The following is a 144,179-nucleotide window of genomic DNA, read 5'->3' on the forward strand; positions in this document are numbered from 1 at the left end:
TGGACCTATACCAGTCCTTAAGGAATAGCAGACTGTACCTCACTCAACCCTATGTACTGTAGTACCCTAGACCTTACCAGTCCTTATAAGGACCTTTGTGGAACTAGTAGGTTGTGAATGATTAGCAGACTGTACCTCAGTCCCTATAATGATAAAGGACTGCTGCAGTATAGGGCAGCAGTCAGCAGTAGTGCACCTCAACCCTATATATTTAAGACCTATACCAGTCCTTAAGGATTAGCAGACTGTACCTCACTCAACCCTATGTACTGTAGTACCCTAGACCTTACCAGTCCTTATAAGGACCTTTGTGGAACTAGTAGGTGTGAATGATTAGCAGCCTGTACCTCAGTCCCTATACTGATAAAGGACTGCTGCAGTATAGGGCAGCATTTAGCAGTAGTGCACCTCAACCCTATATATTGTGGACCTATACCAGTCCTCAAGGAATAGCAGACTGTACCTCACTCAATCCTATGTACTGTAGTACCCTAGACCTTACCAGTCCTTATAAGGACCTTTGTGGAACTAGTAGGTTGTGAATGATTAGCAGACTGTACCTCAGTCCCCATACTGATAAAGGACTGCTGCAGTATAGGGCAGCAGTCAAGTATAATATTCTTTCTATATTTGGAAGAAAGAATATTATACATGTACAAGCCTATTACCATACCAGTCCTGAAAAGAACCTTTGTGGACCTAATAGTAACAGCTAATGATTAAACTGACTGTCCCTGCTGCACACAGTGTCCTGTCCCTTTCTCTACACTGACAAAAGACACTCAGGCTGCTGCAACAATCACTAGCACAGCAGTGCCTCAAACCTATATCCTGAACTACACCTAACACCTATACCATGATACCAGTCCTTAAAAGAACTTTTGTGGACCTAATAGCTAGCGATTTGGGTCACTGCAATCTCTCCCTGCTCCACACAGCAACCTCTCCCTATAGTGACAGTAGAAAGAATATAAAATAGCCGCCGGATCGGGTCTATTTATAAGTTAAGGGGAATGTCCAAGTGTCCATGTGCTGTAATGTCTCAATTGGCTGTCCTGTACCCCATGATGGATGTGTCATCATAAGTCAAAGTTCTTTTACACAGTAAACACGGAAGTCCGCCGGGCAAACGGCGGCAATAGTCCGCCGATCGGGCGGACAACGAACAGCCGAAATTCGCCGCGAAACAACCGCCAGGTGAACCATTCGGCCATCCCTAGTGTGGAATGCAGCAGCCAGGAGGTGGCTGTGGAAAGTGGCAGCCAGGAGGAGGCAGGAGTAAGCGGCAGCCAAGAGGTGGGCAGGTGTAGGAGCCTGACTGAATCCCAAGTCCCTCCCCTCCGCCTTCCACACAAAAGGGCCAGAAAGGGGGGGAATGTGGAGAAGTCGGCTCTGAAGCTCATCGGGGAGGCTTCAGAGGCCCTCAAACCCACCCCCACATATCAAGAGGCCTTAGCCGCCTTGGCTGCCTGCAAACTCCAGAAAATGGTGGAGGGGCAACACCTCTTGTGTGAGGAGCTCATCATACACACCCTCAACAAGGGGTTGTTGGGCCAAATCACGCAAGCAACACACTTGTGTGATTTGGACCATGCTCCTCCTCCTCCTCCTCCTTCTGCCACACCTCCAGCACCACAGCCACAGCCTGGAAAGAAGCGTGAAAGGAAGACCAGAGAGTGATAACCTGGGTTCAGTCTGGTCTGACAGAAGATGCAGCCTCTTGTAGGACCACAGCCTGGGAACATAGATGTCATCTGCTGCTGTTCTGGGTTTCTTGGACTTCAGGACCAGACTGCTCTCCCTCAGATATGTACTCCTCTGCCCACCAATTTTTGCGTTTAATAGTTTATGTATGCCCTGGGGGCAAAAGGCTTTGCTAATCTCCCCAGTTTCTCCAGTGCTGCCTCCCTTTTTATTTGTTACTGACACCTAAATAAAGGTTTTTTTGGTTGAAGAAATACTTGCCTATGTGTTTTACTTCAAAAAGGACAGTTTATTTGTGAGTAGGCAGGTACATTTCAAAAATACAAAGTCAAATTAATAACAAGGGGCACCAACACCAAACAACCGTCTCTAGATTAAAAAAGAAAACAATAAAATAAAAAGATAATAATGGTGTTGTGGTAAGCTGACACACAAAACACACCAAAAAAATTGCAAAGATGAGAAAACTGTCAAAAAGGGAGATGTTGAGTATAAAAACCAACCACCAAATTTAAAAACAAAAAAAACAAAAAAATGATTGGGGAGATGTGATGAATTAAAATATTGTATTCATGAAATGAGGAAAAAGAATAAAGAAATAAGTTTGGGAGAAGTGTGTGTGAATATGAGCAGCAAAACAACTTCATTCTTGTAGCATTGTAAAGAAAATGAGAATGCGCTGCATTAAATAATTTTTAAAATTGCAGCGTGATGAATGTGCTATATCGATTACGAGTGGTAGTTTTACCGGACCGAGTGCTTCTATCTCAGAATTTATTGTGAGCATGCGTGGCACCTTGTCCGTCGGACTAGGCTACACACGATCAGAACTGACGCGCATCGGATCATGTTGTCGGAAAATTTTATAGCCAAGCTCTCAAACTTAGTCCGTCGGATATTCTGACGGAAACAGTCTGATGGAGCCCACACACTGTCGGATTATCCGACAACACGGTCCGATCAGACATTTTACATTGGAATATCCGACCGTATGTACAAGGGCTTATACATATACTGTATATATACCACATGTAACAAGCACAAAGGTTTGAAATACGTAGAGTGATATAGATCCAATGGTTGTTTGGATACATGGAGAGGTTGAGTCATGTTCAGAGGTCGCTCAGAGAATTCCTCTACATGTTACGCGCATGGGTGCGCTTCTTCAGGAACTTCCGTATTATAAGCTAAGTGCAGGCATGTAATCAAAACCAAGTATAGCTAATAAGTGTCACCACCAGAGGGAGGAGATAGATACACAACAGTAGATACTTATCTACACCAGCGGAATGAGTGAACTGGCATCAATGTGGCATACTCCAACTGCTTCACTACTAACTATGGAGTCTGTATAGTATTTTCTTTTTCTAAATACATGCTAAATTGCATTACATGATGATGTCTGCCTCATCGCTTCCTCTTGTACTGCAACCTAGTAAAACCACTTACATGATGTGCAGCATGTCTGTGCAATACTGTATTTGTACCTGCTGAAATAATGCACTCTAATGTTTATTACTTACATGCTGCCACTTCATTTTATATTGCAGCCGAGTCAATCTGCTTACATACCCTTCAGCCACAGTGCTATATATGATTGGCTATAATGTAGCACAGTAAGTTTATTTTCATCCAATGTAATGTGGAGTTATTTGGGGTTTTGAAGTGTTTTGTGTACTCTGTGTTGACATTTTATTAAACTTTGTAGACAATTCCATTTGAACAAAAAGAGGATCAAAAGAAATGCTATGAAACTGTTGTGCCACAGTTTGTTAGTTGCTATGAAGTTAAAGCGGAGGTCCACCCCAAAGTGGACCTCCGCTCATCGGAACCCTCCCCCCCTCCGGCGCCACAATTGGCACCTTTCAGGGGGGAGGGGGGTGCAGATACCTGTACAGTACAGGTATTCTGCACCCACTTCCGGGATAGCTCTCTGCGGAAAGGGGCGTAGATTACGCCCCTTTCCGCAAGTGCCCACCCCTTTCCGCAAGTGCCCCGCTGCCTGCTGGGAAACACACAGATCCCAGAGGCAGCGGGGACCATCCTTACTGCGCAGCGCGATTCGCGCATGCGCAGTAGGGAACCGGGAAATGAAGCCGGAAGGCTCCATTTCCTGATTCCCATACCCAAGATGGCGGCGGCAGCACCCGACAAGACGATATAGAGATCGGTTTCGGGTGCCGACATCGCGGGCACGCTGGACAGGTAAGTGTCACTATTTTAAAAGTCAGCAGCTGCAGTATTTGTAGCTGCTGGCTTTTAAAAAAAAAAAAAACGTGGAGTCCCGGCGGACTCCCGCTTTAAGGATTTTAGATTTTTATTTTTTATTTTTTTGGAGGTGTAAACCTTCTAAGCCCTTGTACACACGGTCGGAAAATCTGTCGGAATGAGTCTTATCGGACCGTGTCGTCAGATAATGCGACTGTGTGTGGTATGCATCGGACTGATTCCGTCCGAATCTCCGTCCGACCCAATTTTCCAACATATTGGAAATATTTCCCGACCAACTGGGCCGGACGGACCTAATACGATCATGTGTAGAGCATTTTCATCGGACCAAGTGCCACGCATGCTCACATAAAACCTATTGGCTACTAGCCTGAATGTAGTCCCATCGAAATTACGTCATCACGTTCTGAAAGATCGGATTTTTCGCCAACTTGGCCCGACTGTGTGTATGCAACAGTTTCGGACACAATCCGTCGGACTAAATCCAACGGGCAAAATCCGACGGATTTGGTTGGCAAAATCTCCGACCGTGTGTACGTGGGCTTATAGCTTTTAGATATATTGTGTCCGACTTCCATGGCTGTCAGGAAAGGGCTCACCTGCTGGTGGCACTGTGGCTCCCAGGTCCATTGGCTGCAGGTCCAGTGTCCACCAGTGGTTGTGTCTTAGTAGCCAGAAGGTCATATCTCTCATGTAATCAGTCATCACCTGATGCTTGTTGCAGGAAGTATATTTTAGCCCTTCCTTTGCTTCTCCTGTTGCCTTGGTGTTCTCTCTTCATGTGCCCCTGACCTGTGTTCCTGCATCCTGTATCTGGACCCTGAAGCCTGATCCCTTCCTGCCTGCTCTCTCCATCTACCGTTATCCTCTCCCTGTCCTGTCTTGCTCCCAGTTACCTCTGCTTGGTCTCCTCTGTATGACCCTGGCTCTGTTACAACTACACTTTGCTTATGCTGTCTCCTGTATATACTTAGTTTGGCCAGTTGTTCATTGTGTATTACTAGATGTCTGGTTATTTGTTTTGGTTTACACAGTTTTGGTATATTGGAGGTGCATTTACATTTCTGTTATTTACTTATTTTAAAATAAATTATATTATTTTACACTTTACTTGTGCTTGGTATTCTCTGTGGCAGACCACACATTTCTAGTCACACCTGTTTCTGACAACGGCTCAATTCTGATCTATTACTGCTACATAGGGAAACCAAAAAAAAGTAGTTGCAGCAAAAACTACCTGAAGAAGACATTTTCATGTTGAAATTAATCAAATTAGGGGTTTCCTGCTGTATGTAAGTCAAGAAATCAATAGGATGTGGTGCATAAGTCAAGGAGTAATGTAAAAGTAAAAAATGAATCCCCTATTAGGTTTTAGCTAATTGCAATCCTACCTAAACAACTTCTTCCAACCCTTCTCTTGCCATTGTATTTTACTTTGAATTTTTTTTAGTATTTCTTTATTTTTTCATAAATATTAAAACCTTTTGTTTTTATTTTGATTGGCGGTGTTCCTTTTTTTTTTTTTTTTTAATGGCTGCATTGAAAAAAGAATGTCTCTATTTCTATTGTACATAATTTAACTACGCTTTTTAATATAAATGTAATTTTAGAGCCATTTAAATAGGGCGGGTTAAACTTTTTATCTACAGTAACACTAGTTGTTTAAATATAAACATTGATCAAAGCAGAAAAAAAATATTTATTGTTAATTGTGTTATAGTTTTGCCCAGCGATTGTATAGAATTAAAAAAACAAAAACCCCTAATGATGGACTTTTTAGCCATGTAAAAAGTATAGTAAAGTACAAAAAACAATGATTTATTGATTCATAGTATCATAAAAACATATAACATAGAAAATACATTTACATAGAAGTCACCGCTGTACATACAGTGAACTATGGTACTCTTTCATCCGACACGTTTCGGAGTATAAATATACCTCCTTCCTCAGGGGGTGAGTATTGAGCAAAATAAATTTCTATTCAAGAAATATAAATGACATATGTTGAGATATATTGAAAGAGAAAAACAAAAAGATGTACAGAATTTTATGCAAAAATACAGTATTTGAGTTTAATATATTACACTTACGTCTCAAGGTGACATTCTATGATATTGTGGTTAAAAACAACAGGTGGTGGAACAGGTGTGCCAAGCAGTTTCACAGCTTCAAAAGCTCCTAATAGCGTTGTTTGGAATATTAGATGTCTGAGCCAAATCGAACCAAAAAAAATGGGCAGCTAGTAAAAACCACCCCAAGCCTACTCTCGACCCCCAACGAGGGAAGAAACCACTGAGGTACAAACAGCCAGTCCTGTAAAATACCAAAACAAAGTATAGTTTTTTTTTTTTAAAGGGAGGGAGAATTTACCTCACATATTATATCTGTGCTTAACTTATATTTGTGTACACAGTACATCTATTATTTAATTGTATTATAATTATTTTTCAAAAAGAAAAATGTACCAGAGGGTAACAGTTGAGTCAGCAGTAGTATACTGGTTATTGAGTGTACAATGGTTGATCGTGGCTATAGAAGTAGAGAGTTAAAAATCAACCAGAGGACCAAAGACGAAGGGCGTGTCGATCCTATTAGGGAAAGACGCCCCTTTCGAGGTCGCGGAGACGCTGTCGGATACGGAGGGTCGATACATCTTCCTAAAGGGCTCCTATAGGGGTAGGCCCCTCACCCTAGCTAATGTTTATTTCCCCAATACAAACCATCTTCAATTTTGTAGACGTATGATGTCAGAACTACAAGGCTTTGCAGAGGGGGGCGTCATTTTAGGAGGGGATTTTAATATCCCACTAGATCCTCTGGCGGACACTTCCACGGGGAGGTCATGTGTCTCTTTCCAAATTTTGAAGCGTATCAAACGGAGCTTTGTCACCTCCTCAAAACACAAACGACACTTCATTAGACAGCTCACAGACCTCGAGGAGGTATGTGCTTCAGGCGAAAGATTACACAAGGCGACCTCGTTGGCCTATAAGTGGCTGCAACAGGTGAAGGGACAAGAGGTGGATAGGTTCAGGAACAAATGGGCACAGGGATTACAGAGGAACATTACGGATTCCCAATGGGGAAGGGCATGTGCACTGGCTCATAAGTGCTCTATTAGCACGAGAACACAAGAAACGTGCTATAAAATGTTGACACACTGGTATCATACTCCTGATAAACTGCATAAATGGTTTCCTCAGGTCCCGGAAATGTGTTGGAGATGCCAAGGTGAGGTGGGTACGCTTACACATATATGGTGGGGTTGCTCCAAACTGGCGCCCTTCTGGGATGAAGTGAGGAATTTGATAGCTCAAATCACGGACACCTCAATCACGTTAGATGCGGCTTGCTGTCTCCTCCACATTACTGATGTACCCCTGAAGAGATACAAACACTCTTTGCTTAAACACCTACTTAATGCAGCCAAGTCCCTGGTGCCACTGCATTGGAAGTCCCCCAGAGCCCCAACGGTGGGCGAGTGGCTGCTCAGGGTATCTGAGACATATACTATGGAAGAAACAGTGGCTCAAGCCACTGAATCAGTGGAAAAATTTCATGCTACTTGGACACCTTGGATAGTGTTCCGTTACTCTACAAAATATGCTCAGCTTCTAGGAGACAAATGTAATGCTAGAGGTTAAGTTGGTCATTCTACTTTCATTCTTTCCTTTTTGCCTTATTTTCATTATTTGTTCTTGTTTTCTTTCTTTTTTTAAAAAAATGAGCGCATTATTAGACCTCGACTGTGGATAAGGTCAGAATATTGACACAGTATGCAAATATGTTCAGTATAGATTGGCTTTAGTCATGTGACTTGATTACAATGTTTGAATTATAGTTAGCCTTATCACCCCAGGTATATTGGGTAACATCATTTTAGGGCACGAATTGTATGCTGAATTGGGGTATAACACTGTACAATACTATCTGTATTTACTTAAGCTTGTTCGCAGTTGTATTACTGTTTACTTTTCCTTTAACTCAATAAACGCTTTTAATGTGAAAAAAAAAAAAATCAACCAGTTAAATTAATTTTTAATTATTTTTTAAAAAAATAGTATTTTAACAATATGAATTAATATGATTGATTTTTTTTAAATAACTTGATTAGAATGTAATCAAGGAGTGGGGGATAATAAAAAAATTATAATTTGTTATATAGATTAAAAGCATAATATTATTAAGATTGTATAGAAAATAAAATATTTTTACCAAGACAATATTTCCAAATGCAAGTCATGTTCAAAAACGATATAAGTATTACTTTGTTACCTTAAGTAATGACGATATAAGTATTACTTTGTTACCTTAAGTAATGATGTATTTCGGCAGTTTAAAGAGGCAAATATATATATATATATATATATATATATATATATATATATATATATATATATATATATATTAATATATGTGTATGTGTGTGTGTGTATATATATATATAGTTTTACACAAGGTCCACAAAGACATGGATGAGTGAGTTTGGAGTGGAGGAACTTGACTGGCCTGCACCTCAACCTCATAAAACACCTTTGGGATGAATTAGAGTCAGGGCCTTCTTTAATATTGATTGGGCCCTGGGCAAAAATTTTCTTAGGGCCCCCCTCCCCCCATGCAATTTCGCTCTCCACCTTCTCTGAGACATACAATAAATAGCAGCTAGACTTAAAATCAGTTTACTGTATCAGATCAGGCAGCGATTGCGATTGGTTGCCAGAGGTTACAGCATATCATTACTGCTTACTGACTGGTTGCTAAAGGTTACAGCACTCCTTAAGGCTCACTGATTAGTTTCTAGAGGTTACAGCACATGATTTCTGCTTGTTGATTGGCTGCTAGAGATTACTGTACAGTAATACTGCTCACTGGTTGCTATAGGTTACAGCACATCATCTCCTCACTGCAGGGGGGGCATGATATACATATGAATGATGCCTTTATTTACATATCAATGCCGTTGGCCTCAGCTATTTACATATGCATGTCACTGATATTTACATATGAATGCCGGTTATTTACATGTAAACACAGGGTCTATAGGTGTGTCATCTGTACACAACAATAGGTCAGAGCTGGGCAGCATTAGTAGCAGCACTTCACGCTGAGATATCAGGACACAGCACAGGACTAAAACCTCAATGGACAAGGGAATGTAAACTGGGATAGTTGGCAAGTATGAGGCAGCTGCTTTGGGCCCCACAACAATGACAGGGCCCAGGGCAGCTGCCCCTTTTGCCCTGCCTTAAAGACGGCCCTGATTAGAGTGGAGACTGCAAGCCAGGCCTTCTCTTCTAAAATCAGTGCCTAACCTCACAAATGCACTTCTGTAAGAATGATCATACATTCCCATAGACACACTCCTAAACCTTGTGGACAGCCTTCTCAGAAGAGTTAAAGCTGTTATAGCTGCAAAGGGTGGGCCAACGCAATAATTTTGACAATATAGTGTAGCTTCTAATGGTATATGTCAGGAATATGCAATTAGCAGACCTCCAGCTGGTGCAGAACTACAAGTCCCATGGCGCGTAGCAAGACTGAAGCATGACACCCAGAGGCATGATGAGACTTGTTTTGTAGTAGTTTTACAACAGCTGGAGGTCCGCTAATTGCATATCCCTGGTATATGTAGTCTATTTTATCTTGTGTGTCTATCCAATTTACCGTTTCAAAAACATTACTGGACTTTGTTAGTTCTTAAAATAAAAAAACTTTAAATAGTATATTCAAAACAGGACCAAAACGATGTTGGACTAACAGTGTATAAGACCCAGTTTGTCTTTTTAAGGAGATCGTTAAATTGCTAATATAGTGCATTTTTTTTTTTTTTTTTTTTTTTTTAAGTTTCAAAATTTTATTGAACATAAAATTGCATGTACAACTCAAATCACATAAGAGTCAAGGCAAATAATGCTTTGTCAATGCCAAGAAGGTTAACATAAGAGTAATTCTACACAGCAAATTATAAAGAAAGAAAAATAAAAGAGTGGGACAAAGAGGTGACAGGCGTAAGAGCAGGATATCCCAGCGAGAAGGGAATGACTGGCGGGGAGAGACTGCCTCCATTCTCTCCCCCTCAGAGCATCTAAAAAAGGATAGAGAAAGGTGGAAGGTTAGCGGAGAAACAGGTGGATATGTCATTAAAGAGGAAAAAAAGACTATACATTCTTGAATGCTATAAGCAAGTACACCGCAGAAGGCTCGGTCCCAGGTCTTATGGGGGTCAGATGGATTTCCTCCCCCCCCGCACGGAAGAGGACATTGACAGAGGGGCTCAAGTAAGAATATTAAAATCAAGAGTGAAATTGAGCTCTAGAATCTTGTAACCAGTGTTGCCAAGTTGCATAGAATTTACCCAATTTCATGTGTGCTTTCGCAAACATGAATTCCATCAACATATGTTCGTTTAATATTATGATTACGTCTGGGACAGAGGGAGAGCAAGATTGCTTCCAGCGACGGGAGATAGCAAGTCTAGCCGCTATAAGAATATAGTGCATTTTTATTAGCCTGTCAGAGTAGATAGTTTCACGATACTGACATCAGATCTTAGATCTCTGGTGAGCAAAAGACAGCTGCAGCAAAGTCACTGTAGAACACATATCATCTCATATCATATCCCCTTTTTAAGAGGTGAGCAGTCCACTTGGCAAATTGTATATGCAAAGGTTTTACCACAATAGCAGATGGACATATTGGCACAGAAAGGTTAGCTGCTGATAAGTGTTAAGGCTTTAAAGTAGTTGGATGTTGTTGAAACCATTTGTATCATATGGCTTCCAGTTGATGTAATTAACACTAAGGGAGAATATATATTAAAGGGTTCCAATTACCGGGCTGCCAGTAAAAGCCCAATTAAATAACCCAGGTTTTTTTTTAATCAATTTATATTTTTCCACCCCTCGCATGTTATATTTTTGACTCTTTATTTCTTTCAGTGAAAATGCTGTTTCCATGTTTCACACTGTAGTGCCATGTATTGGCAGAATTGAATAACATCCACACCTCTCGGTGCAAGCCTACTCACACACATTTGTATTACAGAGAAGGGAAGCAGTTGTGCCAGACCAAGTCTGTTAGATTACATTTAGTGATGGGTCTTACTTTTGTACCTACTGAACAAAACATTTATATTTAGACACTTTGCAAAACTACTGCAAAATGCATACTCATACTTTGACTGTATAGCTATTTCTGTGATTTCATTTGGGCTTTGCTAATCATGTCTTTGGGGCTTTTTTTAAATACAATAAATATAAAAGACAAAAAACATGTTTTAGTTAATTAAAAATGACTGTTATCATGTGCTATCTTAACTTTCTTCACTATTCTGGACCTAAGTTAAGTCTGTTATAAACTGTATTCATATTCCTAACTTGACTGCATGGGTCAAGAAATGTAATATCCAAGATCTAAAACATAGAAAGACAAGGCAGTAATTATAATTAAAGCTACCCTAAGCAAGCCTAAGATGATTTCATGTTTTTCATGTTTTTATGACCTCTCTAAACATCCCCAATCCTTATTTTTCACTGCAATTCTCTTGCTGAATTTAGCAAAAGCCCAGATATCCCTTGATGTAATGCTTGGGCTTGGTGCTTGATTACATGACCGGAGGGCATCAGGGAATTTCCCTGTTGCTACCATTGGAGTCTTTGGCACCTAGACTCTTAATTTAAAGTGTACTTAAAATATAAATATATAGAAATCACAATAGATATTACACAGCTTCAATATGGTGTGTTCCTTGTGCTGCTGTGACATGGTTAACCACTTCAGCCCCGGACCAATAAACAGCCTAAGGACCAGAGGTCTTTTTACAATTTCACACTGCACTGCTCTAACTGGTAATTGCGCGGTCATGCAATGTTGTACCCAAACGAAATTTGCGTCCTTTTCTTCCCACAAATAGAGCTTTCTTTTGATGGTATTTGATTGCCTCTGTGATTTTTATTTTTTGCGATATAAATGGAAAAAGACCGAAAATTTTGAGAAAAAATGATATTTTCTACTTTTTGTTATAAGAAAAATCGAATAAACTCAATTTTAGTCATACATTTAGGGCAAAATTTATTCAGCCACATGCCTTTAGTAAAAAAAATGTCAATAAGCGTATATTTATTGGTTTACGCAAAAGTTATAGCGTCTACTAACTAGAGTACATTTTCTGGAATTTACACAGCTTTTAATTTACGACTGCCTATCTCATTTCTTGAGGTGCTAAAATGGCAGGGCAGTACAAACCCCCCCCCCCAAATGTTGTGGAGAGGCATGTTGAGCCCTTTGAATATTTTTTTTTGTCCCAAGTGATTGAATAATGACACAAAAAAAAAAAAAAAGTTTACAAAAAGTTGTCACTAAATGATATATTGCTCACACATGCCATAGTTATATGTGGAATTGCACCCCAAAATATATTCTGCTGCTTCCCCTGAGTACGGGGATACCACATATGTGGGACTTTTTGGGAGTCTAGCCGCGTACGGCACCCCGAAAACCAATCACTGCCTTCAGGATTTCTAAGGGTGCAAATTTTTGATTTCACTCCTCACTACCTATCACAGTTTCGAAGGCCATAAAATGCCAAAATAACACAAACCCCCCCCCCCCCCAAATGACCCCATTTTGGAAAGTAGACACCCCAAGGAAGTTGTGGAGAGGCATGCTGAGCCCATTGAATATTTTTTTTTGTCCCAAGTGATTGAATAATGACACCCCATTTTGGAAAGTAGACACCCCAAGCTATTTACTGAGAGGCATGTTGAGTCCATGAAATATTTTATATTTTGCCACAAGTTGCAGGAATTTTACATTTTTTTTTTTTTTTGCACAAAGTTGTCACTAAATGATATATTGCTCACACATGCTATGGGCATAAGTCAAATTACACCCCAAAATAAATTCTGCTGCTTCTCCCGAGTACGGGGATACCACATGTGGGGGACTTTTTGGGAGCCTAGCCACGTACGGGACCCCGAAAACCAAGCATTGCCTTCCGGATTTAAATATAAAATGCTAGCAAAAAAACTGTTAGCGATCGCAGGGATCAGGCCTGACTCTGCGATCGCTGCAGTTATGTGTTTAGTGTTTTGTAAGTGACAGTGATCGATCGATACTGCACTTGGGTGGGCTGGGCAGAGGGGCAAAACGCAGGTGCCAGCAGGTATCTGGGCTGATCCCGCTAACAATGCGTTTTTTTGGAACCCTAAACTGCTGGGGATGCTAGTATAGATCTGATCAGATCAGATATTGATCTGTTTAGATTCTATACCACTACGGAAGGTTTATGCTTTGCGTGTGGGTGTTAGCGGTACTGGCACTAACCTTGCGCTGCCTGGGGCGACGCAGACCCTGACCCTAAAACCTAATTGATATCACCCGCCGGGTGATCAGGGGGTTAAACCTTTATTGGGTAATAAATGGTGGGTGCCCTGATGCTATAAAAAGCAAACTAACCAGAGTCACCCGTAACACTTATACGGTGATCACTGGTGAAAGGGTTAACTAGGGGCAATCAGGGGGTTCAAATTTTTATTAGGTAGTATATGGGGATCCCTGGCGCTATATAAAAACCTGACGGGAAACCTAAATAACTAACTAGCTAACCAGCGTCACCAGTGACACTTATACTGTGATCGCTGGTGAAAGGGTTAACTAGGGGCAATCAGGGGGTTAAAACCATTATTGGGTAGTATATGGGGGGTACCTAGTGCTATAAAAACCTGGCGGTGAGGGGGGGCGTGGCTAGCCGCGGAGCGAGATGGCCGCCTGAGATCTGAGCTCCGCTCCACGGCAGGCCTACGAAGCGACATACCAGCGACGGACCTTCTCTCTCTCGTTCGCCAGAGAGAGGGGGGTTGAGGGACACACAGCGGCATGCCCGGACGCCGCCATCCACCTCCGCAACCGCGCCGGGTGACCGAGTTCTTCGGCCGCATGGATCATCAATCCAGCCAAGATGGCGCTGATCAGGCTGGCAGTGACACAGGCCCTGCGCCTCACAGATCCGCACAAGCCTCCCCGCAGCCTGCGCCTCCTGCACACTCATCGCTAGCCCACAGCAACAGAGAGGACACAGAGGAGATGAATAGCCTTCCTCCATCAAGTCACACAGGGGATGTACCGCAGGAGAGAGGTAAGGGACTGGCCTCCTCCCCATGCAACTCTCCCCACAAAGCTCATATGGCTAAAAAGCATCATGGCACTGACCCTGGCTCTGCTCTCGCTGCAACAGCCCCTTTGTCTACCCTGGCCACCATACCTGTGACTGATAATCCTGTGTCTGAGTGCATGCTCAAATCCATGTTACTCACCCTGCAGAAAGACCTCCACAGGGAACTACAGCTCTCCCTATCCCAAGTGCATGACCGACTGGAATGTCTGGAGGACAGAGCAGACATAACGGATGAGCACGTTTCTGATATGAGTAAAGCTCACAATGAACTTCTTGATGCTCACGAACACCACACGGAAGAAATTCAGAAAATTTAATTAAAGCTCGCAGACCTCGAAGACAGGTCCAGACGTAACAACATAAAATTTAGGGGGATCCCTGAAGCCGTACTACCCACTGACTTGCCAAATTACCTCCAACAACTCTTCCTCACCCTGCTCCCTAATCTCACACCCCATGATCTGATTATTGACCGAGCACATAGAATTGCTAAACCTGACCATCTTCCAGCTGACACACCCCGTGACGTCCTGGCCAGGATTCACTTTTACCAGATTAAAGAACAGCTACTTCGCACAGCCAGGAATCTGCGACCTCTACCAGTTCCCTACAGCACACTGGCCCTTTTTGCGGATCTGTCTCCCGCCACCATGGAACTCCGCAGATCATTCTCACCGGTCACATCCCTACTCCAGGAACACAATATTGCATACAAATGGGGTTACCCGACCAAATTATTGGTCACATACCAACAAAAATTGGTACCGATTATGTCTCCCAAAGATGGCTATAAAAAACTAACTAACTGGGGCCTACTCCCCATTCGCACGAAACCACAAGTGCAGGAGAAGCACTCTGCCGGATTGGCATATCCACCCCGACGCCCTTCAAACGGACGGGATAAAGTCTGATGTCTTTTACGGTTCAACAGCGCCCTTTGCACGCGCAGGCCTGCCAGGGCGACAGTTAAGTTTCACACCCCCGACGAGAGAGAGTGTGCTACGCACACTGCTGTATACTTCCTCCTTTTTTGTTCATAATAGTGCGCAAGTTCAGATATTCTGGTTACAGCACTTCTGTTCTTATTTGTTCTTATTTTTTTTATTTTTCTGTTATTGTTAATTTGTTCGCAACTGCTTTATTATTGACCCACTGGTATCTGTCTCTTTGTGACACATCACCTGGTCCCTGAGACTCGTTTCCTTATTGTATAACTCCAGCAGTAGACCGTGCTGTGACCCTCGTCCTGTTCTGGTTTGCAGGCCGAGGTTCACAGTTGGTGAAGTATATATATTAACCTGAACAGTTGTCATAACTACACAGTATATTATCTTGTTCTCTATCTCTTGTGGCCGCGCTCGACGTCTGTGCACAGCTCGAACTACTTTAACATCATGCCACTCAAGATAGTATCCCTCAATGTCAAAGGACTCAATTCCCCCTTTAAAAGAAACCTCCTTTGGAAAGAAGCTTGCAAACAACAAGCGGATATACTTTGTGTGCAAGAAACACACTTTCTAAAATCTAACCCTCCCAAATGTTCACACAATAATTATTCCCACTACTTCTTCTCTAATCATAGCCAGAAAAAAAGATGCGGAGTGATGATAGCCATCAAATCCACTTTGAACTTTGTCCAGCATCACATTGAATCAGACGAAGATGGTAGATATATAATAATGACGGCTACGATAGACAGTCACCAAATAACACTGGTGAATGTCTATGCACCCAATACCTCCCAGAAAAAATTCTATAAACAACTAAAGGCCAAATTACACCTGCTCAACCCTGACTCCCTTGTTATTTGTGGAGACTTCAATGCCATTCCAGACCCATTACTAGATTCCACCAACCCCGGAAGGAAAGAAACCTCTGCTCTTTCCGCGTTTATGGACTCTGAGAACCTATATGACCCATGGAGATGTGCACATGATATTGAGCGCGACTACACCTTCTATTCCCATCCTGGTAATTCTTACTCTCGGATTGATCTCTTTCTAACGAACAAAAAAGCACTATTGGCTTCCGCAGACTCCCAGATTGGCACGATCACATGGTCAGACCATGCACCAATCTCATTGATCCTGTTTCCTCAGGCCTGCCCCACTAATCACTCTATTTGGCGGATGAACTCATCTCTGCTCACTAACCAATCATATGAACATGTCATAAAATCCGAGATTGAGAGTTACTTTGAACACAATTGTGCATCAGTAGCCAATCAGGCTATAGTCTGGTTGGCTCACAAAGCTTCTCTACGAGGGCTCTTTATAAAATTGGGAGCCCAAGAACGCAAGAAACGTTCTGCAGCAGTGGATAAAATCCTACAGCAGATCAAATCATTAGAAAGGACCCATAAAGTCAGTCCCACTAAAATAGTGTTAGACTCCCTATGTGAACGAAGAAGGGAACTTACTGAACTACTCAACCACAAATTTGACTATTATATCAAAAGATTAAAACTGAAAACTTATGCCTACAGTAATAAATCAGGAGCCTTCCTAGCTAAACAGGTCAAACAACAACAGCGTAAATCGAAAATCCCATACCTTCTAAATCCCAAGGGGGTACGCATGACTAGCCCCTTGGACATAGCCAATACATTTGCATCCTTTTACTCCGATCTCTACAATCTTCAAAAGACGATGCCAAACCCTCCAATTGACCCTACCGCTATAGACTCCTTCTTGTCCTCAATACACCTGCCTTCCTTGACCCCGACTCAACTACTAGACCTGTCTGCCCCTTTCTCGATTCCTGAGATCCAGACCGCTATCAAATCCCTCTCCTTGCACAAAGCGCCGGGCCCCGACGGATTCGTCAATGAATACTATAAGCACTTTTCTGACATCCTTGCCCCCCCACCTATGTGCTACATTCAATCAGTACGCTTCCTCGGGAACAATGCCGAAGGAATGTCTAGAAGCCCTCATTGTAACCTTACCCAAACCAGGTAAACCCGCAGACTCGCCAGGGAATTTCAGACCCATATCGCTCCTGAACACGGACACTAAGATCTATGCTAAACTAATAGCTCTCCGTATATCTACGGTGATGACCCAACTGATCCACATTGATCAGGTGGGCTTCATCCCTGGCAGGCAGACCTCAGATGGCACTCGCCGCTTTATAGATATTATCCAGTGGGCGGAACACTCCAAAACGCCTTCTCTGCTTCTTTCTCTAGACGCAGAGAAGGCGTTTGATAGGGTGCATTGGAAATATTTAGAAGCCGTCCTACAAAAATTTGGTATCTCTGGCACGCTTCTGAACGCCATTTTATGTCTCTACACAAACCCTAGCGCAAGAGTATGGACATCGGGAGTCCTATCGGACCCCTTTTATATTACTAACGGAACGCGACAGGGGTGTCCTCTCTCACCCCTGATTTTCGCCATGGTTATGGAACCGTTAGCCCAACACACCCGTTCTGACCCCGAAATCTCAGGCATCACTATAGGATCAACAGAACATAAAATAGGCTTATATGCAGACGACGTGATCATATCGCTCTCTGACCCACATCGTTCACTGTCTGCTGTGACCCAAACTCTAGATCGGTTCAGTGCAATATCTTTATACAAAGTGAACCACAGCAAATCCTTAATGTTAGCATTAGGCATAGACAAACCGACTATCCAACGAATATCTGCCTCTTCTCCCTTTTCCTGGTCCAAAAACAACACTTTGACCTACTTAGGAATCCATCTGACAGCCTCTAGCAAACTTCTTCTGCAAACGAATTTTTCGGCCCTCGTAGAGAAGCTTCATAAACTATCGCAAGAACTGCACCACCCATTTGTATCATGGGCTGGTAGAATTGCTCTGGTCAAAATGTTTTTGCTACCACATGTTTTATATATCTTTCGTACTTTACCGGTGCCATTCCTTCCAACACATCTGAAGTCTCTTCAATCCCTTTTCCATGCTTTTATCTGGCAACACAAAAAGCCTAGGATCAAGAAACAACACCTGATGACCTCAACAAGTTTGGGAGGTCTAGGTACCCCAAACGTTGTCCTTTATTATAAAGCAGTCCTTTTAGACCAACTTAAACTTTGGTGGGACAGGTCTACCCCCTCTAACTGGGCACAGATAGAAGCAACAATGCTTCCTGCCGAACCTAAATTAATTCAAGCTGCCTCACTTCTGACACCCGGAATACAGCATTATCCTCTAAGCACTATTTCTGCCTCCCTGAGAGTCTGGACCTCTCTGCCTCAACTGTCAGGTGGCATACCCCACTCTATGCTGCCGTTTATACCTACCCAATCGCTCAAGTTAGTCCTCCCTGATCTTCCACTTCAACCGTGGATTGAGGCTGGTATCTCGGACCTCGGAAAATTTTTCTCGGGTTCACAACTGAAATCTTTCGCTACATTACAAATCTCCTACAACATCTCTCCCAAATCTTTTTACATGTACCTGAGGATTAGATCTCTATTCAACAAAATTGATTGGTCGGACCAATCTGGAACTTTGCGCAATACGCTCGCATATTTCAATCTGAAGAACCATATCTGCAAGGGCATCTCGTATTTCTACAAAGAACTATCTCGATCCTCAAAAAATGCAACCCAACCGCTAATCCTCCGATGGGATGGGCACGCTCCGTCAAACTCATCTCCAGAAGCATGGCATCACGCTCTACTTTTACCTGCTAAACTATCAAAGAGTGCAACTCACTGGGAGTCGCTACAAAAACTTTTCCATCATTGGTACTATACGCCCGACAGGTTGGCCAAGATGTTCCCGAATACATCACCTCTCTGTTGGAGGGGATGTGGATCCATAGGGTCCTGTTATCATATATGGTGGGAATGTCCATCTCTCAGAGTTTTTTGGTCACAAATCCAAGCTGTTCTCCAATCATTTGTCGGTAACACTTTGCCTATCTCTCCTTTGGATCTCCTTTTTGGACTATCAATTCCATCTTGGCCCAAGAAATTCCACACAGTGTCCACCCACGTTCTAATTGCTGCGAGACTGGCGATTGCTCGCAAATGGAAAAACCCTGACCCACCGGTCCTCCAAGATGTACTGCCAATCTTGAACACCAACTTCATTATGGAATACAACTTCTCTAAAGCTCACCTTACCACGACTAGGTTTCTCAGGGACTGGGAACCGTGGATTAAAGATCCGCGGAGTAAGCAACTCATATGACCTGGACCTCAACACAACCCAGTGGTCGGATCTGTTCTGTTTTCTGGTTTATATTGTACTTTTATTGTTTTACACCATAAGTTTAATTGACGAACACAGACATTTCTTAATGTTGTATGTTTGACAAACACAACGCATTGTAAAATTCGCTATGATAGCTACCTATTCCTTCCATCGAATCTTCCATTGTTGCTATTGTAGCATGGACTTCCTTGTTCAGTAGCACGTTACCAGTAGTAGCGCAACATGATATTGCTTTTTATATATTCCTTATCGACCTACGTGTTTATCACTGTAATGGCATGTAATTGCTCTTTTTTTTTTTTTTTTGTGTTTCTGTACTGATATATCCTGTACACATTGTATCTTAAGTAAGAAAACTTCAATAAAACTTTAAGTTGAAAAAAAAAAAAAACCTGGCGGTGAACCTAAAAAAATAACTAGCTACCTAGCGACACTAGTGACACTAATGCAGCGATCAGAAAAATGATCGCTTAGTGACACTGGCAAAAGGGGATGAAAGGGTTAACTAGGGGCAATCAGGGGGTTAAAACCATTATTGGGTAGTATATTGGGGTACCTAGCGCTATAAAAACCTGGCGGTGAACCTAAAAAAATAACTAGCTACCTAGCGGCACTAGTGACACTAATGCAGCGATCAGAAAAACGATCGCTTAGTGACACTGGCAAAAGGGGGTGAAAAGGTTAACTAGGGGCAATCAGGGGGTCAAAACCATTATTGGGTAGTATATCGGGGTACCTAGCGCTATAAAAACCTGATGGTGAACCTAAAAAAAAACTAGCTACCTAGCGACACTAATGCAGCGATCAGAAAAATGATCGCTTAGTGACACTGGCAAAAGGGGGTGAAAGGGTTAACTAGGGCAATCAGGGAGTTAAAACCATTATTGGGTAGTATATCGGGGTACCTAGCGCTATAAAAACCTGGCGGTGAACCTACAAAAATAACTAGCTACCTAGCGACACTAATGCAGCGATCAGAAAAATGATCGCTTAGTGACACTGGCAAAAGGGGGTGAAAGGGTTAACTAGGGGCAATCAGTGGGTTAAAACCATTATTGGGTAGTATATCGGGGTAGCTAGCACTATAAAAACCTGGCGGTGAACCTAAAAAAATAACTAGCTACCTAGCGACATCAGTGACACTAATGCAGCGATCAGAAAAATGATCGCTTAGTGACACTGGCAAAAGGGGGTGAAAGGGTTAACTCTAGGGGCAATCAGGGGGTTAAACCTTTATTGGGGGGTGATAGGGGTCTACCCTGGACCTAACACTAACTGCCCTGACAGTTTTTACTTTTACAACTGACACTGAATGCAGTAATCAGTAAATAAATGATCAATGCAATCAGTGACACTGTGAATGGGGGGGGGGGGGGGATCGGGGGGCGTTTGTGTACCTATGTGTACCTATGTGTTAGAGTAGTGTTTTGGTGCACTTACTTTCTGTCTTCTCCTCGTAGTCCGGTCAAAAAGACCGCCCCGAGGAGAATGACATCACTTCCTCCTTCCTGTGTATACAATACACAGTGGGAGGAAGCTTCTCATTGGCCAGGAGCAATCGAGAGGGGGTGGCCAGAAACCAACGGTCATCCCCTCATCACGGATCGCTCCCGCAGCGAACCGGACCGCCGTATCCAGCAGGGGGGGGTCCGATCGGACCCCCCACCCGCTGGAAGGCAGACACGTACATGTACGTGCTTGTGCCTGCCTGTGCCATTGTAATGACGTACATTGGCAATACGGCGGTCCTTAAGTGGTTAAGCAAAAATAACCTCCGAAGCCCCCCCCGCAATCATCTGCTTATCCTCCATTTTGATCAGCATGCACATGTAAATGAAGCCTTTATGAATGCCTGTTTGATTCATCCACCCATTGGACTAATTATCATCTAGAGTGGACTATTGGTTCTTTTGAGGTTGGCTTGATTTTATTATAGCAGGGTTGATATACTGCTGTATTCTAATATATATTTGTATTCTTTGTAATTCTACACGGAGAAGAACGGATGAGTCTTTTTTTTTGGGCTAATGTTTTTCAGTTTTGCACTTATACGTAAATTGGTATGTTGAGTGCTGCTATAGGTAATGATATTTTGATTTAATATTATTGTATTATTATAATTTTTTTTGTATTTATTTTTTTTCTTTTTTCTTTCTTTTTTTTTATAATTGTTGCATTTCCATCTCTACTCATTGATTCTTCTCAGGGGATGTGGTTTATGTTTATTATTTTACATTGTTTTAATGTGGGTTAGGGTTGTGGGGTATGGGGTACAAACTTATTTTTTTCGTAGACTTATTGCTTTTTGCTTTTGTGTTTATGTGTATTTTGAGAGACATGTGGAGTATTTCATACATTGTTGCTTCTATTAATATTGTTTTGGAGTCAAGGTGGCTCCCTCGTTCTTGATGTCATATTTCTCCTTCCCATCCCCTTTTTTCTTTATTTATTTATTTATTTTTTAGATTTCTTTGTGGTTGAGGTTTTTTTGTGGAAATATCAATTCTATTGAAACTGAGAACAGATTCTGCATACAAGCAATAATTATAACATTGTTCAAAGTAGATGAAAAACCAAGGGGTGGTTTTTAAAAAAAATAATGCAGCACTATAGGAAACTTCTTTGGTGTCAAATTATATTCAGTCTGATAAACTACAAAAGCTTTTTTTCAATGAGATCTGTATCCAGTAGCTTTTCTACTTGTAACATGAAATTCACTCATTAGCAAGTTTTGCTATGGAAAAGTAATAAAACTTGTGTTACTTGAATCAATAACTCAGTCTGAACACTAAAAGGCTACATTTTGAAAATGCTTTTCAAGGGATATGCTCGGAAAAGCCATTAGTTCCTTAACAGGTTTTTTCATTTGTCCTTTCTTTTTTCACTTCAATAATGAGTGCTTTGATGTATTTCACTGAGGATTTAGGTTTTCTAGCAAATATGCTTAGATAATTTCTATCAGTTAATATCATGTTTATAATTTAATACGTAATGCCATTTAGAAAAGAACTATTTTGTGTTGATGCAAGAATAAAATAATTACCGTAGCTACTCAGAGGACAGCAAAATGGTCAACAGGGTTTGAGACCTGACCAAAATTGTGCTGATCTGCAATCACCCAAAAATTATTTTTAATAATAATAATAATTTTGGCCACTTTTTATATATTTAACTTATGAACTTATCTCATTTGCTCCCTTTTGGTCTGATTATATATATATATATATATATATATATATATATATATATATATATATATATATATATATATATATATATATATATATATATATATATACACACTTTTTTTTTTAAACCTGCTGATCCTGCCATAAATCCAATAATCACATTTCAGCACTGTGTTATCTCAAAAAAGTAAGAGCCCCGCCCAATTCCCCTGTGAATCTTCCTTTTGTTATGGGGATGTGATAAGGGAGATATTCTGTTGCCCCAGCACACATAGTTTCATACTTAGTAAAGTTGAATAAAGACACCAGTCCATCCAGTTCAACCTGAGTGAGTGTCTACAATTGTCCCTATCCCTGTACATTGCACACTCACATCAGTCCCTACTGTCAAGGAGCCCACAATCTATGGTCCCCATTCATATACTAGGGCCAATTTTGGACAGAAGCCAATTAACCTACCTGCATGTCTTTGGATTGTGGGAGGAAACCGGAGTACCCGGAGGAAACCCACGCAGGCACAGGGAGAACATGCAAACTCCAGGCAGGTAGTGTCGTGGTTGGGATTCAAACCAGCAACCCTTCTTACTGCTAGGTGAGAGTGCTAACCACTACACCGCTGTGCTGGCACACTTGTTGTTTTCAGGTAAAAATACTGCTGCGCTTCCATAGATGCAGTACAGTGTGCATGCTTTGTCATCATAGGTCAGGAAGTTAAAAAATAAAGTGAAAAACAATCCTGAAAAAAAACAGCCACCTATTTAAAGTGATTGTTAAGTCTCTTGTTTAAAAACAAAACAAAAAAAAAACAACAAACATGTTATACTTACTTGTTCCATGCAGTTGGTTTTGCACAGGTTTTCCACTTCTAGGGTCCTGATTTTGATTGACAGCTACAGGAGCCAATAGTGTCACTGCTGTGTCTCAGCCAGTCAGGAGGAGAGTCCCGGATGGCTAAGCCCTTGTACACACAGTCGGACATTCCGACAACCAAATCCGTCGGATTTTGTCTGACGGATTTTGTCTGACGGATTTTGTCCAAAACTGTTGCATACACACAGTCGGACAAAGTTGTCAGAAAATCTGATCGTACTTAACGCGATGATGTTATTTCGTTAGGACTGGACTACGTTCAGGCTAGTAGCCAATAGCTTTGGTCTAGGAATTTGATCTGAGCATGCGTGGCACTTTGTCTGATCGGAATTGTCTACACATGATCGGACAAAGTCCGATCGGATCATGTTGTCGGAAAATGTTATAGCCCAGCTGGAAAACTTGGTCCGTCGGATACTCTGACGGAAACAGTCCGATGGAGCCCACACACTGTCGGATTATCTGACAACACGGTCCTATCGGACATTGTCCATCGGAATGTCTGACCATGTGTACAAGGGCTAAAACACTCGTGAACGTCGCTGGAGAGAGATGGGGTTCAGGTTAAAATTAGGAGGTGCTGGGGAGGCTACCACATGCAGAAGGTTTTTTATCTTAATGCATGGAATGGCATGCTTTAAAAAGCTTCTGCTTTTACAACTCCTTTAAGGATTGATAAGCTGCAATATACAGTATATTATATGACAGTATTGTAGGCATATGGGTCTGTGTTCACATACGCCCCTTTTTTTCAGCATGTTTTCTGTTCAATGAATGAAGGAATAATTAGCCAACAATATGTGGATTAAAGAGTAGAAATTCTTCAATATTTCATATTCTAGTTACTACATGAGATCACGCATTTATTCTGGGGCTTCAAATGAGCAAGCAACTATGTAAAAAGAGAGTTCCTTACAGTTGAGGAGATTTTCTTACAGAATAGATAAGGAAGACCCTCACAATGCCAACACCCAAAATATATAAATAAGGATTGACCAAGTCAAAAATTTGATGGACTTTGTGGGCACTCAATGAGATGGAAAGTTAATAAAAACTATACATTTTATTACAACATCACTAAAAATACAAAAAACATATAACCAACACATAAACACCCTGTATGGACACAGTTACCAGTTACCCAAGGATGCATTAAGACCCCTTTCACACCGAGGCGTTTTTCAGGCGCTTTTGGGCTAAACCGTTTTGGGCGCGAGTACAAGGCCAAAGGGTATCTTGATCACATGCCGTGTAAAAATGCCTTGTGGTCCCGGTCATTTGAGCATGATCATGTGATCACCAATGCTTCACAAATAAATTAGCAAATATCAACAAGAAGTAATGAGGTCTACAGGGCGACGCACCAATATGCAACCATGCAGACATAACCACCAGACACATAGGCAGACAAAAAAAAAACATTCATAGTAACTAAAATGCATTGGACATCGCACGAGCATCACACATATAATTAGCCCACAGCGGTGCGCCCACACAGCGCAGAGCCCTAAATCTGGAACCCATCAATAAGAGGATATAAAGCAGCATCCACAAGTACCCCCATCTGGTACTCTACATAATAAAATGTATTTTGAGAAAGGAAACCACCCGCCAACAAGCAACAGTCAAGCTGAATGACAATTGAGACAAACCAAACACCAAACAACAAATAACAAAAAAAATAAATTTTTACAAAAAAAGTTTATAACTAATAGCTTCATTGAAGCCAGGGGCAGTAGTGGCATCCAAGGAATGGATAAATCTTATTTAGTCTTTGTAGTATTTTTTTTTTTTTTTTTATCTTGATTATCACCTCGAGAGTTATTTGGAATGTGTTCTAATGGAGCAAATTTTTACTACACAGCTATCACCAGCATGCATTTGATTTACATTTCATCCTATTGATGTAAGTAGTTGATTGCTGTTAATGTAGTATATATGGTCCTTAATGCAACGCCAAAAGGGTCGCTTGGTTTTTCCCATGTAAAAGCCACCACATTCACAAAACATAATGTACACCAGGCCTTCCATCTGACAGTTGACATGGTGCACGGCAGAGTGTAATCTGCCGTTAGGCAGATACAATGTATGGTTTACATATATCCACGGGCAAAAAGTGCATGAGCCACATTGCCAAGTACCTCTCGTACGATGTGAAAGAGAGTTCCCTATAAGTTGAGGAGATGTGCTTACAAAATTGTTAAGTTTTGGTAGAAAAAGCAAGGTGTGTTTGCCATGTTCATGGAAGGCCCTGCCTGTAATAAATGGAGAGAAATAAATATAGTTATGATAGTTAAGCAAGGTAAAAATAATTGGATCTGTTTATGAGAGCTTATAATGTAAGAGGGAGGGGAAGATAGCTAAAAGATAAAATGTAGCTTACAAGTTTCCATACAGATAGTGTGTGATTAGTAGAGGCAGTTAAAGATTATTGGCCGAAAACTGTAGTGGTATCAGTGTATGCAGATGAATGAATTAACCATAACTTGGATCATATGCTAGCCTGATAAGGTATCCTGGTGGAGGCTAGTCCACAGCAGGGGCACAGCAAAGGAAAAGGCATGAATTAATAAATAAGTAATCATTATGAAAAAGCTAGAAAGATTTTTCCAATTCACATTGGAAAAAAAAGAAATAAGAATAGTGAGGGACACTCAGGGCAAACCTAACCATTAATATTGTTACTTACTGCAGGCCAAATATGATACCTTTCCAGAGTACACAATATCACTCAGGTATACACGTCAGGTCACTATCTGTCCCCAGAGGAAAATGCAATCTAATTTACCTGCCACATTCATATATACTCTAGGGCTAGTTTGGGTCAGAGATCATTTAACTCATGAATATGTTAATGTACTACTTTGGACTAAAATGCAAGATCCAAATGGTAACAGTAAGAGTACAAATAATATAACCTCTCTGCTGTCCTAATTAATTAGTACCCTAAATGCAGAAACACAAAAAACCATCAGGAAGCAGTACAATATATGGAACTATATACTACTCCAGTCAATTTGGGCTTGTTTCAATGGCCAAATGAAGTCTGCGCAACTGCTAACAGCTTGAGACACTGCAGAGATCAGAGTTCAATTACATACTGTATGTACTTGACCTGCAATTTACCTTCTTATCGAAAACAAATTTGTTTTCAATAGAATAGTGTGGGTAATGAAGCACGATCTGAAAATGAGTTCATCAATACAGGTCCTAAAGATTACTAAGTGGTTGATGTACTTAAGGCAAATAGGTAGTTCATATTGCAAGGGAATTTTCCCTTAGCTTAGTGAATGGGATGAAGTTCTACTGATTTCTATCATCCATTCCTGTGCAAGAGAAAAAATATTTTTTTGCTTGTTTGTTTATGTAGCACGGCTCCTGATGAGCATGCGCAATATGTTTTTGAAAATTAATATTCCTGAAACCACAGTTGGGTTTTAGGGCTAATTTTGTTAAATTATGATTTCAGTATCAGTCTGGCTGGATTGGCCATAGGTATCACTATTTCTCCTTGGCCATAGGTGTCACTGTCACCGTCGGCAAGTATGAGAACACAGTTTAGCTGGGTAGATTGAATGCCATTTTTTCTCTTGGAACCAGCCCAGTGGGAGTGTTTTCCTGCTGTGCATGCTGGGAGGTAGTATTTAAGCTACTGAGATCATGTGCTTTGGGGTTCCGGTCCAGAAGATATTTTCTGTCTGTTTGGTCCTGGTCCTCCTGACCAGCCCTCATGGCCCTCCTGGCTTGAGGTGCGGATCCATGCAATTCCAAGCATCGGGGCTGGATAGCCCAAGGCGAAGTAACCGCAGGGACAGGCCTGAATGGATACAGGGCCCTAATGATTCAAAGGTGGTCCAGTGCCATCTCATCTAAGGAGAGGCCCAGCAACTGGAGAAGCATTCAGGGGAGGACTCTTCGGGAGAAGGCCATGCGCAAGGCTGGCTTCTCTGAAGGAGCCTGGAGGCTCAGTTGAAGGACACTTTATGGATCCACATTCATACAGTATCAGACCAGCTGAGAGATACTGATACCATATGATAGTTCTCTAAATTTGTCTACGTCCCTCAGTTTCACCCAAGTCTGTAGCAGAGACTATCTTTTTCTCAAGTGTTCTATATCCAAGTCTGTGGCAGAGACTTTGCTTTACTTTACACCCTACCGGCTGCTATTCCTAGTGAGAGGAGGTTTATTCTGTGGTTGTAAGAATCCAGCTGTGAAATGGTAATTCTCTGGATTTCTTCTATAAGAGATTTTCTATTTTTGTAGTCCAAAAGTACCTGAACTTTCTTCCTAACCCTCTACCCTCCATTAAGAGACTGTGTTTTCTTCTGAATAAAAAACCTAAAAGAGGATCCAGGGTCAGTTTCTGCATTTCTTTGGGCCATCTACCAGGGGAACCCCTAGACGGAGGCGAGGTCAAGAAGGTAATGGTAAGCCCAATAAAACCAGCAGCTCCTTTCGGGGGTTAGTGCTGCATTTAATTTCCATAAACATGATTGAGTATTTTTAAGTAAATTTCTATCACAGTCCCCAAGAAGAAATGTCCTTGCTATGTGAAATTTCCATTGAACAGTTAACAGTCTAACTTTGTCTTGTCCTCTGTACACGATTTCACATTTTTCATAATGTAGATTACTTATTTCATAAACAGAAAAAAAATGCAACACTGTACCAGCTCACTGTTGTCTTTATCAGTTTAATGCAGCCAAAACTATTTTTTGTTTGTTTTATTGGGAATGGGGAGGGTTTGAACCACAAAGTTTTTTTCCAATCTGTGCCAATGCTAGATACTTTTTCCCTCACTTCCTATTTTGGTGATATTAAATCCCTCTAATGAGCACTCAAACAGTATCAAAAATTATTTTTGCAGGGTGGGCTGATTGAGTGATTATTAAAAACTTGGCAGAGGATCCAACCTTTCTCCACTGATAAACTGAAAAAGAAACTTTTGTTGGAACTGAGCTAAACTATACGTGATAAAAAATGTATAAATTAATTTAAATTGACTTTGCTAATTGCAGAGCTGTTGGTATAAATCAGCATAACCACTACAGGGAGACCATTGATTCCACATAGAGAGCAGCCACCTTTATCTGCCACCTGCTGCCAGGCTCAAAATGATTAGGAAGCAGTAAAAAACAAAACTTTTATGCAACCTCAATTTAAGACCATGTTGCCAATAGTGGTTAGATAAATGTTGCTGAAATTTTAGCTGGGCTTTTTCCCTTTTGCTGCCAGGCATTGTGCCCCACTTGAAACCCCAGGGACCTAAACAATTTTTGCAATTTGTCACTCTTTATTACATAGTTAGTCTGGTTGAAAAAAGGTACAAGCCCATCTAGTTCAACAAATAAAAATGAAAATAAAAAAATGACAATCCTATATTTTCACATTTGACTCAGAGGAAGGCAAAAAACTCCAATAAAGCATGATCCAATTTGCTCCAGGAGGGAAAAAAATTCCTTCCCGATCCCCAAAGATGCAATCGGATATTCCCTGGATCAACTTTACCTATAAATATTAGTATCCAGTTATATTATGTACATTTAGGAAATAAAGGTCCCTTTTTAAAGCAATCTACTGAGCTGGGCAGTACCAGCTCTTGAGGGAGTCTATTCTACATTTTCACAGGACTTACTGTGAGAAAACCTTTCCGTATTTGGTGATTACATTTTTTTCCCTCCAAACCTAAAGAGTGCTCACTTGCCCTTTGTGGTGACCTTAAAATGAATAACTCAACACCAAGTTCACTATATGAACCACTTATGTATTTATACATGTTGATCATGTATAATCTCTTTAACCACTTCAGCCCTGGAAGAATTTACCCCCATCCTGACCAAAGCACTTTTTGCGATTCGGCACTGCTTTAACTGACAATTGCGTGGTAGTGCAACTTGCCCCCAAACAAAATTGACATCCTTTTTTCCCCCCCCCCACAAATAGAGCTTTCTTTTGGTGGTATTTGACCACCCCTGTAGTTTATTTTTTGAGCTATAAACAAAAAAACGGCCATTTTGAAAAAAAAAAAACATTATTTACATTTTGCTATAATAAATATCCCCCAAAAATATATTAAAAAAACATTTTTTTTTTACTCAGTTAAGGCCGATACGTATTCTTCTACATATTTTTGGTAAAAAAATCGCAATAAGAGATTATTGATTGGTTTGCGCAAAAGTTATAGCATTTACAAAATAGGGGATAGTTTTATGGCATTTTTGTTAATATATATATTTTTTTAAATGGCGGCGATCAGCATATTTTTTCATGACTGCGACATTATGGTGGACACATCAGACATTTTTGACACATTTTTGGGACCATTGTCATTTATACAGCAATCAGTGCTATACAAATGCACTGATTCCTGTGTAAATGCCACTGGCAGTGAAGGGGTTAACCACTAGGTGACAGTGTGGGGGGGTGTGGCTGTGTGTGACACGTCGCTGATCTCTGCTCCGATCACGGGGAGCAGAGATCAGTGACACTGTCACTAGGCAGAACGGGGAGATGCTTGTTTACCTAATTTTTCCTCCCCGTGAGGCAATCGCGGGTTTCCCTGCATCGATCGGGTCTGCAGCACCCGCGACCTGACTCACAGAGCTTGCTGCGGGCATGTACTCGTGCCGCCAGCAGCAGGCCTGCTAGCCGCCTATTACAGGGCCACGTACAGGTACGTGATTCTGCCTGTACGAGCCCTTCTGCCGATGTATATCAGCGCGAGGCAGACGGCAAGCGGTTAATCTCCTCTTCTCAAGAGAGAATACGTTCAGTCCTTCTAATCTTTCCTCATAGCTGAGCTCTTATCAGTTGGGTTGCTCTTCTCTGCACTTTCTCCAGTTCCCTGATTCCCTTTAGACTGGTGCCCAAAACTGAACTGCATATTCCAGTTGAGGTCTTACTAATGATTTGTACAGGGGTAAAATTATATTTCTCTCTCTGGAGTCTATACCTCTCCTAATACAAGAATGGATTTTGTTCACATTGGAAACTGCAGCTTGACATTGCATGCCATTATTAAACTGATGATCTACTAGAGCACCCAGATCCTTCTCCACCATTGATTCCCCCCAGTTTTACTCCCCCTACTATGTATGAGGCATGCATATTCTTAGCCCCCAAGTGCATACCTTTACATTTATCAACATTAAACCTCATTTGCCACATTAAACACCCACTTAAAGATTGGCTTGTAAGTTGGAGACATCCTGTAAGGATGTTATTCTGCTGCATAGCTTGGCGTCATCTGCAAAGACTGAAATGGTTCTTTTGATCCCAGACCCTAAGGGTCCCAACACTGAACACTGGGGTACACCACTAACAGCCCTAGACCATTCTGAGCATGAATCATTAACCCCTACTCTCTGAATACAGTCTTTTAGACAGTTTTCTATCCATTTACAAACCTGTAGATTTTACCTTACACTTTAGCCGTGTGTAGGGAACTGTGTCAAACGCTTTTGCAAAATCCAAGTATACCACATCCACAGCCACTTCTTTTGTCTACAGTTTAATTAACTTCTAAAAAGAAATTAGGTTTGTCTGACAACTTCTGTCTTTCATGAATCCATGCAGTCTGTTGCTTAAAATGTTTTTTTTTTTCACAGCAAGAACTTATCTATGTACTCTTACTTTTATAAAACTCCCCAGTATTTTCTCAACTATAGGAGGTAATATAACAGGTCTATAGGTACTTGGCAAATACTTTGATCCCTTTTTAAATATAGACACCACCATGGCCTTACTCCAATCCAGCGGTACTATTCCAGTCATTAAAGAGCCCCTAAAAATGAGAAATGATGACTTTGAAATGACAAAGCTCAATTTGTTTAAGACCCGTAGGTGTATGCCATCTGGTCTAGGTGTCTTATTCACCTTTATTCTGTCTAAATATGTATGGACCATATAAATTTTGAGCTATTGTGGATCATTTGGGGCTGTGTCAATATCATCCCCATTATGGACATGAGCTCCCTGTGCTCCTTGATATTTAATAAATTTGTCCCCCACTCTAGATTATTTTATAACGGGCCTAGATGTTCTGACCTGACCTTTTTAATTTAACATTTTTGCGGCCTTGATTTCCTTTTTACATATTCTGTTATATTCTTTGTAACATTTAAACAATACAGTTTGGCCGTGAGCCCCATAGGTTTTATTTTTAGCCTTTTAAACGTATTGCCCATGGTCATATATTTTGCAGTGAATATGCATACAGTCTTTTTGAAGAATTCCCATTTCTGTTCTTTGTTTATCTCAATATATGTCAATATTGCCTCCCAGTCTAATGCCGTGTACACACGACCGGACTTTTCAACGGACTAGGTCCGTCGGACCAAATCCGCCAGACAATTCAATCATGTGTGGGCTTCATTGGACCTTTGCTGTCTAAAAATCAGATGGACTTTAGAGTTAAAACACGTTTCAAATCTTTCCGACGCACTCGAGTCTGGCCGAAAAATCCATGCTAGTCCGACGGACCAAAACCGGCGCTAAGGCAGCTATTGGCTACTGGCTATGAACTTCCTTATTCTAGTCCGGTAGTACGTCATCATGTTCTAATCCATCGGACTTTGGTGTGCTTGTGTGTGGCCAAGTTCGTTTGTTCAGAAAGTCAGTCGGGAAGACCGTTAAACCTAGTCCGTCAAAGTCCGGTCGTGTGTATGCGGCATTAGTCTTGGAGAGCAGCCCTCATCCTTGGAAAATTTGCTCTGTTTAAGTTAAGTGTTTTTATGTTTCCATTATGTGCTTGTTGATTGTGATTGTCCAGTAAAAAGCTCTGATTAGTTTGAGATGATCGGGTCCAACAGAGCATCATTCCTAGTCGGGTCCTCTATGAACTGTACTATAAAATTGTCTTGTAAAAGGCTTTTACATTTTTGCAGGGGCCAGCAGTTGCTTGCTCCCCACATTGCAATTATTTTGTTTATTATGTATCACGTGATTTAAAAAAAAATAATAATAATTTAGTCCTGTTTATTTGAATTTTTCAATAAACCATCATTGGTTGTATTTCACCATGCAAGGCGTTTTTTATGTTTTGCCCCCTTTATGGTGAACCCTCACGAGAATTCTGGCACCAGGTTCTATAGCGATTCACGGTACGGAAACTCCATTCACCTTCTCCATCTGGATATCGCAAGGAATCCCAAGAGGAAAATATCATCCAGCTAGTGTATTGGGGCGAGTGGCTGGAGCCCCCCCATAAGCTTGTAAGACACACTACTATAAGGTGGATGTGTCCAACCCATCTGGTAAGACTACCTACCTTCTTTAACTTGCTTAACCACTTGCCGCCCGCCCTATAGGCAATTGGCAGCTGCAAAGAGGTTTCATAATCCTGATCAGACGTCATATGACGTGATCAGGATTTTGAGCCACTGTGCGCCCCCCGGGGGCACGCATCGTGGCGATCGTTGTTGCGGGGTGTCAGTCTGACACCCTGCAACTACGATCTTGGTAAACGTGATCAGCCGTGTCCAATCACGGCTGATCACAGTGTAAATAGGAAAAGCCGGTGATCGGCTTTTCCTCGCTCGCGTCTGTCAGACGCGAGTAGAGGAGAGCCGATCGGCTGCTCCTCTGACAGGGGGGGTCTGTGCTGATCGATTATCAGCGCAGCCCCCCCGAGGATGCCCACACTGGACCGCCAGGGATGCCACCAGACCACCAGGGATGCCCAGCACAAGGTAATCCTCCCTAGACCACCAGGGATGCCAGTCAGTGCCCACAATGGATGCCAATCAGTGCCCATAATGGATGCCAATTAGTGCCCACATTGGGCATCACTGATTGGCATGCATTATTGTTTGGCACTGATTGGCAACCATTAGTACAGTATAACATAATACAATGCCGCCTCTCAGTGCCCACCTGTGCCGCCTATCAGTGCCCACCTGTGCCGCCTATCAGTGCCCATCCGTGCCACCTATCAGTGCCCATCCATGCCCATCTGTGCCGCCTATCCATGCCCATCTGTGCCGCCTATCCATGCCCATATGTGCTGCCTATCCATGCCCATCTGTACCGCCCATCCATGCCAATCCGTGCCAGCTATCAGTGCCAATTTGTGCCACCTATCAGTGCCCATCCGTGTCGTCCATCAGTGCCACCCATCAGTGCCGCCTATCAGTGCCCATCAGTGCCACCTATCAGTGCCACATATCAGTGTCCATTAATGCCACCTCATCAGTGCCACTTCATTGGTGCCACATCATTGGTGCCCATCAGTGCCACCTCATCAGTGCCCATCAGTGTAGCCCCATCAGTGGCCATCAGTGAAGGAGAAAACATACTTATTTACAAAGTTTTGAAATTGAGACAAAAAAAAAAATTTTTTTCAAATTTTTGGTATTTTTTTATTTGTTTAGCAAAAAATAAAAACCGTAGAGGTGATCAAATACCACCAAAAGAAAGCTCTATTTGTGGGGAGAAAATGATAAAAATGTCATTTGGGTACAGTGTAGCATGACCGTGCAATTGTCATTCAAAGTGTGACAGCGCAGAAAGCTCAAAATTGGTCTGGGCTGGAAGGTGTTTAAGTGCCCTGTATTGAAGTGGTTAAAATCCATTTTCAAGAGGTTCTGAGGTCTGAGAACGTTGCGAGTTATTCAGCCTTGAATACCATCTGACGACTCCAACAAAGCTCCAGATGCACCAGAGTGATTAATTTTGGGACTGTTTACACATATCTAGTGGACTTTTTTATCACTACTATTTGTCTGTTTGCTTGAAACATATATTTTCACTTATTGAGATAGGTGCCTTTAAGCGCTGCACTGATTTATATATTTTACATTTTTGCCCTTTAACTGTTTCTGCAGTGCCATTACTCCAGTCAATTTCTGGGTAGTTAAAATCCCCCATGATTGACACTGCCCTAGCCCTTGCCTTTTATATCTGTGCAAGGAGCTGAGTCTCCACCTCCTCATTAACGCTGGGTAGCCTATAACAAACTCCAATGATTACCTTTGTAGTACGCACACCCATGTGCAGTGCCACCCATAATGCTTCAGCCTCATCACACTCTCCATCAACTAGGTTATCTTTCACACTCGCTTTAAGATCACTTCTCACATAGAGACAGACACCACCACCTTTCCTTTTTACCTTGCCTCTCCCAAAGAGAGTATAGCCAGGAATATTAATAACCCAGTGGTGTGAAGAATAAAGCAAAGATTCATCAAGTGCCCCAGTGTCTGTGCTTTATAAATAAAATGCTGCTGTATACCTGATTTCAGAGTGCCACTCAGTGCTCACATGACTGGCCAGCTCTCCCCTCTCCCGATCTGACAACTAGAGCAGGAGGGGCCGAGAACCCCCCTTAAGTCAGCCGGAAGGGGAGGGAGAGAGAGCCAGCTGGTAACACAAGCAGCAATCAGGTATATAGCAGCATTTTATTTATAAAACACAGACATTGTGCCACTTGTCATTAGTAAACAGTGATGTTTTGTGTAAATTTAAGAGTAATTTTAGCAGCAGTAGTGGAGAGGCAGGCCCTTGTAAGAGCTGACAGGCAGGGAGAGGAGGGGGTAGAAAGCACAGAGCAGGGCTGCTGATGACAGGGGCACATAAACTGACCTGGTGTCAGGGCTCAGCAGCCATGCTAAACCATTGTCAGTTTACAGAGGGAAGGGCAGAACCAGGCAGGATCAGCCAGGTATTTCAGGTGATAAAGGGGGGGTAAATTACACAGCACAAGCACTGTGCTGCATAACATGTTTTAAAGGAACAGGATCAATATTTATTTTTTTAGGGTAACAAACATTTTAATTCGCTGTTCCCCTTCAATCCTGGTTAAAATACTCCTCCAGTCTTTCCACAAACCTTCCCCCAGCAGAGCAGACTCCCTTTCATTTAGGCGCAAAACATCTTTAGCAAATAGCTTGTACCCCAATTATAAGTCAGCTCAGTGCTCTAGAATCCTTTCTTCTTACACCAGGGGGTTTATTTACTAAAGCCAAATCCACTTTGTACTACAAGTGCAGTTACTGTAGATCTGAGGGGGACATGCAAGGAAAATAAAAAAACAGCATTTATACTTGTACATGATTGGATGATAAAATCAGCAGAGTTTTCCTCATTTCAGATCTTCCCCTCACATCTAAAGCGACTGCACTTCCAAGTACACTTGCAGTGCACTTGTAGTGCAAAGTGGATTTGCCTATAGTAAATCAACCCCATGTTTTTAGCCATGCATTCAGTTCTCTAATCTCCCCTATTCCTGTGTTGTGCATGGCACAGGCAATATTTCAGAGAATTTAACCTTGGAGGTCAATCCCTTTAACTTGCAGCCTAGTTCTTTAAATGGATTCTTAAGGAGACTCCACGTTCCATGTATTCTGTCAATGGTTTCAACATGGACCAAGTTTTACTTACAGCTTTCAGAGTTTGTAAAAGATCCACCAAACCACACATTTTCTTAAAGCACAGGACCGATAGGATAAAAAGATGTTGCACTCCTTTGTCCTTTCAAGGGGTCGATAAACATGAGAAACATGTTTACTAACCCATTGTTCACGTAACTATAGATCTGATTATCCCAGCTGTATGCCCATACCTCCTGACAGGTGTTAGGGAAGAGAGCTGATTGAGAGGCCTGTAAAGACAGGGAGAGTGGCAGGGGATTGAGGTCACAAACAGGCATGGGGGAGCTCTAGGGATTGGATGGCACACTAAGGTGGGGAAAACAGTGGGGATTGTATGTGATATAGAAGGAATTAGACTGGGGGCACACAGTGAGAGGGACAGTCACATATAGGGCACTGGGCGGGGCAGCAAAGTAGCAGTAATGGCAAGCACTCACATTTTTAATGAATAATTGCAATCAGTGTCTTGTTAGTCATTGAGCAAAGGAGAGTCAGGAGAGGAGAGAGGGGCTATGTCAGTGTTATGTTTGCAGTTGCTGAAGCAGAAGGGAATGCATCTGTTGTAATAGATTCTGAGTTGGCCAGCTGACAGGGATAAAGCTCATGTCCGGAAACCTGAAATAAGGTCTAAATTATCCACAAGCCACCAAGAGTAACTGTTCATTAATGTGAAAAACCTGAAATTTGACCAGTTCCACAGGGACCAACAGATATTCAGTGAGAGTGTGGCTAGCCCTGTTCAACAGAAGTCAATGGTCAACTTCTGTCAAAGGGGCAAGTTGAAAATGTTTTGTCAATCAATCAATCAATCTGATGTAGCTGCTCTCAGAATACAGTGTCTCAGTTTGGGTGGGGTGTGGAGCATTTCTCTATTCACTTTGTGTGGATGGAGGAATCTGTTCATTCTTTCTTTTTAGTCAGCCCATGGGTTGAACCGAAAAAAAAAAAAAAGCATTTTAGCTATCGAACACCAGCCAATTATTGGGCTTCTTAAGTTAGAGGGCAGAACCGCATACACGTAGCGGCCTGCCCTGACTCCATCCTATTGGCTGGTGTTCTATAGCTGCTCAGTTCCTCCCACCCCCCAATGACTTCAGACAGCTCCTCTCTCTCCCTGCACACAGTATATTACAGTGTGTGTGACCTGTTCAAGCAAAACAGGATCCTCAAGACTGTGAAACAAGGAACAATGCTACTGATCAGATGCTCATTCTGCTTTAATAAAAAGGAAAATCAATGGTATGCATATCCCCTGATTAAATCTATATCTCCAGACTCCTTCTTTTAGACACAAGGGCAGCAGGCAGAACAGATGTCAAATTTCTTTTCAGTGCTGAGATTACTGATGGATTTCCAAGAGAGGGTAATGGGCGACTGATTGGAGAGATTAGGGAAGTGCTGAAGCCTTAGGAAAGACACTTTACAAGTCTGATCAATGTTATATGGTCTCTGCGCAGGCTACACATTATCTCTATATCAGGTATGTGTATATATATATATATGTGTGTGTTAAAAAAAAAAAAAAAAGAGAGAGAGAGAGAGAGAGAGAGAGAGAGAGAGAGAGAGAGAGAGAGAGAGAGAGAGAGAGAGAGAGAGAGAGATGCACAGAAATCCAGGACATTAACACGAGAGGGTTTCAGATGCCCACAACTAAAATGGAACCTGCCTGCTTCCGAGATCAGTAAGTAACGAACTATTTTTAAAGTAAGTAAAAGCGCAAAAAAATTAATTACATGTTAGAAATGTTCATTTGCAGGTTGAGACAGTTGCAGAAAAAAAAAAGTTTGGGGGACTGGTACTCCACTTTAATAATTGCATAAAATGCAGAAATAACAGTACAGTAAAGATAACAGTAAAACCTTGGATTGCGATGATAATTTGTTCCAGAAGCATGCTTGTAATCCAAAGCACTTGTATATCAAAGTAAATTTCCCTATAAGAAATAATGCAAACTCAGATGATTTGTTCCACAACCATTTATTCATAGGTCGTTGAGTTTATAGTTCATAGATTATAGCAATGTGATAGGTTGTGTAACCATAAAATGTCCATCCAAAAATGGAAGCCTCCACAAGAGGATTAGAAGCAAAATCCAGCAGGAGCTACAGAGTATAAAAGAGAGGAGAAATTTAACCATATTGCTACACTTAGAGGCACCTCTCTTCTCTTTTATACTCAGTTGTGAGATGATGCTACTTGTATATGAAGACATCGCTTGTTTATCAAGTCAAAACATATTTAAACATTTTACTTGTCTTGCAAAATGCTCTCAAACCAAGGTTTTACTGTATATGTGCCAAAATATTTCACTGAATTTCATTATATTATATCTCACGGATCCTAAAAGAATTGAGCTCAGTAATTTCAAAGCCATTGTATCTCATTTTTAGGGACTCATTAATGACAGGAATAGTACCCCTGGATTGGCGCAGGGCCAATGTGGTGCCTATATTTAAAAAGGGAACAAAGTCTTTACCAAGTAACTATAGACCTGTTAGTTTAACTTCTATAGTTGGGAAGATACTGGAGGGATTAATAAAAGACAACATAGATGAGTTCTTGCAGGAAAAAAATATTTTAAGCAACAGACAGCATGGATTCATGAAAGACAGAAGCTGTCAGACAAACCTGATTTCTTTTTATGAGGTGGTAAGTAAAACCTTGGAAAGAGGGGTGGCAGTGGACGTGGTATACTTGGATTTTGCAAAAGCATTCGATACAGTTCCCCACACATAGCTCATGTGTAAGGTAAAGTCTACAGGTTTGGAAATATCAGTTTGTAAATGGATAGAAAACTGGCTAAAAGACAGAATTCAGAGATTAGTGGTTAATGATTGTTACTCTGAATGGTCTAAGGTTATCAGTGGTGTACCCCAAGGTTCAGTGCTGGGACCCTTACTTTTTAATATCTTTATAAATGATATTGGGTCTGGGATCAAAAGTAACATTTCAGTTTTTGCAGATGACACCAAGATATGCAGTGGAATAACGTCCTCACAGGATGTCTCCAATTTACAAGCCAACCTCAATGCTCTGTCTAATTGGGCGACTATGTGGCAGATGAGGTTTAATGTTGAGAAATGTAAAGTTATGCACTTGGGGGCTAAGAATATGCATGCATCATACATGCTAGGGGGAGTACAACTGGGGGGATCCATAGTGGAGAAGGATCTGGGGATTTTGGTAGATCATAAGCTCAATAATAGCATGCAATGCCAAGCTGCGGTTTCCAAAGCGAGCAAAGTCTTTCCTGTATTAAGAGAGGTATGGACTCCAGAGAGAGGGATATAATTTTGCCCCTGTTCAAATCATTAGTAAGACCTCATCTGGAATATGCAGTTCAGTTTTGGGCCCCAGTTCTCAAAAAGTATATCGGGGAACTGGAGAAAGTGCAGAGAAGGGCAACCAAACTGATAAGAGGCATGGAGGAGCTCAGCTATGAGGAAATATTAGAGGAACTGAATTTATTCACTCTTGATAAGAGGAGATTAAGGGGGGATATGATCAGCATGTACAAATATATAAGGGATCCATATAGTGAACTTGGTGTCGAGTTATTCACTTTACAGTCAACAAAGAGGACAAGGGTGCACTCTTTAAGTCTAGAGGAAAAGAGATTTCATCTCCAAATATGGAAAGGTTTCTTCACAGTAAGAGCTGTGAAAATGTGGAATAGACTCCCTGTGGAGGTGATTCTGGCCTGCTCAGTGGATTGCTTTAAGAAGGGCCTGGATTATTTCCTAAGTGTACATAATATAACTGGGTACTAACATTTATAGGAAAAGTTGATCCGGGGAAAATCCGATTGCCTCTCAGGGGATCAGGAAGGAATTTTTTCCCCTGCTTTAGCAAATTGGATCATGCGCTGCTGGGGTTTTTTGCTTTCCTCTGGATCAACTGTGGGTATAGAATTGGGTATATGGGATTGTATGATATTATTATTATCATTTTTTTGTGGATGAACTAGATGGACTTGTGTCTTTTTTCAGCCTGACTAACTATGTAACTATTTAACTATCTCCCTTATTGCTCACCCCACTAATAATTGATCTCAATATCTGTAATATTTAAATAAAATATATGGTCCTTTTTCAAAATGGTATTATGTTAGACGGTCAATAAATATTATAAAATAACATAAGAGAGTTTAGTTTGATAACTGTATCGAGTGAGTCTGGTCTCAGATGAGCAGAGCGTGACAAGCTGTGTGGATCATCTTAGCAGGTCTGTTGGGTCACCTGACAAGCTGCAGAACTTTCCAGAATATTTTGAAAATCACATGACAGGCATAACTCTTCTAGTCTGGGATGGTCTTGATTATAACACAATATGATTCGCACTCTATAACCCGCCTACAATGCTGATGACTAGAAAAGAATGGAAATGGTCCCCCCGGGGGGGGGGGGGGGTCAGGTTTAGGCAGCTATATATAGATAAGAAAAATAACCATTGAGTAAAGAATAAAAATTCTTTATTGGAAAATAAGGTGGGTTATTACATGAGTGTCAAAATATGAGCTTGAATGGGGATATACCCATGCCGAATACAGGAGGTAGCAAACATAAGGGTTATACACAGCATATAATAATTACGATTGCATGACAGTTCTGAAGCGTTTGGACCCATGGTGTTTGGGGTCTCTTCAGAGGATGAGTTTGCTAAGAAAAAGAAAATTTATAATAATACATCTCAGTCAGAACCTCCCCACACAGCCATCAGATCATTCTGTTCACCCCCACGCCACAATGAGACACAGAGAAGAGGATGAGGATCCACTCAATGCGGCTTACAAGGAGTCGCATGTAAAAAAATGCCCCCCACCAAAGTGTCCCAGAGGGGGTGGGGCCAGATCCTATGGAAATTACCAGAGTGTTAGCTCCTGACCAAACCCATATCAATTATAATTTATTCAGTTTATATGTTGAACGGTCAGACACTGTTACAGTGATCTATCATATGCTATGGTAATTAAATATATAAAAAAAAAATTACATTCATAATAATATTAAATTAGAAATTTGATGACTGATGTAAATAAGTCAGAAATTTCCCTAACTTTCAACTCTAACAGTAGAGTGGTGAGTGAGGACACAGAAAATGTGAAGAGGGATAAAGTGTAGGGGAGAAAAAAACAAAACAAAACCTAGTGTTAAAGTGGTTGTATAAAAACCAAATAATTAGTGAAAGGTCAATGAGTGTATGTGTTTTGTGCACATTAAAGTGATAGCTAGAAAAGAAAATGACATGGGAAATCCAAAGCTAAAATGCCTATGGTAAAGATTGAGTGAATGTAAAAGAATTATAAGCTGAAATTTAAATAAACACTTAAAAAATTAGTGGATGGGGGCGCATGCGCGGCGCGGAGCGAGCAGGTCGCTAGTCACAGGAGCTCCGGGGACAGCGGAGATACTAAAGCACTCCCAGGGCCGAATTTGCTCGCCGATCGCTACCACAGCTAGCCCATCGGCCCGAGGGACCAATCGTGCATGCCGACGGCTAAGAAGGGCAAGCGGAAAACCGCTCAGCGCTCCTTGACCAACTATCTTCTTCAAGTCAGTGAGAAGCAGGAGATGTCTCAAGATGGCGCCCAGGCCTCCGTGGATGCAGAGACTCCGCGCGCAGCGGGCTCACAGGCAGGTACGGGGGACTCTCAGCTGACAAAAGCTGACCTAGAAGACAGCCTTGCCCACATGTACGATAGGCTAGCCAGGAAATTCCAGGCGGAATTGCAGAAGTCGACTAGCACACTCTCGCAGGAGTTAGCGGCCCTGGGGAACAGGACAGACCTCCTGGAAGTAAAGCATGATGAGCTCCATTTAGCTTATGCGGATCTACGGAGGGACCATGAGATGTTGGGGGACACGGTTGTCCAGCTCCAGAATCATTTGGAAGACCTGGACAACCGAAATAGGAGGAACAATGTGAGGGTGCGGGGGATCCCTGAGTCAGTGACGGATCTCCCGGCCGCGATCACCAAGCTTTTTCAACTGCTTCTTCCCACCCAGCCTAAGGAATCCTTCATATGCGACAGACTGCACAGGGCTTTGAGGCCTAAACCGCCCCCAGAGAAGCCCCCACGGGACATTGTTATGTGCCTTAAGGACTTCCTGATTAAGGAGGAAATCCTCAGGGCCTCCCGCAACACCCCACGTATCCTTCTGGATGGGATTGCTGTGCAAATTTTCCCTGACATCGCCCCGGCCACGCTGGAAAAGCGGCGACAGATGAAGGAAATTACTTCTGCGCTACAAACAGCTCAGGTGCGTTATCGCTGGGGGTTTCCGTTTAAGTTGATTGTCCCGCATAATGGCTCCACGCATGTTGCCACCACGGTTGTGGAGGGTAGAGAAGTCCTGATGAAGCTGGGCCTGTTGGAAAGACAGCAAACACCAAGGCACCCACCGTCTCCTCGTCCATCTCCCATTTGGGCCACTCCATCGCCCCATAGGGACAGGCGTTCTCGCAGGCTCCAGCCGCTTCCTGAGGAGTGATCATTTTTTGGGTTTCCTGGATTTGCCCAGTTTGTTCTGCACGGATTTTGACAGTTTTCAATGGAGCATATGCCCAGGTTCCCTCAGCTATCCTACCTGGATACTTTGAATCCCTTCCCCTTTCCCCAGTCTTTGAGCAAGCTGTCCGAAGATAATTGCTATATGACTCTGGTGTCTCCCTGTCCCCGGAGATGTTTGCCGAATTTTTTTCCCTTTTTTTTTTTTTGTGTGTTCTATAGTTCCTTCGCTGGATAATTTTTTCTCTTTTTTTCTGGCGCTGTGATTCTCCCCCCTCCACACTGGTCCTCCACTCCCTGTTTGGACTGTTCGTTGGCGGGGAGTGAATGGAGCAGGTGGATGTTGGGGACTTAGGGTCCCAGGTGTACATTCTTTTGGTCTGGCTGGATTTTCCACCCAGACTCCACAGTTATTTTGTTTTTGTTTTTATCTCAGTTTATTTGTTCTTAGGTTATACTGACCGTAACACTTGCCCTGATCTATGGATAACTTGGTTTGCTATTTTTTACTTCTCTAATTGGTGGACAGATGGCCCTAATTGCCTTCGGTTCATGATTTTTTCTAATATATGTGAGGGTGGCTCCCATGGCACTGGACTCTGGCATGGGGTACAACGCCTCTTTGGTGGGGTATACAGAATAGCGTGCATATACACCACATGACATGGGTCTCCGGATTATCTCACATAATGTGAGGGGCTTTAATTCTCCCCAAAAGAGAAGGAAGGCTTTCCGTCAATATAGGCATTTGGGAGCTGATATAATACTTTTACAGGAGACTCACTTCTCCTCTTCGTCTTGTCCTAAATTCTTTGACAAGTCGTACAAATTGCATTACTATACCACCTTTGAGTCCAGGGCCAGGGGAGTTGCGATTTTTATCCGCAATACTTTGCAGTTCGAACCATCACATGTGTATAAGGACCCAAATAGTAGGTTCATTGTGTTGCAAGGGTTGATACAGGGTAAGGCGGTGACTGTAGCTAATTTATACGCTCCAAACTCTGCACAAGGTACTTTCTACCAACAATTCTTAAAAATTTTAGACAGATATATTTCCCCTCATCTGATTGTGGGGGGAGATTTTAATTTAGTGGCCAACCCCGCGTTAGACCGCAGCAAACCCACTCATTGTGCTAAGGCCTTTCCGAAACTACTGAGCCGTTCGTTAGATAAATTACAACTTATAGATTCGTGGAGGGCACTGAATATTGGCGTAAGGGAATATACCCATTATTCCCACCCCCACGATAGCTATGCTAGACTAGATTACATATACACTTCCCCTATATTGCTGGCTAACTCGGCTCTCGCATCTATACATCCGTGCCCCTGGTCTGATCACCAGGTGGTTTTATTCCACACCTCCCACATTGGCCTTTCCCCCAAGGCAGCCTCTTGGAGGCTTAATGACTCATTGTTGACGGACCCGGAGATTTACACTCGTGTGTTGGGCCTCCTAGAGGAGTACTTCCAAATTAATGATACTGGGGATATCTCCCCTCAAACACTCTGGACGGCTCATAAAGCGGTCCTTCGGGGCCATTTAATTGAGATCGCAGTCTCCAAAAAAAGACAGAGGGTTGAGCAGATCCGTTCCCTTACCCATGACTTACAGCTATTATACCAATCCCATTCCGTCTCCCATTCGCTAGACACTATGCAGTTAATCAACCAAAAGAGAGCCGAGTTGGACACAATCCTTTCGGGTCATACTGAAAAGGCACTGCGTTGGTCTAAGGCTAAATTTCTCTTACATAGTAATACGGCCTCCAGTATGTTCTCTCGCAAACTTCATCAATCCCTACAGCCTCCCCATGTTTACAAGCTAAGAAACGATTCAGGTCACATAGTCACCCACCCTACAGAAGTACTTCAAATATTTAAAACATTCTACTTGAAGTTGTTATCTCCTCCTTCCCAACCTGTCTCCCCGGATGTGGATCAGTGGTTAGATTCTGTGACCCTCCCATCACTGTCAGACTCACAACTTCAAGCCTTAAATGCCCCCTTTTCCGAACAAGAGGTTATAGCCACGGTGAAATCCCTTAAATCCTCTACGGCCCCTGGCCCGGATGGATTTACCTCATTATATTACAAAAAATTTACCCAAGTCCTGGCCCCCAAGTTGACGAAGCTTTTTAACCAGATTTTACAAGGTCATGCTATCCCAGATGAAATGCTTCATGCCAATATGACGTTAATCCTCAAACCAAATAAGGATCACACCCTGCCCCAAAATTATAGGCCCATTTCGGTATTGAATAATGATGTCAAAATTTTAGGAAAATTATTAGCAAACAGACTAGCCCCTATAATTGGTACTCTGGTGGGCCCGGAACAAACGGGATTTATACCAAATAGGCAAATCACTGACAACATTAGATTAGCCTTGAATGTTGTACAGGACGCCAACCTTTTCTCCAAAAAAGTCCTGTTCCTGGGACTGGATATACATAAAGCCTTTGATAGTGTTTTATGGCCCTACATTGACAGAGTTTTACATAAGTTTGGGTTTACTGGTGCTTTTGTCAACGGATTTAAGGCTTTATATCTGCACCCCCAATCTAGAGTGAAGATCCCGGGCTGTTCCTCGGAGCTGTTCCCCTTGGGCAGGGGCACCAGGCAGGGTTGCCCGCTGTCCCCTTTAATATTTGCCCTGGCTTTGGAACCCCTGGCCAGGGCACTTATTGCTAACCCGAATATAGGGGGGTACCTGAAGGGGGAGGGGGAATACAAGCTTAGCCTATATGCGGATGATGTCCTTTTGTTTTTACCCAACCCTCTAATTTCGCTACCCAACCTCATCGACACCCTGAACTCATTTCGGAAACTTTCAGGGTTGGCAGTGAACCTTTCCAAATGTTCGGCCCTTCCTGTTAATTTCTCCCCCCCCGAAGTTTTACATCTCCAAAACACATTTGGCCTCCTAGTATCTAAACATACACTGAATTATCTAGGGATCCATCTTGCCACCACTCTATCGGACACCTATAATGCTAATTTTCCTGTGGCCTTTTCGTCTGTTAGGAGATGGCTAAAACTGTGGTCCACTTATCATATCCCCTTGATGGGGAGAGTGGTCGCGGTTAAGATGTCTATTCTGCCCAAATTACTTTATTTTTTTAGGGCCCTCCCCCTGTATGTCCCACGCCGAGCTCTCGCATTGTTGCAACGCGACATTAATGCTTTTATATGGCAGAATAAGAGGCCCAGGTTTGGGAAACTTCTGTTACATCGACCCCTGCCCCGGGGGGGACTGGGTTTACCAGATATCTGGTTATATTACCTGGCAGCAAGGTTGGCTCAAACGGCCCAATGGCACGCTACTGATTGTGGGGTGCCATGGCTGATTTTTGAAACCCAGTCCATACGCCCGTATTTTCTCCCGGGCATCCTGTGGCAGGGGGAGATGAGACCAGGGGTTCTAGCCCCCCTGAACACTATAGTTAGCCGCTCCCTTTATCTGTGGTCACTCTATCACTCTAAATTTAGATTGCTACCTAGCAGACCCCGGTTGGCCTCCTTTCTGGGCGATAGGAGATTCCCCCTGGCATTCGAGTCCCCCGGCTCTTTCAGCTGGTGGATTCGGAAGTCACTGGTTACCCTCCGAGCTCTCTGCAATGATAGCCCACGTTTTACATCCTTTTTGCAGCTTCAGAGGAGCCATGAGATTCCGAGGGGGGAATTCTATAAATACCTGCAAATTCGCCATTTTTTCCAATCGCACTATTGTGTAGCTAGTGACCCCTCTAGGGTGCAATTTGAATCACTATGTTATCGACATTCCAGAGATAGAGGCACTATCTCTATGATATACAAGCTCCTATTAGAAGCTCAACTACCTGAGAAATCTAGAGTCATGGGATTGTGGGAAGCAGACCTGTCCACCGAATTCTCTCAAGAGGATTGGCAGGACATGCTCCGGAATATGCATAGATGTTCCCGTTCCATGGCTATTAAGGACACGGTAGTGAAATTACACACACGTTGGTACCTCACCCCAGTGAAAGTACATACATTTTTTCCCTCAGTCTCTGACGGGTGCTTTAGGGGTTGCCTGGAGCCTGGCACACTGCTCCATATATTCTGGAGCTGTCCCCTACTTCGACCTGTCTGGGATCGAGCTTCGACATTAGTCACCACCATAGTGGGGGCTGGCGTTGAATTGACGGCAGCACACTGTCTACTTTTTGCACCCCTCCCGGGGACTACCAGATCCTCCCAGAGTTTGATTAATACCCTATTTAGCGCCATTCAATGGGCGGTGGCGCTACATTGGCGCTCACCCTCGGTTCCCTGGGCTCAGGTTATTCGAAGGATGGAATCTATCCGTCTTATGGAACGGATCCACCATACGCTACTGGACTCTATGCACATTCACACTGCCAAGTGGGCAACTTGGCCGCTCGGTTTGGGGGCGGAGGGGTTGGTACTTCCTCCCCTTTCCCCGCAGGTGGATCCCTGAGATGAGATAGCACTGGGCCTTGCTTTTGGGACATAGCAGTTTTAAGGACCCTGTTCTGGTTACCTAGTCCACCAAATCTCCGCACATTTTCTATTTTCTGAGATTGATCCTATACCAGTCGTTATGGGGCTGAAGTCTATGAAAGAAGAGATTTTTTTTTCTTTTCTCTGCTACGGTCAGTTGTTGTTATTATGGTATATTTAATGTGTTTTTACCTTAACCTACACAGTCACCCTAAAGGTCTTAGCATGGTACTTCTAGAACAGTTACATACGACCTCTCTGATGACAGTTTACGTTTAACTGGCTCTATAGCCCTGTTCTATTTCTTTTTTGTTGTATGTTTTCTCTGGATATTGTTCCTCATTATTTCATCGGAGCGTTACTGTAACTCTGTACAATGCTACTGCAAGTTGTGTATATGTGCACTACTGTGTATTCTGTTTCTTACCCAATAAAAACGTTTGTATTAAAAAAAAAAAAATTAGTGGATGAATAATTGTAAAATACTCCTATGATGAGGGAAAAAGAGTCTGGCTGTCCAAGAAAAGTGTGAGGGGATCACATTTTGATCAACCCGCCCCCCCCCCATCCCTGGGGCACAGAGGGAGACAATGGCATGCCTTGTGTGGCTCCCTCTGTGTCCTTGAAGGCAAAGTCTGTTGTCACCTCCGCCATGACTTCACATGTGCACGGAGGGGCCCGTCCACGTGCATGAAAAGCAACATCCAGACGCCCGGAGGTGATCAGGGATGCTGCTGGCAGGGTGATCACTCCCACAGGTGGCCGAAGCAAAAACTCGGCCACCTAGTGGAACGAAATGGGAGCACAGATGACAAAGCTCCCCACCCTGCCAGGAAGACGCATAAGGAAACAGGATCCCCAAATCAGGGGAACATGCGGGCATGCAGGCATCACAGGGATCCAATGATCCAAAATGCGGGTGGGGAAGCGCTGAACAAGAGGCATGGAAACAAACTTGCAAGATTATACAATATGTATCATAACAGTATCAGTAAAAACCAATGCATATGAATTGCCAAGTGGCAAAGTAAAAATTAAACAGTTACTCATTAATTAAACAGACATATTCTAGGCTGTGCACAATAAATTCTAGTGGTATATTTCAAATTAGATGGTTACGCAATCCACCTAGAAGTGACCACATTAATCGATCACTTAAGGGGATTTATTTGGAGGAAATACCTACCAAATACAAAAAGATGAAGTCAAGGGGGGGGGGGGTGAAAGGAGTTAGTCCAAAGTAAAAGGGTAATGTAGGGTCCCAAGGAACCCTCTTTGCTCATAAATGGAGTAGGATCTTAATAAGATCTCCACCACGATTGAGAATGTCTACTTGATCTGGTATGGCAAAAGCTACAGACTTTTAAAAAAGAGCGCAACTAATTTAGTGAGCTCTAAGGGAGCGATTCAGTTTGATCCCCTTATTAAAAGTCCGCCTAGTGTCCTAATATACAATTTGGCACATTCACTATCCTAGAAAGTACAATATTAATATGATGTAGTATTCACAATTTATACAAAAATACACACAGAAGAGCACACAGTGCACAGCTCATGTCTAAGCTCTCATGTGTCAAAGGGAGAAGGGGTGTTGAACCACCCAAAATTATATAGCAAAGGGAAAAAATGCTGATGACTTTCCTTTAACCCCCCTGGCGGTATTCCCGAGTCTGGCTCGAGGTGAAAATTTAGTACCACTAGCGGTATCCCCGAGCCAGACTCGGGACCGCATCGCAGGATCCAGGAAGAGGTTACTTACGTTGTCCCCTGGATCCAGCGATGTCTCCCCGCAGTGCGAGCGAGCCGTCCTCCGCTCGATCTTTCACATCGCCGGGCTCCGTTGCGATTACATTGCTGTATGTAATTATTTCACATCGCCTTTGTCCCTAGTGATTTCTCCAGTGCCCTGCATGCAGTTTTATAAAAACTGTTCTTTCTGCCTGGAAAAGTGATTTTAGACCAGCTAGAAAACAGCGATAATAAATTGGAATCACTCCCAGAATTAAGAGATGGCGATTTGTGGGGAGATCCGTCATAAAACACTGAAAAGTAATGACAGTGACAATTCTGCAACTGAGCAAATTTCAGTGTTTTTGATTTGATTACATTATTGAATCATTTTTATTATTGTTATACTATTATTTGGTCTAATTATTTATAGTTATTTATTATATTATAATTTATGATTTCATTTTTCAAATTTCATCATACCCGGGAAGTCTGCTAGACTCTGGTTTGGACAGATTTAAGTGAGTTATTCCTAAGAATTACAGGCCTACAATATAAAATGCAAAATAATGGTAACGCTTTCAGCACCTAAAATCTGAAATAATCATACTGCCAGGGAGGTTAAAGTAGCACAAGGATTTACTTTTAAAAGCTTGAGATATTCTGAACTCTGGTGAGTGTAATCCCTTAGGGGAGTGTGCCTCACATGGTGTAGATTTGGGTGTTTGGTGTACGCTTTCACTAGTACTTAGAATCACCTACTATCTCCAGAAGCTGAATGCATTAACTGTCATCACATCGTGTTATATGTTTAGAAAAAATATTTATATTAGATGGAATTTGGTGGACTGACATAAGCACTGTTATATCATGGGACTGATACAGTGATCAAACTGAGCTCTCATATGTTATTATATTGTATTTTATTTGATTTTATAACAGCAGCTTTCATTTTCATAATCGTTTGACCAACAATAGTAGTTATAGGGAGTAGTAATGTTTTTATGTACTAACATTCTCTATTTGTTTATAATGTACACGTATTGGTGCAGATTAATGCAGGCAGGCCATTTTTTTACACTCAGTTTTTATAGGTCAATAAATATTACTCATGGCTACAAATTTAGTGTGTGTGTGGGGGGGGGGTTTGGCTTAGTATCGCTACACATTTTGTAGACTAGCATCCACTTTTTCAGGAGATGTTCAGAAGTGTAAGTCTAAAACAAAACTATATAATTGTGAAATAGTCAAGCATATTTAACTTGATATGATGATTTTGATCAGCTTACAACTGAAATACTGTAAGGTAACTGTTGTAACTTAAGTCACATTCTTCTCCCCCACCGGGATGATCAGGAGTCACCAGTCATGAAACAGAAGTATAATCCACATGGCATAATATGGTAAAAAACTGTTTATTGCTGGCCATCTTGCTCCCTGGAACAATAACAAATCGTACCAATATGCTTGTTTTTAAGCCACCGATGTGAGTGTTACTCCTTATTTTATTAATAAATTGCATTTACGATATTATGCCATGCGGATTATCCTTCTGTTTCATATCAAGTTAAATATGCTTGACTATTTCACAATTATATAGTTTTGTTTTAGACTTACACTTCTGAACATCTCCTGAAAAAGTGGATGCTAGTCTACATATAATCCCAGTAGGGGGATTTACATTCAAAGGGTTACACCTCTCTATGGTGCATATCCAGGATACCTAGATGGTCCAGATCCTTGGCTTGGTTATATAAAGAGCAGTAAACCACTCTTATTAGGGGGGTCACACATTCTCTGGTGACATTTACCCTATCTTACCATCATCATGGCTGGAGGGACTTTTTTATCCTGATTGTTTTTGTATGAAATTGCATATATTGCTCATGGACATTTCTATGGAATTACACTCATTTGTGGTTTTTGGAATAATTTTGTGCATGTTTATTTCATGTTTCTTTTGATTTACCGCTGCACTATTTGTTTATATATAGTTAGTGTCAGATTTCCTGCCACACTATCACAACACCAATATATGTCACTAATCACTGCCATTGCTACTATATTGTTACTATAAAAAAAAAAAAAAAAAAAAAAAACTTTTACACAATCATTATACACTTTTTGAGATTTTTTTTGTACCAAAGACATTTAGTAAATTTATAATTTTTTTTATTGGATATGTTTTATAGCAGAAAAAAAAATATTTTGCAATTTTCAGTCTTTTCTCAGTTTATATAATAAAAAATAAAAAAACTCAGTAGTGATCAAATACCACCAAAAGACAGCTCTATTTGTGTGAAAAAAAAAACCCCACAAATTTAATTTGGGTACAGAGTTGCATGACCACCAGTTACCAGTTAAATTAGTGGAGTGCTAAATATGGCCTGGTAATGAAGGGGGTAAAATCTTCCAGAGCTCATGTGGTTAAGGAATGGTAAGACAAAGTGCCCCAAATATCTTGTCTCCATCGATGCAAAAGTCAACGGTTACTTTAATACTTAGAAGACAAGTGTCAAGCTTGTGAACCAGCCAAAACAATTAAGTTCTTAGTCCCCAACAACAGAAGGCAGAGGGCTGTACGTCCTCTTAAATACCCCTGCAGGGCAGGAGTCACAATTTTGATTAATAATTTTGATTGTTTTTTTTTTTTTGCACTGAGTGCAAGTTTTTTTATGATAGATGATAAAAACAATGTAATTCTCTAAGTCTAACGTGCCCTATTGCATCTTGTCAATTTTACTATTAGATCCACGTTAACTCTAGAAATAAGGTAGAAACTAGAATATGCATATTAAAAATATAATCATGGCCCAAGTTAAATAAAAACTATGGAATTTCTGAAACAAAATGAACATCCTCTTGTGGGCATTGTATTGCTGGAAATGATGATTCAGTATAATGAGGCATAGTATGCTTTTATTTCATTTAGACATCATTTGTATCAATTGTCTGACAGAAAATTCCCCAGAGACAGGAAGTCCAGTTAGTAGTAGAGTAATTATAGCAAATGATTTTTATGTATACAAACCAGAAATGTATAGACGGTTGTTCAAGGTTGATTAGACAGTGCCTGGATGTTTGTTATATGTAATTCTGAAGTATATTTTACCACGTAGTTATTTAAATACCAGATTGAAGGAACATTTTTATTGGGATGTTTTTACGTAGGGTTTCTGGCTCTTTATTTGTAAATAAAAAAAAATTATAACTTACAGTACATGCCCTTGTGGTGTTTGCTGAACATTATGTAATAGGAAACAGGAACAAAATGTGGACATCTTGATGTGTTTTCCCATGTATCTAAATATCTTTATGCGTGTCCATACAGATCTTGACTTTCCTGAGTGTTACCCAAAACTTGCTATTGGCAGTCTGATGGGTAACCTCACTGACCAATAGTGAGTTGTAGCAGAGGTCATTCTTTCACATAAATTCAGTTTGGCCTAACAGAGGACCACAACATCCTCTGGCGGACCCCCAGACCAAGCATCAGGTTTTCTGCATCCACACCACAGTAGTTATCACCAGTAGTTTTTTGGCTGAATAATGTGATGCTGTGAATAGACTTCACCTGCCAATGAATGCTGATGAATCAATACAAATGAGCTGTACATTGGGAGGAGAGAAACTGATGGATGCGTCTGCACAAGAAGGCAAGGGAATAGAACTACCATTTCAACCCAGAACTAAACTCATTTTGTTAACTCAAATTAAAATAAAGAGGCAATGTTTTATAGAAAAAAAATCTCTGTATGTCTTTTCTGCCATGAAACCTATTCTCCTTACTATCAGTTTTTTTTAATGAATTATACACTGTGCATATAGACTTGGGTGGCTGCCTTTAAGCTGTATGTTTGATTACTGGGCAATATAATTCACCGAAAAAATTAGAAGAAAAGAGGTTTAACCTTAAACTGCGTAGAGGGTTCTTTACTATAGTGGCTTCAGTGGAGGGCATCAATAGTTTCAAAAGACTATTAGATAAGCACCTGAATGACCGTAACATACAGGGATATACAATGTAATGCCGACATATAATCACACACATAGGTTGGAATTTTTTCGACCTCACCTACTATGTAACTATGTAATTATGTAACAGCTTTAGTGACAGCATATATTTTGGCTTACATACAACAGTCACCTAAATCTTATCTTTTTGCATACAAAAAACTTTTTTCAGGAAGTTTTTGCAGTGGCACATGGTTTATAAGTAAGCTCTAATAGACCTGTTCTGACCAGCAGAGGAAAATTAGCCAATGGTTCGCTGAGGCTGTCCCTCTTTTCGATGATGCACAAACCGTTAACTGTTCCACTGCTGGCTAATTTTTATCAAAATATCATAAAGAATGAGGAGACCACAGATAATACAGCAGTGTAAAAATTTGCAATCTGTAGGATAGTTTTAATGAGAAAATATCTGAAAAAATTCAAAGACACAAAGCACAGTCGGGTGTTTGCCTACAAAAAATAAAAGACTACAAATGGAAAGCAGCATACAACTAGTACAGCAGCAGGTTAATTTGTTTCTAAAGTCAATTAAAAAAAAAATAAAAATAATAAACATCTTATACTTACCTGCTCTGTGTAATGGTATTGCACAGACCAGCCCCAAACCTCCTCTTCTGGCGTGGTCCCCCACCGGCACTCTCCTGTGTCTTCCCCCATAGAACAACTTGCTATGGGGGCAGACATGTTCGATAACTCCAAAGACCCTGCCTCCCAATGTCTCCAGCTGCTGCCTGTTCTGTGAGAAGAGAAAGACAAGGAAGAAATGCAGATGGGCACAGGAGCAGGAAAAGTAAAAAAAAAGTCAGCTTTAGAACCACTTAGAAACTTAGAGCATTTTTGAAGAGCAAAACTATGCCAGATATACAAGAGATAAAGTTCATAGACAGGTGATTTACCTCAAGAATTTAGGGACCACATATGCATGGGCGTCCGCAGGTAGGGGCAAGGTGGGTCAAGCGCCCCCCTGGAATTGGGGATCAGATTTTAAATTCAGCACAGTTGCGTCACAATTGGGGCTTCCTGCCCGCTCCGTTCCTTCCCTATTGGCCATAACTGAGGGCCAATCAAAAGAGACTAGGAGAGGAGAGCATCATGGGACATGTAGTCTCAAAGACTGGCAGCCCCATTTTCCACAGGGAAGAGGCTAAAGCTCTATCAAGAGAGAGATTGAGAGACTGCAGCCTGGAAAAAAGCTGAGGGAGAGAGTGCTACAGGACAAAGAATGAGGATTGTGGCAGGTGGAAGAGTGATCGATCTCCCAGCCAGAGAGATCACTGCTGTAGTTTCGCTAGGTCTGGTAAGAGGGCCTATTGGTCATTATCCATTACTTATATTAGGAACTGTACTACGTCTGCAGTCTCTGACCGTGATAATGACATTGTCAAAAAGGGGCGGTGCATGGTTGACCCTAAAATGATGCTCCCCCCCCCCCCTGAAAAAAGTTCTGCAGACGCCCATGCACATATGATAAAGCTATGCAATTTGAGTCAGCAGAAGACACATTTATTCAGGGAGAATAGGGTTCAGTGTATGAATAACGAATTTTACTACAGTGATAGGGGGTGTGGTGACTGTGAGTGATAGAATGTGGGATAGTTTAGGTGCACATTATTTTGGCACTTAGCTGACTTTTATTTTTGAAGGATGCAGCAGTATGCTACAAATAAAATGCAATTAGAACAGATGGTCAGCAACAAATGAATTTTCCCTACTTAGTTTACAGTGCCTTGAAAAAGTATTCATAACCCTTGAAATTTTCCACATTTCGACATGTTACAACTAAAAACATAAATGTTGTTTATTGGGATTTTATGTGATAGACCAACAGAAAATGGTACATATTTGTGAAGTGAAAGAAAAATGATAAATGTTTTTCAAATTGTTTTGCAAATAAATATGTGAAAAGTGTGGGGTGCATTTGTATTCAGCCCCCCTAAGTCAATACTTTGTAGAATCCCCTTTCACTACAATTACAGCTGCAAGTCTTTTTGTGTATGTCTCTACCAGCTTTGCACATCTATAGAGTGACATTTTTGCCCATTCTTCTTTGCAAAATAGCTCAAGCTCTGTCAGATTGGAGGGAGAGCATCTGTGAACAGCAATTTTTAAGTCTTGCACAGATTCTCAATTGAATTTAGGTCTGGACTTTGACTGTGCCAATATAACACATGATAATTCTTTGATATAAACCATTCCATTACAGCTCTTGCTGTATGTCTAGGGTCATTGTCCTGCTGTAAGGTGAACCACCGCCCCAGTCTCAAGTCTTTTGCAGACTCTAAGGCCGCGTACACACGGGCGGACTGTTCGCTCAACTTTGTCCGCTAAACAGTGTTTCAGCGGACAGTCCGCTCGTGTGTGGGGCTTCAGCGGACAGTTTCAGCGGACAGTTTGATGAACAAAGTTTTTCGGAAATTCCGAAAAACTGTCCGCTGAAACTTGGTTTGAGCGGACAGTCCGCCCGTGTGTAGGCCACTTTCGAAATGAGCAAACTGTTCCCGCTCGGAGGAAAGTCTGCTCATTTCGAGCGCGTCTCCAGGTAGGCGGGGCCCGCGAAGGAGACGTCGCGGGCCCCGCCGCCTGGTATGGACTTAAAGGGGAACCCCAACGCCGAAAAAAATCGGCGTGGGGGTCCCCCCAAAGTCCACAACAGACCCTTGTCCGAGCACGCTACCCGGCCGGCCAGGAAAGGGGGGCGAGCGAGCGCGCCCCCCCTCCCGAGCCGTACCAGGCCGCGTGCCCTCAACATGGGGGGTGCCTTGGGGAAGGGGGGGCCGCGCAGCCCCCCCACCCCAAAGCACCTTGTCCCCATGTTGATGAGGACAAGGGCCTCTTCCCGACAACCCTGGCCGTTGGTCGTCGGGGTCTGCGGGCGGGGGGCTTATCGGAATCCGGGAGCCCCCTTTAATAAGGGGGCCCCCGGATACCGGCCCCCCACCCTATGTGAATGAGTATGGGGTACAATGTACCCCTACCCATTCACCTGTAAAATAAAAGTACCCAAAAAAAAAAACACAACACACGAGATAAAATATTTTATTGCACAGCTCCGGGGGTCTTCCGTCTTCGGGGGTCTTCTCGCCGGACTCCTCCGCTATCTTCTTGTAGCTCTTTTGCTAGCGGAGGAGTCCGGCTTTCTTCCTCCCCGCCGCCGGCCTCTTCTCCCGACTTCGGGGGTCTTGTCCCCCTCATCGGTTCTTCTGCCGGGCCACCGCGCCTTCTTATAGCTCTTTTGCAGACGGTGGCCCGGTCTTCTGTCGCCGCCGCCTTCCGTTCTTCTGCCGGGCCACCGCGCCTTCTTATAGCTCTTTTAGAGGCGGTGGCCTGGTCTTCTGTCGCCGCTGTCGCCTTCCGGTAGCCTTCCATTCTTCTTCTTGTTCTTCTTCTTCTTCTTCTCCAGGAGATGTTGACACGTCGCTCTCTCCGGCCGGAATGCCAGAGCCGCGCTGCGCGGCCACTTATATAGTGACAATGGGGCGGTGTCACATGGTATATGTCACATGGGTTGGTCACATGGGTTGATGTCACATGGGGACTATGACATCGTAAGGGGGCGGGGTCACCATGTGACCAACCCATGTGACATATACCATGTGACACCGCCCCATTGTCACTATATAAGTGGCCGCACAGCGCGGCTCTGGCATTCCGGCCGGAGAGAGCGACGTGTCAACATCTCCTGGAGAAGAAGAAGAAGAAGAACAAGAAGAAGAACGGAAGGCGACCGGAAGGCGACAGCGGCGACAGAAGACCGGGCCACCGCCTCTAAAAGAGCTATAAGAAGGGGCGGTGGCCCGGCAGAAGAACGGAAGGCGGCGGCGACAGAAGACCGGGCCACCGCCTGCAAAAGAGCTATAAGAAGGCGCGGTGGCCCGGCAGAAGAACCGAAGAGGGGGACAAGACCCCCGAAGTCGGGAGAAGAGGCCGGCGGCGGGGAGGAAGAAAGCCGGACTCCTCCGCTAGCAAAAGAGCTACAAGAAGATAGCGGAGGAGTCCGGCGAGAAGACCCCCGAAGACGGAAGACCCCCGGAGCTGTGCAATAAAATATTTTATCTCGTGTGTTGTGTTTTTTTTTGGGTACTTTTATTTTACAGGTGAATGGGTAGGGGTACATTGTACCCCATACTCATTCACATAGGGTGGGGGGCCGGTATCCGGGGGCCCCCTTATTAAAGGGGGCTCCCGGATTCCGATAAGCCCCCCGCCCGCAGACCCCGACAACCAACGGCCAGGGTTGTCGGGAAGAGGCCCTTGTCCTCATCAACATGGGGACAAGGTGCTTTGGGGTGGGGGGGCTGCGCGGCCCCCCCTTCCCCAAGGCACCCCCCATGTTGAGGGCACGCGGCCTGGTACGGGTCGGGAGGGGGGGCGCGCTCGCTCGCCCCCCTTTCCTGGCCGGCCGGGTAGCGTGCTCGGACAAGGGTCTGTTGTGGACTTTGGGGGGACCCCCACGCCGATTTTTTTCGGCGTTGGGGTTCCCCTTTAAGTACATTCCAGGCGGCGGAGCCCGCGACGTCTCCGTCGCGGGCCCCGCCTACCTGCACACGCGCTCGAAATGAGCGGACTGTTGCCTCGTGTGTGGGCGAATCCGTTCATTTCAAAAGTTGCGCGGACTTAGTACGACGAACAAAGTTTGCCGTATTTGTCCGCTCAAAAAGTGCCGTGTGTGGGCGTGTTCGTTCATTCAAAAGTTTGAGCGGACTGTTTGACGAACTTAGTTTCAGCAGACAGTCCCCGTGTGTGTACGCGGCCTAACAGGTTTTCTTCTAAGATTGCCCTGTATTTGGTTTCATCCATCTTCCCATCAACTCTGACTAGCTTCCCTGTCCCTGCTGAAGAAAGGCATCCTCACAACATGATGCTGCCACCACCAGATTTTACAGTGGGGATGGTGTGTTCAGGGTGATGTGCAGTGTTAGTTTTCGGCCACACATAACGTTTTTGCTTTCAGGCCAAAAAGTTTAACCACTTGCTTACTGGGCACTTAAACCCCCCTCAGTCCCAGACCAATTTTCAGCTTTCAGCGCTGATGCACTTTGAATGACAATTGCGCGGTCTTACAACACTGTACCCAAATGAAATTTTTATCATTTTTTTCCCACAAATAGAGCTTTCTTTTGGTGGTATTTAGTTACAGCTCGGAGTTTTATTTTTTGCTAAACAAACAAAAAAAGATGCAAAAAAAAATAAAAAATCATGTTTTAATAGTTTGTTATAAAATTTTGCAAACGGGTCATTTTTCTCCTTCATTGAAGTGCGCTGATTAGGCGGCACTGATAGGCTGCATTGGTGGGCACTGATGGGCTGCATTGGTGGGCACTGATGGGCTGCATTGGTGGGCACTGATAGGCTGCACTGGTGGGCACTGATAGGCATAGTTAAGGCGGCACTAATAGGCACAGATAAGGCGGCACCGATGGGCACAGATAAGGCGGCACTGATGGGCAAAGATGGGCACAGATAAGATGGCATGGATGGGTGGCACGGATAAGTGGCACGGATGGGTGGCACGTATGGGTGGCACGGATGGGCACTGATAGGTACCACAGATAGGTGGCACTGCTGGGCACTGATGTGCGGCACTGCTGGGCACTGATGGGCGGCACTGCTGGGCACTGATGGGCGGCACTGGGGTGCAGCACCTTTGAGGCAGATTGGGTGGCACTGTGGGTGGCACTGTGGGTGGCAATGTGGGGTGGCACTGTGGGTGGCACTGTGGGTGGCACTGTGGGTGGCACTGTGGGCACTATGGGCACTGACGGGGGGCACTTACTTTTGCTTTTATTTTACTTCAGGATGGCACTGCGGGAGGCAGGTGGGCACAGGCAGGTGGCAGGTGGTCCCTTGTATTGATGGCCATGATCGGGACTGATGTCCCGATCACGGCCGCCGGTGATCGGCTTTTTTTTTCTCTCCTCGCGCTGTCACCGATTACCGGCTCCATTCTATCACATGATCAGCTGTCATTGGCTGACAGCTAATCACGTGATAAGGGGTCGGGATCGACCCCTTGCACGGATCGGTGATCAGGCGAGTCTCATAGACTCGCCGATCACAGAGCGCGCCACGCGCGCCCCTCAGGGGGCGCGCAGGCCGCTCGTAACCGGGACGACGTCAATAGACGTATTCCCGGAAATGTAGGTCCGCGCTAATGCCGTCATTTGGCAATAGCGCGGATCTGAAGTGGTTAATTTTGGTCTCATCTGACCAGAGCACCTTCTTCCACATGTTTGCTGTGTCCCCCATATTGCTTCTTGCAAACTGGAAACAGGACTTATTATGGCTATTATGGCTTTCTTTCAACAATGGCTTTCTTCTTACCCCTCTTCTATAAAGGCCAGATTTTTGGTGTTTGTGTGACTAATAGCTGTCCTGTGGACAGATTCTCCCACCTGATGTGTAGATGTCTGCAGCTCCTCCAGAGTTGCCTCTTGACTGCTTCTCTATTTAATTCTCTCCCTGCTGGCCTGTCACTTTAGATGGACGGCCATGCCTTGGTAGGTTTGCAGTTATGACATACTCTTTTTCCATTTTTCAGATGATGGATTGAACAGTGCTCCATGAGATGTTCAAAGCTTGGGATTTTTTTTATAACCTAACCCTACTGTATTTATCCTGAGATTAAATTACACACAGATGGACTCTATTTACTAATTAGGTGACTTCTGAAGGCAATTGAATTCACTAGATTTTAATTAGGGGTATCAGAGTAAAGGGGGCTGAATACAAATGCACGCCACACTTTTTAGATATTTATTTGTAAAAAAAAAATGAAAACCATTTATCATTTTCCTTCCACTTCACAATTATGTGCCACTTTGTGTTTGTCTATAACATAAAATCCCAATAAAATACATTTATGTTTTTGGTTGTAACATGACAAAATGTGGAAAATTTCAAGGCGTATCAATACTTTTTCAAGGCACTGTAGCTATGCCATGACAGCAGCTAAAAGTCACCACTATCCTTGATTCAATCACAAACTAAAATAAATATGAGCCAAGATTTAGCAATCAGAAGTAAGGCACATGTTCATAATTGATCCTAATCTCTCCTAATGCAGTTTGTCAGCTTTCCATATTCTCTCTCTCTGCAACAGTTTTCAATACACTGGTCATAGATGGATCAAAATGTGTCTGGTTTAACAGGAAATTGACAAAATTTGATCCATGTGTGGCCACTCCCACTCAACAGAATTTGAATTATCAATCAACTGTTGGAAAATGTTTTCATTGGTGACTGCAGCCAATGATTTGCAGCCACTGATCAGCATATTCTGATAGCTGAGAGCCCCCCGTGAGAATACAATGTCTCAGCAGGGAGGAATCCATTCCTTTTTTTTCACTGGCTGGCCAGTGGACTGATAACAAAAAAAAGACTCATCTATGGCAAACTTTAAGTCAACCATACATGGATCGAAATTCAGTCAGTTCAGCAGGGACTAGCTGAATTTCAATCCATGTATGGGCTAGCTGGTGGTAAACAAGTTAAAGTGGAAGTAAACTTCCATCACCTATAGGTAAACCTATAATAAAGCTTATCTATAGGTAGTGTAAATATCTCCTAAATATGCACTGTTTAGGAGATATTGACTCTGCATGCAGCCAGTGACATCACTGGTGCATGTGCTATGAAGGAGCGGCCATTAGGCTGTTCCCTCAGAGCTCTGAGCCGTAAACAGCGGCTCACGTGGGCATATGCGGGAGTGACATCTTAGCGGCTCCGGCCAGTTCACGAATCTGGAAGCAAGATGAGTGAATATGGAAGCATCTGCAGCTCTGACATCTCACTGCTGGATAGGCTTCGTTTTCGGGTAAGTTTAACATAATGTGCTAGTATGTGATGCATACTAGTACATTATAACTTTACCTTGAAGGGTACAAAAAAAAGACCACTTTAATACAACTAGCCTGGTGCATTTTTTCCTGAACAATCAGTGCTGCCTTAGCTTGCAACACTGATCATTGTATTCTACCAGTGGGGAAGGATGGGGAAATTGGCCTTTTTTTTCATTCCGCCTACTGGTTGATTGAAAAATAGAATCATGTATGTCCTGTTTTACACTATGGCTGCTCTGAGTAATCCCCTTTTATAGTGAGGCTGGCTTATCCTATAGCCCCCTTATTGGCCTTTAAAAAAAATAAAAATAAATAGCTAACCTGGATGAATCAGAATAATTTTCCCTTTTTGGTCTGCTTTCCTCAGATTGCTCTGCACCTAATTTTCTATTTAAAGTGAGTCTAAATGTTATTGAAATAATACTCAGTGACATCATTGTCATGAGTGCCCCCAATATTAAAAATTTATTTTTTAAATACATATTTTTTAAACATAAAAACATATACAACATACTTTTAACCACTTGCCATCCTGCTCACACAGATATACGTTGGCAGAATGTCTCTCCTGTGCAAACTGATGTACCTTTACATCAGTCCGCAAAAGTAGTGTGGTAAAGGCAAAACGGAGAACTGCCTATGTAAACAAGACATTTCCCTGTTATGCCTAGTGACATGATAGAGATCTTCTGTTCTCTGTCATTGGGAACAGTGATCTCTGTAATATTTCAGTAAACCCATCCCCCTACAGTTGGAACACGCTGAGGGAACACACTTCATCACCCCCTAGTGTTAACCCCTTCCCTGCCAGTGTCATTGATCAGTGCATTTTTTTTAGCACTGATTAATGTAATAATGTCACTGCTCCCCAAAAAATTGTCATTTGAGGTCAGATTTGTCCGCTGCAATGTTGCAGTCCCGCTAAAAATCGCAGATTAGCGCCATTACCAGTAGGAACAATAAAATAATAAAAGTCCCTAAATCTATCTTGTAGTTTGTTGTGGACGTGATAACTTTTGTGCAAACCAATCAATATATGCCTATTGCGATTTTATTTTACCAAAAATATGTAGAAAAAAATATATTGGCCTAAACTGATGAATACATTTATATATATATATATATATATATATATATATATATATATATCAAAAAGTAAAAAAGAATATATATTTTTTTCAAAATTGTCTGTTATTTTTTTGTTTATAGCACAAAAAATAAAAACCACAGAGATCATCAAATACCATCAAAAGAAAGCTCTATTTGTGGGAAAAAAATTACGTCAATTTTGTTTGGGTACAACTTTGCACGACCGCACGATTGTCAGTTAAATTGACGCAGTGCCATATCTCAAAAAATGCTCTGGTCATTAAGGGCGTTAAACCTTCCGGGGTTTAAGTGGTTAAAATCATCACACACACACACACACACACACGTGTGTGTGTGTGTATATATATATATATATATATATATATATATATATACAGTATCTTACATTTTTGTAAATATTTTATTATATCTTTTCCTGTGACATCACTGAAGAAATTACACTTGCTACAATGTAAAGTAGTGAGTGTACAGCTTGTATAACAAGCTGTATAACAGCGTAAATTTGTTGTCCCCTCAAAGTAACTCAACACACAGCCATTAATGTCTAAACCACTGGCAATAAAAGTGAGTAAAACACTAAGTGAGAATGTTCAAATTGGGCCTCCATGGTGTCCTGTGACTTGTTAGTGTTACAAGGTCTCAGGTGTGAATGGGGAGCAGGTGTGTTAAATTTGGTGTTATCACTCTCACTCTCTCATACTGGTCACTGGAAGTTTACCATGGCAAATAAGTCTCTGAAATCTGAAAAAAAATATTGTTGCTCTACATAAAGATTACCTAGGCTATAAGAATATTGCCAAGACCCTGAAACTGAGCTGCAGCACGGTGGCCAAGACCATACATCGGTTTAACAGGACAGGTTCCACTCAGAACAGGCCTCTCCATGGTCGACCAAAGAAGTTGAGTGCACATGCTCAGGGTCATATCCAGAGTTTGTCTTTGGGAAATAGGTGTATGAGTGCTGCCAGAATTGCTGCAGAAGTTGAAGGGGTGGAGGGTCAGCCTGGCAGTGCTCACACCATACGCTGTACACTGCATCAAATTGGTCTGCATGGCTGTCATCTAAGAACGAAGCCTAGTCTGAAGATGATGCAAAAGAAAGCCTGTAAACATGTAGCAGGTGTCTTATTTCACCCACAACCACACCAAGCTGGCCGTGGTGATGTACACATGCTTTCCAGCTTGAAAGAGGGAGAAAGCTACCTGTCAGTGTCTGCATGGACTTTTCACCCCCCTGCCCCCTTCCTGTTTCACTGACTGAATCTAATGTAATGTGAGCTGACTCACCCAGAGCTGTTCACTATCCAGCCTTCCCTGTGTCTCTATTGGCAGGAGGAAGAAAGCCTCGATTACAAGAGCCAATCAGGGGCACTTTAACCACTTCAGCCACTTTTTGCAATTCGGCACTGCGTCGCTGTAACTGACAATTGCACGGTCGTGCAAAATGGCTCCCAAACAAAATTGACGTCCTTTTTTCCCCACAAATAGAGATTTCTTTTGGTTGTATTTGATCACCTCCTGCGGTTATTATTTTTTGCGCTATAAACAAAAAATTAGCTTCAATTTTAGAAAAAAATATTTAAAATTTTATTTTATTTTAATTTTATTTTATTTACTTTTTGCTATAATAAATATCCCCACAAAGAGATATAATTATTATTTTTTCCTCAGTTTAGGCCGATACATATTCTACATATTTTTGGTAAAAAAATCGCAATAAGTGGGTATTCATTGGTTTGCGCAAAAGTTATAGCATCTAAAAAAAAAGGGGATAGTTTTATAGCATTTTTATTGATAACTTTTTTTTACTAGTAATGGTGGCGATCAGCTTTTTTTTTTTTTTTTATAATAATTTTTATTAAGGTTTTCAACAAGTACAATGCACATTACACCCTACACATATTCCCTTGTGCTCAGATGACATGCAGAACTCCACATTTTTGAGTGCATATTAATTGAGGAAGGTGGAGATTTATTTATAAATGAGGCAAGCTGCTTATAAAGGTATATGCTTGAGTCATGTAAATGGTATTTCGTTTGTAGGGATTTAAATGAATGGAGATTCCCTTGATCCATCAGTTTGTCTACCCATGTTATGCCTTTTTCTTTCCAATAGGTAAATGAACTGTAAGGAAGAAGTACTTATAGCATTTCTAGTGGAATTCTAATGGTGAGGTTGCACATTTCTCATTCTAACTGTATAAAACTGTGTAAACATAAGCTGGATACAGAGGTTTTATGCTGTCGATATCAGTCCTTAAATTTCCTTAGTGATCTTAAGTAGCCGAGCAGTATTACCTTGCCTACACCAATACCCCAAATGGGCCCTTGCTGTATCGGTGGGGCAAGGCACATTTATAAACAAATAATTTCAATAGTCATTATAACCCATGTGTATAACAGTATTATTTAAAACTGTACCTATCAACTCAACCCTAGTTATCTTTTATACCACTCTTTCCAGCATTTCCATTGCTTATCAAATGCTATGCAAGAGTTTTTCCAAATGGCTAGGAGTCTTTCATATTGGTAATTAAGGTTTACCTGAGCCATGACTTCTGAAGGGTTAGGGATGTATATAGTGCGCCGATGTCTGGCGATAACCAATTTCGCAGTATTTAGTATGTGTATAACTACAGTACGGAATATTGATGGGTACTCCTCAATTCCTAAGTGAAGAATTGCTAATGCTGGTTCAGGAGGTTTTAAAATTCCTGTAATTTCTGCTACCGTGCCAAAATTTTTCTTCCAATAACTGGTTACATTTTTGCAATTCCAGAAGATATGGAGAATAGAACCTGTGTTACCACAATCCCTCCAACATAGAGAAGACTATGTTGGATACATTTTGGCCAGTTGATGCGGCGTCCTGTACCACCTCGCCAAGACCTTTTGGGTTAATTCCCAATGGCTTACGCAATGAGAAGCTGTGTGATTATACCTTAACATTGATATCCACTGTTTAGGTTCAAAATTTCGGTTCAGGTCTTTTTCCCATGCTACCATAGGTGGTGTTTTAATAAATTCCTGTTTCAGCTGAATTGTGTTGTAAAAAAAACCTATGCCTATTCCCTTGTGCTCAGATGACATGCAGAACTTCCAAATTTTTGAGTGTATATTTTTTGAGGGAGGTGGAGATTTATTTATAAATGAGGCAAGCTGCTTATAAAGGTATATGCTTGAGTCAGGTAAATAGTATTTCGTTTGTAGGGATTTAAATGATTGGAGATTCCCTTGATCCATCAGTTCGTCTACCCATGTTATGCCTTTCTCTTTCCAATAGGTAAATGGACTGTAAGGAAGAAGTACTTCTAGTATTTCTAGTGGAATTCCAATGGTGAGGTACGGGATTTTCCTATCTGTGTGTGAATGTAGGTGTCTCCAGGCCATCAACAATGCCTGTATAGTGGCAGGGAGGGATCCTAGCGGACTTGGCTTCCATTTATCTGCCAGTAGTAAGTGGTATAGGTTTGGGACTTTAGTTATAGCGGACTCAATGTTCACCCAGTGCTGTGCTGCGATAGGTTTAAACCAGTGACTAATTTGAGTTAGGAGATTAGCCCAGTAATAGTCCTTAATGTCAGGCATTCCTATCCCCCCTACAAGATTTGTCTAAGTGTATTCTGGAGATCTGATAGGTGGGAGGTTTTGAATGGGACTGGAAGTGTGCGAAATATGTATAATATTTTAGGAAGGGCTTACATTTTGAAAGCTGAGATTTTTCCCACCCATGACAGTTCTACCTTTGCTATGCAGGTCAATAGTCCCTGTATGTCCGCTATTAGGGGCTTGATATTAATTTCCGCTAATTGTGATGTTTTTGCCGTAAGTAGAATACCAAGGTAAGGGATAGAATTTTCCGCCCAGGTGTATGGGAATTGTTGTTTTAGATGTGTTTGTGTATGATGGTTTATACCTAGATCTAAGATAAGGGAATTGTTATAATTAACTTTGTAGTAAGAGAGTTTACTAAAGTTGTTAAGTATATCATGAGCAAAAGGTAATGAGACAATGGGATTGGAAAGGAGTAAAACAACATAATCTGCGAACAAGTTTATTACATGTGTGTCCTGTCATATTTTGAAGCCTGTGATATGAGGGTGGGTCCGGATTGCCTCCGTCAAGGGTTCCATCATTAAGTTAAAGATGGATGGAGAGAGCGGGCAGCCCTGGAGGGTTCCATTTGTTTTTTTTTATTTTTTTTAGAAATTAGGCCGGATGTGAGAACTTGTGCCAAAGGGTTTGATTATAATGCTAACATTGCTGAAAGAAATTGACCCTTAAAGCCGAATTTATATAGGCCCTTTTCCATATATCCCCAATGTATCCTATCATCTACAGAGAGAAGCAGAGAAGGAGTTTTCCGGGACTCTGCAAAGTGGATGATATTTATTAAGCGTCTGGTGGCATCAGATGCCTAGTGATTCTTGGTAAAACCTGATTGGTCCTGTTTTATTAATGTTGGTAAAATATCATGAAGTCCGAGGGTGAGCATTTTGGCATATATTTTAATGTCTGTGTTTAATAAGGAAATTGGGCGAAAATTTGCCAGTGCATCCGGAGTTTTGCCTGGTTTGGGGAGAGTAATAATATAGGCCTTAAGCATCTCTTCTGGAAAAGTGCCTTTATCAGTGGCTTCATTAAATAATGCTAAAAGGTTGGGAAGCAGAATGTGTTTAAATGCTTTGTAATACAAATTTGTCAATCCATCTGGACCTGGGGCTTTATCTGGGGGTAGCATCACTATGATCCATTCTATTTCTGCGGAAGTAAAGGGGGCGTTCAGTGCATGGATGTGGTCCTCTGAAAGTGTAGGGAGGTTGAGTTTGGCCAAAAATTCCTCACTGTCTCTTATTGATGGTTGTGTAGTGTCTGGGTCATCTGCTAAATTATACAATGATGAATAATAGTCTGCGAAAGCATCAGCTATCTCCTGGGGATTTATTAGTTTAGAAGACTGTGTAGGGTGATTTATATGTGAAATTTTAGTTTTGGACCTCTTTACTTTGAGGCGGTTAGCTAGGAGCTTGCCTGCTTTGTTGTTGTTTGCGTAGTAATTTAGTTTTAGTTTTCTCATGTAATTTTCATGTTGGTTGCACAATGTTTCTCTAAGTGTATGTCGAATGTCTGATAATTGGGATGCTAATTGTGGGGAGGGGTTTGTTTGGTTTTGTGTTTCTAGTGTCTTTATTTAACTTAGGAGGTCCGTAATTTTTGTGGTTCTTAATCTTCTTAATCTGGCATTTATTTTTATTAGAATTCCTCTCACAAAGGCTTGTCATTTGGTACGTTAAATTTAAAATATTCTTCCAAATTGTGTGAAATTTCTCTATATGAGTCAGGGTCTTGTAATACTGTCTCATTGCATCTCCATACATGGGTTGCAGCAAAGGAATTCCCGCCCTCGATTTGGATTAATATTGGGGTGTGGTCCGACCACGATATACCTTTAATGTCTGAATGGGATATCCTTTGCAGCAACATCTTGTTTGTTATAAATAAATCTATTCTAGAATAAGACTTATGTCTAGGTGAGTAAAATGTGTATGATTTTTCATTTGCATTCTGACACCTCCACACATCAAATAATTCCTCTCTAAGAAGGAGGTCCCAAAAGTGAGGGGGATGTCTCTTTAGCGAAGAGGTAGTATCTAGCTTACCGTCTACAATGGTGTTAAAATAGTATGTTCCCCTTCCGCACCTGGGAATTTTTTGTTTTTTTAATGATCTTTCTGATAAATTTGATTTGGTGTGAGTTGGGAGCATACACATTGGCCAATGTTATATGCAAATTGTCAATTATACAAACCAATATTATGAAGCGTCCTTCTGAATCAATTATAGATTTTTTTAGTTCGAAAGATACCGTGTCCTTTATGGCTACCATCACTCCTCTTTTTTTCGCTGTCATCGACGACTGAAAGATATGAGGGAAGTTCAGGTGTGAACATTTTGGAGTAGCTTGTTTGTGGAAATGAGTTTCCTGTATTGCTAGCATGTCCACTTTGTGAAGGCCGGCCTCTTTCCAAAGGGATCTGCGTTTGGCAGGATGATTTAATCCTCTTGCGTTGATGGATAAAAGTTTAATACCCATGAGTGATCATCCTTGTGCTGACGATATTCTTGCTGGAGAGTTGATTGCGTTCTTGCCATGAAGGTGATGAGAGACAAGCTTGGGTGGTTGAGGGTAAAAGTATTGAGATGCTAGCTTCTCGAAGCAGATTAGCCAACAAAAGTAAGAAATTGTGGATGTTTCCTCTGTATCCTGATTGGGTAAGCAGTTTGTGTCACAGCTGGTACAACAGTATTGGTTCGTAGCCACAAACATAAACTTCTAAGTTCCCAACGGGGAACTTCGAAAACATGTTAACCGAAACTCAAACTTTAAGAATAAGGGTCCAAAGGACAGGTGATAAAAACACCTACAACAATGGGGTTTTGGTACGGTGTCAGGTACCTCTGTAAGTCACTGGGGGAATTCTAGTAAACTCTGAAGCAATCTACGTTCTGATTTAATTGTCCCGTCCTGTTGGATTTTTCCACTGGGAGGTTGGAGTTGTGGATGTGAGGTCAAGCCATGATCCTGTTCCGGTATCAAAATCTGCCAATTTTGTAGCAGGCGGATTCCTTCCTCAAGAGAGTTGATCAGATAATTTGTACCATTATATGTGATATTGAGCTTGGCTGGGTATTTCCATTGATAAATTATTTTGTGATTCCTTAATGCTTTGGTGAGTGTCGCCATGTTGCGGTGCTGTTGGAGTGTGTATTGTGACAGGTCTGGTAAGACCTGTATGTTATTTGCCTGTTCAGGTAGGTTCTCCGCTTTTCTGAATGCTCCCAGAAGTTTTTCTTTCACTTGAAAAATGTGGACTCTCAACAATACATCTCTGGGGATTTCTTGGGGTAAGAAAGACGGTTTTGGTACCCTGTGGATCCTATCTATAGTAAGCTCCGTTTGAGTTAGTGATGGAATAACTGCTTGGAACAGTTCTTGGGGCAAATTGTGGCAGTTGTTGTGTGGGAATGGATTTGGGTATCCCCCTGATTTTTAGATTATTTCTACGAGAGCGATCTTCAAAATCTCTTAATTTCATTTGTATTTTGGATATAGACTGTTGTTGTGCTGAATGAAAATCTACCAGTGAGTTGAAGGATGAAGTGACCTCACACATTTGAGTTTCCACCTGGTGTACTCTATCCCCTATGTCCCGTATTTCCTCTCTGCATTGTTGGATACATGCAATCATATCTGATTATATGGATGTGAGAAGGGACATTAGCATTTCTTTCATGGTGACATCGGAAATTGGTTGTCCCGTAGTGGGGAATTGAGCCATAGGATCTATATATGGCGTGCTGTGTGCTGCTTGAATCTGGGGATCACTCACCTCCATGTTCTGTAATGCCCCTGTATAGCCTGTTAAGCACTCTGGATCCAGCCTTGGCTTAAACTTAACTGGGCTTCTTGATGATGGTGAAGTACATGGAGAGGTGGATCTGCCGGCGTCTGTCTTTTCTGCAGCTCCTTGTTCATTTTCCTGCCATTGTATTGTTCCGTCCAGCTCCGGCGGGATGAGCTGCTGAGGGCTGTGTAGTGGCGGTGGTGTGTGTCTCCTGCCGCCATTTTGTTGTGGCCCTCTGTTTACTTCTGGACAGAAATTCGTCAGTTTTAGTGTTTGGGGTTGCCTCCTCCGCATATTCAGAGATTCCCTGGAGCTCCCAGCTGTCCTCCGGTGCTGCGGCTGTGCCTTGTTCGCTGTCTCCTCCATCGTAACGCTGTCAATTCCCCCAGTGAAGAGAGGAGCTCTTCTCTATGCAGCCATCATGCTCGGCAGTCACCACGCCCCCCCGCGATCAGTGATTTTTATTGTGACTGTGACATTATGGCGGACACATCAGACAATTTTGACACATTTTTGGGAACATTGGCATTAATAAAACAATCAATGCTAAAAAATGCCATTGATTACTGTAAAAATGTCACTGGTAGTGAAAGGGTTAACCACTAGGTGGTGCTGTAGGGGTTAAGTGTGTCCTAGCGAGTGATTCTAACTGTAAGGGGGAGGGGCTGTGTGTGACAACGTCACTGATCACTGCTCCCAATTACAGGGAGTGCTGATTAGTGATAGTGTCATTAGGCAGAACGGGGAGAGGCTTGTTTACATTAGCATCTCCCCGTTCTTCCTCACCGTGAGATGATCATGGGTATGCCCGTGGACATCAAGTTCGCAGGACTTGCGATCCCAGTCATAGAGCTCCTGGTGGGCTTGCGCGTGCACCCGCAAGCCGCCTTTTAAAGGGCAACGTACAGGTACGTTAATCTGCCTGTAGGTGCCCTTTTGCTGCAGTATATCAGTGTGAGGTGGTCCGGAAGTGGTTAAAAAGCTGCAGGAAGCAGCTGCAAAGGACTCTAGAATATGAAGTTCCAAGACAGAGTGGCCCAATAGCCTTGTATAGTGACAGTGTTACGTACCTTGTAGTGCAGTCTGACTTGTAGGAGAGCCCTGGCTCAGGAGCCACTGGAGTGGGAACAGTGGAATCGAGAGCACAGTGAGTTAGGAGTACTGTGCTGTAGGCATGGATGAATGATAAGCCACCAGGTCCTGGATGCCGGTGTCAGCTGAGGCAGATGCAGGTCAGCAACCTAGTAAGCTGGCAGGTGTAGGCTGGAGCAGGGTGAGACAAGCCAGGCCAAACATAGGTAATCAACAGAGCAGAACAGTAGGCTGGAGCAAGGTGAGACAAGCCGGGTCAAACACAGGTAGTCTGTAATTAAAATATAAAAAAATAAAAAAAGAGAAGAAGACTTTGTGGGACATTTTTTATTTTTTAATAAAGGACTTGTCCCAAGCCGTATCATGTAATTTTTACCATTTTCACACTTTTTTTGTGCAATGGTTATGGTACATTTGTACCCCTTTACCATTTCACTTGGGGGGAGGCCGGCATCTGGGGGTCCTGTTGTTAAAGGAGGCTTCCAGATTCTGATAAGCCCCCCACGTGAAGACCACCACAACCACCGTCAAAGGTTATGGGGATGAGGCCTTGTCCCCATCAACATGGGGACACGGTGCTTTGGGGGGCTAAACAGTTTGCTGAAGACAAGTAAATTAAGGACATGGATTACTGGAACTATGTCCTGTGGTCTGATGAGACCAAGATAAACTTATTTGTTTCAGATGGTGTCAAGTATGTGTGGCGGAAACCAGGCAAGAAGTACAAAGACAAGTGTGTCTTGCCTACAGTCAAACATGGTGGTGGGAGTGTCATGGTCTGGGGCTGCAGGAGTGCTGCCGGAACTGGGGAGCTACAGTCCATTGAGGGAACCATGAATGTCAACATGTACTGTGACATACTGAAGCAGAATACGATCCCTTCCCTTCGGAGACTGGGACTCCGGGCAGTATTCTACCATAATGACCCCAAACACACCTCCAAGACGACCACTGTCTTGCTAAAGAAGCTGAAGGTAAAGGTGATGGACTGGCCAAGCTTGTCTCCAGACCTAAACCCATCTGTGAGCATCTGTGGGGCATCCTGAAACGGAAGGTAGAGGAGCGCAAGTGTTAGCCCTTGTACACACGGTCAGGCATTCCGATGGAAAATGTCCGATCGGACCATGTTGTCGGATAATCCGACTGTGTGTGGGCTCCATCTGACTTTTTCCATCTGAATGTCCGACCAACAAAGTTTGAGAGCTGGATATAAAATTTTCCGACAACATGATCTGATCGGACTTTGTCCGATGGTTTGTAGAGAATTCCGATTGGACAAAGTGCCACTCATGCTCAGATCAAATTACGAGACCAAAGCTATTGGCTACTAGCCTGAAGGTAGTCACGTCGTAACGAACGAATGTCATGACGTTCCGAATAATCTGATTTTCCGACAACTTTGTCCGACCGTATATATGCAACACTAGTTTCAGACAAAATCCGTCTGAAAGAATCAGACGGATTTTTGGTCGGAATGTCCGACCATGTGTAGAAGAGTGATGTTATCATAGAGGAGTGGAAGAGGACTCCAGTGGCAACCTGTGAAACTCTGGTGAACTCCATGCCCAAGAGGGTTAAGGCAGTGCTGGAAAATAATGGTGGCCACACAAAATATTGACACTTTGGGCCCAATTTGGACATTTTCACTTAGGGGTGTACTCATTTTTGTTGCCAGCGGTTTAGACATTAATGGCTGTATGTGGAGTTATTTTGAGGGGACAGCAAATTTAGGCCGCGTACACACGAGAGGATTGTCCGTCCAACTAAGTCCGTCAGACAATCCGACAGACAGTCCGTCCTACTTTTGAATGAACGGACTTGACCACACACGATGAACAGACAGTCCGCTGAAAGCTTGCGCGATGACGTGTACAGCACGTACGACGGGACTAGAAATACGACGTCCAATACACTGCAATGCAACCTTCGGCCGTGTAAATCCTTTCTGAGCATGCGCCATACTTAGTCCGTCCAACTAGCCTACTCGCGAGCGGACTGTCCGCTGAAACCAAAGTTGGACGGACTGTATTACGGAAATTCCGAAAGACTTAGTCCGCCAAACTGTCCGCTGAAAAAGTCAGCTGAAGCCCACACACGAGCGGACTGTCCGCTGAAACACGTTTCAGCGGACTAAGTTGGACGGACAATCCTCTCGTGTGTACGCGGCCTTACACTCTTATACAAACTGTACACTCACTACTTTACATTATAAAAAAAGTGTAATTTCTTCAGTGTTGTCATATGAAAATATATAATAAAATACTGAAAACAATGCGAGGGGTGTACTCATTTTTGTGAGATACTGTGTGTGTGTGTGTGTGTGTCATATAGATTATATATATATATATATATATATATATATATATATATATATATATATATATATATATTGTGAGGGGGTTCGCTCGGTAGCGGGTGTGTGTGATCCCCTGGATGGGTTCACAACACAAAGTCAGGCACAGCAGACAGCGGTGTAGGTGCAAAAAACAAAAGATCCGGTTTATTTAGGCTACATGCAGTGATACATATAACAGCCAAACAAAATAAAACAAGAAAATAAATCCTGGTCAGCTTGACCTCTAACTACACACGTAGACTCCCTGTCTAACAACTGGGTGCAGCCTTGTGCTGCCCCAGTCCCTGTCTCTATTGTAGGGGTTTGCCACACAGGCGTTAACTCACCGCACAGAACAGATCTCAGACTCCCCAGTCTATACACACAAAACTGGTTCCAGGATGGAGCATCTCCCTATGCATGCTGGGGTTTTTTGTAGAGGTCTTAATGAGCCCACTTACTACAGCTGGGCTCATTAACTCTTCCCCTCTAATTGTAAAAGTCTGCATAAAGCCTGAATCTAGGACACACATATTTCCCATCCTGAATACAACCAGGTGATTTTACCTGCGTGCTGCCACAATATATATATATATATATATATATATATATATATATATATATATATATATATATATATATATATATATATATATATATATCATTTATTTATTTTTTCATCCCTGGGTTTATCTTAAATTCAAATTTATATCAAAATTTCAAGACTGCATCTGAATCCCACAATGTTACATTATTATCCGATGAGGTCAAATTAATGTGATGAGCCTGATTAATTTTTGTTGTTTGCCTTATAAAGATAGATATCTGTCCAGAGTCATTATCTCTGGTTCTTAAATCTGTTATAAAATGGGAGATATGAATGAGATTCATTTATTGCCTCATTATTCTTCAAGTTCATTCAGAAAGCCATTTAAAAGAAAGTTGAAAAGATATTGAAAACTGATCTGGGTTAAAAATAATGACAATGAAAACTAGGCCATGTAGATTAAAAAGTACTGACAAAAATGATGCAGTCTGAAAGTAAAAGCTAAAAAATTATTTCAGTGCAAACAAAAAAACTTGCTGACAAAAGGTTATAAAACAATCTAGTTCTTTATGCTTTAATGATTGTTGTTTCAACATTCACCCTGTGTTTTGTGTCTGTGATCACAAATTAGCTCTAGTATTGCAATGACTTCCTGTCTTTCCAAATTAGGATAAAGAAAGCATTAAGTGATATAAGGGCGTCAAACGAATAACTTACAGATCATTTTAAACAAATAAACACATTATATTTGAAATAAAAGCACCTGCATACATGGGCGCCCACAGATAGAGGCAAGGGGGGTCAATTGCCCCCTCCTGGGAATTGGCAAGGTGTCTGCACACAGACACTGGTGTCTGTGAGCAGTCCTTGCAGGTGCGGCAGGGAGGAGAGGGGGCGCCAGAATGTGAGCTGCACTATGCTCATAACACTCAGGAGAAGCTCTTGAGCAACTTGCCCAGCTGTCACACTACCCCATGCTCTAAACTCTGATACAGCCGCACACTGAACTGAGGCTGTGCTTGCCTCCTTCTCTGTAGCTGCAGCCGTACCAGACAGGAGAAGGACAATCCTCCCAGGTTTGTCTGCTGTCCAAGTCAGAGTGATCACGGTCAGAGCAGCAGTGAGGGTGGGTGGAGCAGCAGTGAGGATGGGTGGGGCAGGAAGATAAAGTTCACTCAGCAGCCACTGCTAAATGATATTTGTAGAAGAAGCTGAGTTAGTGTGAGCTTGTTCTGTGTCATGGTCTGCTTTAATCACCAGTGCTTGCAGATTACTGTTTAATTATGAGTATCCAGCAACTCTGATAAGACCCCAGACCAGGACAATTATACTACTTTCCAGGCTCATTACAAATCTGAGTGTCTGCAAGAATTAATTTTTGACCAAGCATGTGATCAGTTACATATTCTTTAAGGTCCGTCACAAATGTCTAAAAATCTCTCACTCAGTATAAATCTTTTTGTGCATTCTATATGTAGCTGTTAATATTTTAGAAGAAATCTGTATTTTAGGCTAACTAAAAGACACCCAACATTAAGCGCAGTTTGGCATCTTCGCCCTGGTCACCAGATAAACTTGTCCCGGCACTGGGAGCGCTGCAAGGTCAGTGTCACTGGGCACAATAGGAAACAGTAGCATTTGTATGGCCACAATAGGAGTTATACAGTATGGACAGAATATCATCTTTATGATATTGTGCCCATATAATTGCTATTGTGCCTATATAAATGCTGTTGCACCCATATAGAGGCACACCACATCTATATGGCCACAAAAGCAGCTGTATGGGCACAACAGCATAAAGATGCTATTGTGTCTTTACAGATTTTAAAATCTCCACTGTCTTAAGCCAATGCTACACCATGCAGGTGTAGTTTTTTTTTTTGTAATTGATTGATTGCCCAATTGTATGTTTATTTATACCTTCACTTGCTGTGGTTACTCGCAGCATATTTTGCATGGTTTTGCATGTGGCTCAGATCGCCACTGTAAAAACAGGTACACTCTCTCCCCCAAAAAGTGTCAAATGTGACAGTGGAAGGGGGGAGGGTGCAAACAAGTGGAGCTCCCCCTTTTGGGTGGAGCTCTGCTTTAACACTGTCACAAGCCACCAATAGGGAGGGTAGATTGAAAGTAGAATTCCAGCTTGCGCTAGTCTTAAAAACTGGTCATGTTATCACACCTGTGTGATCCAGCTGCGTATGCAGGGGAGAGGAGGGAGCACCAATAACAACTGTGACATGGAAACCTATGGGTGACATTACCTCATCAGGCTTTATCAGCCGTTGCCAAGCGCTTTCTCCCCTGCAGCCGCTGTTGACTGACACAGGTAAGATCACACGATCAGACCTTAAAATCATGCCTGTATAGACTTATTTTTTGCTACATGTGTTAGGCAGATTTGTGCTCATAAGTTTAGATACCCTGGCAGAATTTATGATTTCTTGGCCATTTTTCAGAGAATATGAATGATAACACAAAAACTTTTCTTTCACTCATGGTTAGTGTTTGGCTGAAGCCATTTATTATCAATCAACTGTGTTTACTCATAAACACAACATAAACAACCCAAATGACCCTGATCACAAGTTTACATACCCCAGTTCTTAATACCGTGTATTGCCCCCTCTTCCCGTCCACGCTATGGCCGAATGATGGTTAGGGAGTGGACCTGCTTTGCCGGGAGATCATCTATAGCCGTCCTCCCGTGCTCAAATGGCCTGCAAACCCTGCAGGGCGTGTGCGGCACACTCTGTGATCAGTGAGTCTGTGAGACATAGCAGTGCCCACCAGCGCCACCTATCTGACCAGTGCCCACAGTGCCACCCATCAGTGCCCCCAGTGCCACAGTGCCACCTATAAATGTCACCAATCAGTGCCTCATCAACAGTGCTGTCCATCAGTGCTACCTACCAGTGCCCATCAATGCCACCTATCAGTGCTCATCAGTGACATCTATCAGTGCCCTTCAGTGCCACCCATCAGTGCCACCTTTCAGGGTCGATCAGTGCAGCCCATCAGGGCCCATCAGTGCCCATCAGTGCAGCCTCATCAGCGAATATCAATGAAGGAAGAAAAATTACCTGTTTGCAAAATTTTATAACAAACTATAAAACTTTTTTTTTTTCAAAAACGTTTGTCTTTTTTGTTTGTTTATCAAAAAATAAAAACCCAAGAGGTGATTAAATACCACCAAAAGAAAGCTCTGTTTGTGTGAAAAAAATTATAAAAATGTCATTTGAGTACAGTGTTGCATGACTGTGAAATTGTCATTCAAAGTGCGACAGTGCTGAAAGCTAAAAATTGGCAAGTGGTTAAGATCAATGACAGCTTGAAGTCTTTTGTGGTATTTATGGATGAGGCTCTTTATCTTCTCAGATTTTAAAGCTGCCCATTCCTCTTGGCAAAAAGCCTCCAGTTTCTGTAAATTCTTGGGCTGTCTTGCATGAACTGCATGTGTGAGATCTCCCCAGAGTGACTCAATGATATTGAGGTCAGGAGACTGAGATGGCCACTCCAGAACCTTCACTTTATTCTTCTGTAGCCAATGACAGGTCAACTTGGCATTGTGTTTTGGATCATTGTCATGTTGAAATGTCCAAGTACATCCCATGCGCACCTCCCTGGCTGATGAATGCAAATGATCCTTCAGTATTTTTTGATAACATACTGTATTAATCTTGCCATCAATTTTGACCACATTACCTGTGCCTTTGTAACTCACACATCCCCAAAACTTCAGTGATCCACCTCAGTATTTCACAGTAGGAATGGTGTACCTTTCTTTAAAGTCCTTGTTGTCTCCTCTCCAAATGTAGCATTTATGGTTTTGGCCAAAAAGCTCAATTTTGGTCTTATCACTCCAAATGACTTTGTGTCACAAGGTTTGATGCTTATCTCTGTGCTGTATGGCATATTGTAAGTGGGATACTCTGTGGCATTTGCGTAGTAATGGCTTTCTTCTGGGGACTTGACCATGCAACTCATCTTTCTTCAAGTGCCTCCTTATTGTGCATCTTGAAACAACCATACCACATGTTTTCAGAGAGTCCTGTATTTCACATGAAGTTATTTGTGGGTTTTTCTTTGCACCCCAAACAATTTTCCTGGCAGTTGTGGCTGAAATTTTAGTTGGTCTACCTGACCTTGGTTTGATTTCAGCAGATCTCCTAATTTTCCACTTCTTGATTAGAGTTTGAACATTGCTGATTGAGGTTCTCTATTTCTTAGATATCTTTTTATATCTATTTCCTGTTTATACAGTTCAACTACCTTTTCCCGCTGATCCTTTTACAGTTCTTTTGCTTTCCCCATGACTCAGAATCCAGAAACGTTAGTGCAGCACTGGATGAAAGATGCAAGGGTTTGTCAGGAGTCCAGAAACTCATTGATCTTTTATACACATACACTAATTACAAGCAGATTACAGGTGAGGATGGTTAACTTGAATAGCCATTCAAACCCCTTTGCGTCAACTTGTGTGTATATTATCAGGCCAAAATCACCAGGGTATGTAAACTTTTGATTAGGGTCAATTGGGTACTTTCTGTTGTGATTACGATTTAAAAAGAGTAAACACAGTTGATTGATAACAAATGGCTTCAGCCAAACACTAACCATGAGTGAAAGAAAAGTTTTTGTGTTATTCACATTCTCTGAAAAATGGCCAATAAATCATAAATTCTGCCAGGGTATGTATACTTATAAGCACAACTGTATGTGGCCATAAAAACTACCCTGCACATATTAATTGTTGCTATAAAACTATCTGATGTCATTAGCTGCTCTTGTTGCTTGAACAATCTATTTTTTTCCATTCAGGTTTTCCTGTCTAGCTGTTTTCACAAGTCACAACAGGCTATTACTATTATAAGTTTTCATATCCAAAAAGAAAAATATTGACTCCAAATCTTAATGAAAATATAATTTACATTTATTGCATTACTTAAGGTCTTTGAGATATGTAGCCAAGTCCTTCTGTGTAGAGTGGGTTATTAGGCATGGTGGGTGTAATGTAAGGTAGATTCATGGGTGCCAGACACTTCCTGAATGCAAAGATATTTATTGTCTCTTAAACAGCACTGTGGGAGAGAGGGTTTAAGGCCAGGACACCCTTTAGTAGTTGCAATGTTAATTGGCAGACTCTGAGACTTCTATAGATAGACAGCCATGCTGGGAAAGGCACCCAGCTGGACTCAACCTGCATGTGTAGACACACTGTCCCCTATGGCAACAATCTTGAACAATTTCCAACAAATGCTGTAATGAACTCTTTTACTTCACCTTTTTAGATCTTCACTCAACCGAGCTCCCAGTCTTTCACTAGACTTACTGATCCACTGCCACTGGATCCCCTGAGCTCTTCCACTCTTTTCACTCAGTATCTTCCTCAAGTGTCACTCCCACATCCCTGCTGGGTCCCTAGCTTGGCACTCACAGATACTCCTCAATCGTCACCCCACTAACCTGCTCGGTCCCTGGCTGGGTAAACAATATTGCTCTGCAAGCGTCACATCCACTGGCTGGGTCCCCGGCTTGACACCTGCTAAAGTTTCCCAATTCTTCACCATCCCTGGTTGGTGAGAATACTGCTCTGATACTTGCTTCAGTTTCTCACAGTGGTCCCTGGTACGGCTGTTCACCCGTTCGGCGAAGCCAGAACTCTGTGGGCCATTTGTGCCATATTCGTGTGGCCCCGCCATATTCGTGTGACCCCGCATGCTTGGCCAATCACAGTGCCGGCAGTGAGGAGAGCCATAATTGGCCACAGGCAGGATGCCTGTGGCCAATTATAGCTCAGGGGGGTTTAGTACATGCCCCACACTATATAAGGACGCCGGCACGGCGGCCTTGTGTAGTGTGTTGCGGCGGTCAGGGAAAGAGGACGATAGGCAGGAACAGTGTCTTTACTGCTTGGGAACCTAGCGCTGTTACAGTGGGTGTTGTGTGCCTCCTGCACAGTATACACCTGAAGCTACCTTTTATTATTGGTGTTCTATTTCTGCAATTCAGGCATCTGCAGTGCAGAAGTTAGAGTCGGTGCAGATACCTCCTGCACAGTATACACCTGAAGATACCCCTTATTGCTGGTGTTCTGTTTCTGTAATACAGGCATCTGCATCAGTTTAAGTGGGTGTTGTGTTCCTCCTGCACAGTATACACCTGAAGATACCCCTTATTGCTGGTGTTCTGTTTCTGTAATACAGGCATCTGCAGCAGTTAAAGTGGGTGTTGTGTGCCTCCTGCACAGTATACACCTGAAGATACTCCTTATTGCTGGTGTTCTGTTTTTGTAATACAGGCATCTACAGCAGTTAAAGTGGGTGTTGTGTGCCTCCTGCACAGTATACACCTGAAGCTACCCTTTATTACTGGGGCTCTGTTTCTGTAATAAAGGCATCTGCAGAAGTTAGAATGGGTGTTGTGTTCCTCCTGCACAGTATACATCTGAAGCTACCCCTTATTGCGAAGTATAAAAGAAGGTACTAATGCGCACAACCCTTCACTACTATCCCTAATCCAACTAAACGCTCAGGCTAATTAATGAATTAAATAATTAATTGAAGGAAGCTGCCAACATATAAAGTGATCTCTGCACTAGCAAACAAATTGTGATAAATAAATTATGTGGCGCTACCTAACTAAATAAATAAACAGTATACAAAAAAAAAATATATATATATATATATATATATATATAAATCACATCAATATCAAATATATATAAATATGTGCAAAACAAGCAATAAATTAACTATACACTATATGTGCAATGTGCAACCAAACGGTAAATGTGCATCAATTAATAAAGTGCAAAAAATCTCATAAAGTGCAATGAATAACTCCTAAGCCCTTGTACACACGGTCGGAGATTCCAACAACCAAATCCGTCGGAGTTATTCCGACGGATTAATTCTGGACGAGGTCCGGAAGTGATGTTGCATACACACGGTCGGACCAAGTTGTCGGAATTTCCGGTTGCCAAGAACGCGGTGACGTAAGCCGCGTACGGCGGAACTAGAAAAGGGAAGTTCAGTACCACGTCCGGCACCCTTTGGGCTCCTTCTGCTGATCTCGTGTGTATCGTGTGTTAGTAGAAGTTTGGTGAGAGACGATTCACGCTTTTCAGATTAGTGATTCAGTTCGGTACTGCTCTTCAGTTTCTGCTTGTCTTTGCGTATCTGATAATCAGTGCGTGTAGTCAGTAAGTATTTGTTTCTCATTGTGGACTATATCTTGGTATAGTACGCTTTGATTTGCATTGCTTATTGTTTGCTTGCTTCTGCTATTCAGTTCGTTCTTTCAGGCATTGCTGTTTATCAGTGCTTTCTGTTGTCCGTTCTGACCAGCCGACCGTTTTCAAACCATGTTTCGTCTACGTACTCGTCGTAGAGTTTGTGCTGTGCAGGGGCTTCGTGTTGGGGTTCTTACTTTGACAAAAGCCCGGTCCATGAACAGGGAGGGGAGGTGTTTGTGGACCAAGAATTGGTTGCGCCAGCGTGACCAGTTCTCGCACATGCCTTTGCTCCGTGAGATCCACAAGAATAATCCTGATGATTTCAGGAAATATCTCCGGATGACGGAGCCCGTTTTTCACCATCTGCTGGCTTTGCTGACCCCTTATATCACCAGGCAGGATACATGCATGTGGCAAGCCATCACTCCGGAGCAGAGGCTCGTCGCCACGTTGCGCTACTTGGCGACAGGGAGAAGCCTTCAGGACCTCAAGTTCTCTACAGGCATCTCCTCCAGGCTCTGGGGATCATTATTCCAGAGACCTGTTCTGCCATCATTCAGGTCCTGCAGAAGGACTATATGAAGGTAAGTTTTCTGCTTTAACATCACATTCTATGTATTTCATGATTGCTAATGTCTTGCATTTCTTTCCTCATTCCCTAATTACCATCATTGCAATATGCTCTAATTCATATACTCTGCCCCTTTGTCCTCATGCATATTTGCCTCACTAACTTCCCCACCATGCTCTTCTTGGCCCATAAAACTATAGTCTAGTCACTTACCAATGCCTTTTGTCAGTTCCATAATATTGCTTTCCCCTAAACACCCCCTAAAAGGTTTACAAATGTTATGTGTGTGCTTCAATTCATACAGAGTGACATTTTTTTTTTTTTTTGGTTGTGCCAAACTCATTAGGAACCCCCCTCCCCCAACTGCTAGCTCAGCTGATAGCAATCCTCTATCTGCTGACTTTACCAAACCCAATACACACTATATCTACCTTTTTTATGGTCACATTTATGGACGAATTCACCAAAGCATGTAGTGCAAGGGCCTGCCTCAATACTTTCAAATGCTATCATTCTTTAATTTGTTTCCCCTATTATTATCTTGATATGTAATAGCAGAATGTCAAAATGTGCTTCCATTTCGTTTTCTTTTTGGTATTATGACACTTATTACCTGTCCGGTGGGCTGCCAATAGTGTAAGTAAGGAGGGGCTTCCCAAAGTATCACACATTATTTAGGCATTCAGCTCTCAATCAAGTGGAGAGGGATACCTGTCCAAAACATCCCCCCCCCTCATTTTTAGCAAGGGGGGGTGACTCTGATAAGGGGACCTTATACTTTAGGCTTTAAATACTCAGTTCTCAAAATGTTATACTGATCTTGGGCAAAAATGTTGGTGTCTAATCTGCTTGCAATGTTGATTTGCAAAATTACAAATTTTTGTTCTTGTTTCACTCCACCGTGTCCTTCAACGCCACAGGAATAGCAGACTGTGGCCTCCCACTTTGCCAGTCATTGGGACTTTCCCAATTGTGGAGGTGCAATTGATGGCAAGCACGTCCGCATCGTCCCACCACCCAACTCTGGGTCGTACTATTTTAACTACAAGGGGTTTAATAGTATCGTGATGTTGGCGGTGGTGTCTGTGACCTATGACTTTTTGTATGTGAACGTGGGGCAAAATGGACGGATGTCGGATGGTGAAATGTTCTCACAGACAGAGTTCTACTGGCGTCTCCAGAGTGGCAGTGTGGGCTTGCCACCCCCAGAGGAGAATCAGGAAGGACTCCCGTTCGTCTTTGTTGCGGATGAGGCGTTTGCCCTGGCGAACCATCTGATGCGGCCGAGGACCCTCACCCCGGACCAGAGGATTTTTAATTTCCGCCTGTCCAGAGCCCAAAGAGTGGTGGAGAACACCTTTGGAATACTGGCCAGCCGGTTCCGCCTTTTTTTAACGCCTATCCACATGGCGGAATACAAACTAAATCACATTGTGCTGGCGTGCTGTGTTCTGCACAATTTCTTAAAAAGACATTATTATTATTATTCAGGATTTATATAGCGCCAACAGTTTGCGCAGCGCTTTACAATATGAGGGCAGACAGTACACTTACAATACAAATCAATACAGGAGGGATCAGAGGGCCCTGCTCGTTAGAGCTTACAATCTAGAAGGGAGGGTCAAGTTGAAACAAAAGGTATTAACTGTGGGGGGGATGAGCTGATGGAGAAAATGAAAATACAGTTAGGTGTGGGTGGGGTAGGCTTCTCTGAAGAGAAGTGTTTTCAGGGATCGTCTAAAAGCTAATAAAGTAGGAGATAAGCGGACAGATTGGGGTAGGGCATTCCATAGGATTGGGGAGGCTTTGGAAAAGTCCTGGAGGCGAGTATGGGAGGAGGTGATGAGGGCGCTAGAGAGCAGGAGGTCTTGAGAGGAACGAAGAGGACGAGTAGGTTGGTATTTAGAGACTAAGCTAGTGATGTAGCTGGGGGCAGAGTTGTGGATGGCTTTGTATGTAATTGTTAGTATTTTGAATTTAATTCTTTGGCTGAGTGGAAGCCAGTGGACGGACTGACAGAGAGGAGCAGAAGACACCGAACGATTGGTAAGGTGGATGAGTCTGGCAGCGGCATTCATAATGGATTGGAGAGGTGATAGACTATGTAGAGGTAAGCCAATGAGAAGGGAGTTGCAATAGTCGAGGCGAGAGATGACCAGCGAGTGAATTAAGAGCTTTGTTGTCTCATTGGTTAGAAAGGGGCGTATTTTGGAGATGTTGCGGAGGTTGAGGCGGCAGGATTTGGACAGTGATTGAATGTGTTGCTTGAAGGAGAGTTCAGAGTCCAGGACTACACCTAGAACCTTGGCATGAGGGGATGGGCTTATGGTTGTGCCATCAATTTTGACAGTGAGATCAGGGGAAGGGGCATATGGGGGAGGAAAAATTATAAGTTCGGTTTTGGATAGATTGATTTTGAGGAAGTGGTGTGACATCCAGACTGATATATCTGATAGTAAATTAGTGATACGTGAGGAGACAGAGGGAGTGAGCTGAGGGGTAGAGAAATAGATTTGCGTGTCGTCAGCATAGAGGTGGTATTGGAAGCCGTGGGAGGCTATCAGTTGACCCAGGGAGGAGGTATAGATTGAAAATAGGAGTGGTCCAAGAACAGAACCTTGGGGGACCCCAACAGAGAAAGGAAGAGGAGAGGAGGAAGTAGAGTTGTAAAGCCCCGTACACACGAGCGGACTTTTCAACATCCAAAGTCCGACGGACTGATTCCGTCAGACTATTCGATCGTGTGTGGGCTGCAACGGACTTTTGACTCGCCAAAGTCTGAAGGACTTTAGAATATGGAACATGCTTCAAATTTTTCCGAAGGAACTCCGCCGGACCCGGTCCCTTTGAAAAATTTGCTCGTGTGTATGCTATTCCGACGGACTAAAACCGACGCTAGGGCAGCTATTGGCTACTGGCTATGAACTTCCTTATTCAAATCCAGTCGTACGTCATCACGTTCGAATCCGTCGGAGTTTAGTGTGATTGTGTGTGGCCAAGTCCGCTCAGACGAAAAGTCCGTCAGAACTCTGTCGGAACTCCGGCAGAACTCCTTCGGAAGTCTGTCGGACATAAGTCCTCTCGTGTGTACGGGGCTTAAGAAACGCTAAAGGTGCGGTTGGATAAGTAGGAAGAGAACCATCGTAGAGTACAGTCACGGAGACCAAAGGTGTAGAGTTTTTTGAGAAGGAGGGGGTGGTCAACCGTATCAAAGGCAGCAGAGAGGTCCAGGAGGAGGAGTACAGAATAATGTCGATTGGTTTTGGCCGTTAGTAGATCGTTTGTTAGTTTTAGGAGAGCAGTTTCTGTGGAGTGTTGAGGACGAAATCCAGACTGAAGGGGATCAAGAAGGCTATTATCAGTGAGGTGGACGCTCAGTCAGTTGTAGACCAGACGTACGAGTAGTTTGGATAAAAAGGGGAGCAAGGAGATGGGGCGTAGGTTGTTCGGATTAGATGGGTCCAGTGAGGGTTTTATTAAGTAAGGGTTTGACAAGTGCATGTTTTAGAGAGTTGGGGAAGATGCCAGAAGAGAGGGAGAGATTGAAGATGTGAGTTAGAGAGTGTAGCATAGAGTCAGAGGGTGAACGCAGCATTTGCGAGGGAACAGGATCCAGAGGGCAGGTGGTAAGGTGGACATTACCAAGTAGTTTAGTAACTTCGTCTATAGTGGTGGGGTTGAAAGAGGGAAGTAATGATTGTGCCTGTGGGCATGATGTGTAAAGCGAGGAGGGTATCAGAACAGTAGAAATCTCCACGCAAATTGTATAAATCTTCTGTTTGAAGTGATTAGCAATCTCCTGGGCAGTGAGTGAGTTGGCGGGTGGAGGCGGTGGAGGACGAAGTAGAGAGTTGAAAGTAGAGAAGAGTTGACGGGGACGGGATGATAGGTTGCTGATGAGAGTGATAAAATAGTTCTGCTTGGCAGAGAGGAGGCTAGAATTTTAATTTTGGAGGGCAGATTTATATTGGTTGAAATCTCTCTGAGACTTAGTCTTGCGCCACAGGCGCTCATGAGCACGACTACGTTTTTTCAGACTTCTAGTGGCATCTGTTTGCCAAGGTTAAAGGGGTCGGGGCTTGATTCTGTGTGTAGTGAGGGGGGCCAGTGAGTCCAGAGAGGCCAGAAGTGAAGTGTTGTAGACAGAAGTGGCTAGGTTGGTGCAGGATAGGGGTGAGATTTTGTCGTAGAGGTTGTCAATAGCAGAGTAGAGAAGAGAAGGCTTGAGATGACGTAGGTTTCTGCGGGTAACTTTAATGCGGTTGGAGGGAGAGGAGGTGAAGGAGAGGGAGAGAGTGAAACTAATAAGGTGGTGATCAGAGAGAGGGAATGGATAGTTAGAGAGGTTGCATGGAGTGCAAAGGTGAGAGAAAACGAGGTCAAGGATATTGCCTTCGGAGTGAGTAGGAGCGTGTATCCACTGTTTCAGGTCAAAGGAGGAGGTTAGGCTGAGAAGTTTGGAAGGGGCAGAAGTGTTAGTATTAATAGGGATGTTGAAGTCCCCGAGAATGATTGTGGGGATTTCAGAAGAAAGAAAGTAGGGTAGCTAGGCAGAGAAGTCATCAAGAAATGTTGATACTGGTCCAGGGGGCCTGTAGATCACGGCTATTCTTAAAGAAATTGAAGTGAAGAGACGAATGCAGTGTGCTTCAAAAGAGGAGAGTGACAGAGAGGGAGGTGGCTGAAGTACCTGGAAGGTGCTATGTGGGGCTAGAAGGATTCCAACACCTCCTCCCTTATGTCCATTGGATCTAGGGGAGTGAGTCCAAAGAAGACCACCATGGGATAGGGCCGCAGAAGATGCAGTGTCTGATTCGTGGAGCCAGGTTTCGGTGATGGCGAGTAGGTTAAATGAGTTGGCGATAAAGATGTCATGTAGAGAGGTGAGTTTGTTGCAGACAGAGCGGGAGTTCCAAAGGGCACAAGAGAAAGGGAGTCTGGTCTTGGGAAGAATAGAAATGGGAACTAAATTATGTTGATTGCGGCTGCTGCCAGAGGGTGCAGGGTTATGGGTACAGTTTAATGATGGAGGTCCAGGGTTTGGGGATATATCTCCAGAGGTTAGGAGAAGCAGGAGGGTGAGGGAGGCAATATGGGAGTGAGATTTATATGAAGGGACATGCCCCAGGGTCTTGGAGATTTTTGGTGTGTGTGGATTTAGCATTAGCAGGAGTTGGTGGGTGCAGTAATAAGGAGAGGACAGAAGTGAGGGTGATATATATGCTGTGGGGGGGAGAAGTCGGGCGGAGTTGAGATTATTTTGGTATAGAGGACAGAGCTGTCAGGAGGAGTGGTAGAGAATGCATGTTATAAGGAGAAAGTGCTAAAGGGTTAAACGAGGTCACCTGCTGTCTTTGCGGTGTTTTTCAAAGTATTTTCTTGTGTGCATTCGCTGAAGTGCAGAGTCAGAAGTGCTTCCACTTATTGAAATCCCCCCACTTGGAGAAAGACCCCCCAGTTGCAAGTGTGCCCCCAGCAATAGCTTCCCCCAAAGTGAAGCTTAGCTTTATACTGATAGGGGTGGGGTGTGGGTGGATTTCAATTATCAATCAGGAGGTAATAAAGCTTGGATGGTTAACAGGGCGAAATTCTAACTTCAGAAACAGGCTAGCAAGAGGGCACTAAAGTTAGAGGGGCCATCATTTTGGGTAAGACAAGGCAGATAATAAAGCATTGTGATGTGGACAGGGCTACAGACTGTTGAGCAAAAACAACATACCAGCATTTTTTAAAGACAAACATGAAAAGCAGATAGCAGTGTTTCAGTTTTTGGGTGGAGATGGCTCAGTTAGCACATACCAGCATTTTTAAAGACAAACATGAAAAGCAGATAGCAGTGTTTCCGTTTTTGGGTGGAGATGGCTCAGTTAGCACATACCAGCATTTTTTAAGACAAACATGAAAAGCAGATAGCAGTGTTTCAGTTTTTGGGTGGAGATGGTTCAGTTAACACATACCAGCATTTTTAAAGACAAACATGAAAAGCAGATAGCAGTGTTTCAGTTTTTGGGTGGAGATGGCTCAGTTAGCACATACCAGCATTTTTAAAGACAAACATGAAAAGCAGATAGCAGTGTTTCAGTTTTTGGGTGGAGATGGCTCAGTTAGCACATACCAGCATTTTTAAAGACAAACATGAAAAGCAGATAGCAGTGTTTCAGTTTTTGGGTGGAGATGGTTCAGTTAACACATACCAGCATTTTTAAAGACAAACATGAAAAGCAGATAGCAGTGTTTCAGTTTTTGGGTGGAGATGGTTCAGTTAGCACATACCAGCATTTTTAAAGACAAACATGAAAAGCAGATAGCAGTGTTTCAGTTTTTGGGTGGAGATGGTTCAGTTAGCACATACCAGCATTTTTAAAGACAAACATGAAAAGCAGATAGCAGTGTTTCAGTTTTTGGGTGGAGATGGTTCAGTTAGCACATACCAGCATTTTTAAAGACAAACATGAAAAGCAGATAGCAGTGTTTCAGTTTTTGGGTGGAGATGGTTCAGTTAGCACATACCAGCATTTTTAAAGACAAACATGAAAAGCAGATAGTGTTTCAGTTTTTGGGTGGAGATGGTTCAGTTAGCACATACCAGCATTTTTAAAGACAAACATGAAAAGCAGATAGCAGTGTTTCAGTTTTTGGGTGGAGATGGTTCAGTTAGCACATACCTGTAGGGTGAGAGAAGAGATTCTCAGATGAGACAGTCAGATAATCAGATAATAAGTGCAGAGTCAGAAGTGCTTCCACGTATGGAAATCCCCCCACTTGGAGAAAGACCCCCCAATTGCAAGTGTGCCCCCAGCAATAGCTTCCCCCAAAGTGAAGCTTAGCTTTATACTGATAGGGGTGGGGTGTGGGTGGATTTCAATTATCAATCAGGAGGTAATAAAGCTTGGATGGTTAACAGGGCTAAATTCTAACTTCAGAAACAGGCTAGCAAGAGGGCACTAAAGTTAGAGGGGCCATAATTTTGGGTAAGACAAGGCAGATAATAAAGCATTGTGATGTGGACAGGGCTACAGACTGTTGAGCAAAAACAACATACCAGCATTTTTAAAGACAAACATGAAAAGCAGATAGCAGTGTTTCAGTTTTTGGGTGGAGATGGTTCAGTTAGCACATACCAGCATTTTTAAAGACAAACATGAAAAGCAGATAGCAGTGTTTCAGTTTTTGGGTGGAGATGGTTCAGTTAGCACATACCTGTAGGGTGAGAGAAGAGATTCTCAGATGAGACAGTCAGATAATCAGATAATAAGTGCAGAGTCAGAAGTGCTTCCACTTATTGAAATCCCCCCACTTGGAGAAAGACCCCCCAATTGCAAGTGTGCCCCCAGCAATGCCCCCAGCAAAAACATTCTGCAAACTATGCAGTCTCAGTTGTCCAAGAAGCAGACTTGCTGGAAAATGAGAACCTCAAGGGCCTTGAATCTGCTCGTGAGGTTAGAACCCAATACATGGACTACTTTGTGGGTAGGGGGGCCATTGATATGCCAGACAATGTCTGAGCGGCATTTTATGAATAAATTATTATTTGAAACTCCAATATTTGTTTTCATTTACTGCTTGGCTTGGTTTTAGGTGTCCCCTAGGTAAATTTATGTTTTTTCTTGTTGTGCCTTTTTCACCAACAGTGCAAACCCAAGTTCTGAGCAACATGAGGGGACAGTCTCTTCTTCAGATAAGCTTATTATGTTGTGGGTCTGCTACACACACACACCTTGTTTTTGGTAACTAATGTATGTAGTGCATTACTGACCAAAATCGTGCTCATTTTCAGCACCATGGCAGGAAAATGGCATGATTGCGAAAATTAACACATCACTGTGGGTGTTATTTACTAAAGGCACATCCACTATGCACTACAAGTGCACTGCAAAAGTGCACCTGAAACTGCACTTGAAGTGCAAAGTGGAGTTACCTTTAGTAAATAACACCCATTCTCACCGAAAACAACAATTTTACTCCAAATACATCTTTTGTGCAATGAAAAAGGAAGCCACACATTGTTGATAATTTAACTTTTTAATCCAAGCACATTCACATGTGCATTTAGAAAAGGGTTTTACAACAAACCAACAAATTGGGTGTATCAAAAACAGTCTTTCAGGCAGTTTTTTTTTAAACTTTGTGTTTTTGTGTAAACAGGCATGTATCAAAGCGTAACATACAGAACACAGGAACTTACAAAGTTCAACTTTGAAAAGTGAAGACAATATCAGACATGAGTATGTACAAACTGGGCTGATATTGCCTTCCTCACATGGGGTGTCACCCCTGGAAAATCAAAATTTGGAAGATGCACACAGTGTGTCAACATGTGCTATCTCCCATCATAGGGGATCAATGTACATGTTTTGGGGCTGCAACCCCTTCCTCTCAGCCACTTTCCACAAAACACGTACATTGATCCCCCATGATGGGAGATAGCGCATGTTGACACACTCTGTGCATCTTCCAAATTTAGATTTTCAAAAAATGCAAAAGTTGTGGTTTAAAAGCCAAAAAATAAAACCCTAGCTAGTTTGGGCTGTTTCACACTCTCCCCAAAACATCAATGATGTTCTTCATTTTATTTTTAACATCATTGATGTTTTGCTGTATATTTTCTAAATCCGATTGCACCCCATTATCTCGCCAATCAGGATCTGGGCACTTTCACTGGTAAAATGGGATTCTTCTTCTACATCACCTACAAAACAAAGCAACAAAACACACCATGTATTATAAATATGGTGACATACATTGATGAGCTTACCGGAAGCTGTGTTCTCCGACACTCACTTGTTGTGGTGACAATTTGTCCAACTTCAATGATCTCTCCTTCCTCCTACTCCTCCTCCTGCTCCTCTGCTTCTGGTTTTGGAATTTTGCCTTCTTTGGGGTGGGGTCCCTGGTGTCCTCATACTTGCCGAGTCTTCTCTCCTCTATGAGAATGTAAAAAAAAGAATAATTAGAACACAGAGGGCAGAAATAGGAATATGAAACATTGCTTGGAAGTGTTGTACAATTGTGTTTTTTGGCCGAGTTCCAAGGTGAGAACATTATTGTGGACACTTTTTTAAGCTGGAATACTTACCTGCAGAACGATGTTTCTTACGAACGAATGAAACCATGAACTTGAAAGTGGCCATTTTAAAATGCACAACATGAAATCAAAGCACATGGAGCATGAATGCAAGCAAGAATAATCATATGAACACACGACAACTACTTACTTTTTTTGAAGAACACTTTTGATCCTTATGTACTGCTAGTGCTCCCTCATTTTCAGGTCTGACCAGTGTTTTCTCAGTTGATCCATGGATCGGCGTACCCCAAAATTCTTCTGAAGACTCTTCACAACTTTATTCATGATCTTGGCCTTTCTGATATTTGGGTTTGGGTAAGGTCCATACTTCCCATCATAGTCTGTCCTGTTCAATATGTCCACCATCTCCAACATTTCTCCAAAATACATATTTGAGGCCTTAAATCTTCTCTTCCTGGATCGGGACATTTCAGGCTCCGGGCTTTCCTCACCCTCCTCCTCCTTAGTGGAACTCTTATTCCGCACCTGTGTTCTCTCCGCCATGTGCTCTCCCCACTGCGCCGAAAGCGAAGGGGCGGGGAATAGTCTAGAAAGAACGTCAGGGGCGGGTGGAGTTTCACGCATGTGCACTGTATATAAAACGCAACACGTGTGTGTCGTCTGTACGATCTGTGAACAGAGGGAGAAGCTGAGGTGACGAACGTGCAAACGAAGGTAAAATTTTAAACTTGGTACATCACTAGGCTATACTGCTTCTAGATTGAGGCCTGCATTAGTGGAGTTTAGCCTGACATTAGGGTTTGTCTTGTGTTGTGTCTTGCAGACATTATGGACGGGTTCAATGATCATAGCTTCCTCCCTCTGTTCATCGATAAATACAGGGAGATGCCCTGCCTGTGGCAAGCTACACACCCTCAGTATAGTAACAAACTAAAGAGGCAGGCAGCAATGGAGAAACTGGTTGGGTTTGTGAAGCCGGTGGTCCCCAAGGCAGACGGCAACTATTTAAATTGAAAATCGGTGGCCTGAGGAGTACATATCTGAAGGAGAGGAAGAAGGTGCTGCAGTCCATGCAATCTGGTGCTTCAGCAGATGACGTTTATGTCCCCAGGCTGGGGTATTATAACGGGATGCAGTTTCTGTCAGACCAAGCTGAGGCCAGAGAATCACTCTCTACTCTTCCTTCCACGCGTCCTATGCTACATTCCACACCCTCTGAGTCTTTCCGACGCCCAACCTGGGCCTTCCACTCAGGAAGAACTGGGAGAGCCCAGCTTGAGCCAGGTATAGTATTGTTCTACATATTTTGGGAGTATAAATGAATGATGTTAACTTGATTTTTGCTCACTAATTGCTGATTTTAGAAAGTGTTTCACATATCAATAGACAGTAGTGGCCAAAACCTTGGGGACAAGAAAGAAAAATGCTGGGCTCAGAATGATAGTCTTTTCTATTGGTTAACAATTTGCAACAGTTTTGATGTGAAAATTGTGCGTGTTTGATGAACCAAAAACTAAAACTATGTCCCTTTTTCATACACAGGAAGACATCAGCCAGGAGGAGGGTGTGGAATGCAGTAGCCAGGAGGTGGCTGTGGAAAGTGGCAGCCAGGAGGAGGTGGGGGTAAGCGGCAGCCAGGCGGTGGGTGGGCAAAGGAGCCTGACAGAATGCCAGGTCCCTCCCCTCCGCCTTCCACACAAAAGGGCGAGAAAGGGGGGGAATGTGGAGGAGTCGGCCCTGAGGCTGATTGGGGAGGCATCACCGGCCCTCCAAGCCAAACCCACCTATCAAAAGGCCTTTGCCGCCTTGGCTGCGTGCAAGCTTGAGAAAATGGAGGAGGGGCAACAGCTCTTGTGTGAGGAGATAATTATACAGACCCTCAACAAGGGTCTGTTGGGCCAAATGACACAAACAACACACTTGTGTGATTTGGCCCATACCCTTCCTCCTCCTCCTCCTTCTGCCACACCTCCAGTACCACAGCCACAGCTTGGAAGGAAGCGTGGAAGGAAGACCAGAGTGTGATGACCTGGGTTCAGTCTGGTCTGACAGAAGATGCAGCCTGTTGTGGTACCACAGCCTGGGAACATAGATGTCATCTGCTGTTGTTCCGGGTTTCTTGGACTTCAGGACCAGACTTCTCTCCCTCAGACATGTACTCCTCAGGCCACCAAGTTTTGCGTTTAAATAGTTGATATGTGCCCTGGGGGCCAAAGGCTTTGCTAATCTCCCCAGTTTCTCCATTGCTGCCTCCCTATTTATTAGTTGCTGACACCTAAATAAAGTTTTTTTTTGTTTGAAGAAATACTTGCGTATGTGTTTTACTTCAAAAAGGACAGTTTATTTGTGAGCAGGCAGGTACATTTCAAAAAAACAAAGTGAAATGAATAAAAAGAGGTACCAACACTAAACAACCTCCTGTAGATTAAAAAAGAAAAAGAAAATCTAAAAAATATAATAATGTTGTTGTGGTAAGTTTACACACAAAACACGCCCCAAAAAATGGAAAGATGAGCAAACTGTCAAAAAAGGAGATGTTTATGAAAAAAAAAAAACACAAAATTCACCCAAAAAACAAATAAACAAAAAATTTAATTGTGTAGATGTGACAAATTCAAAAATTGTATTGCTGAAATGAGTAAAAAATAGTCAGGAAATACTTTCGGGAGAAGTGTGTGTGTTACTATGAGCATCAAAAGAAGTTCCTTCTTGCAGCATTGTAAAGAACAAGAGAATGCGCTTCATGAAAGAATTTTTAACATTGCAGCGTGACAAATGTGCTATATCGATTACAAGCAGTAGTTTTACCTGAGCGAGCGCTTTCGTGTCCAAATTGGATTGTGAGCATGCGTGGCACCTTGTCCGTCGGAGTAGACTACACATGATCGGAGTATGTCCGATTAGAGCATTTTGTCGGAAAATTTTTCCGGCAAGTTGGAAAAGTTGGTCCGTCGGATATTCCGACGGAAACAGTCCGATGCAGACCACACACAGTCGAAATATCCGACAAAACGTTCCGATAGGAAACATTCCGACGGAATCTCCGACCGTGTGTACAAGGGCTAAGAGTTGGCTGTGCAATATTTATATCTGTGCAATCCTCAAAATGAAGTCCATAAAAGAATCAGTTATGAGTCCATATAACACAGCAAATATGTGACCTTATTAAACAAACGTGCAGTTCAAAGTGTATGAGTTCAGATACTCAAAATCCAAACAATCTCCATGCAGTGAAATCAAGATGAAAACAACCACCAAAACTATGATGATCCACCGCAAAAGGAAACTTCAGTGCTCTGTGCACCCTTTATTTCCCCCAGCCTCTCACCTCAAAAACAGACCACTGAGGGTCATATAGCGCTGTAAGTGTACTGATGGTAATCACAATCCTCCTTAGCTCCACGTGTGATCCGTTCGTCAGTATTAAATAACCACAGCAGTAAACATATGTAAGATGGAGAAAAGAGGGAAGGGGGCTCCAATAGTGTAGTATTTAAAAGCAGCTTTCCCCTTATTGCTGGCGTTCTGTTTCTGTAATACAGGTATCTGCAGCATTTACAGTGGGTGTTGTGTGCCTCCTGCACAGTATACACCTGAAGCTACCCCTTGTTGCTGGTGTTGTTCTGTTTCTTTAACGCAGGCAGCTGCAGTAATTACAGTTGGTGTACTGTGACATCTGCTCAGTGTGCACCTAAAGCTACCCAATTGCTGGTTTTCCCATCTCCCTGCAGACCATTACTATGTCTGGAAGGCCAACAAGGAGAGGCAGACAGTCACAAGCCAATAAAAGAGGACAAGCAGGCTCTGTGTCTAGAGGCAACATTGCTGGTCGTGGACGCGGTGCATCGTCATCAGCACGTGGCCATGGGACACGCTTGTCCTTATTTTCAGCAGCTGGATGTGTTGAGCCGCATCATGCCAAAGACTTGGTAGAGTGGATGACCAAGCCCTCCTCATCCTCTCTCACCCAGTCTCAGGGTACTAGCAAAGAAGCTGCCAATGTGTCTTCTTCCCTCGTCTCAATGTCATCAGTCACTCCTTCCCTAGACCCACCATGTCCTCTTGAGGAGTTCCCCAAACTGTTTGATCATAGTGTTGGGTACATGCTCCAAGAGGATGCCCAGCGTTTTGAAAGCTCTAATGATGGGGGGCGGAGCCGGCCGGCAGAGTGTATGGCTGCTTAGACACACAGCTCCTGCCGTGTAATCTCTCCGGAGTAGCAAACAGCGACGAGAGGCACCGAATTTCCACCCGAACAGACCGAGGAAGGTGTGCTGACACCAACGGGCATGCCGAGGAAGAGGAAAGACCGGAGGGAACCCGGTAAGCTAACAGACTTTTTCGCCCGCTCAGGCCGCGCCGATAGCCAAGATGGCGCCGGCCATAGTGCCAGCAACACGCGTCCGTCCTCCCCGCATGTCAGAGGGGGATGGAGAGGAGACAGTACCCCAGCGGAGGAGCGGAGACAGCGCTTCCCTGACTCTCGTGCCTCGTCTACCTCAAATAGTCCTGCTAAAACCAAACAAAAGATAGCAGACACATCACCCTCGGGCTCAGACTCAGACAGCAGAGGAGTAGTGTTAGATGACACCTTGGAGTTCCAAGACGCCATTGCGGCCTTCCCTACCAACAATGCCCCAGTAATGGACTCCACTATGAAGGAGATGCTGTTAACCCTGCGTAGCGCAATTCATACAGATATGCTGCAACTGGTCAAACAATGTAAATCTGAAGTTAAAGCGGTCAGCAGCAGAGTGACCCATATTGAGAGTAAGATGGGTGAATTTACTGCAACCTTTAACGCAATGGTGGACGCACACAATGATCATGATGATGACATTCAATGGCTGAAATCAAAGGTCGCGGATCTCAAGGATCGTTCCAGGAGGAACAATATTAAGATAAGGGGGATCCCCGAAGCAGTTAAACCACAAGAATTGGTGACCTTCTTGGCCAAGGTAATGAAAGACACACTACCGGACCTCTCGGGGGCAGAATTAATAATAGACAGGATTCATAGACTGCCGAAACCCCGACACATCCCTGAACAGCTTCCGAGAGACACTATAGCTCGAATTCATTATTATCATGTCAAGGAAAAGTTTATGGCTGCGACCAGAAATGCGACCCAATTGCCTGAGACCCTGCAGGGGCTGTCGTTCTTCGCAGATCTCTCGGCCCACACAATGCAACGCAGACACAATTTGGTGACCATCACCAAACCGTTAAGGAACCACAAAATTCCCTATCGTTGGAATTACCCAGCTAAATTGGGTGTGATGAGAGGCGACCGTGACTACACGATCTCTACCTTGGAGGACGGCATCAAGCTGTTAGAAAAATGGAACATCATCCCTCGCCAGAACGACACTCTTCAGCTGGACGAAATGGATGGTAAGCGTGATCCCGACCATTACACCTGAACTTTCCACAAGTTGGTGCCCAGTAGTTCAACTCCGTACACTCCGGAGAGCCGTACCGGCGGCACAGACTAGTTAATCTTTCCCCTAAAAATAGCAGGTGCATGCCTGTTCAGATTTTGCGAGAAATCGTACCTTTTTATCTCAAGTGCTAAAGCACAATTGTTTGTTTGACTTTTCTTCAGTTTTTCTCTTTTTTCTTTTTTCTTTCTTTGTTACACTTTTTTGCTTCACGATTATCAGTCCACTTGGACGGTTCATTGGCAGAAACCCTACAAGGCAATAACTCTGAACTATTGAATTAAGGTATCCTAAACTTTTGAGATTGATACTTACCTTGTATACTACCCACGGTACACTGGTATACCCCACTGTTCCACTATCATACTTATTTGTCCAGGTTACCATTTGGACACTTTTACCAGTAGAGTCCTACTTCTGTGCACTAAGTACTTTACCGCAATATTCATACTGCTTCCCTTTCATTGAACATGGCGTTCAAAATTACTTCCATGAACGTCAACGGTTTAAATATTCCTTTCAAAAGGCATATGGTGTGGAAAGAGGCCCAGTCCCAAAAATGTGATATACTATGTTTACAAGAGACACACTTTATAGAAAAAGGACATCCTCACCTATCTCACAACCAATTTCCACACTGCTATTATGCGTGCGCGTAATCAAAAAAAAGAGGAGTCGCTATCCTAATTAAACAATCGTTAGCGTTTAAATACAAAGCCCACTACAGTGATGGTGAAGGCAGATATATTATTCTGACGTGTGAGATAGGTGATGTCGCTTATACCATTGTTAATGCATATGCTCCCAACAATAATCAAATAGCTTTTTTAAATAAGCTATGGAAAAAAGTACAGCGAAATATGTATGGTCATGTTATACTTTGTGGCGACCTGAACGTTATTGCTGACCACCAGCTGGACGTATCTAAGTCTGGTGACAGGAAAGCGTTTAGATCTTCCCTATCTGGTTTCACGTGCAAAAATAATTTATATGATGTTTGGAGATGCCAACACTCCAATGAAAAGGATTTCTCCTTTTTTTCAAAAGTTCACCTGACGTACTCTAGAATTGATGTTTTTTTAGTGGACAAATTTCTTTTACAAAAAATCTCAAAGTCTGACATAGGACAAATCTCTTGGTCCGACCACGCGCCGGTGTCTGTGACAGTGGGCACTCAAAATTTTACCACTAGAGCCAACAGATGGCGCAACGACACCCTACTGTTCGCAGACCCGTCGCTTGCATCGGAAATAGAGAGTTCGATCAAATAATTTTTTGAATTTAATGACACGCCCAACGTTGATCCGTTCACCCTATGGTTATCCCATAAGGCGTATGTAAGGGGGATTCTATTGAAACATAGTGCGGCCATACAGAGGAAAAGGAGGCAGCGAATGGAAGACGTCCTGAATGACATTAATCAATTGGAATCCCTAAATAAATTAACACCTTCCTTGGACACTAGTTCTAGACTATTTAAAGCAAGAGAAGACCTTAGGAACATGTTAGTTTCGCAACATGTCAGGACTATACATAGACTTAAAGCTAACTTTTACATGCATGGTAACAAGGCAGGTAAACTACTAGCAAACCAACTTAAAGATAAAATTATTAGACAAAAAATTCCCTTCCTGTTTCACCATAAGACTAGATCTAAATACATTAACCCTAAAGATATTGCAGATACATTTAGAGACTATTACGAAAACTTGTACAATATAAGAAAAGACCCCGATACCCCCCAACCGTCATTAAGCATGATCAGTTCCTTTTTAAAAGATATCTCACTTCCCTCGGTCCAGCCTGGGGACTTAGATATACTAAATTCCTCCTTTACTGTATTGGAGATCAAGGAAACTATAGCTAAACTTCCCAACGGTAAAACGCCAGGGCCAGACGGATATTCCCCGGAATATTATAAACAATATAAAGAAATACTAGCTCCGCATCTACAGAGGGTCTTCCATGGCGCTGCCTCCTCGGCCTCTTTCCATGAAGAGATGTTACAAGCTACAATTATCACACTGCCCAAACCAGGGAAGGAACCAAATAGTGCCCAAAATTTTAGACCCATATCGCTATTAAATACAGATGTTAAATTATACGCAAAAATTTTAGCAAATAGATTGGCGAAAGCTCTTCCACGTCTTATTAATCAAGACCAGGTGGGATTTGTAGAAAGTAGACAAGCCACGGACGCTACAAGGTGTATAATTAACATTATACACTGTGCAAATGATTCCAAACAACCCTCTGTTCTCCTTTCATTAGACGCCGAAAAGGCCTTTGACAGGATACATTGGGGATACATGTCCAAAGTGTTAGATAAATTCGGATTCAACGGGCAAATAAAATCGGCTATCAATGCTTTATACTCTAATCCGTCAGCCATGATATTCACAGAAGGTATCTTCTCTGACCCATTTCACATTTCTAATGGTACGCGACAGGGGTGCCCCCTATCACCCCTAATATTCGCACTTATGATGGAACCGTTAGCGGAAAAAATTAGACAACATCCACAAATAAAAGGCATACTTGTAGGAAAAGAAGAACACACTATTACACTATTTGCAGATGACATTATACTTTCGTTGTCCAACCCGTCTCAATCACTTACAGCTATTCAGGAATTACTTACTCAATTTAACCACTTCAGCTCCGGACCAATAAACACCTTAAGGACCAGAGGTCTTTTTGCAATTTCGCACTGCGCTGCTTTAACTGGTAATTGCGCGGTCATGCAATATTGCACCCAAACGAAATTTGCGTCCTTTTCTTCCCACAAATAGAGCTTTCTTTTGAAGGTATTTGATTGCCTCTGCGATTTTTTTTTTTTGCGATATAAATGGAAAAAGAGCGAAAATTTTGAAAAAAATATATATTTTCTTCTTTTTGTTATAAGAAAAATCGAATAAACTAAATTTTAGTCATACATTGAGGGCAAAATTTATTCAGCCACATGTCTTTAGTAAAAAAAATGTCAATAAGCGTATATTTTTTGGTTTGCGCAAAAGTTATAGCGTCTACAAACTAGAGTACATTTTCTGGAATTTACACAGCTTTTAATTTATGACTGCCGATCTCATTTCTTGAGGTGCTAAAATGGCAGGGCAGTACAAATCCCCCCCAAATGACCCCATTTTGGAAAGTAGACACCCCAAGGAAATTGCTGATGGGTATGTTGAGCCCATTGAATATTTATTTTTTTTGTCCTAAGGGATTGAATAATGACAAAAAAAAAAAAAAAAATTTTTTACAAAAAGTTGTCACTAAATGATATATTGCTCACACATGCCATGGTTATATGTGGAATTGCACCCCAAAATATATTCTGCTACTTCTCCCGAGAGTATGGGGATACCACATGTGTGGGACTTTTTGGGAGTCTAGTCGCGCACGGCACCCCGAAAACCAATCACCACCTTCAGGATTTCTAAGGGTGCAAATTTTTGATTTAACTCCTCACTACCTATCACAGTTTCGAAGGCCATAAAATGCCAAAATAGCACAAAACCCCCCAAAATGACCCCATTTTGGAAAGTAGACACCCCAAGCTATTTACTGAGAGGCATGTTGAGTCCATGGAATATTTTATATTTTGCCACAAGTTGCGGGAATATTACAAACTTTTTTTTTTTTGCACCAAGTTGTCACTAAATGATATATTGCTCACACATGCTATGGGCATATGTGAAATGACACCCCAAAATACATTCTGCTGCTTCTCCCGAGTACGGGGATACCACATGTGTGGGACTTTTTGGGAGTCTAGTCGCGCACGGCACCCCGAAAACCAATCACCACCTTCAGGATTTCTAAGGGTGCAAATTTTTGATTTAACTCCTCACTACCTATCACAGTTTCGAAGGTCATAAAATGCCAAAATAGCACAAAACCCCCCCAAATGACCCCATTTTGGAAAGTAGACACCCCAAGCTATTTACTGAGAGGCATGTTGAGTCCATGGAATATTTTATATTTTGCCAAAAGTTGCGGGAATATTACAAACTTTTTTTTTTTTTGCACAAAGTTGTCACTAAATGATATATTGCTCACACATGCTATGGGCAGAAGTCAAATTACACCCCAAAATAAATTCTGCTGCTTCTCCCGAGTACGGGGATACCACATGTGGGGGACTTTTTGGGAGCCTAGCCACGTACGGGACCTCGAAAACCAAGCACTGCCTTCCGGATTTGAATATAAAATGCTATAAAAAACAAACTAACCAGAGTCACCCGTAACACTTATACGGTGATCAGTGGTGAAAGGGTTAACTAGGGGCAATCAGGGGGTTCAAATTTTTATTAGGTAGTATATGGGGGTCCCTGGCGCTATATAAAAACCTGACGGGGAACCTAAATAACTAACTGGCTAACCAGCGTCACCAGTGACACTTATACTGTGATCGCTGGTGAAAGGGGGTGAAAGGGTTAACTAGCAGCAATCAGGGGGTTAAAACCATTATTGGGTAGTATATCGGGGTACCTAGCGCTATAAAAACCTGGCGGTGAACCTAAAAAAATAACTAGCTACCTAGCGACACTAGCGACACTGATGCAGCGTTCAGAAAAATTATCGCTTAGTGACACTGGCAAAAGGGGGTGAAAGGGTTAACTAGCGGAAATCAGGGGGTTAAAACCATTATTGGGTAGTATATCGGGGTACCTAGCGCTATAAAAACCTGGCGGTGAACCTAAAAAAATAACTAGCTACCTAGCGACTGTAGCGACACTAATGCAGCGATCAGAAAAACGATTACTTAGTGACACTGGCAAACGGGGGTGAAAGGGTTAACTAGCGGCAATCAGGGGGTTAAAACCATTATTGGGTAGTATATCGGGGTACCTAGCGATATAAAAACCTGGCGGTGAACCTAAAAAAATAACTAGCTACCTAGCGACACATGCAGCGATCAGAAAAATGATCGCTTAGTGACACTGGCAAAAGGGGGTGAAAGGGTTAACTAGCGGCAATCAGGGGGTTAAAACCATTATTGGGTAGTATATCGGGGTACCTAGCGCTATAAAAACCTGGCGGTGAACCTAAAAAAATAACTAGCTACCTAGCGACTGTAGCGACACTAATGCAGCGATCAGAAAAACGATCGCTTAGTGACACTGGCAAAAGGGGGTGAAAGGGTTAACTAGCGGCAATCAGGGGGTTAAAACCATTATTGGGTAGTATATCGGGGTACCTAGCGATATAAAAACCTGGCGGTGAACCTAAAAAAATAACTAGCTACCTAGCGACACATGCAGCGATCAGAAAAATGATAGCTTAGTGACACTGGCAAAAGGGGGTGAAAGGGTTAACTCTAGGGGCAATCAGGGGGTTAAATCTTTATTGGGGGGTGATAGGGGGCTACCCTGGACCTAACACTAACTGTCCTGACAGTTTTTACTGTCACAACTGACACTGAATGCATTGATCAGTAAAGAAATGATCAATGCAATCAGTGACACTGTGACTGGGGGGGGCGGGGGGGGGGATCGGGGGGCGATCGGGGGGGGGGATCGGGGGGGGGTTTGTGTGCCTGTGTGTACCTACATGTCAGTGTAGTGTTGGTGCACACTTACTATTAGTCTTCTCCTCGTAGTCCGGTCAAAAAGACCGCCCCGAGGAGAATGACATCACTTCCTCCTTCCTGTGTAAACAATACACAGGGGAGGAAGCTTCTCATTGGCCAGGAGCGATCCAGAGGGGGTGGCCGAAAACCAACGGCCATCCCCTCATCACGGAGCGCTCCTGGACCGAATCGGACCGCCCTAAACAGCGGGAGGGGGTCCGATCGGACCCCCCACCCTCTGGAAGGCAATCACGTAGATGTACGTGATTGTGCCTGCCTGTGCCATTGTGCTGACGTACAATGGCAATACGGCGGTCCTGAAGTGGTTAATGCGATTTCCTATTACAAAGTTAACGAATCAAAATCCAATATCATGGGACTGGCATTGCCTTTAGACATGGAACTATCATTAAAAAACACACTGCCATTTACGTGGGTAGACAGATCTCTTCAATATCTGGGCATCTCTATCACAAATCAACTTTCCCAGCTTTACCAAACTAACTTTGAACCACTGATTGCAGAGTTTACACAAGAAATGCTGAAAATGAAACGTTATTATCTATCCTGGTCAGGTAGACTGGCCGCATATAAAATGATCCTGCTCCCCAAATTACTATATTACTTTAGAGCGCTCCCTATTCAGGTGCCAGCCTCTTTCTACTCTAAAATGCAAAATGTTTTGTCACATTTCTTATGGGACGGGAAAAAGGCTAGATGCCATCACAATCTCCTTACGAAGCATAGAGAAGCAGGAGGTATGGGGGTACCACTTTTAAAGGACTACCATATGACAGCTATTTTAACACAAGCAGCAGCATGGTATGACTCATCACAACCAATCCATTGCTGTAAGGTTGAAAAAACGTATGTGCAGAAGGGGGAAACGCAAAACTTATTAGTAACTACAGTACTATCTAATCTACCATTATATGGGAGTCACCCCACGATTCACGCAACTTTTAAAGCATGGGCTTACTTCTTGCAAGTCAAAAACCCTCACATTAAACATGTTACATCACATATCCCCATTAGAACTCTTCTTTTACTCGCACCGGACCTACAACTTCAAAACTGGGAAACTGCAGGAATTCACTTTATAGCTGACCTCTACGATACACAAAAACTGAAATCCTTTGCAAGCTTACAGTCCGAATACTCACTGCCGCCCTCGGAGTTTCTGACATTCGCTAGAGTTTCACATACTCTGAGAGCAACATCTACCCCCGTGATTGATATCCCGGAGGAGATACATAAATTATGGTCAGCCGGCTCTTCTAGGAAAAAAGGTATCTCATGTTTTTATAACTTACTAAACAGCAAAAAACATCTAGAGATTCCTAAACAATTCCAAAAATGGGAATCAGAGTTGAAAATTACTATATCTCGGGAGCAATGGCTCCGCGCAATCAGGTATAATAATATTCATACTAGATGTTCTAGCTATAAAGAAACTACACAAAAACTAATGCTTAGATGGTATAAAACTCCTTATATAATAGCAAAGTATGATAAAACACAGAATAACCTATGCTGGAGGGGTTGTGGTCATGTAGGTAACTTGGAGCACATGGTTTGGTCTTGTATCTCCTTGAGGAGCTATTGGACAGTATATCAAACTTAATAGCTGGTGTGACAGGCATACTGAATAAGGTAACTGCTGCACAGGCTATCCTAAGTGTTGATCTAGACATATACCCTAGCAACTGCCGCTCTGTAGTGCTACATATTCTACACGCTGCACGACTAGTTATAGCCCGTCACTGGAAATCAGCATCTCCTCCACTGATCAGAGAGGTTCTACAATTGGTAAAGGACTCGTGTGCATATGAAAAAACGATTGCATGGAAGGAGGGCAATCATAAGAAAGTCATTGCCCAGTGGTCATTATGGGATAAATTTAACAAAACAAATTAGGCCACATGCCTGTAAACCAGGTTATTGCCTTAACTTATCTGTTTTTCTTTTATATATAAGTAATAACTATTTACGATAGTATTGTTACTGCATTACATACAGAAGTTTGCCAAATCTCATTGGTATTAGTGACAAAGATACAGTTGACGAACTAAAAATTTTTTTTTTATCTTTGTGTCTACCCTATATTTCTAACATGCAAAACTTCATATGATACCTATGTATAAGCTATGTATGTTTATATGATAATCGCTCTGTCTATTTTCTTTTCTATATTGTTTTTATAGCAATATTTGTATCTATATTTGAAAACTCAATAAAAAAAAAAAAAAAAAAAGAAAGCTCTAATGATGATACCCAGCTAGAGGAAGGCAGTAGCGTGTGCGCAGAGAGAGGGGATGCTCAAGAAGGAGAGCAATCTGGCAGTCATGTTCCACAAGCTGCAGCATACTGCCAGGTTTGCTCCAGCGATGAAGAGGGAGGGGATGATGAGGGCACTGACTCCACGTGGGTGCCTGGTAGGAGAGAGGAGGAGGAGGCACATGTCCAACGAGGCAGGATGCCCTCTGGGGGCCAGCTTAGGGGCAACACACTGACTGAATCACACCGCAGAGCTCCGCCTGTGCAGGGCGCTGCCTCTGCGCGTTATTCTAAAAGTTCTTTGGTGTGGGCCTTTTTTGAGACGAGTGCATCAGATCGCACCGCTGCTATTTGCAACATATGTCTCAAGCGTATTTCATGTGGCCAAAACATCAGCCGCTTGGGCACCACATGCTTGACCAGACATATGTTGACCTGCCATGCAGCTCGTTGGCAAGCGTACCTCAAAGACCCACACCAAAGAACAAAGCGGACCTCTCCTTGCTCCTCATCAGCTGGCATCTCCAACCCCACTAGACCTTCAGTCCTCTCTGAAACCTGCTCTGAGAGGAATGAAGGTGTACAATTAGGAATGTCACAGCCAAGTGCTTCCGGGCACTCTGCTAGCAGTACACCTATGTCCGATTATAGCAGGCAAATGTCCCTGCCCCAGCTGCTGGACCGGAAAAAGAAGTTCACTCCCAGCCATCCACATGCCCAGCGGTTGAATGCTAGCTTGGCTAAATTGCTAGCACTTCAACTGCTGCCTTTTCAGTTGGTAGACTCGGCCCCCTTCCGTGAGTTTGTACAATGTGCGGTTCCTCAGTGGCAGGTCCCCAAACGCCTTTTTCTCACGGAAGGCGATTCCGGCTCTCTACCGGCATGTGGAAGGCAATGTCCTTGCCTCACTGGACAGGGCGGTCAGTGGTAAGGTGCATATTACCTCATGGTCCAGCAGGCATGGACAGGGACGTTACCTGTCTTTCACGGCCCATTGGGTCACTCTTCTGGCAGCTGGCAGCTGGGAAGGATGCAGGACAAGGTGCAGTAGTGTTGGAGGTTGTTCCGCCACCACGCCTCCAAAATGCTACTATTGGTTGTGACACACCTCTCTCCTCCACCCCCTCCTCTTCTTCTTCCTCCATGGCCTCTTCCAGTGCTCTGTCCTCAGAACCAGCGGTGCTCCGTAGGCGTTCCAGGGGCTACGCAAGTATGCAGGCAAAATGATGCCATGCCGTGCTTGCGCTGGTTTGTTTGGGGGACAGGAGCCACACTGGGGCAGATGTTTTGTCCATCAGCTGCAGCATACTACCAGGTTTGCTCCAGTGATGAAGAGGGAGGGGATGATGAGATCACTGACTCCACGTGGGTGCCTGATAGGAGAGAGGAGGAGGAGGAGGAGGCACATGTCCAACGAGGCAGGATGCCCTCCAGGTCTCAAGCATATTTTGCGTGGCCAAAACATCAGCCGCCTCGGCACCACATGCTTGACCAGATCATATGTTGACCTGCCATGCAGCTCATTGGCAAGCGCACCTTAAAGACCCACAACAAAGAACAAAGCGGACCTCTCCTTGCTCCTCATCAGCTGGGATCTCCAACCCCACTAGACCTTCAGTCCTCTCTGAAACCTGCACTGAGAGGAGTGTAGAATTAGGTGTGTCACAGCTAAGTACTTGCGGACACTCTGCTAGCAGTACACCAATGTCCGATTGTAGCAGGCAAATTTCCCTGCCCCAGCTGCTGGACCGTCAAAAGAAGTTCACTCCCAGCCATCCACATGCCCAGCGGTTGAATGCTAGCTTGGCTAATTTGCTAGCACTTAAACTGCGGTAAGGTGCTTATTACCGCTAACTCATGGTCCAGCAGGCATGGACAGGGACATTACCTATCTTTCACGATCCCATTGGGTCACTCTTCTGGCAGCTGAGAAGGATGCAGGACAAGTTGCAGTAGTGTTGGAGGTTGTTCCACCACCACGCCTCCAAAATGCTACTACTGGTTGTGACACACCTCTCTCCCCCATCCCCTCCTCTTCTTCTTCCTCCATGGTCTCTTCCAGTGCTCTGTCCTCAGAACCAGTGGTGCTCCATAGGCGTTCAAGGGGCTACACAAATATGCAGGCAAAAAGATGCCATGCCGTGCTTGCACTGGTTTGTTCGGGGGACCAGAGCCACACTGAGGCAGATATTTTGTCAGCTCTGCAGGGGCAGGCCGAGAGGTGGTTGACACCATGCCAGCTTAAGCCAGGAATGGTGGTTTGTGACAATGGCACCAACCTCCTCTCCGCCCTCTGACAGGGACAACTGACCCATGTGCCCTGTGTGCCTCACGTCCTCAACCTGGTGGTGCAGCCGTTCTTGGGCCCGGGCTTAAAGGATGTCCTGAGGCAGGCCAGGAAAGTCTGTGTGCATTTCCGCTGATTATATAATGCCAATGCTCGGCTGGCTGAGCTCCAAAAGGAGTTGAACCTGCCCAAGAACCGCCTTATATGTGACATGCCCACCAGGTGGAACTCAACATTGGCCATGCTGCAGCAGCTGCACAAGCAGCAGAGGGCCATCAATGAGTACCTGTGTGACTACGGCACCAGGATAGGGTCAGGGGAGCTTGTTTTTTTTCACCACGCCAGTGGGGCATGATCAGGGATGCATGCACTGTCCTGTCACCATTTGAGGAGGCCACGAGGATGGTGAGCAGTGACAGTGCATGCATCAGTGACACTGTACCTTTTGTCCACCTTTTGGGGCATACGCTGCGTGGAATAATGGACAGGGCACTTGAGGCAGAACAGAGGCAGGAAGAGGGGGACTTCCTTGCCTCTCGAGGCCCCCTTTATGCAGACAGTGTTCCTGCTGTCCCACCCATCACACAGGAAGAGGATAAGGAGGAGGAGGAGGATTGTGTCAGCATGGAAGTGGAGCTTGGCACTTAGCATCAGCAGCTTTTTAGGTATGATTTACAGTCCCAAGAAACCCGTGGACTTGTACGTGGCTGGGAGGAGGTGGCTGCGGATCATGTTGTCCTTAGTGACCCAGAGGACTCCGGACCGAATGCCTCAGCTAACCTATGCTGCATGGACTCCTTGATCCTGAAAAGCCTGCAGAAGGATCCTCGTATTCATCGGATCAAGGAGAGGGACCATTACTGGCTGGCCACTCTCCTTGATCCACAGTACAAGGGTAAGGTTGTGGACCTTATCTTGCCGTCGCAGAGGGAGCAGAGGATGAGACATCTCTGGGAGAAGGTGGCCGTCTGACCGTTGCGTTCAGACAATTTTTTAATCCACAGCCCCAAGGTATGATCGGTTCCAGAAACCATCGCCAGCGTCTGATTTACATGGTGCAGGAATACCTAGGGGCAAGGTCAGACTTGGACACCTTTCCCACCGAAAATCCTCTGGCTTACTGGGTCTTGAGGAAGGATCACTGGCCAGAGCTTGCACAGTATGCAATTAAGCTACTGGCCTGTCCTGCATCCAGCGTTCTTTCGGAACGCACCTTCAGTGCTGCTGGAGGAATTTGTAACCGATCACAGGGTGCGCCTGTGCACCGACTCGGTTGATCGACTGATCTTCATAAAGATGAATCAGTCTTGGAACACCACCAGCTACCAAGCACCTGAAGCTGATGTAACCGAATCATTTTTTTTGAAATGTCACATCCCTTCAAGACTGCCTATGCTGATGCTGAGTGACTGTCCTGTTATGTTGACTGACTATCCTCTTCCTCAATGATCCTGCTGATAGCCTGGAAGAAAATTTTTGGTTCTGGGCGCCGCCACCAGTGACTAAGGCCCAATTTTTCAGCCCCTGTTTAACAGGGATGTGTAATTACAATTTTTGATGCAATACTTTGCAGCAGGGCTCATTCCTACACTCCAACTAGAGTATCTGTGAGAGGTTGCAGTTTTGTGGCACCAGCACCAGTGCGTAAGGCCCAATTTTTTAGCCCCTGTTTAACAGGGGTATGTAATTACAATTTTTGATGCAATGTTTTGCAGCAGGGCTCATTCCTGCACTCCAACTAGAGTATCTGGGAGAGGTTGCAGTGTCGTGGTACCAGCACCAGTGCCTAAGGCCCAATTTTTCAGCCCCTGTTTAACAGGGGCATGTAATTACAATTTTTGATGCAATGCTTTGCAGCAGGGCTCATTCCTGCACTCCAACTAGAGTACCTGGGAGAGTTTGCAGTGTCGTGGCACCAGCACCAGTGCCTAAGGCCCAATTTTTCAGTCCCTGTTTAACAGGGGCATGTAATTACAATTCTTGATATAATATTTCACAGAAGGGCCCATTCCTGCGCCCACCGAGAGTAACTGTGAGGACTTATAGTGTTGTGGCACCAGCACCACCACCACCACAACAACCACCAAGGGCCCAATTTTTCTACCACTGTTCAACAATGGCATGTAATTATTATTCTTGATACAATCGTTCATAGCAGGGAGCTCCAGCACCCACCAAGAGTCACTTTGAGGGCTTACAGTGTTGTGGCAACATCAACACCTTAGGCCCACATTTCTGCAGAGAATATAGGGCAGGCCCCTCCTTTCAAACATCCAACTTACAAACGTCTCCTACTTGCAAACGGAAGGAGACAACAGGAAGGGAGATGAAAAAACAGGGGTAATAACCCTTCCCTATGTTTTCCAAAAAGCTTAAAAATAGATTTTTTGACTGGAGCTACACTTTAAAAATGTACCAGTTCAAAATTACAAACATATTCTACTAAACAAAACAAACCTACACAGTCCCTGTCTTGTTTGCACCGCCTGTATACTGCTGTTCTAAATATATAGGGCCTGGGGGCCCCACAGGTGTTCGGCTCATCCCTAGTCCCTGGTAGTAAGGTGGATGGTCTCTTAGTGGCGACAGCTTCCCCTCCAATTCCTACCATGACAGGTTCTCCAGCCGGCAGAACCGTCACTTCTGGTTGGACTGCAAGTCGCAATCCCAAACGTACGCTGCTTTTTTGCTTCTGGATAGGCCCTCAGACAGGGTTCCAGAACTCACCACATCCTTAACAACTGGGGACATCACCTGGTCCCATTCACTTGCTGCCTGGTAATCTGTGTTCCCCCAAAATGCGTTCCCCCAATAAGTCATACCATTACAAAGAAGAAACAAATCTCCCCATGGGACTAATATAGACAGTGTCCCACAAATAAAAAAAAGAATAACAATATTTTATTGTACAAACTCCAGTTGTTAAAATATACTAAAACGGAGCCAGCAACAAATTAATGCATGGTTTAGCATTTGTAACCCTGTAGGCAAATATGATATACAACAATGCATGTACACAGATCCAAGTGAATGAAGATGTTTACTTAATGTCCAAACCAATGCATTTGGGTATTCTTTTCCTCTTCTTCAGGGGTCTGCAGAAAGGGCTCTTCTACACGTGCGGATTGTTCAGATCCGCCTGTCAGTTTTTTCAGCGGATCTCAACGGTTGCTCCATACAGCTCTATGGAGCGACGGATGTCAGCGGTGACATAACATCCAATCCACCCCGATCGGATCCACTCCGCAAAATCTAGACGGATGGAAACTCTATTTTCCATCTGTCTGGCGAATCAGATCAGATGAAAACGGATAGGCAATATGGGGGATAGAGGAGAGCGGAGATCTGACAAGTTCATCCCTGGACAGTGTGCAGAGATGGAATTGTCATCCGCCTTCTCAGCAGGGATCAACGGAATGATCCCTGCAGAGCAAGCAGATGGCTGAATACGGATCCGCATGTGTGAAAGAGCCTTAAAGGAAAAGTTATTAGACCAAACTGTTACACAGCATAATACATAAAGTATGATAATGTGCCATTATTGTTGCTTCTATACAATGACATAGAATACGCACAAGTCATCATACATGTTATACATTAAGCAGCTCAAATTTAAGGTAAAAAGCAATCCATAGTGAGTAGTTCATGTGAAGTAGAACTTCATCCATGGGGTCAAGGTTAGTCCATCCCAGAAGGAGCTCACAACCACAAAGGCCAAGAGAGGCCACCTAAGAAAAGGCATCAAAAGGCGCAAGCTCATAACACTGATCCAAACAAAAGAGATTGTAAAAAAGAACAACATAAATATAGCTGGAGTAGAGTATTATAGTTTACATTATGCCATCAAAGCAACCAGTTTTGATGTATTCTTAACAACCTTTCCCATATTGTCTCTCCGGAAATAACCATAGTTTATCATCATTTCAATACACTGAGTGTTGAAGAAAAATAAAGTTCTGCATCTCTCTAGACTATATGTACTACACAAATATTGAACCACGGGGAGAAATTGGACTTTTGAGGTACACCATTATACATAAAATCAACTTTTATTTAATATGCATTTAAAAAGACTCTACATAGTATGTTTTCATAAAAGTTGAATCTCTGTGTCGGGCCATATGAACTACTTTTTACGCTATTGTATTGTTTTTAGAATTGTGCACTTGAGTAAAGGATACAGAGATTTTACTGTTATGAATGGCATTGGCAAGCATGCACAAGTGTATTAGCGTTCACGCAAACCAGAATGTGTATATGTGCATGCGCACTTTCACGCACATGCACTCACTCAGTATTGGCACTGGCGCATGGCCTATTTAAGCTATACCATTTCAGGAGAAGATTGCTAAGTGGTCTTCAGCTAGTTCCTTCTTCCCTGCATCTTTGCCTGCTATACCTGCATACCCCTGTATGACCTGGCTTGCTTGTCTCTGGACTTTTACCTGCCTGCTACGACCTCGGCTTGTACTCTGACTCTGCTCTGCTCTTGCGTTCCTGTACCTTGCTGCCTGGCTGTGTACCGATCTTAGCTTGTATCCTGACTCTGATTCTGCCTGCAATACCTGTACCTTACTGCCCTGCTGTTGATGACCTTTTTGGCTTTGCATTGGCTATGCTCCTTTCTGCTTATCAAGTTTCACTGTGTTCCAGCTCCTGGTTCCTGCCTGGTAATCTATGATTATCTGCTTCCTGCAAACACCAGCTGGCACTGCCCATTGTACTGGCCCTCATACCACTCTACATCCTCACATCTCCTATCTTCATTACTGGGGGGTGTTGGACAAGATGTGCAAGAGAAGCCACCTCCCCAGCTGGATCTCCACCAGATACGTGGCATGTAGCTATTAAACAAGCCAAAAGTCAGTAACAAGTGGTTGCATGTTGGGATCACGAGGGAGTGTAGTTGTGGAACAAGCCAAAAGTTGATAACAACTGGTTGAAGGTTGGGAACAAGTGGAAGCATAGTCAAGGAACAAGCCAAAGGTCAGTAACGAGTTGTAGTGAAGATACAGTCAGTAGCAGTAGTGAAAGGAGCAAGATATTGTTGGAGAAGAGCACAATCATTTTGCAAACAGAAAGTGCAGTGACATGGCTTAAACCAGGAAGTTCATGGGAGGAGCAAAGAGTTTAAGGTTCACCAGAAACAAGGTACAGGGTGAGACTGTCCAAAGGATCAGACAAGGAGATGTTCAATATCTCAAGTGACACAGCGAGAAGAGCCTCAGCCAGACACCGCCGAGGTCCTAGGTTCAAATCCAGACCTTACAACAGTATCTTATATAAAACTTGAGGGGATTATCACTTGCAGCATAAATAAGCCTGTGCAAAAAAGGTTATAACTAAACTAAATGTTATAGACAATATTAATACATCTGTTTTTATAATATACACAAATATTAATTGTAACATTTAGGAATGCTTTAGGTCTGTGTATAGAAATTGTGTACTTCTGGTCATTTTTTTTTCTCTGCACTTAATTCCCTTATGTCTCATTATCTCTGCAGATCCGAGCAGTAGCTCTGTAAACCATGTATATCGCATATTCCCTCCAACAGTAGATGTATGTTGATAGGCAAAAATAATAATGTGCAAAATGGCAGTAACTGTGTGATTACACATCATTATTGAAGTGTGCCTATGGCAACATGTAACTTGGCAAAGCACTATTGAATGAGATCAGATCCATATGGCCTTTTTACAGCCACTAGTCATAACCTAAAGCAATTCCTTTTGTAATAAACTGTAAATGTAGTATTCAGTGCATACCAAGTAATCTTATTTGTCCTATAGTCAGTTCACTGCTACAGACCTTTTGACCCCATATGTGTTTATCTTTGCTTTCTTGACTTAAGCTGGCCTTACACTGATACGTTTATAGAATATTAGATCATTTAAAATACCACAGTAGCTTAGTGGTTAGGGCCTTGCAACACTAAGGTCCCCAGTTCAAATGCTGATCTAGTGTACTTGCTTGTTTACTCTGGGTTCCTCCCACATTCTAAGGACATGCTGGTAGGTTAACTGGATCCTGACTAAATTGGCCTATGTATGCATGCATGCAAGTCTAAAGCCCCATACACACCATCAGATTTTCTGCTGAGTTTTTCCTTCAGATTTACCAAAACCATATAATATGAGGACAAACCTTAGGAGTTTCAATGTGTATGCAATCAGGCAGGCCCTTCTACTACATGGTTTTGGTAAATCTGAAGGAAAAACTCAGCAGCTAATCTGATAGTGTGTATGGGGCTTTAGACTTTAGATTAAAGACTCCTTGATAACAGGGACTGATGTGAAATTATACATGTACACGAGTAAATTGTTTTTGCCACATGAATACCTGTAATAAATAAATAACGAGTAAATAATAACAAGCAGGATCTACATATGTAGGATAAGGGGAGGATTAAAAGGTCCACCTGGTCCATTCATAGATCACGTTTAATTCATAGAAGCTGAAGTTATGAGGTGGGGTATAGTGTGGCACTCTTGATGAATGCCTGTAACAGTTCCTTCATCTCTATTAACCCCGCTCCATCAGATGATTACGTCTGCAGAGGTGGGCAGAATCAGAGGAGGATTTCTACTTCCTCTGGTTATCCTCACATAATGCTCACACAGCTGCACTAAATTTGAAAAGGGATAATGGATGTGGAGAGAAAAACACCCACCTGCTGTTATGGGGAGGGGGCATTTGGGGGTGAGGGAGGGGGCTTGAAGCATGTTATATGTCACACCCTAAATACACGTGTAATGTGTAACTTGCTTCAGCAATTATCCTTTAGAAATCTCTATGGTAAGAAATGGAGGAATACTTTACCTGAGCTGGGGTACTTAGGAAAATTATAGGAGAATAGGTATAAAAAGATACAGTGGGGGGCGTGGCTTGGCGCGCGGCTTGGATGGCAGCACACTAGAGGAGCTCCGACAGACACATGGCCCAACTGCCTGAAAACCCACAACTAAGCCCTCAATGGTGGGCAGAAAACTCTGCAGCGCAGCACCGTCTCGCCCTGGCCGTGGTTAGTCCCCCACAGCCGCAAGAAATATCAAGGAGCTGTTCAAACAGAGATCCACAATAAGGAACAGCGCGGCCAGCTCCAAGATGGCCACACCACAAAGAGGAACATAGTGGGGACTCAGACTCTGCCACGGAGGCCCCAGGTAGGGGGAAAACTAAGTTGAACAAACCCCTGACATATGCAGATATGTCCTGATTCACAGCGGACATCAAATACACCTTCTCAGCCGCAATCACTGAATTAAAAACTAACCTAGTGGTTCTCACTGAGAAGCTGGAAGCCACAGAGCACACAGGAAGGCAGAGGGACAAGGCTCTTCACAGGCTGGATGGAGTTGCAGTCTCACATGCACAACATTTTATTGAGATGAACAGGCACTTAGAATACATTGACAACAGAGGCAGGAGGAACAACATCAGGGTAAGAGGAGTACCCAAATCAGTGGACACTGATCAAATAGCCCCCACCCTCCAGAGAGTGTTCAACAGCCTCCTGGACTGAAAAGGAGGACATGGAGATAGAGTTTGTCCGGGCACATAGGGCCCTCAGACCAAGGGGACCGGATACTGCACCACCCAGAGATGTGATCTGTTGTCTTCAAAATTTCCAGCTAAAGGAGGACATAATGTGCAGAGCACGACGAAATGACAGGATCATCTTTAATGGTGAGACCATTATGCTATTCCAAGACTTGTCACAGATAACTCTCCAGAATCGCAGGGTTCTGTATCCCCTACTCGAGAAGCTGAGAGAAAGGGACTTAAAATACACATGGCAGTTCCCCTTCTCGCTTATCGTTTCAGCTAATGGTCGCCAACATATCCTGCGCTCCCCAACGGATTTACCTGACTTTTGTGCAGGTCTGGGATTGGACTTTGTGGAGTTACCGGACTGGTATGCAGAGTTCACATTGCCCCCCAAAAGCAAAGCTTAACACGCTTGCCATTCTCTACCCCTGAGAAGTGCAGCAACAAGAAACAGAAATATGGCAAATTGGGAGGTTCAAAATCGGGCACCCCAAACCCGAGAGGTGCTCCAGAGAGAGACCGAGCAGATGACTAAGACTTGCCAAACTCCCATCAACGTCGCCACCGAGCCTCAAGCAAGCCATGAAAGCCACGACAGGACATTACACTTTCGCCACCGACATAGCCTATTTCATCCCTGCTTTGTTTGCCCCGAACCCCGGCGTGCAGATTCTCCCCCCCCCCACATGTTTCACTAGGGGCTGCCCATACTTAACACTGCCTCCCCTCCAGCTCATGTCAGCTCTACCCACGCCTTTTGGGGCAACTTGCCTCTACCCAACACCAAGCGGAGTTGTTATTCTTTACTTCAACTCGTCATTTTGGAAGGAACTAATGGATCAAGGAGGGTCCCTCACTCAAAGGTTTTTGTAACACCCCAGAGACAGGATCCAGAGAACTTGTTGGTAGCTGGGAGCGCCAAACTGCATTGGCTTATATCTCAGAGTCTAGATGCACTGCAGTTTATTTGGGATGAGGGTGGACATGAATTTGTGCTCGATGTGTGTGGGGGGGGACATGTGCCGCCATGATGCTTGGAAGGTGATGGCTGCTGCGGGGTTTAAATTGGTTGCAGGGCCGTTTTTAAGGCAGGGCAAAAGGGGCAGCTGCCCTGGGCCCTGTCATTGTTGTGGGGCCCAAAGCAGCTGCTTCATACTTGCCAACTATCCTGGTTTAAATTCCCTCACCCCTTGAAGTTTTAGTCCTGTGCTGTGTCCCAATATCTCAGTGTGAAGTGCTGTTACTAATGCTGTCCAGCTCTGCCCTATTGTTGTGTACAGATGACTCACCTGCAGACCTTGTGTTTACTTGTAAATTACCAGCATTCGTATGTAAATAGCGGTGGCTGGTGGCATTGATATGTATATCATGCCCCCCTGAGGTCATATCCACAGTAATCTCTAACAACCAATCAACAAGCAGAAATAATGTGCTGTAACCTCTAGCAACTAACCAGTGAGCTGTAATGCGTTATGTAACCTCTAGCAACCAGTCAGTCAGTGAGCGGCAATGATACACTGTAACCTCTGGCAACCAATCGCAATGGCTACCTGATCTGATACAGTAAACTGATTTTGAGTCTAGCTGCTATTTGTTGTATGTCTCAGAGCATGTGGAGAGCAAAATTGCATGGGGGGGGGGGGGGGGGGGGCAAGAAAAGTTTTGGCCAGGGTCCAATCAATATTAAAGACGGCCCTGATTGGTTGTACCATTTATTATGCTCAACAAATTTGGTGGGGGCTGGGATCCTGTGGCCCACGACCGTGAGGCGCGGGAGCCAAGTCTCACAGGGTTTATTAATGTTCATGTTTAATAAGAATCCCCTACTTGGGTCGTGTCGAGTGGAGACATATCCGATTAGCGACAGACTTACTTATAGTGAGTTGGACTCAGTTTTCAGTCCTAACTCGGTGCTCTGGAACTCCCAGAGTCACCACAATACTACTAGATAGGGCTCTATCTAGTGACAGAACTTTATATCTCCATAACCCAGATATACCCTCCTAACTTCTTAGAGACTTTGGGTCAACCATCTAAACATATTGGTTCAGTTTCTTAGTCAAGGTATTAATTATTATCCTCTGGTGTTTCTTTTTTCCTTTGTCCTCACAGAGCTTGCAATAACACCAATCCTCCTGAGTCTGCATCATGGCTTATGCCTCTCTGAGTTGCAACACCACCGTGATCTCGCATAATGTGAGGGGGTTGAATATCCCAGAAAAACGCACCACGCTGCTGAGAGAAATCAGGAAAGATAAGCCTCATTTTGTGTTACTGCAAGAGACACACTTCAAAACCCACAATGTGCCTAGGTTCACCGACTTTAGTTACACGAGGGCATTTCATGCCACTAACAGTCTGGCTAAGTCTAAAGGGGTCTCAATTCGAATACACAAGAATGCACCTTTTGAACTGACGGAACAATTAGTAGACACTGAAGGGAGGTACATATTCCTAAAAGGGAATTATGGAGGAGTGCCCATTACTATTGCAAATGTCTACTTCCCAAATAAGGCTCACCAAACATTTAGTAAGCACATAGTCCATCAGCTATTACGATTCACATCAGGCTGCCTGATCATGGGTGGGGATTTCAACATCCCTTTAAACCCTCTACTAGACACCTCCACAGGCAAAACGAGCATCAGGTATAAAACACTTAAACCAATTAAAATACTCTTACAATCCTTGCAATTGGTCGATTCCTGGAGATTTCATAACCCAAACGGACGAGACTTTACATTCTATTCTATTCTACCCCCCCCGGGAGCATCTGGCAAAAGGCAAGAAAGGAAGGAAATACGGATATTGACAGAACACATTAACTAGAAACACTACACAAACAGCCTCTTTCAAAAGGACTCAGCCAGAGAATTACTAGACCTGAGGAAAGCACTCCAACAGATTTTTGAAACTAAGTCCAAACACTTCTTATTTAAAAAAAAAAAAAAAAACAGCACACTAGACATCACCACTGAGGCTATTACAGGTCATTTCCATTCCTATTACTCCAATCTTTATAACCTCCCACAGCAACATAGACACCCTGAAATGGTTGGAGACAGAACCCAGATCATCAAAGACTTCCTAGACAAGAGCGGCCTCCCCTCACTAGACAACCTAGAGTCCAACTCCCTCGAAAGCCAGATAGAAGCACAGGAAATAAGAAACACAATCAAATCACTGAAACTAGGCAAAAGCCCGGGCCCGGATGGGTTTACTGCAATCTATTACAAAACCTTCATCAACCTAGTGACAAATCCCCTCGGGAGGGCCTTGAATTCCCTGTCCCAACCCAAAGAGACGACACCAGACTGGCTCTCAGCCTTCATAACAGTATTGCCGAAAACAGGAAAGGACCTCTCGGAGTGTGCGAGCTATCGGCCAATCTCCCTATTAAACCTAGATTTAAAAATCTTCGCTAAGATTCTAGCGGACAGACTGAAACCGTTCCTAGCCAAATTGATTGGCCCTGAACAGGCGGGCTTCATGCCTAGGCGTGAGGCCAAGGACAATGTCATCAAGTCCTTGCTGCTGATCCACGCGGCCGGACCCAGTGCTGCCGAGGGCCTTCTCCTGTCCATGGATGTGGAGAAGGCCTTCGACAGAGTGGCGTGGGACTACATGTTGGCCGCGTGCAAGCACGTGGGTCTGGTAACAAAAATTATGGGCTGGATTTCGGCTCTCTACCAGAGGCCCACAGCAAAACTGAAAATAAATGGCACACTCTACGACAGGGTCCACATTACAAATGGCACGAGGCAGGGGTGTCCTCTATCCCCCCTCTTATTCATCCTGTCCTTGGAACCATTTATCAGGATGATCAATGCAGATCCTTCCATAGGTGGTTTCGGGGTGGCGGGCATGGAGTTCAAGGTCACCGTTAATGCAGACGACCTGCTTTTTTTTCTAACTACTCCACATACACCTCTCCCTAACTTGACAAAAGCATTTAAACAATATGGGTATGTGTCCAACCTAAAAATAAATTATACGAAATCCGAAGCTATGAATGTGATCCTACCAGCTCAAACCCTTAATTTAACGAAAGCCAATTTCCCCTTTAAATGGGACTCTCTCTCCCTAAAATACTTGGGAATTAGACTGACCCCACAGAGCTCATCAATCTATGACCAAAACGTTGCGCCAATGCTTAAATCCATCGAACATGACCTTAAAAAATGGCACACAGGCACCTTTTCATGGTTTGGCTGCGCAGCGATCATAAAAAATGACTGTACTCCCCAGGCTCCTTTACCTAATCTGCACACTTCCGATCAAGATTCCACGACAAATATTTCACATCTTATGCTCAATGATCATGAAGTTCACCTGGGCTCATAAAAAAACGAGAATTAAGTATGAATCCTTACTTAGGTCAAAGGAGCTTGGGGGAATGGGAATACCAGACTTTCGAAATGATTACATGGCCTCCCACCTAGCCAGGATCATAGACTGGCATTGCCACAAAGACACCAAGGACTAGGTAGCTCTGGAAATGACGGTCAATTTAGTTCCACTGACATTTGCACCCTGGGTGCCTTGGTCAGCATATTCAGGCGATCTGAAACATCACCCATTAACAGGAACGACACTTAAACTGTTACATGGTCTCCCCAAGAAGACTGAGATCACGTCTGCCTGAGGCCCCTTGACCCCATTAAAAGACAACCCAGATTTCATACCGGGAATGGGAAATACATATCTCAAGACAGCAAATAACGACAAACCCCTTTTAGCGAGGGACTGCTATGCACATTCAAAGCTGAAAGGCCTCCTTGAGTTGAAGAGGGATAAAAATTTGCCCGAGCTACCATTTTGGACATATCTCCAATTGTGGAGCTATCTCCAGAAACATGGGAAGCTAGGAAAATTTTCTAGACCCTTGACAGAATTTGAGTCGGTGTGTCTCTCAGGTAAACAGGTGGCCAGGACAACCTTAATAGCGTATGCGTGGCTGCAGGAGGCTAAATATCCAACTGATGACGGACTCAGGATCTAAAGGTAACAATTAGTACAAAACAATGGAGGAATGCTTGTTTTTTGGCTTATAAGTGCTCAATCAGCACCAAGATTCAAGAAACGGCATATAAATTGCTGATACAATGGTACCTAACACCCCTAAAACTAGACAAATGGAATCCACAGGTCCCCAAGCTATTCTGGAGGTGCCAGGGAGATGTGGGTTCTTTGCTGCATATTTGGTGGCAATACCCACTGCTTACTCCCTTCTGGGACACAGTAAAGAAGCTTATCAAATCCATAACAGAAAACACATTAACCTTGGATGCCGCCTGTTGCCTTCTGCACATATCCAGCTGGTCTTTGAAAAAGTACAAGCACTCTCTCACCATACATTTACTAGGTGCAGCTAAGTCTTTAATCCCAATTCACTGGAAATCCTCCCGGGTCCCGTCAACAAGGGATTGGCTCCATAGAGTCGCAGAAATTTATGAAATAGAGAAATACTCTGGCACAATCTAATGAATGGGTGGAGAGTTTCCTTGAAACGTGGCAACCGTGGAATATTTTCAAACATTCAGAGGCCTTCTCAGACATTATCGCAGATTGAGCCGACACACTAGGCCAGTCCAGCAAATTCACGGCGATTGAGGAAACCGAATTGCTATGAGACTTTCAGTCAAGACGGTTGACCCTCCCTCTTACTCTTTCTTTCTTTCTCATTCCCCCTTCTCTTGGTCTCACCCGCTCCCACCCCTTTTCCACCATTTCTCCTCTCTCCCCCTACCTCTTTCTTCAACCCCCCCTTATCCCTTTCCCCCCTTTACTTACTTCCCCATCAAATCTCTCCTATGGTCTTCTCATATTCCCAGTTCTTCCCTAACACAATGGAGATCAATAACCTAGACACTCACACTTGATGTACTACAAGATCTGTTTCCTTACCCAGTTCAGACGAAATGCTATCGGGTAATAGATTAGCAACATAAGGAAACAACTACATGCAAGATGATATCAATTCAAATACTGTTATATATTCCCCTTGTTCATAATGTTCAGTTAATTGTAGTTGATTGGTTGACTTTTACTGGATTTCAATGTATGAAAATGGATCACATTGTGCTGCTTCTTTTTTGTACTGTCTTTCACTTCAATAAACTCTTTAATGGTAAAAAAAAAAAAAGTTACAGCGCATAAGTTAATTGAGAGAACTGATCTTGATCTATATTTAAGAATGCTTAAAATTGATTAACGAAAACTATCAAAAACTATAAGGAAGTAAAGCAGCAATTTGCTTTTGTATCTACATTAGGTATCACAACACTGTGTTTTGGGTTACTCTGTGAGCAGGTGCAGTTAGCTAGTCTGCCACAAGATGGCTCTGTCCCAAAACTGTGTGGTAATAGGGAATTATGTAATTGGGAGTTAGGTCCCCTTTTAGACAGAGCTTTCCTGAATTGATGTAATGGGTGGAGTCGGTGCCAATATAAAAGTCAGGATGGAGGGAGCCTAGTGCAGTCAGGGCATGGAAGCCAAAAAACCCACCAGCCTTCAGATGTAGTCAGCTACTGAAGACCTGGTTGAGATAGTTCAATACCCAGAAGAGCCAGCTGTAGTCATCTTGTCTCACAAACCCTGGTCACACAAAAGTGGACTGGGAATATGGTCTAACTGGACTGGAAGTCGGATTTAAAAAGGTCTTTTAGGCCAGGTTAGTGTCTTTTGACTTGAGTACTAAAGCCATGGGACTTATAGCGACACCTGAGAGAAGTGTGCCAAATCTATAGGTATAGCTGCAGCTGTCCTGTCTCTGGAATGACATAAAAGGAGTAAGGAGCTGGATGCATAAACTCTAACGGGAAAGTCAGAGCCCTCTGAGTAAGTACTAATGACCTTGTGAAGTAAGAGAATAACTTCAGGGAGTGTGCCTGTCTGTGTAGAGCTATGGGGTGGGATAAAGAAAGACAGACTGGCAAATTATAGAATGCACCCTGTTAATCTTGGCTGGCAGGGCAGGATGCTTCACCATTTGAATCTCGATTTGAACTCAGCAGAATGCTACAGATATAGTATACAGGGATGGGTTCCAACACTGTGGTACTCCCAAGGAAGGAAGAGAAGATGGCTTATCAGTAATGTGCAATGTGTAGCTCTTACAATTGACTGCTTCTCTCCATCCATTAAATGTGATTTGTGAAGTGTGCCAGAGACTAGCTATTATGTCTACAGTATGTGATATGATGTGTCACTGCCATCTTTGAAAAACAACAGTAAGCGGCACATGCACAGCTTTCCAAGATGGCGGACGCATAATCCGTGAGCTCCAGTCCCGTCCCGCGATCCGCGGCCCCTAATACGCAAACGCTGGCACAGAATGAACCAGGGGTAAGCCTCCAAGTCTCCTCACCCCTCCCAGGCACTTCATGGGAAAAATCGGGGATCAACGGTCAGTTTATCGTCGCCGGAAACCCCTGCGGCCCTCCTCAATTATGGACCGCTTCCTAACTAGGCCCTCATCCCCGGCCTCAATTTCACAGGGGAACCGGAGGACTATGTCAGCTCACTTATGGCGGAGGATTCCTCACAGTGGCCTCCCCACCCACCCCCGGCCCCCCTCCTCTCCGCAGGCCCTCACATCGGAGTTGATGGACCTCAGACTCCAGGCCCTGGCCCAGCAAGTCACCAGGGACATAGCTCAGGAGATGGGGAGGATCTCCAGAGAACTCAGGGGGGAAATAGACGCCCTAGGGGAACGCACGGTGACCCTGGAAACTAAATTTGATGAGACCCTGCATTATGTGCAGGCTCTTGAAGAGGAAAATGCTACTCTTAAAAACTCTGTCTCTGAATTGCAATTGCAACAGGAGGACCTCGAGAACAGAGAAAGTCACCAAAACCTCAGGATCCGCGGTGTTTCTGAAAAGATAGCTGACAATAACACCAGGCCATACCTTCTAGGCCTCTTCAACACCCTGGCTCCTGAAATAGTGGACATAGACTGGCGCCTGGAACGGGCCCACGGGTCCCTGGCTCCTAAACCCCCAGTGGGGGCCAGGCCTCATGATATAGTGGTGCGCTTCCACTTCTATGAAAGCAAGGAGGCCCTGACAAAGGCTACATGCAACAGATCCTGCATTGAGTATAAGGGGGATAAAATTCAACTGTTCAGTGTCCTTTCTCCCATCACGTTGGCCAAGCGCCACTCTCTGAGACCCATCACATCCCACCTTCAGGAGCATAAGGTCCCTTATTATTGGGGCTTTCCCTTCCGCTTGAGTGTTACCATGGAGGGGGTCCAGCACACTCTGCAGGACCCCCAGGAAGGGGAGGCTTTCCTAAAAACGCTGGGCCTTCCCCCGCTTCTTGCAGAGTTTGACCAAGCTCCTCCAACTACCCCAAGACACAGCTCTGTTCCATCCAGGATCTGAACCCCGATGAGAGGAAGAGGATCGAGGGCTTACTCCACACCCCAAGGCTCTCAACATTGCAGACCCCCCACCTGATAACCTGATGGGGCCCCTTCGGGTTTGCTCTTCTTCTTTGTTCCCCCACACAGGGGATCGTGACTTTCTCGTCAATCCCCCTTGTGGGGTGAGTTTTGCCTTGCTTGGTTGCACCGCATTCTCTGAGTTCTCAGTTTGGCTGTTTTTTAAGGTTCTGATATCTACTATGTCTATGGTTTCCTCTCTCGGCAACTACCCTTGACACAGAGGTTTTGAGGAGCTTCTACAACACCAACGACCTCTCTGGATCGTCATGGCGGGACGTCACGGACCTCTCCCCATGTTGGAGACTGCCATGCTCCCCACCAAGTCCTTGGGCTGCGGCCAAGGACCCCTGAGTGGTTTGACTCTCTCAGGTTTTTTCTTGCTGCTCGTTTTTGTTTTTTTAGGCCGTGCAGGCCTTATGGTTGCTTTGCTTCAATATATCCAAATGGTCCCTTTTTTGGACCATCACATGTCCTTTTTTTCTGGGGGGCTGAAATATGTCCTATTTTTTTCTTCTTATTTTTTTATTTTATTTTTGTTTTTATTTTTCCTTTTTCATCCTATTGGGGTTTTTTCTCTAATGTATCTACCGGTAACTTTTATGTACATTCTATGTCTATATCTGTTATTAGGTATTTTTCTCAATATCACAACTAATCTCACTGTTAGCATTGTCTGTCTTAATTACAATATGCTGTTAGACAGGTTGGGGCCCATCACCGGCCCCCTTTTAAGCCATGTTGTGTCCGGGCCTCCGCCCTTTGACCTGCATATTCACTGGCCTGACTGTCCTGACCTGACATGGCTTTGAAACTAGTATACTATAATGTGAAGGGCCTGAACTCCATCAAGAAGAGATGGCTGGCCTTAAGAGAGTTCAGGACCTCCAGCGCAGATGTGATTTTAGTCCAGGAGACACACTTCCGGGCCGGGGGCTCCTAAATTTGCATCTAAACATTTCCCATTGTCTTATGTGGCATGTCCGATTTACCTCTGGTAAAGTGGGGGTAGCAATTTTAATAAGAAGCTCATGTCCTATCCAGATTAGGGCATCCCACTTAGACCCTCATGGTCGTTATATTATACTGCAGGGATCATATCTGTCTAACCCTATGACGATCATGAACGTCTACGCTCCCAACTCAGGTCAGGTAAAATTTCTCACAGACGCTTTAGAGCGTCTGCATAAGCTCTCTTCCCCCTTTACGGTAATGAAGGTTGACTTTAATGCTGTGCTCTCTCCCGCCCGAGACAGGAAATCTCTATTCAACATCACCTCATCCCCGGCCTCACACTCCCTGGCTACCTCCTTTCGAAAACTCATCCGAACACATCACATGTTCGACGCATGATGGCTCAAACATCCCTCAGGTTGGCAATTTTCGTTCTACTCACCCCCTCACAAGATGTTCTCTAGATTGGACTACTTTTTTATTACTGCCCCCTTGATATCTCACACAGTGTCGACCAATCTGGGTGCAATAACCTGGTCGGACCATGCTCCCTTGACCCTAGACTTAAGCCTTTTTAGCTGCTTTCCCCAGGAAATGTCATTGGAGACTCAATGAATCCCTGCTCAAGCACCCTGAAACTAATATTAAACTCGAGGCGGCCCTGACTGAATATTCCTAATGAACAAAGGCTCCGTGCCCAGCCCATCCACCCACTGGGAGGCCCACAAGGCCTTTTTTCCGGAAAAAAAAAAGATGCAGCTCTCGTGAAATCCTCTCTGCTGTTAGAGCTTTAAAGCGCAGAAAGAGCTTTACTTTGCTCTCCCACGGTGGGTCGGCTGCACGCGGTCACTGGCCTAAGACACAGCATAAAATCCCTAGACATGTCTAACATAGATAAATCGCTCCTGTGGGCTAAACAAAAGTTCTATGAGTATTTGAATAAACCCCACAGGATGCTGGTTTCTAGACTCAACCCAAGGCCCTTTCACGCCTTCCCAGACCACATCAAAATCCCTGATGGGACCCCCACTTTCTGTCCTCAGACTATGACCCAGATATTCGGCGAATTCTATAGCAAACTTTATAATTGTTTAACCCCCACACACCACCCTCCATTTGATGAGGCTGCTTTCGAGGAGTTCATGTCAGACTTGAAGCTCCCAAAGCTGTTATACTCGGATTTGCAAACACTAAATGTGCCCGTTACAGAAGATGAAATAGCTAACACCGTCCAGTCCCTTCCTTCCCACAAAGCTCAAGGCCCAGATGGACTCCCATACTCCAACTATAAGCACTTCCTCCCAATTCTGTCACCTTACTTTGTGGCCCTGTATAATTCACTTCTTCTAGGCAGATCCCTTCACCAACAATTCCTCCACTCCTACATTACAGTCATACCAAAACAGGACAAAGACCCGACCCTACCAGACAACTACAGGCCTATAGCCCTTTTAAATTCGTATTACAAGTTATTTACAAAAATCCTCACCAACCGTTTATCCCAATTCCTGACGAAGCTAATAGACAGAGACCAGATGGGCTTCGTTCCTACCAGACATGCGGGAGACAATACCCGGCGAACTATAGACCTTATTGACATGTTGAACAGGGTCCGACGCCCCGCCCTGATTCTTAGCCTAGATGCCCAAAAGGCATTTGACAGATTAAGCTGGCCCTACATGTTTGCAACCCTTACTAGATTTGGCCTACATGGACCCTTCCTCTCCGCACTGCAATCCCTATACTCCAACCCCTCTTCTCAGGTCCGCCTAGTTTCCTTCACTTCCCAACCATTCCCTATGACAAACGGGATCAGGCAGGGTTGCCCCCTTTCCCCACTCCTCTTTATACTATGCTTGGAACCCCTGGCAGAGGCTATCAGATCCCACCCTGACATCAAGGGGGTACCCATGCGGCAAAGGGAGTATAAAATATCCTTATTTGCGGACGATTTCCTCCTCACCCTGACAAAACCTCCCATTTCCCTCCCTTCCTTGCATGCCCTACTCACTCAATTTAGTTCCCTATCGGGCTATAAGGTCAACACTGCAAAGACGGAAGCCCTCCCCCTCCATATACCCTCGGATGAACTCTTGCAACTGAAAAATACATTCTCCTACTGATGGTGCACATCATCCCTCAAATACCTTGGGGTTCAGCTAACGACATCTTACTCATCCCTTTATTCGACCAATTATCTCCCACTGTTCAGGTCTATCAACAATATGTTATCCCGATGGACTTCCCTCTCTTTGTCTTGGATAGGCAGAATTAATGTGTTAAAAATGTCAATCATGACAAAATTGCTATATTATTTTGAAACTCTACCAGTCCCCATCCCAATGACACAGATAAAGTAGCTTAAGCAGCGGTTCCTAAAATTCATTTGGAGTGGCAGGGCCCATAGAGTGGCCAGTTCGGCAATTTTTTTCCCCCAAGGATCAAGGGGGCATGGGAGCCCCGGACGTCTACAAATATTATCTGGCCTCTCATCTGCGACTGGTGGTGTCTTGGTCTTGTCTCAGACCCCCAAATCGCTGGACAGAGATAGAGATGGGCTCCCTCTTTCCGACCCATCCTTGCTCCTTGGTGTGGTCACTTGGGACAATGGGGGACCCCAGGCTACTGGGCCTCTGCCTGGGTCCCATGTTGTTCACACTCAGACTGTGGCATTCCTGCTTTTCCAAATTCGCATTATCATCTCCCTGTCCCCCCCCTCTCTAATGTGCTCTTTAACCCCTTAATTCCTGACATTCTCTCACATCTTCGTATGTTTCCCTGGGCAAGAGAGGGATTGTTCCAACTTCGCCATTTTGTTCACCCTGTCACGCATGAACTTAAACCCTTTGCGGCCCTTCAATCCGACAGCCAACTCCCAAACCACTTGAGGTATTCATACCTCCAGATAACCCATTATTTTTCGACTCTCTCCCCCTCTCTCTCCCTCACCAAACTGATGCCCTTTGAGCTGCTCTGCTCAAGAAGGCCCCTACCAAGCAAAGCTCATTTCTAGTATTTACCACATACTTCTGGAGAGGCCACCTCTCACTGTTCTTTCCCATTCCTACATATACAAATGGTCGCAGCTCACACAACAACAAATCACACTCCCACAATGGTCCAGAATTTGGTCCCCGACCTCTAAAATTTCAAGATGCGTGGCACAGAGAGAGACAGCATATAAAGTTTTAATGTTCTGGTACAAGACCCCTGAGGTTATTCATCGATATGACCCCTCTCTCTCCCCCATGTGCTGGAGATGTGGGAAAACCAAAGGATCACATTATCATATCTTCTGGCATGTGCTTTGATCATTCCTTTCTGGTCCATGGTATCACAAATGCTCCAACAGATTTTCTTCACCTCCATCCCATTGGACCCTATCCACCTTCTCCTAGGCCTTCCCATCCCGGAGTTGGGAAAGGCAGCTAACAAATTAGCCTCCTATGTTCTGCTCGCAGCTAAAAGAGCTATACCCTCTAACTGGTTATCTACCCAGCCCCCAACCCAAGCTCAGCTGATACAAAGCATCAAGGACATACGTAGAATGGAACATATGACAGCTATGGAGGAGGATAGGATTGACCGGTTCAGCGTGATTTGGGCCCCCTGGGATGCCTCGGCCTATGGGCTACCTCTTTCGACCTCAATGCCCTTTTCCACCCGGTCATCAGCTATCCATTAGCGTTCTCTAGAATTCTTACTCCCCAATGTTTCCTACCTTGTTGGTACTCTATGTTCTCTTATTGGCTTAACAGCTATTCAAAGCCCACCCTCTCTCTCTCTTGAAAATCTATATTGGTACGTAGCCCTCCTTTGTCAGACAGTCGTCATGTTATTGAAGCATTGCGTTCAAACCCCACTTTTTGCATTACGGATTATATGACGGCCTCTTGCTTTTACTTTTATTTTAATTTAATTTATTTATTTATTTATTTTTTTCTTTGATTACTAATTGTTATCTTTAGCCATCCCGTTGTCCTACCTTTTTCTTCAAAATGCTATGTTTCAGACAACCATTACCCATTGTCAGTTATGTATGTCCCTGTATACTGTAAAACTTCTCTCAATAAAAATTACAATTTAAAAAACAAAAAAAAAACAACAGTAAGCACAGAAACTATAACTTCTGTGGGGGCATTCCTTTCTTGTGAATATAATGGTAAATGGTCAGTGATATTGTGGGAAGGCTTATGGCAATGAGCTAGGCCCAATATGGTGAATTCTAGGAACTAATAGCAGTGGGTTGTAGTGCTATCCAAGAGGAAGCAGGGTGGGGGCTTGAATGATTTGGCACCAATAGTCAGCTAATCAGAAACCCCCTTACAAGTCTATACATGAATATACAGATGTAGCACACTACTCTCTTGGGAGCTGCAAATTTGTTCATTACCTTTTTGTCAGTTAGACCCGTTTCTTCCTTTCCCATGCAATTTACACACCAGGTGACTTTAAAGTTGATAATGCTTTATTCTGGGGTATTACAATGAACAATGAGGCTGATGATATGGGTTCCCCCGATATTTTATCTTATTGGCATGTTACATCTTTTTTTCTGGTGACTCCCTTCTGCTCTTATACTTTTGCTCAGTTAAAACTTAACACTTCCAATATGGACTGACCAGCATCACTCACACATTAAATAATGCGTTGAGTCAGACGACAAAGTCACAGGCCACAGTGCCAATTTCCATGACTCTTGCTGCATGACCCTATACTCACAGAAAGCCGATTCCCAGTTTTCTCCGTCCGCTTGACTCCTATTTCTTCCTCCATTTAGGTCTGGTGTATCCCCGCATGGGATGTCCGGTCTTTGTTAGATTTTTACATAATTGCGACTTCTCCGGGGACCAGTTGTGGGTCCTCGGGACTCCTACTCCTCCAGTTATCCAGATCTGGGGTCTCTTAACCCCCAGGCCTTCCAACCTCCACCCCGAGGCTCCAGGGTCTCCGGCCCTCCTCCTCTCCTTTCTCAGTATTTTCAGCCTCCTTGAGCATGTGACTCCCCCTTTTTATATGAGGCACCCATTGACCAAGGAAATTGACCATTGATCCACTTTCTCACATGGGTTTGCTGCCACTCAGACCTCAGTCCTTCCTCTCTGTTCAGTCCTGCCCACTGTCCAGCAGGTGTGGTACAATCAGTGGCGATTTCCTTTTTCACACAAAGAGGTTTGGATTTTACATGCGAGTGCCACCTCCCCTTTTAAATAAGGTTGGTATATCCACCCTATGCTATTGGCAGTTACAATTAGCAATAATTGCTACACCAGATCAGCGGTGCTCTTTCTGCCCTGGACCCTATATCAAGCATGGTTCTCGACATCCACATCCCTGATGACATCATGTATGACAAACTAGTAGGTTGAAGTCTATGCCCAACATACCATACTAATTTGTGATCTGCAGATTCTTTTTAAACCTAGGACATTGTAATCTTTGTTGGACTTGTGGATAAATTCAATAAATACCATTGTTTTACATTATGTGGCGACCTTTCTCTTCCTTTACATTACTTCCATGAGAGAGAGAAGGAAAAGGAAAAACGTGCAAGGCTGACTTCAATGCCATTTTTTGTTTGTTTCCAATGGATAGATCTTCAACGATGTGTGTGAATTCATGCTCTACTAGGCTCCTATAATGTGGAGTCTAGCTATCCATTAAGGGTACATCTTTTATATTTCACAGTGGAAGTTGCATTTTGGGTGCTTTTTTCATCCATCACCCCAAGAATCATGAGGAGTGTTTGAGACCTTATGGATACTTTTTGGACTTATTATTATCATTCAGTTTTTCTATTGTGTATTAGACACTAGCACGGCAATCTTTTTGCGTTTTAAATATCAACAAAGGGACAGAAAGGAGTTCTGGTGTAATTGGGCATATGTACATCATTAACAATAAAGATAACTCTCCATGAATGTTGCAGCAAAGTCCAGTTGCAGAGCCTCTGAGGGTAATGAAGCAGTGATGATGGGGAGAACCTTCAACCATCATTTAACCAGCCTGGAATGCAGCTTCTCACCAACAGAAATTGTTGTGTGGTACTGGAAGTCAGGGTAAGCCTACTCTACTCTGCATCATAGTTCTTTGTAGCTTATAATCTGCCATGTAACTGGACCTCTACCTACCTGTGGGCCAACGGATGCCTAACCTGGTTACTGAGCCCTAAGCTAACACTACCTAGAGAATCCCTGACCAGAAGGGACAGATTTAACGTGGTCCTAAAGCCTTAAATTGCATAGAATGCATTAATGTAAAAAACTTTCTGTGATGCAAAATCCTCTCAGCCTCCCCCCTCCCCCTATATTTACCTTAACAATGTGCACAAGAGCAACAGCTCTCGCTACTGTCTCCCTCCTCACTGGGCAGATAGATTGTTTCCAATCAAATGATGTGCTAAACAAGTGGGGGCAGAGCCGATCTTCCTCCTCTGTGTAAATAGACACAGACAGGGCGGCTCAGGAGCAGGCACACATGGGTGAGTAGCTTTCCATGGATGCACTTGCCGAAGAGGAGCCTAGAGTGCTGGTTGAGGACCCCAGAAGAAGACGGGGGGACTGCTCTGTGCAAAACCATTGCACAGAGCAGGTAAGTATACCATGTTTGTCATTTTTATATATATATATAAAAAAAGAAGCTTTAATGTTGCTTTAACTAAAATAAAAGGAGCTTAATGTAGACTCTATTGTAATTAACAGGTTCACCTACTGACACACAGCAAGGTGACCATTACACACACACACACACACACACACACACACACTGTATGACAGACCTAACTATCTGGTATAGTGCATTTGAAATAACACGAGGACACCTACTGTCACTGGACCATATATACTGTGTGTGTGTGTGTATATATATATATATATATATATATATATATATATATATATATATATATATATATATATACTCAGAAGCTATATGTTATATGAACCTATTCCCTGCCTCTAGTCTGCATTCAACAGCAGTTTTACCATAGCAGGACATGTGGAATTGGATCTGACTTTTCCAGACCTCTCAACTTTCTGAGATGGGAGTGAGGGACACCTATTAGCAAAATGACGTTGCTGTAAGACAAACCCTGTCATGCCCCCCTTAAAGCAGAGTTGCATCAAAAAGGATTGGTTAAACACACACACGCTTTACAATTACCATTCCTTTATATTGGCTTTTGGAATTTACAAATGCAGCAATTTGGAAATTGAATGAAAGGTTTAGCACTGTAAAACACTTTGATTATTGCATTTTATATTAAACTGTATAGATCAGACCAAAATGAGATACAAATGAGAAGAAAAAGAGGGACAGAGAGACTTTGTGCGAATGAGTGACAGTCCCTTGAGTGTTTCCAGCATTTTTCAGTAAATGCTGCACAAACGGTCTAGTGAATTGTCAGCAGAGCCGCCCCCCCACCCCCCTCCAGGCAGTTAAAAAAAAAATGTTAATCCTGGACCTTTAAAAAAGGGGTTTAGTCCGCCTTGCTGTGTTTTGTGAAGCACAGAGTAGCTTCCGCCCGTTCGTAGTATATATTACTACGGCCGGGTGGTTTGATTGACATCTGAGTTGATGTCAGTTCCTGTTTTCTCTCTCCAATTGCGCCCAGGAGAGAGGAACCAGGAATTGAAAGAGGACCGACCTCTCCACAGGAGACATCGCTGGAGAGGACAACACACTGCAAGGTAAGTAAGAGGGGGTTTGATGTGAGGCTGCTGCAACTTGGTGGGACACATGCTGCAACTTGGTGGGACGCGTGCTGCTGCAACTTGGTGGTGACACATGCTGCTGCGACTTGGTGGGACACATGCTGCTGCGACTTGGTGGAACACATGCTGCTGCGACTTGGTGGCACATGCTGCTGCAACTTGATGGGACACATGCTGCTGCAATTTGGTGGGACACATGCTGCTGCAACTTGATGGGACACATGCTGCTGCAACTTGGTGGGACACATGTTGCTGAAACTTGGTGGGACACATGCTGCTGCAACTTGGTGTGACACATGCTGCTGCAATTTGGTGGAACACATGCTGCTGCAATTTGATGGAACACATGCTGCTGCAATTTGGTGGGATGCATGCTGCTGCTGAAACTTGGTGGGACGCATGCTGCTGCAACTTGGTGGGACACTTGCTGCTGCAATTTGGTGGTGACACATGCTGCTGCAACTTGGTGGGACACATGCTGCTGCAATTGATGGTGACACATGCTGCTGCAATTTGGTGGTGACACATGCTGCTGCAATTTGATGGTGACACATGCTGCTGCAATTTGGAGGGGACACATGCTGCTGCAATTGATGGTGACACAGGCTGCTGCAATTTGGTGGGACACAGGCTGCATTTGGTGGGACACAGGCTGTATGTAAGGAGGGACTCCGCTAGGGGCACCTGATATATGGACAGACTCCGCTGGGGACAGCTGATGGCATCTGGTGGCAGGCGACGTGGCAGTTCACACTCTCAGGGCTCCCACTGAGTCTGCATTATGGTGAGTTGAATGATTTCATTTTATATTACAATGTTATAATAGAAATAATGTGCTTCAATCATACTGACACTATAACAACCATGGTGCCGGGATGATTGAAGTGCTAATACCAGGTGTTTGAAATATCTTTATCTGCTGATTGTTAAACTTTCTAGAATACACATATTTCTATTGTTGTATAGGCTCTGGGCCTGCTATCCCTTCATCCCTCTCTCCCTCTCCCTCCATCCCTCGTTCATCTCGTCATCATCCCTCATTCAGCCGCCACTGATTGACAGTTTCAGGATCACATGAGATATTTAGGTATCAGGAAACATTTTGCTTATATATCTCATGAGCGTTTATTCCCTCTTCTGGGATATTTTTATATAACATGTATTTACAGAATTGATTCCCCAGTTGTAGTAGTGTTCACAATTCTTCTTGTAATTTTTTTGTGCCTTTCTGGGTTCATATCTTCTGGCCTTTTAAGGAGTGGATTTTAATACATACTCATTGTGCCACTATGCCATTCTAATAATGCATAATGACGCTTGTTTGATTTTAGTAGTTTACTATCCTCTGGCCATAATTTAGCTTCAGGAATATGGCTGTGTTGATGGTCTTCAACAAAATGGTGTCTGTTACTTTAGAGCCCCCCTCTAGTGTTTGCACAGTACCCATATTCAGATTGAGCTGATCAGCTCTCAGATGTGCACACACAGCTTCTCTGGCTGAAAGATACTGATATTTTGCCACCATGGGTGGATGTAAGGCTTCAGTTTGCTGGCGACAGAAGACCGGGCCACCGCTTGTAAAAGAGCTAGAAGAAGGTACGGTGGCCCGGCAAGAAGAACCAAAGAGGGCGGCGGCGAATAAGAAAGCTGGGCTCCTCCGCTAGTAAAAGAGCTAGCAGAAGATAGCGGAGGAGTCCGGCGAAAAGACCCTCGAAGATGGAAGAAGACCCACGGAGCTGTGCAATAAAATATTTTAACCCTTGTGTGTTGTGCTTTTTTTTTTTTTTTTCACAGGTGAATGGGTAGGGGTACATTGTACCCCATACTCATTCACATAGGGTGGGGGGGCGGTATCCGGGGCCCCCTTATTAAAGGGGCTCCCGGATTCCGATAAGCCCCCCGCCTGCAGACCCCGACAACCAACGGGCCAGGGTTGTCGGGAAGAGGCCCTTGTCCATATCAACATGGGGACAAGGTGCTTTGGGGTTGGGGGGCCGCATACATCCCCCCCTTCCCCAAGGCACCCCCCATGTTGAGGGCACGTGGCCTGGTACGGCTCAGGAGGGGGGGCTCGCTCATCCCCACCCCCTTTCCTGGCCGGCCGGGTAGCGTGCTCGGATAAGGGTCTGATATGGACCTAGGGGGGACTCCCACGCAGTTTTTTTGGCTTAGGGATTCCCCTTTAAGTCCATACCAGGTGACAGGGCCAGCGACGCTTCCTTCGCTGGTTCCGGCTACCTGGAGCCGCGCTCAAAATGAGCAGACTTTTCTCTTTTCGTGTGTGTGGGCGAGTCCGTTCATTTCAAAAGTACGGCGGATAGTCCGGCGGACTTAGTCCGCTGTACCTAGTCTGACGCAAAAGTACCGTGTGTGGGCAGGTAGCTCGTTCGGAAAGTCCGGCGGAAAGTCCGGCGGACAGTCTGGCGGTTTGGCCGCCAGACTAAGTCCGCCGGATAGTCTGATACGTGTGTACACGGTATAACAGGTTTTTTAAATAAATTCTGGAAATCTTGGCCCCTTATATACCTTTGGTCCTCAAATACAAGATTACTAAAAGTACCAAGAACAAAATGTCATTCAAGAAACAACTATTAGATCCCATACTTCCTTTTATGAAGTTTGCAACAACCAAATGTGTCATTGAGAAAATAATTTAAATCAAATACTTTCTGTTTTGCATTCCTAGTGCTTTTTAGTCCATAGTAATCTACTTCAGCCTAGCCTATTTCTGCTGTTAAAATCACACTCAATATCTGAAAACACACCAGTAAAATGTCAAAGGTCTTTGCATCTTGAGGCAGAAAGGTACTATATAAACCTTTCTGTATTGTACTGTATCCATGCAATGAAATTTAGCTGGTGTTATATTGCATGTTCTTCATTGTCAGCATAGCCTTAAGTGATGTGTGTTGGTACCATCAAGAAACCCCACGAGTGTGAATGAAGTTTGAAGTTAACACAGGAGAAGCCACAATTGAGTGATAGAAAAAGCTCTGTGAGCTGCACTAGCAGTTGGGAATCTGGTGAGTGCGGTATTGTTTTCATTCACAAGCTTCTGGAAACCCTCAGCCCTTATGCCGCATACACACGCGGGGACTGTCTGCCGAAACTAAGTTCGTCAAACAGTCCGCTCAAACTTTTGAATGAACGAACACGCCCACACACGGCACTTTTTGAGCGGACAAATACGGCAAACTAAGTTCGTCGTACTAAGTCCGCGCAACTTTTGAAATGAACGGACTCGCCCACACACGAGGCAACAGTCCGCTCATTTCGAAAGTACAGCGGACTGGCCCACACACGGGCGGACTGTCCGCTCAAACCAAGTTTCAGCGGACAGTTTTTCGGGATTTCCAAAAAACTTTGTTCGTCAAACTGTCCGCTGAAACTGTCCGCTGAAAGCCCACACACGAGCGGACTGTCCGCTGAAACACTGTTCAGCGGACAAAGTTGAGCGAACAGTCCCCGCGTGTGTACGCGGCCTTACACACCTTTGTTCATCAAATACAAGATAACTAAAAGTGCCAAGAACAAATGTGTCATCCAAGAAGCAACTATTAGATCTTGTACTTCCTTTTCTGAAGTTTACAACAACAAAATATGTTACCTGAGAAAATAATATGAATCCAATACTTTCTGTTTTGCATTAGTAGTACTTTTTAGTCTATAGTTTAAAAAGCTGAATATTTTTACAATTTACTTCAGCCTAGCCTATTTCTGTTAAAATCACAACCAATATCTGAAAACACACCAGTAAAATGTCAAAAGTCTTTGCATCTTAAAGGCAGAAAGGTACCATATAAACCCTTCTGTAATGTATGGGTGCAATGAAATTTAGTTTGTGTTACATTGCATGTTCTTCATTGTCAGCCCAGCCAAATATACACAGTCACTGCAGCATAATCTAATCCTTTCAAAGAAAGGAGAGTTTAACAGGCTCTTTAAATGAGATGTCCTCTGCAATGTAAGGCCAAGCACTGTAGTAATAAATCAATTTTGCAATCAGTGTAGTACCAGAAGCACATATTGCCATTACCCCATTAGCAAGTGCACTTTCTGTTAGCTTGTTAAAATTTCTGTCTTTCTCACTAATTGGGATGAAGTTGGTCGTGTTCTTTGTAGAAATGTCTATCAAATGTCAATTAAGCATTTGTGTGTATTTTTCAGAGATCACTGTGTCCTCAATACATTGATAAATTGCATATGTCAATGACCTGCAACATAATATTTTTTGCAATTACAATTTTCAGGTAACGTGTGCATTAATAGGCCACTTTGCTTAGTGACGTGCCATTTAATGTACAGCTGTTAGATCAAAATAATATTGGATTACAGGTTTTTTTATATCACACAAAATTAAAGTATAACTAAAAGCAAAACTTTTTCTTAGATTTGGATAGAATGGCAAGATGATAGAACTTCTCTCATGTTTTTATTGATGTCCCCACTTTGGGATAAAGAACATTTTGGATGGTGAGGCTTTTTCCAGGAAATTACAATAGATTGGTAAATATGACTTACAGTATATACTCAAGTATAAGCAATATGCTGAAAAGCCCCCTTTGACTTATATTAGATTGAGGATCTCCCGCTGTGTCATGCAGTCTTAACTGGTCGGCGGCCGTCCACTGTAACAAAGCCCCGTCTCCTCCTCATCCGTGATAGACGGAACACAGAACACTGATATAATGCTGGGAAAATGAATCAGTGTTCTGTCTATCACGGACGAGGAGGAGGCAGGGCTTTGTTACAGTGGACAGCCGCTGAACTAAGACTGCAGTTGCATGACACTGCGGGAGACACCCGCTGTTTGTAATCAAAGGTACAGATGGGCACAGGGAGGCTGCAGATGAGCACAGTGAGGCTGAAAATGGGCACAGTGAGGCTGCAGATGGGTATTGTTTACCAGTAGCTGCTGCATTTCCCACTCTAGGCTTATACTCAAGTTAATAAGTTTTCCCAGTTTTTTTGTGGTAAAATTAGTTAGGTACCTCGGCTTATATTCAGGTCGGCTTATACTCAAATATATACGGTACCTATATATGCATGCTACATTGAACTGTCGTTCATGTCCAGGGTCTAATAATATATTACTATATTATACGTTGCTGCTAGAGCCTGTTAACTGATTTTAAACTTGTGTTCGTGTATAAGCAATTCAATTTCTGTTATGCTGTGAGATCTTAAGTAAAGTTGTTATTTTAAACCACAGCTCAGTTATTTCCTATTGCTTTGACTAATTAGCACCCATAGTTCAAAAATTTTCATTAACTCTTGGTAGATGACAGTGAAATTGTGAACCTCATTGGCAATAGTCTAAATGTCTGTGTTTCACCAAATACAGGGCTCCATTCCCCTTAAAAAATGTGGTAAAATACCACTCAGTATTTTTCTAAAGCCCCATACACACTATCCGATTTTCTGCTGATTTTTATCTTCAGATTTACCAAAACCATGTAGTGCAAGGGCTTGCCTGATTGCATACACATTTAAACTTCTAAGGTTTGACCTCATATTATATGGTTTTGGTAAATCTGAAGACAAAAATCACCAGTATGTATGAGGCTTAAAAGTTTTTTGACATTCACCAAAAATGCTACTAAAATACTACTTGAGTTATTTTATGAAGCCTTGTGGTATTTTAGCGGTGAAAACATGCGGTAAGTAATACCTGGCACTAGCCAGTGTATTTACTTACATTAATATATAGGCATTATAAAGGAGCTGGTGGCCACCCGCATCCTTAACAACCAGTAAACAATATGGTTGTTAGGGAAGAGGCAGCCAATATGTCCTTAACAAACGATGAGTCATTGGCTGTTTAGCAGGGTCCCCCACTGACAGCTGAATGCAAAAAATAAATAAATTGGCGGCAATAAAAAAAGCAGGGTCCCCCTCCGATGCATACCAGGCCCTTTAGGTCTGGCATGGATTTTAAGGGGAAACCCATGCCAAAAAAAAATAAAAAATGTAATGAAAAAATGTCAAAATCTATACCAGAACCTTACCCGAGCATGTAGCCTGGCAGATCAGGAAAGGGAGGGGACAAGAGAGTGCCCCCCCCCAAAACCATACCAGGTCACATGCCCTGGTATAGATTTGGGGGGGACCCCAAATCTTTTTTTTTTATTTTGGTGTGAGGGTTCCCTACAAAATCCCTACAAGGCCCAAAGGTCTGTTTTTTTTTTTTTTTACTTATAGCTGTCAGAGTTTTTAAGCATGTGGCGGCCGTCTGCTCCTTAAAAGAGAAGTATGGGTTTGGGTTTTTTCCCCAATCATACTTACGTAGGTGGATGCAGCATCGGTTCAGTTTTCACAGCTCCCTGAGCAGAGCCCTGTCTCTCTGCTGCTCCATGCTCACTGAAGCGCTGCATTGTGGAGGGGCAGGAAACATCCGTCCCAGGCTCTCAGTGGCTTGCTGAGACTGGCATCAGTCCAGGCACCTGGCGTATCCCGACTTCCATTGTTGTAATGAAGCAGTACATGAACTGCTTTCTGTGATGTCAGCAGAGAGTGGACTGATTCCTGTGATGTCAGCAGAGAGCGGACTTCAGGGTTACAGGTGTGCAAAACGAATTGCACTCCTGTGACCCAGTCAAATGAGCTTAGGCTGTTCTTCTCCTTTAACCACCAGTACACATCCACACATACCGCATGCACTACTTAATTTCCACATGCATTCAATTATTTATTTCATTCTGTGAGTGGATTTTAAAGCCTTTTCATGTGTTTCTCGGTAAATACCACAAAAAGGTCTAGTGAATTGACAGTTTCAGGATCGCACCTAAATATCTCATGCAAGTTCATTCTGTGCATGCAGCCCACAGTCTCCAAATAAAAAAAATAAAAAAAACCCTGGGAAAAAACCTCCACCACCTTCAATTCATACCAGGCCTTTTGGGTCTTGTATGGATTTTGAGGGGAACCTCATGTCAAAATTAAAAAAGAATTGGCACGGGGTTCCCCCAAAATCCATACTAGACCCTTATCTGAGCATACAGCCTGGCAGGTTGTGAAAGGGAGGGGATGAGTGAGTGCCCTCCCCCCTGAACCATACTAGGCCACATGCCCCAGTATGGATTTTGGGGGGCCCATGCCATTTTTAAAACATTTTTGGCATGGGGGATCCCTTCAAGATCCATACCAGACCCGAAGGTCTTTTTTTTTTTTTTTTTTTTTTACTTTCAGCTGTTATCGGAGAACCCCGTTGACATCTGATGACTCATTAGTTGTTAAGGATGCAGTGGCCGTCCGCTCCTTAACAACCAGTACATATTCCACACATACCTCATGCCTGGACCACTACTAAATTTCCACATTACTTTCATTATTTATTTCCTTCTGTGAGTGGATTTTAATGCTTTTAATGAGTTTCTCAGTAAATACCACAAAACGGTTTAGTGAATTGACAGTTTCAGGATCGCATGCGATATTTAGGCAAAATGTGCCCTGACACCTAAATATCTCATGCAAGTTCATTCTATGAATGGAGCCCACAGTCTCCTTCAAACGTACTGAGTCTGGTCTGGGTAATACTGTAGGACTTTAGAGCTGGCTGGATGTGAAATGGAAACAGGCACAACAAATATAACACATTTGGATTCGTGTTCTAAAGCAAGAAGGATTCTAAGGCAGCCATATTACTACATACTGTAGTCAGGCTATGGATTCTGAAGGTTGCAATGTATATTGCACATTGTTGCTTGCACAGTTTTATTAAATAAGCCTGATATTCTTAAATCAGCCCCATCAGTAAACACAGTGACAATATTTCTAACAGAGCACCTTTGCCAATTTTCTAATTGATATTTATAAGTGTGAAGCACAGGGTCATGGCCTTTGCCTTACTTGGAATTCAACCTTACCTACTACTGGAGCCAAGCCCTGCATCATGCTATTTAGAGTCAACCTATCAGACATAGAGATGGGTTGAAAACTGCGTTTCGGTTCACACAAGAGCTCTCGAACAGAGAAAAAGTTCTGACCCGAATGGAGACCCCTATTAAAGTCTATAGGACCGAATTGAAAAATCAAAATTCCCCATTTTGAAGACTTATATGCAAGTAATTGGCCATAAAAAGGGTATGGGGGTCTATGTATTACCCTGGATGACATGTATCAATGTAAAAAAAAAAGATTGTTTTTACATGAACAGTGATTTTAGTGATGCTTAAAGTGCAACAAGCTGAATGCCTGGCTAGGAGTTTGACAGTTCTTATATAGGTAAGAGCGGGCTACCTGGTGACGTCACCTGGTGGAAGTGCCCCTTGTGACTTAACAGACTCAGCATGAAGGCCCCAATTGGTGATGTCACAAGGGGCAGTGCCACCAGGTGGTCCCGCCCCTTACATATATAAGAACTGTCAAATGGCAAGCCAGGCATTCGGCGCTTTTGCCAGCAGAGTGATTTTTTTTTTTTTGGGTCCGGCAGTGGCGGTATGATTGATGGTTGATCTACATCAGGGATGCTGGCTTTGAATTTTTTAATAAAGGAATTGTCAAAAGTGTCTGTTTTTATTACTTTTTGACACTTTTTTGGTGAGTGGGTAGGGGTACTGTGTCCCTCTCCTGCAGGCTCCTTCCACAGCTCCCGGTACAGACAATTGGAACAGCCTCTGATTCCTCGTCCCCCATTTTTCTAGACTTATCATGATGTAAGTAACTCTCTCCCTTTTCTCTTGTACACATCCTCCCAGTTGAGAGGTATAATATTTGATCATACTGGTTTACTCATGTTTTGTTGTCTTTTATAGAGTTGCGTGCATCTGCCCCTGAAGTGTGGTAGTATCCACAAAACACATCTGTCTTTTAGGATGCCTACTGATAGGATACTACTTAGACTCATTATCTACAACCAAATGATTATACTGTGTTCCTAACATTGATTACACTGCATGGTGCCTTTAGATGTTGTGTACATATATGAATCTACAATAATTAATTTTATTCATCTTAAATCTCTTGTCGATTTTATGTGCCGTCCCTTTGATATGTATATGTCATGTATTCATGAGGTCAACACCATGTATGTGTGTGTGTATACATATTAAACCTTTTCTACTATGTGCATCATTGGTATGTATTGTCAGTCCCTCCTTCCTTTTTCTCATACTAGGACCCCCTTTTCCATCCTAGATTCCCCCAGAGGTTCTCCCTCTAGTGAGTAGATTGCAGTCATATTTTTTGCCACCCAAATTCATTATTTTACATTTTTCCACATTAAACCTCATTTGTCATGTAGTTGCCCACCCCATTAATTTGTGCAGATCTTCTTGCCATGTTTCCACATCCTGCGGAGAAATTATTGCCCTGGTTACCTTAGTATCGTCCGCAAATAATACATGTGCCCCATGGCAGTTTTGCACTTCCCATGCCTTTTGTTGGCAAAACACATTCCTATTACCCCTACCAATGGCCAGAATTTAAAAACTAGATTCACCCTAATAGACTTATAAAACAAAGACAATTCCATAGCTCAACTCGCCAACCAGTTTGCTGACCAACCAAATGGACCTGTCTAACTGTCTGTTAAAAGCAGGGGTTTAGTTAGCACACATATGCAAAAGCATGTGAAAGCTGCAAGGCCTCGTCACGGCACCCAGTCCTAACACTACAAATTTATAAGTGTCTCCACAGTGGAAGCCCATGCATGGAATGGATAGATGTGGGACAGGTGCCTGGAGACTGCCCAAGCTCCCTTAAAGGAACATGAGCACACTGGACAAGAGCACAATGGCAGCGAAGGTGCCCAGTGTGTCCTTGGACCATATATACAAACTGTAACAAAAAACTGTCCACTGCCCACACCCATAACTGGCCTTCACAGTGAGGAGGCCATGGAGGGCATATGCATATAAAACAAAGACAATTCCATAGCTCAACTCACCAACCAGTCTGTTGACTGTTTTTATATGCATATGCCCTCCATGGGCTCCTTGCTGTGAAGGCCAGTTATGGGTGTGGGCAGTGGCTAGTTTTTTGTTGACCCTAATAGACTTCAATGTCATCTGCCAGAAAATTTACAAATTTGCAAAAGTGTTCACAATCTGAACTTTTTATGTAAAAGAGTCACTTTCATTAGATAAAGTAAAGCCCCCCTCTGCCAATCCCTTCACTGGCTTCCCCTACCCCATCGTATAAAATTCAAAATGCTAACCACAACATGCAAGGCCATCTACAACATCTCCCCCAGCTACATCATCAACCTCACCTGCAGATATCACCCCAAATCATCCCCTCCACTCCTCCCAGAACCATTTGCTCTCTAGCTCTGTCAGAGAAGTTACCTGGTTGGTTGTGGTGCTGGCCGTGCTGGTGTGCGGCGATGTTCGACGGTGCGCGCTGGTGCGCGTGTTCCTGTGCGCGCTGTGGTGCGTGCCAGTGCACGTTGTGGTGCTCGCCGATGCGCGCCGGTGAGTGCTGTTGTGTGCACTCCTGGTGGCACTGGTGTGCGTGCTGGCGCTCGGGCGCGCGTGCGGGTGCACGTGCGCTTATGCGCGCGCCCGTGCACAGTGTTTGGCGCCAATTGGCCTATTTAGGTCTGCCGCATATTCCACTCAAGTGCTGCCTGATCATCAGCTCCCCCGGTCCCTGCTCCGTTGCTTGTATCCGCGTTCCTGTGTCCCCGATCTCCTGACGACCCGGCTTCTCTCTTGGACACCCCTGATCTCCGCCTGCACCTGACCTCAGCCTGTTCTGACCTCACTCCTGCCTGTTCCTATTGTACCGTTGCTGCGCGCCTGTTGCCGAATCCTGCCTGTACCCGGACCTGCCTGCTCAGCTCCTGCTCCGCACCCCAATCGCCTGTGTTCCTGCCTACTCACCTGCTGCTTCGGAGTTTCTCCTGCTTCCAGCTCCTGGGCCCTTATCACAGGCTCTCTTACCACTCCGTACTTCCAGCCACCTGTCTACTCTACCAGGGGTTGCAAGTCGGACACGTACGGGAGACCACCCTCTGCCCAAGCGGACTCACCGGTCTGGTAAGTGGAAGTCTGACAGTATCAGGCAGCCATGACCGAGTCCGGGCAGAGGGCCTCCCCCATGGACGAACTATGCAGACATCTGGCTGGTCTGACTCAAGCCGTAAAGAACCTCCAGGAAGGTTATTCAAGATTGGAGGAGCAAGTTCAAGCCTTATCCTCTTCATCTAATCCCCAAGGAACATCTTCAGTCGGCCTTTCACCCGCACCCTCCGTAGTGATGCTTCCTCCAGAGCCACGAGTACCCACGCCCGAGAGATTTACCGGAGATCGCAACAAGTACCGTGCATTCCGCAATTCCTGCGAGCTTTATTTCACACTGCCACCTCGGACATTCTCTCTTGAAGCAACTAAGGTGGGCTTTGTGATATCCCTGTTGTCCAGCGAGCCACAGACCTGGGCCCACCGCCTACTGGAGCAGAAATCTGGGTCCCTGGATAGTCTTGATAACTTCTTCCTGGTGATGTCCCAGCTATATGAGGACCCCCAATTGAATACAACTGCAGAAGCCGCACTGCACTCTCTCCAACAAGGTCGCAGAGCGGCCGAGGACTATGCGGTTGAGTTCCGCCACTGGAGTTCTGACACGGATTGGAATGACGCCGACCCTGCACTACCAATTCTGGATGGGACTATCTGACCCACTCAAGGATGAGTTGGCACGAGTGGGGATACCACAAACCTTGGATGAGCTCATCAATCTCTCCAGCCAGATTGATCGTCGCTTAAGGGAGCATCGGTCAGAGAGATCTTCCAGCCATTTCCGTCCCACTTGGATGCTCCCCAAGGTTCCAAGTTCTGCTGGTCAGTTTCCACCCACCTCTACTGCTCCAGCTCAAGAAGCTCTCGAACCTATGCAGCTTGGTTTGCTCCGGCCCTCGCTGACCCCTGAAGAAAAACAGCGCAGACGTACCCACAACCTGTGTCTCTACTGTGGGGAACCTGGGCACTATGTCAGGGCCTGCCCCAACAAGACACGTAAGTGTGTAACCACTTCTTCCATGTGTGCATCTGTTCTGCATAAACCCAGTTCTCACCTTGCTCTTCTCATCATATTACAGCTTCCAGGAGGGAATATTCCAGTGTCAGCTATCATTGACTCCGGAGCATGCAGCTGTTTTATCGATCAGACCTTCGCTGCCAACCATCATATCTCGCTTCTACCCTAGGCCCAGGGGCTTGCTGTACACCTTGCAGATGGCTCTGCCCTTAGTTCCGGTCCAGTCACACAAGAGACCATCCCTTTGTTGGCTACTATGAGCACCTGTCACCAGGAGCACCTACGTCTGGATGCCATCTCTTCCCCCCTTTTTCCCATCAACCTGGGAATGCATTGGCTGCGGGCCCACAATCCCAGCATAAACTGGGCCACAGGAGAAGTCAAATTCCTTTCAGAGTATTGCCAGCAACACTGCTTAGGCCGACCATCCGATGATCCCTCTCAACTTCTCTGCTTGGATGTTGATCCAGAACTACGTCAGTCCATCCCCGAACCTTATAGAGACTTTCTAGACGTATTCAGCAAGAGAGGAGCAGAGACATTTCCCCCTCACAGGCCTTATGACTGCCCTATAGAACTGTTACCAGGCACCGAAGTTCCTTTTGGAAGAATTTTCCACCTCCCCAGCTGGTGCTGGCATTTTCTTTGTCGAAAAGGAAGACCATTACCTGCGTCCTTGTATCGACTATCGGGAGTTGAACAAGATAACTATTAAAAACCATTATCCCTTATCCCTAGTACCCAAATTATTTCAAAGGCTTGGGACCGCAGTCATCTTCACAAAATTAGATCTTCGCGGAGCTTACAATTTAATCCGTATCCGAGAAGGAGATGAGTGGAAGACGGCTTTTCGTACTCGATTTGGGCACTTCGAGTACCTTGTCATGCCCTTCGGGTTGTGTAACGCCCCTGCAACCTTTCAACATTTTGTCAACGACATTTTTCGTAACTACCTGGACTTATATGTAATCGTGTATCTGGACGATATCCTAATCTTCTCCTCGTCATTAGATGATCACCGTAGACACGTCCGTAATATTCTAACCCGACTCAGGCTACACGGGCTTTATGCAAAACTCGAAAAATTGAAGTTTGAACTCCAGTCTATCCAATTCTTGGGCTTGGTCATATCAGTCGAGGGCATCAAAATGGATCCCCAAAAGGTGTCTGCCATCCTGGACTGGCCTGCGCCTGTGGATAAGAAGGGTGTACAGCGCTTCATTGGCTTCTCTAACTTTTACCGGAAGTTCATCAGAGGCTTTTGTGCAATTATTGCCCCCATTACCGAACTGACCAGGCAGGGTACCCGATTCTCTTGGACCCCCAAGGCCCAGGCAGCCTTTGAAAAACTTAAGGCGTTGTTTACTTCAGCCACTATTCTGAAACATCCAGATCCAGCTCTGCCCTTCGTCCTTGAGGTTGATGCTTCAGAAATTGCTGTTGGGGCAGTGCTCTCTCAGCGGCAGGATGCCAAGGCCTTTTTTTTCCAGATTCCAATTTCATATCACCTACAGACCTGGTTCTAAGAATGTTCAGCCGGATGCGCTGTCTCGCATGTTTTCTGATCCTGAAAAGACTCTGCCTCCCGATACAATCCTCCCTTCTGGGAACTTCCTGGTCCTCCAAGGGGACCTTATCTCCCGGATCAGACAGGCTTCTGTGGGAATGCCTCCGGTCCCTGAAGCCAGCTTAAGAGAAGGTTTATTCTGGCATAAAGGCAAGATTGTGGTTCCTGAGTCCTTAAAGGTGAATGTATTGGAGCTCTGCCACGACCATAAAATAGCCGGACACTTTGGTACCCTGAAGACTGCCGAACTGGTCCAGCGCACCTTCTGGTGGCCTCAACTACTCAATGATTGCAAGAATTATGTGGACTCATGTAACACTTGTGCCCGAAGTAAGAACAGCCGGACACGAGCTTGGGGTCTACTGAAACCCTTACCTGTTCCTGAGAGACCATGGAAAATGATCTCTATGGATTTCATTGTGGAACTTCCCCCATCCGAGGGGTTCTCTACCATCTTCATTGTGGTGGACAGGTTGTCCAAGATGGCTCATTTCCTCCCAATGAGGGGCACCCCCTCGGCAATGGAAACGGCCAAGATCTTTGTTAAGGAAATTGTAAGGTTGCATGGGGTCCCAGCGAGCATCGTGTCCAATCGAGGTGTCCAATTCACCTCAAGGTTTTGGAAGGCGCTCTGCGGATCCCTTGAAATCCAGTTGGCATTTTCATCAGCCTATCACCCCCAGAGAAATGGACAAACTGAAAGAACGAATCAGTCCTTGGAGCAATACATCCGCTGTTTTTCCTCCTTCTCT

The sequence above is a fragment of the Lithobates pipiens genome, unplaced genomic scaffold, assembly GCF_037356315.1.
Source record: "Lithobates pipiens isolate NorthernLeopardFrog02 unplaced genomic scaffold, aLitPip1_a1.2 Scaffold_19, whole genome shotgun sequence".
NCBI lineage: Eukaryota > Metazoa > Chordata > Amphibia > Anura > Ranidae > Lithobates > Lithobates pipiens.